The 144,179-nt window shown below is 42.1% G+C and overlaps 4 protein-coding genes across 7 annotated transcripts in view; 2 read left to right on the forward strand and 2 right to left on the reverse strand.

The window, feature by feature from the left end:
• Positions 1 to 28,216: 28,216 nt before the first annotated feature.
• ALKBH1 (alkB homolog 1, histone H2A dioxygenase) lies at positions 28,217 to 52,518 on the reverse strand. 2 transcript variants are annotated; one of them, XM_039232328.1, is made up of 6 exons: positions 52,325 to 52,518; positions 50,027 to 50,135; positions 46,351 to 46,480; positions 33,723 to 33,813; positions 30,480 to 30,673; positions 28,217 to 29,411 (listed from the first exon to the last, which is right to left on the reverse strand). In XM_039232328.1, the coding sequence occupies exons 1-6, from the start codon at positions 52,505 to 52,507 to the stop codon at positions 28,982 to 28,984; spliced, it is 1,137 nt and encodes a 378-aa protein (XP_039088259.1). In that variant the 5' UTR covers positions 52,508 to 52,518; the 3' UTR covers positions 28,217 to 28,981. The 2 variants fall into 2 exon arrangements, with proteins under 2 accessions (XP_039088259.1, XP_039088258.1); XM_039232327.1 differs by having other exon boundaries at positions 46,351 to 46,513.
• A 66-nt stretch (positions 52,519 to 52,584) lies between these two features.
• LOC120231948 (SRA stem-loop interacting RNA binding protein) lies at positions 52,585 to 61,334 on the forward strand. Its single transcript, XM_039232279.1, has 4 exons — positions 52,585 to 52,705; positions 56,144 to 56,202; positions 60,467 to 60,574; positions 61,222 to 61,334. Exons 1-4 carry the CDS (start codon positions 52,609 to 52,611, stop codon positions 61,291 to 61,293), a joined length of 336 nt encoding a protein of 111 aa, XP_039088210.1. The 5' UTR covers positions 52,585 to 52,608; the 3' UTR covers positions 61,294 to 61,334.
• On the reverse strand, positions 61,328 to 95,954 carry SNW1 (SNW domain containing 1). Of its 2 annotated transcripts, XM_039232278.1 has the most exons (14): positions 95,896 to 95,954; positions 90,971 to 91,124; positions 86,839 to 87,000; positions 77,609 to 77,704; positions 77,410 to 77,516; positions 76,344 to 76,448; positions 75,423 to 75,492; positions 74,681 to 74,746; positions 72,406 to 72,522; positions 70,960 to 71,101; positions 66,541 to 66,637; positions 64,015 to 64,132; positions 62,099 to 62,262; positions 61,328 to 62,018 (listed from the first exon to the last, which is right to left on the reverse strand). In XM_039232278.1, the coding sequence occupies exons 1-14, from the start codon at positions 95,907 to 95,909 to the stop codon at positions 61,820 to 61,822; spliced, it is 1,611 nt and encodes a 536-aa protein (XP_039088209.1). In that variant the 5' UTR covers positions 95,910 to 95,954; the 3' UTR covers positions 61,328 to 61,819. The 2 variants fall into 2 exon arrangements, with proteins under 2 accessions (XP_039088209.1, XP_039088208.1); XM_039232277.1 differs by having other exon boundaries at positions 61,328 to 62,262.
• Positions 95,955 to 123,801: 27,847 nt separating this feature from the next.
• ADCK1 (aarF domain containing kinase 1) overlaps positions 123,802 to 144,179 on the forward strand; it is a 117,949-nt gene continuing 97,571 nt past the window's right edge. The window contains exons 1-3 of one of the 2 annotated variants that reach the window (XM_039232360.1): positions 123,802 to 123,888; positions 136,540 to 136,685; positions 139,355 to 139,438. In XM_039232360.1, coding sequence (XP_039088291.1) covers positions 136,551 to 136,685; positions 139,355 to 139,438 — 219 coding nt within the window. In that variant the 5' untranslated portion in view covers positions 123,802 to 123,888; positions 136,540 to 136,550. Of the gene's footprint in view, positions 123,889 to 136,026; positions 136,106 to 136,539; positions 136,686 to 139,354; positions 139,439 to 144,179 lie in introns of those variants that run through there. The other variant, XM_039232361.1, reaches the window with a different exon arrangement.

Consider the following 144,179-nt stretch of genomic DNA (forward strand, 5'->3'; position numbering starts at 1 on the left):
CTGGGGGCCAAGTCACACCCGCAAACCCGTGTGTGTGATTCTCCGAGAAAGGCGAGGCACGGGCTAAAAGATACCCCTAACATCCACATACTGGCTGAGGGTAAGTATGTAGGACAGCAGGTGGAGAGGGGACCGAGAGAGGCGAACAGATTCCAACAGCAAGCGGAGAAGCTAAAAGTGGTTTTAACTCAAGGGCTGGGAAATTCCCCCCAAAAGTCAAAACTCAATCTCCTAAGGACTTTCCTTGAACAAGGAGTGAGGGAAAGCGGAAGAAGGATGGAAAGGCGTGGCCCTGGAGATGGAAAAAGCTGTCACTGAGAAAACAGGGAGCAGCACTGGACGCGCCTCTGACCTCCCCGCCCCACCCCCACCAGGACTTCTGCTTTGTTTTAGGCTCAAGTCCCACGGCGAGCGTGAGCGCGCGTGCGTCCCCTGGCAGTCGCTGGCAGCAACGTTTCGGTCGAGACAAGGTCACTGGGACGGACTGGGGTCAGCCTTAATGCTGTTTCCCCGCAGAGACGCGAACACAGCGTGGAGGCCAGAACGCTGCCCCGAGGGTCACCAGCTGCCCACGTGGCCTGCCCAGATACAGGCGACATCCGGAAGGGGCGGGAAGCAGGGAGCGATTCCGAGAAAGGCGTGGGGGCGGGGCGGGCCGCGGGAGGGGGTCGCGGGGGAGAGCGTCAGAGCCCCAGGCCCTTTCTGCTCCCAGTGCGCAGGCCCGGGAAAGGGGAAGGCGTGCGCAGGCGCAGCGCCGGCCCTGGGTGGGGGCGGGGAAGCTGGCGGACGTGTTCCGGGAAAGCGCAGGAAGGAAGTCCGGGCGGCCAGAGAGCGAGGGCTGTGGAGTCACAGCGGATAATTCTGGGAACACCCAGGCTGGGGTCGATTTAGATCTGACTTCCCCTTCCTCCCTCCCGCTTTCTCTGCATTCCTGCATAATTTATCAGCAGGCACTGGGCCCCTGCGAAGGCACATTCCACTTGCCACCGGGGGTACCGCTTGGTTTACTACAGGTCATCCAGTGCCGGGCTCTGCACTTAGAAGGTGCTCAGCAAATATTTCTTTCATGAGTAGGTGCGTGGAACTTTGTCCGGAGAAAGGACCCAAGACATAAAACAAACGTGTCTGTTGTCCCATGAGGGAGTACTCCGGCAGCGGAGCGACCTTTACACCATTTTTTGGTTGCACCCTTTGAAGTGTTACTGGTGGGTTTGTTTTGTGCCGGTAGACTAAGGAGGCAGGAAGAAAGGTTTGCGATCCCTGGGCCGTTTAGTAATTTCCCAAACTAATTCGTAGGAGGGGAATTTTTTTGTTTGTTTGTTTACAATGAAATTTCACCTAGAAGCCTAAACAAATAACAGAGGTTAAGAACAACAAAACCAGCAATTGATCTCCACCCACCCCCACCCCCACCCCGGCATCCCCAGTGAGGAGATGGTTTTCAAAAACATTCATCGTTTCGTCTGTTCTGTTGGGTGCATTGGGTGTGTAGCCTTCTTAAAAAATAAAAAATAATTTGAAAAAGAACCAGCATTCATCTGCTGCTACTCCAGGTTTACTGGTAAAAACCTGAGGTCCAGATGGATAACTAAAATTACTGTAATCATTTCACAATATATGTATGTTAGGTCATTATGCTATACGTCTTAAACTTAGTGCTGTATGTCAATGATATCTTAAGGAAACTGAAAAAATAAGTAAACAATTTAATTTCGAAAAAAGAACTGAGGCCCAGAGAGGCTAATTGATTTCTCAGTGTCACACAGCAAAGAAGGAAAGAAAGGGCAACTAATGTATCACAGGGACTCCGGTAAAAGCCTACAGAAAATGATGACCTTCAGTTCAGATTCAACTTGTTGCCTGTTTCTGTACAACCACAGATCAAAGAACGTTTTCTACATTTTTAAGTAGTTAAAAAAATAAAAAGAACACACACATATATATTTTTAGTGTTTATTTTGAGAGAGAGAGCGGGGGTGGGGCAGAGAGAGGAAGAGAGATTCCCAAGTAGGCCCCACACCAATGTGGGGCTTGAACTCATGAACCCTGAGATCATGGCCTAAACTGAAATCGGAGGCTTAAATGACTGAGCCACCCAGGTGCCCTAAGAGAGCAACTCTTAAAATGATTACTTCTATGAAGTGGTACTGCAGGTTGGGAGAGGAAGGATTTATTTATCGTATTATACTCTGGTATGCATTTAATACATGTGTCACTAAAATAAATTAAAAATACTTCACTCATAGGGCACCTGGGTGGCTCAGGTCACCATCTCACGGTTTGTGGGTTCGAGCCCCGTGTCGGGCTCTGTGCTGACAGCTCAGAGCCTGGAACTTGCTTTGGATTCTGTGTTTCCCTCTCTCTCTCTGCCCCTCCCCTGCTCGTGCCCTGTCTCAGTCTGTCTCTTAAAAATAAATAAATGTAAAAAAAAATTAAAAATAAAAATACTTCACTCGTAATGGATTTGAGCTAAGGTACACACAACCACCTTAAAGACACAGAGTGCCTTCCAGATTAACAGAACTTGACACAATAGCCTGATTGGAACCATTGATTTCTCGCAAGAAAGAATATGGGGTTACCAGATGATACCAGATTTTACATATATATATAATCTATATATATGTCTATATTTTTATGTATCATATAGACAGCATTTTATTATATATTATAAACTTATAAGTTTATGGCATTTACTTCTCAATGAGAGGATATATATCATTTTGATAAATAGAAGAAGTGAGGATTATTGCAATCTGTCGTGCTCTCAGCTTCAGCATGAGAGTTAGCATGTTTGGTTTGTTTGTGCGTGTCTTGGTCAGGATGCTGCCATTATGAACAGTTCCAGCATTTCAGTGGCACGAGACAAAGGTTTATTTCTCACTCAGGCTCAGTGTCCGGCAAGGGGCAGACTCTACTCCGTGTTGCCTTCTCTCCAGTGCGTAGCTATCCTCCTTGTGGCTGAGAGAAGAAGAAACCATGGTGGACATCTGCTAGTTTTTATTTTTATTTTAGAGAAAGGAGGAAGTGTGAGCAGGGGAGACGGGCAGAAGAAGAGGGAGAGAGAGAGAGAATGAATCCCAAGCAGGCTCCATACCCAGCACAGAGCCCAACTCAGGGCTTGATCCCACGACCCTGGGATCATGACCTGAGCTGAAATGGAGAGTCAGACACTCAAGTCCCTGAACCACCCAGGTGCCCCTATATCTGCTAGTTTTTAAAGCTTTGTCTCTAAAGTGGCCTATATTACCTCCACTCAAATTTTATTGGCCCAATCACATGGTCAAGCCTGAGGTCAACAAGGCAAGGAAATAATCCCATCCAAGGGAGAAACAGTGAATACTTGTAAAGAACAATATAGTCTATCATAGCAAAACAGTGCGGAAAAATGGATCAACAGAAAAATCCTTAGAAATGATAAAAACTCAGGGGCACCTGGGTGGCTTAGTCAGTTAAGCAGCTGTCCGACTTCAGCTCAGGTCATGATCTCACTGTTTGTGAGTTTGAGCCCCATGTTGGGCTCTGTGCTGACAGCTCAGAGCCTGGAGCCTGTTTCAGATTCTGTCTTCCTTTCTCACTGCTCCTCCCCCACTCACACTCTATCTCTCTCTCTCTCAAAAATAAATAAACATTAAAAAAATAAATGATAAAAACTCACCTGGCAATCTCACACTCTCTAATTACACGAGTCCCCAAGCTTGAAATAAAAATGAGAAAATGTGTTTCAAAGTTGAATCACTAAGCACTTAGCTTATCGCTAGTCATAAATATAAAAGTCAGACTAGAAGCATCCATCTGAAACCAAGCATTAAAGTATCCACTTTTTAACATTCTCCCCATGTGATGAGTTAAGCATTCACTTTTTATTGCTCACCTGATTCTTAGCCCTGTGAAAGATCATGTCTGTCGGAGACACGCCTGACCTTCGACATTCAATAGAGTGCAGAGGTCACATGCTCCAGGGTGCACACACTTGGATCATTTCATGTGAGCAGACATGCCCAGGCCTGGAATTTTCTTTCTTTTTTTTTTTTTTCTTTTTTTCTTTTTTTTTTTTTTATTTCTTTATTTATTTTTTTTACAAATAGTTTATTGTCAAATTAGTTTCTACATAACACTCAGTGCTCATCCCCAAAGTGCCCTCCTTCATGCCCATCCCCCCCTTCCCCCACATCCATCAGTCCTCAGTTTTTGTCAGCATTCAAGAGTCTCTCATGGTTTGCCTCTTTCCTTTTCCCCCACCATTTCCGCCCTTCTTCTCCCCCTTGGTCCTCCGTCAAGTTCCTCCTAATCCTCCTATACGTGCAAACATATGGTATTTGTCCTTCTCTGCCTGACTTATTTCGCTCAGCATAACACCCTCAAGGTCCATCCATGTTGCTACACATGGCCAGATTTCATTGTTTCTCATTGCCATGTAGTATTCCATGGTATAGATAAACCACATCTTCTTGATCCATTCATCTGTTGATGGACACTTAGGCTCTTTCCATGTTTTAGCTATTGTGGAGAGTGCTGCTATGAACATTGGGGTACATGTGCTCCTATGCCTCAGCATTTCTGTATCCCTTGGGTAAATTCCTAGCAGTGCTATTGCTGGGTCATAAGGGAGTTCTATTGTTAGTTTCCTGAGGAACCTCCACACTGTTTTCCAGAGGGGCTGTACCAGTTTACATTCCCACCAACAGTGCAGGAGGGTGCCCGTTTCTCCACATCCTCGCCAGCATCTAGAGTTCTCTGATTTGCTCATTTTAGCCACTCTGACTGGCGTGAGGTGGTATCTCAGTGTGGTTTTGATTTGTATTTCCCTGATGAGGAGGGATGCTGAGCATCGTTTCATGTGTCTGTTGGCCATCTGGATGTCCTCTTTGGAGAAGTGTCTGTTCATGTCTTCTGCCCATTTCTTCACTGGGTTGTTTGTTTTTCGGGCGTGGAGTTTGGTGAGTTCCTTATAGATTCTGGATATTAACCCTTTATCTGATATGTCATTTGCAACTATCTTTTCCCATTCCGTTGGTTGCCTATTAATTTTCTGGGTTGTTTCCTTGGCTGTGCAGAAGCTTTTAATCTTGATGAGGTCCCAACAGTTTATTTTTGCTCTCGATTCCCTTGCTTTTGGGGATGTGTCAAGTAAGAAGTTGCTGCGGTGGAGGTCAAGGAGGTTGTTTCCTGCTTTCTCCTCTAGGGTGTTGATAGTTTCCTGTCTCACGTTCAGGTCCTTTATCCATTTTGAGTTGATTTTTGTGCATGGTGTGAGAAAATGATCTAGTTTCATTCTTCTGCATGTTGCTGTCCAGTTCTCCCAACACCATCTGTTAAAAAGGCTGTCTTTTTTCCATTGGATATTCTTTCCTGCTTTGTCAAAGATCAGTTGGCTGTATACTTTTGGGTCCACTTCTGAGTTCTCAATTCTGTTCCATTGGTCTATGTGTCTGTTTTTGTGCCAATACCATACTGTCTTGAGGATGACAGCTTTGTAGTAGAGGCTGAAGTCTGGGATGGTGATACCTCCCGTTTTGGTTTTATTTTTCAGTATTACTTTGGCTATTCGGGGTCTTTTGTGGTTCCATACAAATTTTTGGATAGTTTGTTCTAGTTTTGAGAAGTATGCTGGTGCAATTTTGATTGGAATTGCATTGAATGTGTAGAGTGCTTTAGGTAGTAATGACATCTTAACTATATTTATTCTTCCTATCCATGAGCATGGAATGTTTTTCCATTTCTTTGTGTCTTCTTCAATTTCCTTCATAAGTTTTCTATAGTTTTCATCATACAGATCTCTTGTATCCTTGGTTAGGTTTATTCCGAGGTATTTTATGGTTTTTTGTGCAATTGTGAATGGGATCAGTTTCTTGATTTCTCTTTCTGTTGCTTCATTGTTGGTGTATAAAAATGCAACCGATTTCTGTACGTTGATTTTGTACCCTGCAACTTGGCTGAATTCTTGGATCAGTTCTAGTAGGCTTCTGGTGGAGTCTGTCGGGTTTTCTATGTAGAGTATCATGTCATCTGCGAAGAGTGAAAGTTTGACTTCCTCTTTGCCAATTCTGATGCCTTTGATTTCCTTTTGTTGTCTGATGGCTGATGCTAGGACTTCCAGCACTATGTTAAACAACAGTGGTGAGAGTGGACATCCCTGTCGTGTTCCTGATCTCAGGGGGAAAGCTCTCAGTTTTTCCCCGTTGAGGATGATGTTAGCTGAAGGCTTCTCATAGATGGCTTTGATGATGTTTAAGTAGGTTCCTTCTATCCCAACTTTCTCGAGAGTCTTTATTAAGAAGGGATGCTGTATTTTGTCAAATGCTTTTTCTGCATCTATTGACAGGATCATATGGTTTTTATCTTTTCTTTTATTGATATGATGGATCACATTGATTGATTTGCGAATGTTGAACCAGCCCTGTAACCCAGGAATGAATCCCACTTGATCTTGGTGGATGATTCTTTTGATATGCTGCTGGATTCGATTTGCAAGGATCTTGTTGAGAATTTTTGCATCCGTATTCATCAAGGATATTGGCCTATAGTTCTCTTTTTTTGTTGGATCTCTGTCTGGCTTGGGAATCAGAGTGATGCTGGCTTCATAAAATGAGTCCGGGAGTTTTCCTTCGACTTCTATTTTTTGGAATAGCTTGAGAAGAATTGGGATTAATTCTGTTTTAAATGTCTGGTAGAATTCCCCAGGGAAACCATCAGGTCCAGGGCTCTTATTTGTTGGGAGATTTTTGATCACTGATTCGATTTCTTCACTCGTTATGGGTCTGTTCAGGTTTTCTATTTCTTCCCGTGTGAATTTTGGTAGTGAGTGTGTGTTTAGGAATTTGTCCATTTCTTCTAAGTTGTCCAATTTGTTGGCATATAATTTTTCATAGTATTCCCTGATAATTGCTTGTATTTCTGAGGGGTTGGTTGTAATAAGTCCATTTTCATTCATAATTTTGTCTATTTGGGTGCTCTCTCTTTTCTTTTTGATAAGCCTGGCTAGAGGTTTGTCAATTTTGTTTACTTTTTCAAAAAACCAACTCTTGGTTTCATTGATCTGTTCAATGGTTTCTTTGGTCTCTATGTTGTTTATTTCTGCTCTAATTTTTACTATTTCTCTTCTTCTACTGGGTTTAGGGCGTTCTTGTTGCTCTGCCTCTAGCTCCTTTACGTGAGCTGTTAGATTTTGGACTTGTGCTTTTTCTAATCTCTTGAAATAGCAGGCCTGGAATTTTCAATAAGAACCAGTGCCAAACTAGTGGCTTGGTCAGTTAAGCATCCGACTTTGGCTCAGGTCATGATCTCACGGTTTACAGGTTTGAGCCCCTTAGTGGACTCTGCACTGCCAGTGCGGAACCTGCTTGGGATTCTCTCTTTCTCCCTCTCCCTCTGCCGGACTCGTGCTTTCTCTCTCTCTCAAAATAAATAAGTAAACTTAAAAAAAAAACAAACAGTGCCAAACTACAGTCTTCCTAATCAGTGGGACTAATCAGTGTCCCATTTATAGGGTGTTTATAATTTTTTTCTATGTTTATTTTTGAAGGACAGAGAGACAGAGTGTGAGCAGGGGAGGGGCAAAGAGAGAGGGAGACATAGAATCCGAAACAGGCTCCAGGCTCTGAGCAGTCAGCCCAGAGCCTGATGTGGGGCTTGAACTCACGAACCCTGAGATCATGACTTGAACCGAAGTTGGATGCTTAACCGACTGAGCCACCCAGGAGCCTCTACAGGGTGTTTAAATACATTCACAGGGCTGGCAGGAAAATCCACCCCAAGGACTGCTCCACCGTCTGCTGGGTATCATGTCACAGAATCCAAATAAAGAAACCGAGAAGTTTTGGAAATTCCAGTACTTGGAGGAGCCAGGCTAACGACTTAGGTGGTCAAGAGGGTCAGAAAGAGCGACAGACCTTCCAACAGTGTCAGCAGGCTTCAGAAAGGGTGAAGACTCGGAAACTCGAGAACCTGCGCTTCTGAAAGAGACAGCTACTGTTCAGCCCTAGCCAGTTGTTGTTATGTAGAAAAATAAAAGGGGAGTAGGGGGAGGGCGCCCGGGCAGCTCAGTCGGTTAAACTTTGGCTGAGGTCATGATCTCCCAGTTCGTGGGTTCGAGCCCCGTGTCAGGCTCTGTGCTGACAGCTCAGAGCCTGGAGCCTGCTTCAGATTCTGTGTCTCTCTTTCTCTCTGCCCCTCTGCTGCTCATTCTCTCTCTCTCTCTCTCTGTGTCTCTGTTTCTGTCTCTCTCTCTCAAAAATACAAACATTAAATTTAAAATAAATAAATACACATTAAAAAATTAAAAAATAAAAAGGAAAAACTTTTTTAAAGTTGCAAATCAAACCTCTATGTGAAATCTACCGAGTTTAAATACTGGCACTAATTCAAAATTGTGTAGGCTAAGTAAATGCATTTGTAGGCCCTGTTTGGGGTTGTTAATCTGTGGACGCTGCAGAAAAGACAGATGTGGAGGACAGGAAATTTAGCCAACTTTGTGCTGTGTAATCTTTTCGCCCTCCTTTCCATAAAACCTCTAGGAAAACAGACCATCGACATTGGTGCTTTGGGCGTCAGATCTGTGCTTTCCTTGTGGCGCATCATTGTGTTGAGTCCGGCTCCCAAGAGGCCTGGTTACATCTGAGTGGTGTTTGAGCCTGCACCTAACACCTCTTGCTTTGAGTCCACATTGCAGTCTAGTTTCCCAGGTGGTTGGAAAGACAGGAGGGCCCGTGGCACATTCAGAGCGTGGGTCTTGGAGGCAGGCAGGATGGGGTTTGAATTCTGAGCCCCCCACTTAATTTGCCTGAAACATTTCTGAACACCACTGCGAAGTGGAGATAAAGTACCCCGATTGCATAGCAGTAGAGATTTACATGTGAAGATGAAGACAACACGCTCAGGACTGTACCTCCCACATGGTATGTACTCCACACAGAGTAACTGTACTTGTTATTAGTGTTATTTGTATATGATTATTGTCATTTATAATCATCAGCCCTCAGAGAGAGAATGTGCTGATCCTCAAACACACTTCCACCTCCTCCTCTGCTTTCTCTTTTCTCTGCTGCTTCTGCTTCCTTCCTTCTTCCTTTTCCTCTTTATTATTACAGGGGAAATATCACGCCAAAGGGCCCCCTTCATCTTGGTAATCTGAGCACGTAGGAGCCTTGCTCTGAGGAAGTAGTGTAAGAAGGCCTCCTTTCGCATACTTAGTAAAAGGCACTTTCCACAGTGAAAGTGTGGACCTTTTATGCCCAGGTATTAAGGAGCCCAGGAATCTTCTAGAACAAAAGGTTCCAATATCCTTGATTCTGAGTTCTCTCCAGCTGAAGTTAGAGAATTCTGTTGGGGATGAAACTAGATGGTTCTTGATCAAAACCTTTCACCAACATGGTCATTTAAAAAAAAAAAAGAGATTATTTATTTATATATATGTATATATATATATTTTATTTATTTCTAGGAAAGAGAGAGAGAGACAGCGTGAGCAGGGGAGGGTCAGAGAGAGAGGGAGATACAGACTCTGAAATAGGCTCCAGGCTCTGAGCTGGCAGTCAGTACAGAGCCCGACGCGGGGCTCGAACCCACGAACCGCGAGATCATGACCTAAGCCAAAGTCGGACGCTTAACTGACTAAGCCACCCAGGCGCCCCTCAGAGTTTCTATTAAACCAATGCAAGCTAAAAATATGGTCGTCCTATAAGACAAAAAGAACAAAGGACCAGATGATTCCCATATAGCCAAACTAGAATTTTAGNAACCGCGAGATCATGACCTAAGCGAAAGTCGGACGCTTAACCGACTAAGCCACCCAGGCGCCCCTTATTTATATATATTTTAAAGTTTACTTATTTTGAGAGAGAGAGAGAGAGAGACTGCTGAAGGGGCAGAGAGAGAGGGGGAAAGAGAATCACAAGCAGGCTCTGCACCATCAGAGCAGAGCCCAATGCGGGGCTTGAACTCACGAACTCTAAGATCATGACCTGGGCCGATATCGAGAGTCAGCTTAGCTGACTGAGCTACCCAGGTGCCCCACAACGTGAACATTTTAGCCTAGGACTGCTGGACTAACGTTGCCAGGAGACAGAAGTCTTTATGAATCAGACTAAAAATGAAATGAATACACACACACGGAAATCTGGAATGCTATAAACTAAATTAAAAACGGTGGTTATCTCGTAGTGGGGTGGCTGACAACTTTTACTTTCCACTTTAAATATTTGTGGGTTTTTTTTCTACAACGGGACGATTACTTTCATAATCAGGAAGAAAAAAAAGTCCTGTATTTCCATTTTGAAGAAAACAGAGAAGAATTGGATGCAGCCTGGTGGCTGCAGCACTGCAGGTGGGTGAGACTGTCTGTTTAACGCTCGGGGCTAGATTACAGAACAGAGGGTAGAGAAGGAAGGCAGGAAGGATGTGGAAAAGGACGGAGGGAGGAAGGGGGAAGGCTGGTGGGGCCAGCAGAGGAGCAGCGGGCGTGTCAGTGCAAACCCAGAGGGTGCTGGCCAGTTTGGGGTGAACTAACTGAGAAATGGGGGAATTAAGGATCAGTTGTTTTGGCAACCAGCCCCAAGTTAGACCCTCTTTCTTATCCTCGGTGAATCTGCAAACTCTGCCCACAGCTTCTGGCCTCACTAGTCGGGAGTGTGTGCCTGGCTCTGTGTCCAGAACAAGATTTTGAGCCTCAGATGGGAGATTTACCGAGAAAAAGTAGAGCGGGCAGCACCAGCCCTTCCTGTCTGCCACTCGGTTCCAGTATTCACCTGTCTCTTTGGAGGAGGTCGTAGGCAGGAAACGAGAGCTTCTGTCTAGGAGCTGCGGTTGAGGGGGTGTCCCTTGACCGCAGGGCTCTTTCACTTGCTGTCCATGTGACCGTGGGCACATGACCTGACCCGTCTCCTCTCAGCTTCCTCATCTGTAAAACAGGATGTTTTACATCAGGATGTAATAGCACCTGGTTTTTAGGGTTAGTGTGAGGATTAAAGACACACTGCCTCTGGGGCCCTCTGCACAGGGACTGGCATCAAGTGCTCAGTGTTAGCTATTGTTCTGTACACAGGGGCTCAGGGGAACCCTGCGAGGGGCCAGGACTCTCCTTCAGGGGGCCACGAAAGCCACAGAGGCATAGAGTGGGTCTTTATGGAGGAGTAAGAGCTTGTTTGGTGGAAAAAGTGGGCAGTTTATTGCCAGCTAAAGAAGTGAATCAAGGAAATAGATGGTGTGTTGTTGAAGGTGGTGGTGGCTGTGTGTATGTCTGGGTGTGTGTGTGTATGTGTGTGTGTGAGAGAGAGAGAGAGAGAGAGAGAGAGAGAGAGAGAGAGAGAAGCTGGCTTTCAGTGGCCCTGGAAATGTAGGCTGGGTTAAACTTGAGAAAGACCTTGTAAACCAGGCCAATGGGCTTGGGCTTTATCTTTTCTTTGAAGGCACAGGGTGTGTGGATGGGGAAGCATGAGAGAGTTTGCTGAGTTTTTGAAGTTTCTAAGCAAAGAACGACAGAATCAGATATATGTTTTGAAAAGTAGGTTCTGGGGGTTCCTGGGTGACTTGGTTGATTTCAGCTCAGGTCATGGTCTCATGGTGTACCCCACACCCCCTGCTTGAGCTTCTCTCCCTTTCTCTCTCTGCCCTCCTCTGCTTGGTTGCTCTTTCTCTCTCTCTCCAAATAAGTAAATCAACTTTAAATAAAAAAGAAAGAAAGAAAAGTAGGTTCTGGAAGAGGTGTCCATTCTGCATAGTGGCCAGGTGCCTCTGGCTATTGTGCCCAAACTGGTCACTAGAGGGAGCCCTGGCACCGCACTACCCGGTTTTGAGGGGCTGCTGGTCCCTGGGCGTCTGAGTAGGGGCGTGACGGAGGAGACCACATCTCACGTCAGCCCCTCACCAAGGCTGAGATAGACATGCCAGATGACAGACAAGGGCTCTGACAAGTTTGGAAGGAAGGAAAAGACGTGCTGTGGGAACCTTGTATCTCACAACTAACTGACCTCTTCATCTCCCTCCCAGTTCATCCTCCTTCTCTGCCTATTCCTGACTCTGGGCCACTCCAAGTGTGTGGACCCCCCAGTCCGCATGGCCAAGCTTTGTCCCCCTGCCCACAAATAGCCCGAGGGTGCATATACTGGTGAACGATGAACCCGAGGACGAGGCCTGCACAGGCTCTGGGAGAGGCTTGGGTCATTAGGGAAGAGAATTCTGGGGTCTTGTGTACTCAGAGCACTGTTTACAGGGGGTCAAGGGCTCTAAGGAGGCACTTCGTTTTGGTCTCTAAGGGAGGGACATGGCTAAAGGGGAGACTCAAGGTTGTACCCTCTTTCAGCCAGGTCTTGAGTGAAAGTACCTTGTGCTATTTCTGCCTTGATACACAGCATCTGTCATGCAGTCTAGCACTTAGTGGGTTTTCAATAAAAACCGTTTGAATGAGGGGCACCTGGTGGCTCAGTCGGTTAAGTGTCCGACTTCGGCTCAGGTCATGATCTCACGGTTCGTGAGTTCAAGCCCTGCGTTGGGCTCTGTGCTGACAGCTAGCTCAGAGCCTGGAGCCTGTTTCAGATTCTGTGTCTCCCTGGCCCTCCCCTGCTCACGCTGTCTCTCTCTCTCTCTCTCAGAAATAAATAAAACATTAAAAAAAATCTGTTTGAATGAATGGCTTCTCCTTCTCCAACTCTTGCCTGGCTTCTTATGTGGGAGAGCCAAGTCCCTTCTCCTTTGTGGAGCGTTCTGTGGTTTTAAGAAAGATCCACGTGTTCCTTGACACTCTCCTGAAGAAATGGGGCCTAATTCCCTTTCTGAGCCAGACTGTCAGCGACTTTGGGAACTAGGTCTTAAAGGCACTGTGACTTCCTCCCTTTTATCCCTCAGATCATCTCAGGAGAAGCCAGCTGCCATGTCAAGAGGACACTCAGGCAGCCCTGTGGAGAGGCCGGTGTGGCGTGGAGCCGAGGCCTCCTGCTGACAGCCATGTTGGAAGCTGATGATGCCCCTGGCCTGATCAATCTTTGGATGACGGCACCCTGACCCACAGCCTCATAACCACCCTGCTAAGGCCCCCCACGAGAAACAGTATGAGATAAAACATATGTATCGTTTTAAGTCATTACACTAATGGTAATTTGTTAGGAAGCAATAAATAGCTGCTATAAGCTTCAAAGGAGCACTCTTCCTGCTTAGGTTTAAGTCGAAAAATAAGTCAGAAGTAAATATGGAAGGTGAAATGTCACCTTTGTTAGCGGCAAGAGGCCAAGCCTTTCACCAACTGAGCCTGCTAATACTGAATACAGAATTTAGGCAGACTTACCCACCCAGTCTTAAGAAACAGTTGGTGGAAGGGAGCCTGGGTGGCTCGGTTAAGTGTCTGACTTCGGCTCAGGTCATGATCTCATGGTTCGTGGTTTTGAGCCCCGCGTCAGGCTCTGTACTGACAGCTCAGAGCCTGGAGCCTGCTTTGGATTCTGTCTCCCTCTCTCTCTGCCCCTTCCCCGCTCACACACTGTCTCACTCTTTCTCTCAAAAACAAATAAATATAAAACAAACAAACAAAAAACAAACAAAAAAAACCCCAACAACAAGAAGAAACAAATCGCCCCTCACATTAGGGTCCATAGGGGGAATAAAAGCCTGGGTGTGTGTGTGTGGAATTTCTACTTGACCAGGAGAGACAGTGTGGGTCTAGGATGCCCCTGCATTTGTTCTTCCCAAAATTAACAGAGCAGGAGGAGCAGTGGAGTGAAGAGAGTTCTAGAAGCTCCAATAATGAAGCTTCCTTCACAAGAAAGAAATGTCAGGAGTGAGGAAGAAGTCCCCTCCCTCATACTCTTCCCTTCCATCTGTCCTGAGCCTGTCCCATGCATGCACCCTCTTCTTTCCCCATCGGGCCAGCACCCCGGGGGACTCCTCCATCCCTGGCATCTCCCCCTACTTTCATCCTTCTTCCTCTCCCTGTTGTGTCCCTGGAACCCTTTGTTAACCTGGGGCTTTGCACACGGCTCTGCACAGACCAGGCCCTTACTCTGGATGTACTGGGAATCACGATCCTTCAAACTTGTCATTTTGAGACCAATGATTTATTTTCCTTTAGCTGGGCCTCTTTTTCCTAGCCTCTGGGGGTACCATTTCATTAAATCACCAGTGCTTACGGACCAAACCACCTCTGAAGGAACATTGTATAAATGTGAAATCATCACTTTTTTCACAAAGATTTTATCAGGGAGACATTCCCTATATGGGTGGAAATGTGGGTCTGGAAAGTATTTTTTTTAACGTTTATTTATTTTTGAGAGAGAGAGAGCACATGCAAGCAGGGGAGGGGCAGACAAGGGGGTGGACAGAGGATGCGAAGTGGGCTCTGTGCTGACAACACAGAGCCCAATGTGGGTCTTGAACTCATGAACTGTAAGATTATGACCTGAGCTGAAGTCGGACGCTTAACTGACTGAGCCACCCAGGTGCCCCCAGTATTTCATAAACAGCAAGCAGTGGCAGAGAGCCAGAAGAGAATGAGAAATCCTGTCATCCTTTTTGATAGCTGAGTAATAATATGTACATCTGTTTCATATGTACAGCTACTTCAGAGTCTGATTACATTTCTATCTCATTGTTGGGAATCTAGTGAAATATCAATAATTTTTTTCACTCTTTGTCTGAGATTCAAGCTTCTCATTAGTCAACATTGCCATGTCTCTAGACTTGGATATTCCAGTCTCCATTTCCTCATAGTTGATTAAAAAAAAAAAGAGAGAAAGAAAGAAAGAAAGAAAAAGAAAAAAAGAAAAAAAGCTTGCGGGGCACCTGCCTGGCTCAGAGCACTCGACTCTTGATCTCAGGGTTATGAGTTCGAGCCCCACGTTGGATGTAGAGATTATTAAAAAAAAAAAAAAAAAGCTTGCCACTAACCTTGAGGTCATCTTTGATTTTTCCATCTGAATTATGTGTCAGCCAAGCCCTCATCATTCTTTCATCTGTATCTTAGATTCACCCTTTCGTCTGTGTGTGTTTAAGGAGCACATGAACACTAAGTTTTGAATTACAGAGTAAAAAGTGAAAGGTGCCCGTGGCTGTTTGTTTACCAATTCTTCCCATCCCAGTGCAGCCGCCCCTTTACAATGTCATGTCACTTTGACATTCACCTCATCGAGGTGGTCTATTGACCTTCAAGCGGGCTACCCTGGCACTTGCTTTGATGGGCAGAACGTGGCGGTGGCGGACATGCTGTGGTGGAATTGCCGGGCCTCCACCTTCAGCGGTTTCCTGCGTCTCCTCTCGTGGCCCCGGGAACGCTGGTGCAGCAGGTGCAGCCCATGGCGGCCACAGGCCACCGAGTCACCCATCACTGCAGCTGAGTCAGGGGACCCCAGCGCGGGAGTGGCCCAGCCGTGCCACGGAGTCAGGAAAAACAGTGTGTTGTTGGGGGTTTTCGGTAACTAGCTCGGGGGGGGTTGTCACCAGTGGGAAAGAACTGAAACTCCCCTCAGCCTTCCCCTGATCCCCTCTTCACAGACGGCTCCCGGCGCCTTACAAACACCTCTGTGTACTCCGTGAACTAAAACAGAGAAGTGTGATGACACTTCACATACCCACATTCTTTCGTGTGGATACACGTGGGCTACACGGCTCCTAAGTCTCTACCAAGCATGTTGCTGTGGAGATGTGCTGCCATTTATTTACCTATTATTACTCCGTGAGGGACATCTAGGCTGTTTCAGATGTTTCGCTGCTCAAATAGCATCCAGTGAACATCCCAGGGCCTTCGTGTGTCCCTGCTCCGGTGGGCCCAGTCGGCCACTCCCTGTCAGGGGTGGGCAGAAACAGGGCGCTACGGCCCGCAGGGTTGTGGCCTCACCCCTCTCCTCTCAAGAAGAGGCCCTGTCTGCACCAGGGCCACCACTGTCCCGCTCCCCTTTCCTGTCCTCTCGGCCATGATCAGGTGGGAGATGGATGACACACAAAGGGGGTTTAGAAAGGAAACGGAGACTGGGCTGTGCTAGGCGTGCTGGAGAGCACAGGGACCCCAGTGGCCTCCTCCGGGGCCTGTCACAGACGGTGTGCACCCATCCGGCACTGTGGGCCCTCTGTGCTGTCCGGGGTGCTTCTGGAATCTGCGTGGTTGGCCGAGTGTGTGTGTCTGTGACAGTGAGGGGGGTGCTGGGAATGGGCTCCGCTCCCCCGGAGGGATTTCTGCCAGAGGAATGTGTGTGCGAGCCGCGGGGGCTGCTGACGGGGCGCTGTACGTGCCTGAGTGTGGATGTGACCGAACTCGGGGATATGCTGCTGTGAAATGAAGCGAGGCATCGCCATGGCAACACAGCTCTCTGCTCCCAGCCAGATGCCAAAGCCCTTAAATTATATTTTTCTGGCTGAAAGCACCTCGATTGCCTCTGGTCTCCAAAGCAATGGGGTTGTGGGGGCACCAGATGCCTCGCCCTCATCTCCAACCTTTCAACCAAGCCCACGAGGTGATGATGGGAGGGGAGATGCGGCCGGGGCACTGATGCATTTTGTTTGGGGGAGGGTAGCCTCTGGCGAAGGAGGCTGGGCAGAGCCCTAGCCGGGCCCCACTTCTGTTACCTCCTGGTCCAGTGATCGGGGGTCAACATTCTCCAGCACTTCATCCTAGAAGGCAAATTGTACAGTGAATGTCAATAGAGGTGCCAGTCATTTCTTCCCCTAATCATTTCCTTGCCTTCTGTCCACTGTCCTCCCTCTGGTTCTGAAGAGGAAAGTATCCCTGCCTCCCTGGCTTCAGTTGATTGACTGGACTTGGGGTAACGACTGGCCCGGAGAATATCAGTCTGATTCTTGTCCAGCAATTTGGATTTGGGTTAATTATCCGTATGCAATGAACCTGGAAGGTCAGGCTCTGAAGGTGCCACTTGGGGGCAGCCCCGTGTAAGTAAAGTCAGCAAGGGGGGGTCCATAGTCAGAGGAGACAGACAGACAGTGGGAAGCCAAGACCAGGGAGGGAGGGAGGCGGGGGAGAGGGAAACAAGGCAGTGGTCTTTCCTGGTTCTAGTTCACAGGGAGACCAGGTGCACCACTTCCAGCCCATGGTTGCGTTTTGTCATCTGTTCGGTTTGTGTCTTATAGTGGAATGAGCCCTGATTAAAGCATCGGGACTACTTGGATAGGGTTTGGCTGACGATGCTGGAAGTGCGTTTCTAGTCATATTCCTACTCAGGATAAGGAGTGAATCTCAAAAAAGTTTGCTTGGACACACACACACACACACACACACACACACACACGAGGCTGCTACCTTTCTGCAGCCAGTTATTTGCAAAGAATTTTCGTGATACACAAAGTCTCATCAAGAGTAGGACAAAGAGGGGCACCTGGGTGGCTCAGTTGGTTAAGTGTCCAACTGCGGCTCAGGTCATGATCTTGCCATTTCTGAGTTTGAGCCCCATGTCAGGCTCTGTGCTGACAGCTCAGAGCCTAGAGCCTGCTTCAGATTGTGTGTCTCCCCTTCTCTCTGCTCTTTCCATGCTCACCCTCTGTCTCTCTCTCAAAAACAAACAAACAAACAAACAAAAGAGTATGACAAAGAAAACTTTCTTCAATCAGCAACAATATTTTATTTACTGAGCAGCTACTATGTACCAGGCAGTATTCTAGATGTCAGGGAAAGGTCAGTGAGCATGACAGAAAAAAGCCTTCCCTTAAGGAGCTTATTCTGTGGAGGACACAGATAATAGAGTGAACACAAGATGTAAGAGCAGACATTGCTAAAGGCTATGAACAAAACAAATCTCTCAATGTGAGACTATACAATCAACAATTAAGGTTTGAAAAAAATCCTCAAAAGTTTCCAGATGAAACAAAAGAGATAATAAATAGCCTTCAGCCAAAGAGGAGGGTAGTGAAGCTAATTCCAGCTGATTTCTTTGTTGGCTCTTATTTTACTGCCTCCAGGGAGCCTTTCCCTACCAACGCTAGATTAAGTGCCTGTCCCATTGCACCTTGCACTTGGCCCATCACGGCATAAGGCGTATGTTATGGTGATTGCCTGTTTATGAGGTGTTTCCCCCACTCTCTGTGGGACCTGAGGGCAGAAACAATGCCTGTCACATTCACATAACACAGTGACTCACACTTCACAGACGCTCAGTAAATAGCTGCTGGGTGAATAAACAAGGGCTGATGCCTGAGCCACAGCATCGATGCTGATGTTTCTTTTACTTCTGTAGGCAAGTCTTCCACCCTGTGACCCTTCCAAAAGCACCAGTTGGTTAATGACACAGATATGACATGTTTGTCTTCAGAGCTGAAAGAAAATTCTTGCACAGCCAGAAACTCGGGAGAGGTGGCTTGTCCACTCTTTTACAGCTGTTGAGACAGGACCCTTTGGGCTGAGCACCTTTTTTATTTTTAATGTTTTTTTTTTTTTTAACAGATAGTTTATGGGCTGAGCACCTTTTAAAAATGATGAAGCAGGGGCGCCTGGGTGGCTTAGTCGGTTAAGCATCTGACTTTCACTTAGGTCATGATCTCGCGATTCATGGGTTCGAGCCCCGCGTCGGGCTCTGTGCTGATGGGTCAGGGCCTGGAGCCTGTTTCAGATTCTGTGTCTCCCTCTCTTTCTGACCCTCCCCTGCTCACACTGTCTCTCTCTCTCTGTCAGAAATAAATAAAAAACATTTTAAAAAATGATGAAGCAAAGCCTGTAGGGCCTGTATCTGGTGGCTCTAGGGACGTGCTGGGAGCAAGGAAAGCAGCCAGCCACTTGTTGGGCATCTTGCAGGCCCCATCTTACTTTGGGGACAGGACCGTTAATGCATTAACAAAAGGGAACACACAACACACCCAGGAAATGTACACATGTGCACACCCATGTGTGTGCCCAAAACAGCAGATCCTACCTCTCCTCCTCTTGCTGTCACCGCAGAGCTAACAGAAATAATATAACTTCTGGTTGCAACGCGATCTGCCCAGCCATGTCCCTAGAGAACACAGTCCTCTCTTTCAGGCGGGCACTGTGGTCCTCATAAAGTGGTTCGACATTGACTGTTGCTTCTTTCTTTTCCTTCCTTTCTTTCTTTCTTTCTTTCTTTCTTTCTTTCTTTCTTTCTTTCTTTCTTTCTTTCTTTCTTTCCTTCCTTCCTTCCTTCCTTCCTTCCTTCCTTCCTTCCTTTCTTTTTCTTCCTTCCTTCCTTCCTTCCTTCCTTCCTTCCTTCCTTCCTTCCTTCCTTCCTTCCGAGAGATAGAGAGCAAGCGGGAAGGGGCAGAGAGAGAAAGAAACAGAATCCCAAGCAGGCCCTGTGCTGTCAGTGCAGAGCCGGGTGTGGGGCTCGAACCCACGAACTGTGAGATCATGACCTGAGCTGAAGTCTGAGTCAGAGGCTTAGCCGACTGAGCGACCCAGGCACCCTGGCATTTTCATCACAGAGGCAGAACAAGGTTTCTAGCCACAACGAACTACCTGAGCTTGGGATAGACAAAACCATGACAGCCGCTAGCCCCCTGGCCCGGATAGGTGTGAGCGAACATTCTCCAGGTGGCCCAAGGAGAACCCAGCCCAGAGACTACGGCTGAAGGCTTTGTGGCAGCAGCTGAAGCTTGCTGCTTTTTGTATTGCTTGACACAATACCAGATCTTGTCTATAAAAAGGAAACTTCCAGTATTTGGAGAAAGATGAATTTCTGTCATTCCTTATTACCAAATGATTCTTTATAGGGTTTTCCATGCATAATTTAAAATATTTCTATAGGTAATGCATAACTATGCTCTTATAAAGAAATCACACACACGAAAGCATGTAAAGTGTCCCCTACCACCTCCAGTCTCCTCCACACTGTTCCATCTGGATGTATCTTTCCCGCCATGTATCTATAAACAGGTATGTGCATATACAGATAATGGTCTTTTTAGTTTTTACACAATGTTTTTTATATATACATTTACATATACATAATAGTTTAACACATTGTTTTTTTTTTCTTTTATTATTTATTTTGAGAGAACAAGTGGGGTAAGGGCAGAGAGAGAGGTAGAAAGAATCCCAAGCAGGTTCTATACTGTCAGTGCAGAGCCCGATGCAGGACTCAAACTCACTAACCTGATCATGACCTGAAGTCGGACACTTAACCGGCTGAGCCACCCAGGCGCCTCACGATTTTTTCTATCCACAATGATGCAAAAGAGTTAGAAGGCGGGGCGCCTGGGTGGCTCAGTCGGTTGGGCGTCCGACTTCAGCTCAGGTCATGATCTCATGGTTTGTGGGTTCGAGCCCCGCGTTGGGCTCTGTGCTGACACCTGGCTCAGAGCCTGGAGCCTGTTTCGGATTCTGTGTCTCCCTCTCTCTCTGACCCTCCCCTGCTCATGCTGTCTCTCTCTCTCTCTCTCAAAAATTAAAAAAAAAAAAAAAGAGAAGGTTATTGCTTTGCAAGATGAACTCAGCTGGTAGAGCTCCTGGCCACAGACAAACAGTTACATATAAGCTGGACCAGAAGTGTCCACCATGCAGTGTATGTTCGTCAGAGTTGGCAGAAACAGGTGCCTGGGCCTTTGGCTTTGCTTATGTTCTCTGCTCTTTACTGTCTCCACTTACTCTCTTCCTCTTCCTCCTTCTTTCTTCTCCTCCTTCTTTCTTCTTCTTCTTCTCCTCTTCCTCCTTCTTCTCCTCCTCTTCCTCTTCCTCCTTATTCTCTTCCTCCTCCTCCTCCTTCCTCCTCCTCCCCTTCTCCTCCTCTTCCTCTTCCTCCTTCTTCTCTTCCTCCTCCTCCTCCTTCCTCCTCCTCCCCTTCTTCTCCTCTTCCTCCTTCTTCTTTTATAGCATAAAATACAGGGGCACCTGGGTGACTCAGTAAGTTAAGCGTCCGACTTCACATCAGGTCATGATCTCACAGTTTGTGGGTTCGAGTCCTGCATCAGGCTCTGTGCTGACAGCTCGGAGCCTGGAGCCTGCTTCAGATTCTGTGTCTCCCTCTCTCTCTACCCCTCACGCTGTCTCTCCCTCTCTCTCAAAGATAATTAAACATTTAAAAAAAATACTTTATAGCATAAAATACATTTTTTATTTTTGAATACAAAATCATAAACCAAAACTTTACTTGGGGAGTCTGACAAAAGATACAAAAATATATAAAAGGGAAAGTATATTTAACTAATACTGTGCACATTTTTACAGTAGAGCATGAGACATTTGGATTCAGAGTTTTAACTATAATAACCTCATCTGTTTAGTAATGATTTTTTCTTTTTAATGTTTATTTTTAATATATATTTTTTATTTTTTATTATTAATTTACATCCAAGTTATTTAGCATACAGTGCAACAATGATTTCAGGAATAGATTCAGTGATTTATCCCCTAAGTATAACACCCAATGCTTATCCCTATAAAGGTCTTCCTTAATGCCCCATTTAGCCTATTCTCTGTCCCACAACCCCTCCAGCAACCCTCAGTTTGTTCTGTGTTTAAGAGTCTCTTATGTTTTGTCCCCTTCCGGTTTTTATATTATTTTTGCTTATTTTCCCTTATGTTCATCTGTTTTGTATCTTAAATTCCTCATGAGTGAAGTTTATATTTGTCTTTGACTATTTCACTTAGCATAATACCCTCAGTTCCATCCACATAGTTGCAAATGGCATGATTTCATTCTTTTTGATTGCTGAGTAATACTCCATTGTATATGTATACCACGTCTTCTTTAATCCATTCATCCATTGATGGACATCTGGGCTCTTTCCATACTTTGGCTATTGTCGATAGAACTGCTATAAACATTGGGGTGCATGTGCCCCTTCAAAACAGTACTCCTGTATTCCTTGGATAAATACTTAGTAGTGCAATTGCTGGGTAGTAGGGTAGTTCTATTTTTAATTTTTTGAGGAACCTCCATCCTGTTTTCCAGAGTGGCTGCACCAGTTTGCATGCTCACCAGCAGTTAACACTTTGGTTTTTAACCGTGGGTATAATTTTGTAATTCTTTATTTTTCAAATAACCAGTGTATTTTGGAGCCCTTTCTGGCAGCCATTCTTGTGAATGGTACATAGTATTAATGTCCCATAGTGTGCATGAACCATAATTCAACTAAATCTTTCTCTACTGATTAACATTTGTGTTCTGTCCAGTTTTCCACCCTTTCTGAACAACACTGTGATGAACATCTTTTTACACATACCATTGTGTGCCTGGTTAGGCATTTCTATAGGGAAGATACCTGGAAGTAGAAATTGCCAGATCAAAGTTTCACTAAACACTGACAATGGCTTTATTGATTTACATTCCCACTGTAGTGTGTAAGTGTCCATTTTCACACATCCCATCAAGCATTGTATCCATTCATTCTACAAATATATATTGAACAGTTATTATGGGCCAGGCACTGTCTTAGAAAACTAGGATACATCTCTGCCTTATGTCACTTACAGTATAGTAGAGGGAAACAATAAACAATTTATCATATTTTCTTTAAAAGCATGATTTCTTTAGTAAATTATGTAGAATGTTATGTCATAAAGGCTATAAAAGAATAGAGTATGGTAAAGAAAATTAGGAATGGTTGTGGGGTTGAGATTTTGAATAGGATAGTCAGGAAGGTGTCCCCAGGGTGATATTTGAACCTTTGACGGAAGTGAGAGTGTGACTTTCCAGTAAAGGAAGCAGCTCAATGCCAAGGCTCAGCGCAGGAATATGCCAGGTCTGTTCAGAGATGCAGGAAGGAGGTCATTGTGGCTTGAACAGAGTGGCTGGGAGGATCAGGAGGAAATGGGGGTCAGGGTGGGTAGGGACTTGTAGGCAATGGAGTGATCTTAGAAAGTTTTGAGCACAAGAGTGACATGGCCTGCCTTAGTGTAGTGGCCTTGCCCTGTCTGCTCTGTTAAGATTAAACTATAAGATGAGGGGTACAAGAGCATGGAAGGAGCTAGTTAGGAGGCTCCTGCAATAATCCAGTTGGGATTATTGGGCCAGGACAGTAGCAGTGAGGTGAACAGAAGTGGTTAGATTCTGGATACTTTGAAGGTAGAGCCAATATTTACTGTGGGATTGGAAGTAGGGTGTGAGAGAGAGGAGTCAGATTATAATCTCCTTGATTTTGCGAAGTGGATGGGCACAAGTTTACGTCTCATGTTTTAGTTTCTGTTTCCCTACTAGTGAGGTTAGCTTCTTTGCACGTGTTTACTGACCACTTGACTTGTTTTCTTGAGAAGTTTCAGTTTTCCTTACTTTTCCTCTGGTTAATGCATCATTTCCTTAATTCCTGGGGGTAATTTGCTTTGTTTATCCAAATTCTGAGGTTAATTTCCCATTTTAGAAATACATCGTTGTTGGTGGTCCTGGGTGGCTCAGTTGGTTAAGTGTCTCACTTTTGATTTCAGCTCAGGTCACGATCTCACAGCTTGTGGGATTGAGTCCTGCATTGGGCTCTGCACTGACAGCATGGAGCCTGCTTGGGATTTTCCCTCTCTTTCTCTGCTCTCTCTTTACTCTCTCTCTCTCTCTTAAAAATAAACTAAAAAAAAAAAAAAAGAGAGAGAGAAAGAAATACAGCATTGCTGAGCCAATAGGTAATCTGGGAATACTCAGTCAAATCTCTTTATAGATGAGAAAACGGGGGCTCAATTGAGTGACTTACCCAAGGTTACACAGTTCAGTGGGAGCTGTTACTAAAATTTAGCTTTCCTGATCAGTGCTCTATTTCACTTTCCATCAACGATACCATCTTCAGAAATCTTTTTTACCAATAAAATTAATGAGAGCCAACAAGCTCATCTCCATGAGGGTTCAAATTTAGATAGAATAGGTGATCAAAAGGAATGTCAATAAAAATGTACCACCCAGGCTAAGATGCTAGATTTGCATTGCTTTTTTTTTTTTCTTTCCCCCCCACTGTAACCTTTGAAACAGGAGAAAACAAGCTGGATGTCTTTCCTGCCTGGCCCTCCTGCTCCTGAGCCACGCTGAGATCAATAATCATTTGAGCTCCTTTCTGCCTCATTACCATTCTAATTCTCCTTAGTCGAATCCACTGAAGGTGTGAGTGTAATTTTTTCCCAACTCTAATAAACCAAGCTTTCAGATTAAGGGAAAAGAAAAAAGGGATAAAGCCAGCTTATCTTAGTGAAAAAGGAATTGGGAAAATTAGAACATGCAAGCCAGTTCTTGCTGAGTCTGGCTTGTTCAGCAATTCAGCTGTCTCACCGAGGACCTGGGGTCCTTCTAGGAAAAACCCTACATAGGGTGCTGGAACCAGGCAGAAGCCTCTACTGAAATAATAAGCAAAGAGTCATAAGAGAGTACATCTTTTTTTTTTTTTGTAATTAAAAAAATGTTTATTATTTTGAGAGAGAGTCAGCAGGGGAAGGGCAAAGAGGTAGACACAGAATCCGCAGCACGCTCCAGGCTCTGAGCTGTCAGCACAGAACCCAACATGGGATGAACCCATGAGCTGTGAGATCATGACCTGAGCTGCAGTTGGATGCTTAACCGACTGAGCCCCCCCGGCGCCCTGTCCTACAAGAGGATCCATCCTAACCAGGCTGTTTTCTTTTCGTTTTTTTTTTTTTTTAAAGTAGGCTCCACACCCAACTTGGGGCTTGAACTCAGGACCCTGAGATGGGGCATCCCATGCTCCGACTGACCAGCCAGACGTTATGTTAAAAACAAGAGGAAAAAGAGAGGCTGGAAGTGCTGAGGGCGCACACTTGGAAAGCGAGCAGACACTGGCAGAGCAGCTGCTGCTGAGCTCTGCGCGTCCAGATGTGCCCCCTTTCAGAAAGCGTCACGAAGGCCTTCTTCCAAAGAGCAACTATGCTGGCTACAGAAAAGTTAGGAGATCTAAAAATATGCCAACCCGCTAGCCTCTTCTGTGTACATACACTCTGTGCATACAAAAAACTGGCAAAATGCTATGCATACTGTTTTTAAGCTGTTTTTCTCAGTTAACATATTGAGTATTTCCTCCACGTATTTAATGTCTCTAAGACATGACTGAGAGTGGCTGTGTATTTCATTACATACAAATGTTCCTGAAACAGGCCTCCTTTGTTAGACAATGTTGATGTGCTTAGATTTGGAGACTGACAAATCTCAGGTAGAGGTAGAATTGCCAGGTCAAAGTGTTTCTTAAAGAAAGAAGAACAATCAAAACACACACACTTATTCTTTAAAAAAGAAAGATTGGAATCATTTTCAATGTAAAAAAAATTAGAAATACAGAAAAGAATAAAATAAACAACTATATTCCCATTATCATTCACATTTTGTATGCATATACTTTCAGGTTTTTTTTAAACATGTAAACATTCTATACAAAGTTATGCACGGTTTCCTAGCAGAATTTTCCTCATTAAATATATAGTAGGGGTATTTTCTCAGATCTCTACCTCTTCTTCCAGAACATAACTTGATGGTGATGGATTTCCATCGTGCGGTTATGGCACACACTCACTAGCACAGCACCATGAAGGTAGGTACTTTGTATAAAGAACAGTGCCTCTTGCATAGAAAACAGGGTTCAATAACCACTTACTGAATGAATACATGCATTTTATCAATCAGCTCCTTGGTGCTGGATATTGAGCTTATTTTGGACTTATTCACTATGACTTTTTTTTTTTTAATGTTTTATTTATTTCTGAGAGAGAGAGAGAGACAGTGTGAGCAGGGGAGGGTCAGAGAGAGAGGGAGACACAGGATCTAAAACAGGCTCCAGGCTCTGAGCTGGTGGTCAGCACCAGAGCCCGACGCAGGGCTTGAACCCACGAACTGTGAGATCATGACCTGGGCCGAAGTCGGACGCTTAACCGAGCCACCCAGGGGCCCCTACTATGACAAACATTCTTACACAAACATCTTGTGAATGGCTCTAATTACTTTGACTCAATTCCTAGAAGGGACATTTATTGGGTCAAATGGTACACAGTTTAAAACAGAATTACGGGTGCCTGGGTGGCTCAGTCAGTTAAGCGTCTGACTTCGGCTCAGGTTATGATCTCACAGTTTGTGGGTTCAGGCCCCGTGTCGGGCTCTGTGCTGACTGCCAGCTCAGAGCCTGGAGTCTGTTTCAGATTCTGTCTCCCTCTCTGTCTGACCCTCCCCTGCTCACAATGTCTCTCTCTCAGAAATAAATAAAACATTAAAAAAATTGAAACAGAATTAAAACCATCTGATTTATCATCAAACCACATCACTTTTGAGAAGACAAGGGTACAGAGCTCAGGACTGCAGTAACATTCCCACCGGCAGAGTGCCATATGAGCATGTTTCCCCAGGCCTAACACAGTGACTCTACCCTTGACACCACACACATCCTAGATTGTACTAACACTCTGCATCTTTGTTATAAAACAATGAAGAAAAAAAAGATCTTCCCCTTAGTCCCTTTTGGTCTCAGGTTCCTGTCTAGGAGTCATTCGAGCATGACAAAGCAACCACAGGCTGTCTACAAATAAATGTGACTGTAGGGGTGCCTGGGTGGCATCCAACTTAAGGTCATGATCTCAGTCTGAGTTCAAGCCTCGTGTCAGGCTCTGTGATGATAGCTCAGAGCCTGGAGCCTGATTCGGATTCTGTGTCTTTCTCTCTCTGTCTTTGCCCGCCCCCTCCCCACCCCAACTCCGCTCAGGCTCTCTCAAAAATAAACATTAAAAAAATGTTTTATAAATGAATGTGACTATGTTCTCACAAAACTATTTATGGACATAGAAATCTGGATTTTCTCTAGTTTTCATATGTCACAAAATATTCTTTTGATTTTTCTGTCTCCAGACATTTAGAAATGTAGAAACTATTCTTAGTCCATGAACAGTACAAAAACAGGAGATGGGCCACAATTTGCTGACTCTTGACTTACAAAATGTCTGGTAGACAACTAAAACAAACCTAGGGGGATCACCCTCATGTAAATGTGGGAAAAAATCACCAAATTTCATTTTTCCTGAATTGCATAACTTTCTGCTTACTGTGAAGTAAAGATGCAGTATATATATTTCCAATTATGTTCCTCACAAAAATAAACATAAATAAAAATGCGAGAGAATGTAACGGTATACACAAGTTTGCCCACGTCCCACTCAATCGGCGCACCCCTAGAGGGAGTGTGGGCTGGGAGACCAGAATCTGCTATTCCCTCGGCTTGCGCCAGTTTCCACATGCTTTTCACAGCACACATATCTCGCCTTGTGGAGTGTGAGTTTACAGTTTGAATATGTACTTTTTTGTACCACACTGGTCCTAAACACAAGCCAACACCTTTATCTGATACTCAACTGAATAAAGAGCCGACTTTCCTAATGCCAAAGAAAAGGATGATCTACTGGATTTGATAAATGACGGTATGCTGGTTTTCAGTGGGTCACATATAAGGTACACTATGGACAGTTCAAGCGATTTTTCCAGTGGTAATTTTAATTACATAAAATTTTCCTATCATGCACTAAGTTTAGAGCCTAGCTACTTACACATAATGGATGAATCTATTTTTATTTCTTAGAAAACAAAGATTAAAACATGAACTCAATGGGGCGCCTGGGTGGCTTAGTCAGTTAAGCGTCCGACTTTCGCTTAGGTCATGATCTCGCGGTTCGTGGGTTCGAGCCCCGCGTCGGGCTCTGTGCTGACTGCCAGCTCAGAGCCTGGAGCCTGTTTCAGTCTGTGACTCCCTCTCTCTCTGACCCTCCCCTGCTCACGCTCTCTCTCTCTCTCTCCTAGAAATAAATAAAACATTTAAAAAAAAAAAACAAAACATGAACTCAATGTGCACTGTTCTAAGGAAGAAAAGGAGGCAGGACAGAAATGCAGGTTGATTGCAAGCAGCAGGGAGCCGAGCGGCTTCCAGCCAGTCGTCTGCACACACAAACAAAGAGGGCTGTTTCCAAGAGTCCATATAATAATAAATATTGACACCACATTCCTAGAAAGGAGCACTAAATTCCTATTATCATTTGAAATAGTATCCCCTAGGAAGATAGTAGTAAATATTATCTTCATTTCTGAATGAGGAAACTGAGGTCCAGAGTCCAGAGAAATGTAAAGCAACTCAGCTAAGGGTATTGTGAGCCAAGCTGCTGGGGGTACCAAGATGAACACTTGGTGCTTCATGCATTTTCCAAGCTGTCCACAATCACAAAGGACAGCGGTGACTGGAATGCCAAAGCATATTCTCTCCTGTGAGGCAGTCACAAAGAAGACTTACGGCAGAAACAGCTGGAGGGCTTCTACAGCATGAACAATACAGCAAGTGAAAATAGGGAAAAACTAATCCCGGATACGCTAACTCTCAAAAACTGATAGAGATCTTTAATTTAAAATAGAGAAAGTTTATTCATGGAGAAAACAGTTACAGAACACCCTTGGGGCTTCTTTAGTGCAACAATTAAAATGGCATTTAAAAAGCCAACAGGAAGAGTTTAGACCTAAAAGAAATCTGGAGAAACTCCCGTTCCCCTTTCCTTGGGTTTACATATACTTTATCTTTTAGGCAAGATGGACAGCTATAATTGATTTCTTTTCTAGGAGATGAGATGTCTAGTTCCACTATCTTAATGTGTACAGGACTCTTTTGTGAAGGCCAGAAAAGCTGGAGGAGAAAATCGCAGTCTCTGAGGATGGCTGGGAAGGATGAAGGGGAGGCTAACGGCTGGCTCTTGGAAGCACAATTTAACCACAAATCACTAGTTGGGGTAGTGGCAGGGGCTTAATGATATGTTTCTCATTAATAAAATCTGAGGTATTTAATAAGGCTCCATTAATGTGGAAACTCACTTCTACCTCTCCTAGAGGCAACGGCAGAGGCTGACAGGGCTGTTCTGGAAGGTCAAAGCCCCTTGGACCTCTCACATACATTAGTGCCAACACCTAACCAGACTGGACCGTGGCAAACTGTCTCTGAGCAGAGTGGTGAACTGCTTTCCTCTTCAGGATGGGTTCCAAGGCAACAGTGTGATCGATGATGAGTTTTTCCCTCTTTTTGGCTTGTCTTGGTGCTGAAGTCTATGGCAGTACAAAAAGTGTGGTCATTTACTAGATGACCTGCTTGAGTAAAAGAACGGGCTCCCCAAGTCTCAGCTGTCAGGATTTAACTTTGTTCTTTTTAGTTGGCGATTCTCGTCATCCAGATGGCAGAAACCTTCTGTGGTGATGTCTCTTTTATTCTCCTCTGTGGGTTCCGAAGGGAAGTCCTGGTCTATGGCCAGTACCTGTCGAACAGTCATGTTAACACGAGCTGTTTTCAAGTAGCTGGTGCACACCTGCCAGTCCTCCTCAGAGCAGGGCTCTACCACGGAGTCTTTGAGGAGGACAGCTGGGAGAGGCGTCTCCAGGCAGCAAGGCAGGCCCTCTCCCTGGGGACTTGGGAGGACCCTCGGGACCGCATGGTTCAACAGGCGGCTGAAACCCGACATTACCATGATGTCACCGCTGTGCATAAACATAGCTGTGGGGGCTTCATCTCTTTTGAGGCCACCCAGGAGAAAGATGGCAGACTGTCCGAAGCTGCAAGAAAAATAAGTAAAACAATACACGGCAGTAAGTTTCTGTTACTAACCATGGCTGGGAAAGTTACTGCCAATTGCACTTTTTTCTAATTTCAGCTTGATACTTATTGCTTGCATAACCTTTTCAAACTGTGCTAAGACCCTTCTCTTCTGGCTTGTGTAAGTGACCAACCCACGATCTGCTGCTTATACTTATCATGGCCCACAGGACTATTGCAAAATATAATGTAAAGCAGTTAAACAAGCAGATTAAACATTTAATTTTAATATTACCCATATAAATTTTAGTGGTGCACTTTAAAAAAGTTTTTTTAGATGTTTATTTGTGTGTGTGTGTGTGTGTGAGAGAGAGAGCGAGAGCGAGCGAGCACAAGTGGGGGAGGGGTATCAGAGGGGGAGGCACAGAATCTGAAGCAGGCTGCAGGCTCTGAGCGGTCAGCAGAGAACCTGATGTGGGGCTCTAACCCACCAACTGTGAGATCATGACCTGAACCGAAGTTGGACACTTAACCAGCTGAGCCAACCAGGCACCCTGTGTGGTGTACTTTTAAGATTTAAGTCTTTCAATAAATTACTTGAGTCCTTTACTATATTTATCAAGCCCATTCACTTTAAAGATAGAACAATTAATAAAAGATTCTGTTTAGGCACCTTCTTTGTAAAATACAGGTGCAGGTGCAGCACTTTGCCCCATTTCAACGCACGGTTAGGGAGACAAGGAGAGTAAACTACTTGGGGTTCTGTGCTTTCTCTTCCCCAGTCCAAAAAGGTTGCTCACTTTGCCTTACAGCCTTCCACCTGCCTATTCCACACACCACTGATGATACCTCTCAATAAAAAAGGCAGATCCCACACATCTTAAACAGGAATATTAGCTGTGATTTGTTCATTAATCTTAAGGACTAGGCAAATTTTACTTATAACACTGTTAAGATGCCTGGGAGTAAAAGATTAGAGAGTCTAAACATTTCTTAAAGTTATAGATTTTATTTATTTTAGTTTAAAAATGCTTTAAAAAATGAATGGAGTTTTAGAAAGTAATCCCCAATCCCTAGAATCAGCTTACCTGAAAGACAGCAGGGGTTTGGAGTGATCTAGTTCAGATCTGTCTACGTGGATTCCCAGTGTGGAGTCTAATCGGTAGTAATTCAGGATGCCTGCCTGGGCTCGGAAACCCTGAAACCCACAGGCTGCAGCTACTTGCTCTGAGAGGAAAGCCAGGTCAGAAGGGAAAGGTGTATAATGATCGGCTGAGTATTTCTTTGATAAAAGTAGGGAAAATAAGAAAAATAAACAATGATCTCAGGAAAATAGGAAACTGTGGCAGAAGATTAATTACTGCTTTAAAATGATCTAATTTACATGTAATTCTAACACAGCATGATTTATCCATCTGTTTTTAAGGCATCTGGTAATCTTATAATGAGACATTCAAAATCCTAGCACCTATTACGTGGCAGGCACCATGCCATGCAGCGGTAAATTACACCAGTTCCCCCTGTGTGGAGTCTGTACATGAAGCAATTATTATGTCTGTCTCTGGTATACTTTAATCTCAAATAGGATCATTCTCTTAAGATAAAAGAGTAACTCAAAACTGTCACTGCTAAGAGGTACATGATGACTAAATGTAATGTGGTGTCCTGGAACAGAAAAAAGACAGCAGTTAAAAACTAAGAAAACTGGGGGCACCTGGGTGGCTCAGTCGGTTAAGCATCCGGCCTTAGCTCAGGTCATGATCTCACGGTTTGTGGGTTCGAGCCCCATCGGGCTCTGTGCTGACAGCTAGCTCAGAGCCTGGGGCCTGTCTTCGGATTCTGTGTCTCCCTCTCTTTCTGTCCCTCTCCTGCTCATGCTGTCTCTCTCTTTCTCTCTCAAAATAAATAAATAAATAAATAATTAAAAAAAAAACATTTAAAAAACCTAAGAAAACGGAGGGGCGCCTGAGTGGCTCAGTTGGTTAAACATCCAACTTTAGCTAAGGTCATGATCTCACGGTTCAGGCTCTGTGCTGAAAGCTCAGAGCACGGAGCCTGCTTTGGATTGTGTCTCCTCTCGCTCTCTGCCCCTCCCCCACTCACACTTTGTCTTTCAAAAGTAAATAAACATTAAAAAAAAATCTAAGAAAACTGCATGAAAAGCTAAGGAAATGTGAATGAAATATGGACTTCAACATTATAATAATGTATTATATAACACATTATATATGGTTCACTTATTAAGACAAACGTACCATAATAAGGTAAGATGTTAATAATAGGGAAAACTAGGTGCAGGTATATGGGAACTCTGTACTATCTTTTCAACTTTTCTGCAAATCTAAAACTATTTTAAAATATAAAGCTTATTTAAAAAAAAACAAAACTCAAATATGATGGCCAGTTTCGTTCTAGGTCCCTCAGCCCACAATATGGCTTGCTGCCAACTTCACTGGTCAATTTGATGAGATACCAGGCTCAAAATATTGCAACTGAAACTGACTTACACCATGGTCAAGGCAGGACCTAAAAATGGTAATTTTCAGCATTCATCTCCCGGAACGGTTTTTAGCACATAAAGATCACAAATACCATTCTCTTAAACAAACAAACAAAAAAAAAAAACAGAGGCCAGAAAACTCTTTCTTCTCTCACCAAAATCCAGCAGTTCAGGAGAACAAGGTGGCAGTCTCGTATGCAGATGAGGGTGAGGGCAACCCTGGTGAGGTAAGGTAAGCCTGCACAGCCCGATGCCCCTTTGTCTTGCTGCTGCTCTCACATCATCGTTTGCCCAAATCAACCTCAAACTGATTAGAAAACCCACTTGTGCCTCACATCTCCACTGGTGTCCTGATGTACCCCAGCTGCAGCACAGCTCTGCAGAGAATGTATTTACTTTGGCCAGAAGTGAGCTTTAACTCCAGGTTAAGGATGTGATAAGTCTTTGATGGATGGCCAAGTCTCTTCAGTTGAAATTTGTTTTATTTTTTCCTTCTCCTTTTCCTGAGCTGTAAATAAGAGTTCCTATTTAATTTCTTGAAGAGAACTTTAAGAGATTTTCTCCATCCTTTCAAGTTTCAGTCCTTCACAAGCTCAGCTACTCAGAGATGCTGTTCTAGCACAAGACTGGCTGTGCTGTGATCAAAGAAGCGTCTCTGTGGGCTTCCAACCTCATCCAAACTGTCTATGCACTAGTCTTCTTACTTCTCTTCCACTTTTCTGATTACTCATCCAGTTTCTGATAATTTTTCACTCCACATTTTTCCCAGTAAATGAGAGCAACTTTAAGTCCTCGGAGAATAACACTACCAGCAATAACAACAACATCATAAAAAACGATGAGCTAACATTTACTGTGTTAATGCATTTAACTGCTCAGAACAGCCCGGCACTGCTGCTATGCGGGCAATGAGCATCTGACTCTCACTCCCACCTTATGAGGCAGGGACTATCCTCTGGAAGGCCAAATTCAAACCTCGTCTGGCTAAGCCAGAGAGAATCACAGGCCACTTCCCCAAACACAGATATCTAGTCTTCCACTGAATCTGCATCACTGAAAGAATTATATCATGAACATTTCTGAGCAATATTTATCCTTATTTTGAGCAGTTAAATATATTTGTTAATAAGCTGGGTTAACTGAAACTATGGAGCTGTTAGAAAGTAACTAGTTAGTAGGAAGATGGTCTATAGCATCCTGTTTATTCAGTTTATTCTAAGAATTAGTCCTCCCACTTGATGGCAAACATCTCATGGAGACAGGCTGCCAGTGATAAAGGAGGAACTTCTAGAACCACGGGGATCAGGAAAGAAGAAATTACACCTCAAGAAAAGATAGAACTTTGCTAACTGTAGGACATTTTTCCCCAGCTGTGACTTGCTCAAACCTTATATAGCAGGCAAAGGTGTCTTTTATGAGTTCATGGAAAGGAACACCAGAAGCTCCTTTTACATCAGATAGATACCATGTAGAAAATAAAGGCTCAACAAACACTAAACAATAATGGAAATAAAGGTTTTAATTGAGCATTGTTCTTGAACACAATAAAGAAAAATCTATATCCCTGAAATGTACTTAGAGAAAGCACTAATGCTTCTGATGGAATAATATAACCTAAGGGCATTTGAAGAAAAAATTTCCTCTTGGCAGAAATTAGTCACTCCTCTTGACATCCTGTAATCAAGAGGATTTTAAGAGATAAATGAAAGAGATCCCTGCACAAATGGATAATCTGATACTTTAAAGTCGTGGCCAGGAAGAAATCCAACCACTGAGCCCAAGGAGTATAAAAAGTGGAAAACAATGGAATTAGCAAGAAAAGGTTAAATACCTTACTGTCCCAGTTGTAATGGTAGCCCAGGGTCACCCAACGCAACTTCTCTAGTAAACTTCGGCGCCTCTGTTTATTAGATTCTTTATACCTGTGAAGATTAGGGACAAGAGAGAATTAAATTATTCACCTCAATTGGCAGCAAAGGCCCTTTGGCCTAGACTAAATTTGATATTCCTTGGTGTAAGCTGTTGGCCAACATCTTGATAGGAAAATTGAGAATAGACGAATGAGTTGACCAAGAATATAACACTAAAAAACATGTTAGCATTTCTCATTTTTAGTCTTTGCTCTAAGTCCTCTGCTGAATGGGATCAATTTTAAGTGGCAAGTCTCCAACATCTCAATAATGATAAAATAAGAATAACAACAGAAATGTCTTTACTCATCCACTGGAAACGGGACCAAAGGCACTATAGGTAATTGAGAAATTGGCTAACAGAACATGTTCTATTTGGTTTGCTAAAAGTGGGGTATGATTAATCATAGCTATCACCATGTCTAATGATGGTGGCTTCCCAGAATTATAGGTTGGCGGAAAAAGTTTGGCAAAATGTAGTATACAACCAAAAATAACTGGTTTAACAAGATTTCTTTAACCCTGTGTAAGAGCTTAGATAATTGAGGCTTAGCTAACAATTAAGGACCAATGGAATTGATTTGGTTTCTGACATCCCCTTCAACACATAGGAGGTTTCTGTAAAACAGAGAGGTGCACTGTCTGCAATTATACGCTGTCTGATCAAGCCTATGGGATTACTAGGTTTTTCTTTTCTTTTAATGTTTATTTTTGAGAGAGAGAGAGAGAGACAGACAGACAGACAGACAGACAGAGGTCAACCAGGGGAGGGGCAGAGAGTGAGACACAGAATCCAAAGGAGACTTCAGGCTCTGAGTTGTCAGCACAGAACCTGACGCAGGGCTTGAATTCACAAATGCAAGACCATGACCTGAGCCGAAGGTGGACACTTAACTGATTTGAGCCACCCAAGCGCCCCATCTACTCTTTTTCTAAAGAGGAAGAAGTTTCTTTGATTTACCCTCGAATACCTAAAAATGCAAGAATGCTAGGCCTAATAATTTTAGTTTTTTTTTCCCCCCTATGTGACTTATATCATCAATTGATCCAACTTTTTGGTCCAAGAACCATTGCTGTTTAAAAAAGAAAAGATTAGACTGCTTTAAGGAGTTTATATTTGACAAGAGATGACAGATAAAGTGTAAGAAAAAATGAGGAGAAAATTCAAGGCACTATAAAATCTGTACTCAACTGAACAGCTCAAGACTTTGAGGGCCAACATAATTAAGAAAAAGGAGAGCTCAAAGTTAGCTGTCTAATCACTTAAGGCCTCAGGGCACAGTTGGGAGTTGAACATGGCATTGAAGAATGGCTAGCATTTAAACAGGGAGTGGAGCAGTGGGCAATATAGGCATACAACATGAGCAGAAGCAAAGGATTTATTAGAGGCTCACACTGTAAGTGGCACTCATCTTGATGTTTGACAGAGTTTACAGAATAGATGCTATCTGTCCTCACAGAGTTTACATTCTAAGGACATCATGACACAGATATACATCAAGACCAGCAGCTAAAGGGAATGGAACAAACACTGATTTATTTAGGACACCAGTGCAGAAAAGAGGCATAGCAGATCAGACTGCTTTGAAAGGCCTGTGTACAAGGTTGGCCATTGGCAGGCATCTGGAACTTGGAATTTGGGGAGGTTCACACCATTCCCAGAACTGCTGCTCACTGGGCTTAAACTTTGTGTGCAAAATAATACGATTTATGTTAAACACCAGCTTTCTTCTGGGAGTCTAGAATTTTGTTATGTGTCAGACAGGGACTGTCGATGTGACCAGCCCCTAGGCAATGAGCTTCTGTGGTGTGACAACATTTTATACATGTTGTCTCAACTTGTTATTGGGGGAATTAAGCACACCTTGTGTGACTTCACTGGGAGAAAACTCTGGAAGCTTGAGCCTGGTTTTCCCAGGACTTCGCTCAATTCGTCTTTACTCTTCACTGATTGTGCTTTGTATTCTTTGAACTGGAATAAATCGTGTCCATGAAGACAACTATATATGAGCCCAGGTGGTGAATCACCAAACTTAGGTAAGGGTTCAGGGACACCTGGCATGAGAGAAGACAGATAACTAGTAACAATTTAGGGGAAACAATATGTAAGCTTGGCTAGTGACTGGCACTAGCTGGGATGAACAGTTATCATGTAGAATGACCATTCATTATTTAAATTTTCTACAAGTAAAAACTAAAAACTGAAAGAAAAAAAAAAAGGAATGCATAATTACTAACACAACCTGAGTTCTATCCATGTTTCTTCAACTAAAGGCACAGATAAAAGAATCCCCTGATGATCCCCCTGGAGAATAATCTATTTTACTAGCCTTCAGATAGGAAAATAAGACCGACCTCTTATGTCTGGCCTCCTGTGAATCTGGTGTAATCTGTGTACCCCACTTAGTTTTTGCCAAAATTTAGTGCTCCAAAATTAGTTTCCAAATTTTAGTCCTCATGAGAATCATCTAGAGGGCTTGTTGAAATTTGTATGGCTGGGCCCAGGCCTACAAATTCTGATTCAGCAGGTCTAGGGTGAGCTTAAGAATCTGCATTTCTAAGTTCCCAAGTGACACTGACGCTGTTGAATCAGGGACACTTTGGGAAACACTAGTTCAGCCAAAATTAAAAAACAGAACAAAACACCTCCCATCTTTCTAGATCAATACAAGATCATTTTATTCTTGATGAGGAACCCATGCTACTATACCAAAACTAGACCAGAGGCATGAGATCAAGCCCTGTGTCGGGCTCTGCGCGGTGAGCTTGGGATTCTCTCTCTTCCCCACTCTCTCTCAAAATAAATAAACATTAAAAACAATGACAACAACAAAAACTAGACCAGGGCACCTGGGTGGCTCAGTTGGTTAAGCACTGGACTCTTGATTTCAGCTCAGGTCATGATCACAAGGTTGTGGGATAGAGCCTTGCATTGGGCTCTGCCCTGAGCATGGAGCTTGTTGAAGATTCTCTTTCTCCCTTCCTTTGCCCTTCTCCCTAACTTGCATACTCTGTCTCTAAAAAATAAAACATGTAAAACAGGGAAATTAATTAAAACAAACAAAACCCCTCAAACTTGGGGCACTTGGGTGGCTCAGTCTGACTTCAGCTCAGATCATGATCTCATGGTTCATGAGTTCAAGCCCTGCATCAGATTCTGTGCTGACGGCTCAGAGCCTGGAGCCTGATTTGGATTCTGTGTCTCTCCCCACCTCTCTGCTCCTCCCCTGCTCACACTCTGTTTTTCTCTCTCAAAAATAAATAATCTTAAAAAAAAAAAAAGCCCAACAAAAACCCTCAAACAAGATCAATCTGAACAAATAAAGGTAAGAACAATATAGCTCTAAAAATAACACAGAAGGTGATCGTATTTTACACATTTGATAAGACATGAACGAGCTGCTTTTCCATCAAAAGATTCAGGGCATACACTATTATAATTAACACAGATTTATGGTATTAATAATAAAATTATCAAAATTATAGTAATAACCAAACATGAATAGAATCATCCTGTAATGTAACCTTTTTACAAATTTTTTATTTACTTTTGAGAGAGACACAGAGAGAGGGAGAGGGAGAGGGAGAGGGAGAGGGAGAGGGAGAGGGAGAGGGAGAGGGAGAGAGAGAGAAATGTGTGTGAGTGGGGGAAGGACAGAAATAGCGAGATACAGAATCTGAAGCAGGCTCCAGGCTCTGAGCTGTCAGCACAAAGCCCAACACGGGGCTCGAACCCACAAACCATGAGATCATGACCTGAGCCAAAGTCAGACACTTAGTTAACTGACTGAGCCACCCAGGTGCCCCAAGCATCTTCTTAACTTACCCTCTTAGTCAAGTCTCCTGCCTCTGTCCCATCCCTCTGCCCCACGTCTCTCCTCTTCACAATCGTCTCTCCTCTTCACAATCGAACCTTCCCCAAAGGACTGCAGTTGCCGCCCTCACTGCAACCTGACTTCTGCTTCCCCCACTCCACCAAAAGTACTTTCTTAATTTCAAATAGACCACTTAATTGTTCTATCTTTGGCCTACTGATATGGTTGGCCCTTCTTTTATTCTGCAAACATTTTCCTGTGTTGGCTTCTAATAGCACTCCCCCAACCTAAGCTGATGCTTTCTAGAGTTAATGGCTTTCTTTTCTCTGTATGTTTTCTACTAAATAAACAAACAAATAATCACATCCATCCTCATTGCTTCATTAATTTTTTTTCTTAAAGTAAACCCTATGCCCAACATGGGGCTTGAACTTATGACTCGAAATCAAGAGTTGCACACTCTACTGACTGAGCCAGCCATGCACCATACTATACTATGGTCTTTATGTAGAACCCTCACATCTCCCTTTCTCTGACTTCACTCCTAAGCTCAGTTTCATGTTCTCAAAGGCATACTGGACACCTCTACCTGGATACTCCACCGGCATTTCAAAAACATGAATCCCCAAACTACACTAAGGATTATCTCTGCTCCTTCTTCTCTTCTTCCAATCCTATTTCCATTAAAAATCTTAGTATATAATGTTACAATGAGGGGCACCTGGGTGGCTCAGTCAGTTAAGCGTCCGACTCCGGCTCAGGTCATGATCTCATGGTTTGTGGGTTCGGGTCCCGCGCCGGGCTCTGTGCTGACACCTAGCTCAGAGCCTGGAGCCTGTCTTCAGATTCTGTATCTCCCTCTCTCTGACTCTCCCCTGTTCATGCTGTCTCTCTCAAAAAAATAAATTAAAAAAAAAAAGTTACAATGAATGTGGAAGTGCAGTTATCTTTCTGAGACAGTGATTTCGTCTCCTCTGGAGATATACACAGAAGTGGAACAGCTGCACCCTCTGGTAGTCCTATTTTTAATTTTTTTGAGGAACCTCCATAGTTTTACATAAATAACTGCAGCATTATTTATAACAGCCAAGACAAACAGAGTGTCCACTGATAGATGAGTGGATAAAGAAAATATGATACACAACACATACACGAACATTATTCAGCCATAAAAGAGGAAATCCTGCCATTTGTGACAACATGAACCTCGAGGGCAGTGTGCTAAGTGAAATGTCAGATGGGGAAAGACAAATACTGTATGATCTTACTCATACGTGGAATCTACATGGTGACTATAGCTAACAATATTGGATTGTGTATTTGCCAAGATCTTAAAGCTCTCATCACAAGAAAAAGAACTTGTAACTACGTAAGGGAACTATTAACTTGTTACAATAATCATTTTGTATATATACATATATCAAAGTGTTATTTATTGAACTAATAAAATATACGTCAATTATATCAATAAAAATGGGGGAAAAACCCACAACAAAAACCTGTTTTGCCCTATTATCTGTGGATGATCCTTAACTTCCTGTCTCTCAATTCTCATAATCTCTTGGTCACCAAGCCTTGTTAACAATGTCTTTTCCAGACCTTTATCACCTTTTGCATGGATTACTAAGCTAATTTTTTTATGTTTGTTTTGGAGAGAGAGAGGAGAGAGAGAGAGAGAGAGAGAGAGAGAGAGAGAGAGAGAGGGAGAGAGAGAGAGAGAAAGCATACACACGTGTGGGATAGGAGGCGAGAGGACACAGGATTCAAAGCAGGATCCATGCTGACAGCAGAGAGTCCAATGTGGGGCCTGAGCTCATGAACTGAAATGAACCATGAGATAATGACCTGAGCCCAAGTCAGACACTTGCCAACTTAGCCACCCAGGTGCCTCTAAGCTAAATTCTTAATTGTGTTTTTTCCAACAACTGTATTTCCAGTCCATTTTCCTCACTGTGTAAGAATTCTCTTTCTGAAGTGAAAAATCAGTTATTAATCTTGATGAATTCCCATTGTTTATAGGACAAAGTCCACACTTTGCCATAAGGCATGCAAACCCCCTTATAATGTGGTTCTAACTCACTTTTCTGGTTTTACCTCCAAGCATTCCCTACAGGGTCCTGCCCCTCTATTTTTTATGGCTGAGCCTCTGGCCATACACTTTTCTCTACTATTATGTTCTCTCTCCTCTTCTACTCTATTCTCTGCACAGATTTTTTTCTGACTTGAACACAGTTTAACCTCACTTCTTCAGGGAAACTGTTTTCCAGTTTCAGCCTCTCCCTCTACTGTGTCCCACAGCAACTTCCTCTACTCACCTATATGGCTTATTCACCTGAATTTCTCCTTTAATTAGTCCCTCCCTCAAAGGCAGGGAGTGAATTTTAATCTTCCTATCTGTCCTAAATCAAGTATTTCCTAAAACACCAATGTAGAGTATTTAATAAATTAATGAAAATAAGATGGGAAGATATCATAGAATCTTCAATTGGTCCTTCTCAAATTCAGCATGTTTTTATCAGGCTAACTGAGGGAATATCAATTTAGTTAAAGTATTAAAAGAGCACCTTTTAAAATATACAAAGAACCGTGGCTGGCATTGAGGTTTGTGGAGGAAGAGACTGGCAGGTAGTGGGAAGAAGTGCATGATGACTGGATTAACTATAATAAATGCTTGTAATAGCACCACAAAGTCTTAAAGGAGTAGAAAAGGGGAAGGGATTAATTCTGCTTCCACACTGAGGACATTAATGGGAAAAATTTTCACATATACAAAAACAGATGCAAAGTATTTCAAAAGCTAACCTAAGGAATAAAGCAACGTCAGCTTCATATAATTTAGTACTTCCCCTTGTCTTATTCTTTAAAAAGTTATTTTTGAATAGGTAATATATTCCCCAAATTCAAAAGGTCTAAGAAAGGATCACTAACTAATTCCACAAATACTTACTGGTAATTACCATGCACTGAAGAAAACAAACAGAAGGCAAGAAGATACAGAGTGAGGGAAAATGGGGTACTATTTTTAACTTAATGATAATGGAATCATCTCTCATAAGATGATGAGATCCAAGAACCTAAAGGAAGGAAGCCATTGGTTATCTAAGGGGAGAGTCTTCCAGACAAAAGGAATAGCTTACACAATGAATCTGAGCATTTCTCCTGTGTTTAAAGGAACAGCATGGAGGCCACTAGGACAGTAAATGAAAAGGAATGATAGGAGAGGTTGGAAAGGTGGCTGGGGGCTGGATCACCAAGGCCTTGTAGGCTGTGGCAAAGACTTCTGATTTTATTCAAAATGTAATGGAGCTGCATTAACAAGCAATTTTCACTGGCTTTTGTCCCAGGTTCTTGGGAGAGAGCTTTTACATCACTGGAATTTCCAGGGGTGCTTGGGTGGCTCAGTCAGTTAAATGTCTGACTCTTGACTTTGGCTTAAGTCATGGTTTTTGAATTCAAGCCTTGCACCAGGCTCTGCACTGACAGTGTGGAACCTGCTTGGGATTCTCTCCCCTCTCCCCCTACCCTACTTGTGTGCTCTGTTTCCCAAAACAAGTAAAAGAAAACTTAAAAAAAAAAAAAATCTTTGGAATTTCCAGGAGGAAAAGGATTATCTCTGTTATTCACAATGGGTCCTAGGACCACAGCTAAATTTATGCTAAAGTGATGACTCAGGATATGAGCTTGTGAAGCTAGAAAGACCAACCAGTTGAGACTTTTCATCAAGTGGTATTAGCTAAATAAACCTGAGGGGCTGGGTAGGGGAATAGAGATAGAGTTAAATCATATGGCTAATAATTCAGTCATGCCTAAGCAGTGAAACTCCAATAAAACACTGAGTGCTAGGTTTGGGGGAGCTTCCTGGGAGGGTGACACATCCTGATTCCATGGAAAGAGGACACAGAAGCTCTGTATTCAGGACCCTCCCAGACACTGCTTCATTGGATGGTCCTGATTTGTACCCTTTACAATAAAACTATAACCCTAAGTATAATCCTTTCTTGAATTCTGTGAGTCATTCTAGTGAGTTACGAACTGAGAGGGTTATGGGAACTTCCCTGAATTTGTAACCAGTTGGTCAGAAGTATGGGTAGCCTGGGAATCTCCCAAGCTTGTGGCTGCGGTCTAAAGTGAGGGTGATTTGGTTGGAGACCATGCCCGCAACTTGTAATGTCCCTGTCGACATCTGAATGGTTGTATCAAAGGTGAACTGCAGTACTGTAGATCAGAAACTGTAAGAGAAGTGGTGGGGTTTCTATACTAATTAGAAAATAGACAGACGGAGTGCCTGGGTAGCTCATTTGGTTAAACATCTGACCTTTGGTTTTGGCTCAGGTCATGATTCCACGGTCATGGGACTGAGCCCTATGTCGGGCTCTGCACTGAGTGTGGGGCCTGCTTAAGATTCTCTCTCTCTCTCCTGCTACCCTCCACCCTTGCTCCCACTCTCTCTAAAATAAAAAAGAAAACAGAGAGAAGGAACATGAAAACAGACAAAGGGCAACAGGTTAAGAGGCTACTGCAGTAAATGACGGTGGCTCAGACTAAGGTAGCTGTGATGCAGATGCTGAAAAATGATTTTATTTATTATGATTGTAGCCCTACTACACTTACTAAAGGGTCAGATTCAAAATCTTGGAATGGCTGCATAGTGGCTGCATTGTACTGCCAGGCATGTCATACTTGCTTAACTTGCTATCTCGCTGACAGAAACTTAGGCTGTTTCTCATTTCCCCCCCTTACGAACAATGCTGCAATGAAGATGCTTATATTTAACTATTATCATCTTGTACAAGAATCTCTAGCTACACTATTCACTCACAATAAACTGAACAAAACAGGATTGAGATGCCTTAATTTTGTGAACAGATCTATTTTTCCCTCTAAGTTCAAGTATTTTTTTCTTCATTTCCTACTTAAAAAGGTTCTTCTTCCCTGACCATAGAAACCTAGAAGGTTAAAATGGAAAGGATCCTTAGAGGTCCTCTGGTTCCGTGATTCTCAATGTGGATGTTATGGCCAAAAATCTGGATCTCTAGGGAAATCTTGTATGACAGACTCGCTCGCTTTCTGATATGCTCTAGAAAAGTGGGGGAGAGCTGGCATGTACTGTCTAGGTGACTCTGACTATACTCCAACCTCCTGAAATGGCTTCTCCAGTCTAACTCCTTTGTTTCCCAGAAGAGGAAGCTGAAACACATATCACATAGTAACAGAAGGAGAACAAGGGTCCTAATCGATTTTCAATGCCACCAGCAATGTCTGAGCCTATCAAGTTCTTCCAACCCATGACAACAGAAGATAGGACCACATTTTTTAAAAGTTTTGCTAATTTACTAGAGAAAAAAAAATCTCACCATTGTTTACTGGATAATTTATTAAAGAGGTTCATCTAAACTATCTTAGAAGATGACATGGATTTCTGCAGTCATTTGTCTGAAGAAAAAAAAAATCAATCAATTTGAAAACACAGGCTGGTTTAGCAGCAAACTCTAAACTCTCCAATTTCATTCAACCATGGTCTTCCTTTACTTTCCTCTTAGTTCTTAAGAAGACACCATTAAAAGCTTTAACAGGGTATTTTCCACTGCTCCTGCCTTTACCATAACCTGTAGACCAAGAGGCATTAAAGGAAAACCAATGAATTTTAGTTTTCCTTTCTCCTTTCAACTTAAGGAAATCTTATTTCCCATATTAGAAGTAGCATGACAGGGCACCTGGGTGACTCAGTTGGTTAAGCGCCAGACTTCGGCTCAGATCATGACCTCAGTTTGTGGGTATGAGTCCTGCATCAGGCTCTGTGCTGACAGCTCAGAGCATGGATCCTACTTTGTTTTCTGTGTCTCCCTCTCTCTCTGCCCCTCCCCTGCGTGCTCTCTCTCTCTCAAAAATAAACGAACATTAAAAAAACAAATTAGGGGCGCTTGGGTGGCTCAGTTGGTTAAGCATCCAACTCCAGCTCAGGTCATGATATCATGGTTCGTGAGTTGGAGCCCTGTGTTGGGCTCTGTGCTGACAGCTAGCGCCTAGAGCCTGCTTTGGATTGTGTCTCCCTCTCTCTCTGCCCCTCCCCCACTTGTGCTCTGCCTCTCTCTGTCTCTCAAAAATAAATGTAGAAAGAAAAAAAAAGGAGCAGTTTCTTTTTTTTTTTTAATTTTTTTTTTTAATGTTTTATTTATTTCCAGGAGAGAGAGAGAGAGACAGCGTGAGCAGGGGAGGGTCAGAGAGAGAGGGAGTCACAGACTGAAACAGGCTCCAGGCTCTGAGCTGGCAGTCAGCACAGAGCCCGACGTGGGGCTCGAACCCACGAACCGCGAGATCATGACCTAAGCGAAAGTCGGACGCTCAACCGACTAAGCCACCCAGGCGCCCCAAAAAAGGAGCAGTTTCTGAAAACTGTACCATTATTGACCCTAAATCCAAACAGAACACACAAAGCCAGAATAATGGTTTGAATGGGCTGTTCTAAAGATCTCTCATAATTCTCTTGTTTAACCCTCACACTATTAAATGAGGGAAAGACTACTGTAAGGCATAGAAAGATTAAGAAACTTGCTCAAGTTTACATACCTAGTTAAAGTGGCAGAGCTGGGATGTAAACCCAGGTGATCAGACTCTAGAACTAGTGCTCTACATCACTGCACCCTTTACAATCTGGCCCTAACTTAGATTTTCTACTTCATCTTTTGCCAATTCTACCCATGACTTCCAGGAAGCGTCTTCTATAAACTACCTCCAGTCTAGCCAGTTGAATGACTATTTCCATATCTTATAAACTGTATCTCTGTACCTGTTTATTATACATCTCTGCCGTCAGCTAACCTACAAATTCCTTGAGAGGAGGAATTGTGTCTTATCTGTCTTTGAATCTTTAACAGCCAAGCACAGTATCTGACACACAGTAGAAATCCCGTAAGTATAATCCCTCATGAACTCCCACATCCTGTATTCCTATTTCACAGAACTTAGTCTGCCCTGAATATTACTTTTTTGCTTAGGTGCTTTCTCTACCCCAAACAGCTTTCTTGCTCTTCTGACTGGCAAACTCCTAATGGTTTTTGAAGACCTAGTTCAAATGAACAGTGAAAAAAGAGAATAAAAGACTCAATTAAAAAAACTTTTTTGAGGTGCCCGGGGGGCTCAGTTAAGTGTCCGACTTCGGCTCATGTCATGATTTCATGGTTCGTGGGTAGGAGCCCTGCATCGGGCTCTGTGCTGACAGCTCAGAGCTTGAAGCCTGCTTCAGATTCTGTCTCCCTCTCTCTCTGCTCCTCCCCTGGTCATGCTCTGTCTCTCAAAAATAAATAAACATTAGAAGAAAGTATTAAAAAAAATAGTAACAGGGGCACCTGGGTGGCTCAGTCAGTTAAACATCTGACTTTGGCTCAGGTCATGATCTCGTGGTCTGTGAGTTTGAGTCCCGCATCAGGCTCTGTGCTGGCAGCTCAGGGCTTAGAGCCTGCTCTGGCTTCTGTCTCTCTCTCTCTCTCTGCCGTTTCCCCGCTCATGGTCTCAGTCTCTCAAAAATAAACAAACATTAGGGCGCTTGGGTGGCACAGTCAGTTGAGCGTCCGACATCGGCTGAGGTCATGATCTCACAGTTTGTGGGTTTGAGCCCCGCGTCAGGCTCTGTGCTGACAGCCAGCTCACAGCCTGGAGCCTGTTTCAGATTCTGTGTCTCCCCCTCTCTCTGACCCTCCTCTGCTCATGCTGTCTCTCTCTCAGAAATAAATAAAACACTTAAAAAAATATATTTTTAAAAAATTTAAAAACAGTAATAATTTTTTCTTCTTTGACATCTCTTTCTTGCCTAGAGGAATGATTTTTCCCTTTGGTTCCCATAGTATTTTTCTAAATACCTATCATAACACTTTCTAAGCTCCTTATAATTATTCCTGTTGATACTGAGTTCCTGCCATAGACTATGCACTCTCGAGTACAAGGAGAGTGTCCTATATATCTTTGTATCTCCAATGCTTAGCCTGCCTGGTACACAACTAACCCTCAATAAATATTTGTGGAATGTTGGGTAGCCTGGTTGGTGCAGTTAGTAGAGCATGTGACTCCTGATCTCAGAGTCATGAGTTCAAGGCCCATGCTACGTGCAGAGACTACTTTAAAATCAAAAAATTGTGAAATGAATAAAGTTGATACAAAATTAAGGTACAAACATTAGTTCTTAAGAGGAATAGCTAACCCACCATAAAACTGCTAGTAGCAGTAACTTCATCTAAGAGAGTAGAAATAAAGAGCTTTTAGTGTTAATTTTTTCAGGATATAATGTCTTCAAAGGAACTCACTTTATTTTTTTAAAAAAGATTTTATCTTTTTAAGTAATCTCTACACCCAACGCTGGGATCAAATTTATAATCCTGAGATTAAGAGTGGCATGGTCTACCAAATGAGTCAGCAAGGTGACCCTGGAACTCTTAAGTAGGAAAAGAGCTGAAGCTGGATGAAAATGGACCAGCTGATGAGTAAGGAGGATGAACTTGAGATCTAAGCTATGATAAGCAAATCTTTTTTTTAACGTTTATTTATTTTTGAGAGAGAAAAATAAATGGTGACCCTAAGATGGATCTCAATTTAATATAACTATCAAAGCATCTGTCCAAATGTTCTCAGGGGAAAGAATATAATTGTGCTGCATTCGCACGGGAACGAGGAGAAAAGTGCACTGTTCAGGGGTAGTTCCTATAAAGATGTGCAATGACTTGACCTGAATACGAACACTTACCTCAGAAACTCTTTGCTCTGTTCCCAGAGGTCTTGGGTCTCTTCTTTAGTCATGTGTTTGTCCAGGTTACACACATTAGGTTTCTGGGAATATAACTTAAGGCACTGCTTCACCCAGTGCCACTGGTACCCTGGGAGGAAGGGGTTTGGGATAAAGATAAATCCTACACAAAAGATGGGTGGGGAAAGAAGGAGAGGAGAAAATTCTCCATCAGTTATATTCAGATAATTTATTTTTGTTGATATCCTTATACCCATTACTATATTATTTATTCCCCATCCCCTTTTGCTCATGCTTCATGGCTTCCACATTTATAAGCAAATCTTCTCATTCCTATCCTCCAATTTTAGAGAAAGGGGAGAGGGAAACAAATTCTTAAGAGAAAGAAATATTCCACAACTATCAACTGTGTCACCCCTAAGCAAACTTTAGAACTGAAAATAACAAAAGTCACCCCTCAAATGCATCACGCATTTATCACTCAAGAGAGGAGGTAATTGCTTCCTTCAATTGTGGCCCTTGTGGTATCTTAGTGTTCCACCTCAGCCTTTTTTGTTTTCTAATATCTGCCTAACAACACTTATGTTAAATTCTTTCAGTTAAAATAACTAGTGTGATTTCTGCTTCCCGATTGAAATCTGACTGACAGACAGGGAAGAAAGATGATGTGTATATCCACTCGCATGGCATGATGCAAATACCTGCGTCACGTGTGCTGAAAAGATCTTCTGTGATCTGGAAAGTAATCTAATGTCACTTTTCTCCTGCGTATGGTTTTTAGGGTCTGGAAGGACCTAAGCATGCTTACAGATTATGAGGAAAGAACACAGAAAAGAGAAAATGAGGAGAGCAAGGTCTTGAAAGCTGGAAGAGGTAAAAGAAAGTGGGATCTTTTGGTAAAAAGAAAGAAGAAAGGTCAAGGAACTGGCTTTGAATGGGAGGAGCTTTTCTTCCTGTAAAATTGGAGGACAGGAGTGAGAACATTTGTTTCTGAACATAGAGACCACTTTTGCATTTCATGTACTGGCAAAATTCTCCAAATAATTTCAGAGGTGACAGGGGACTGTCAATATTTTGAGAGAGAGAGAAAAAATAAGATGAAAAACACCCCAACAACCTACCATCTATCAGCATTATTTCACAAAATAAAGATTATAACATTCCCCAAAATATCAGACTAAAGGAAGAATACCTCTTAGTGACAGGAAAATAAAGATCTCTTTGGATAGGCCACTCTAGGCAACTGCTGCCTTCCTTTAATGAATTAAAATTTGGCTTTTAATTTTCAAGCACTGATCTTAGGTTTGGACTCACAGAGTAACCCCAAATTAGTTTCTTATTCTTCTTCAAAAATACCTCTAGCTTTATAGTTAACATTTATTGCTCATTTCATGTGTGCCAGGCATGGACCAAAGTACTTTATATGTACTCGTGTTTGATCTTCATAATAATCTTACAAAGTTGGTAATGTTTTTACATACGTTTTACGCACTAGGAAACTGAGGCCAAGAGACTAAGAAACTTGCGCCAAGTCATAGAATGGAAGGTAGAGCCACAACATGAAGCCAGGCAGCCTCGAGTCAGAACCTAGGCCTTAACCAGCCCTTTGTGTGTACGACAACCTTTCAAGTGTTGCATGCTGTCAGGTTCCCTCTCAGGTTTACTCTTCCACAGACTTAGTCTTCAAACTCATGACCCTCCTGCTCATTCTTATAAGGACAGGCTGTGGTTGCTCAGGTTCCTTCACAACAAGCAGAATCCGGAAGTAAACACAATCCTTTTGATCAAGCCTGAATAAGAGGAGACTGTCATCTCCCATGTTCTGGACATTATACTTCTAGTAAGTGCAGCTTACAATGGCAGGGAAGATGGAATAAAGTTTCTAAGGACATAATGAGGCACCAACTCACAAAATGTGGCTTAAATGTGAAATCCTAGAAAACCTTTGGGCAGCAGAAAATGAGTGGGGTTGATAACACTGTAGTCTGAACTTTCTGTTCCCTTTTGTTAAGGGAAAAAGGCATAGCAACAGAGAAACACAGCTTTGAAAACAGGAGGTAGGCTTGAAAGGTAAAGGGCAGCCTTCAAGAAAAGTACATAAAAGACTGCTGGTGATGCACGTTCCTCATTTATCCAAATGGAGAGTCATGCTTTTGTACATAAAGCCATCATTTGACTCTTATTTATTTATTATTGTTCTTTTATTTTTGAGAGAGAGAGAGAGAGAGAGAGAGAGAGAGAGAGAACCCACACACAGCAAGGGAGGGATAGAGGGAGAAAGAGAATTTTAAGCAGGATCCATGCTCAGCACAGAGCCTGACATGGGGCTCGATCCCATGACCCTGGGATCATGAGCTGAGCTGAAATCAAAAGCTGGAAGCTCAACTGACTGAGCCACATAGGCGCCCCTTGATTCTTCTTTCACATGTAACTGAAGTGCATAAGGCCTTTTAAAGAAGTATTGAAGCTGTTATACTGTCCTATGTTATTAACCAATACATCAGTGATCACAATGTACTAAGAGCTGTAACATAGACCTGGCCCACTGCACAATGAAAATTAGTATTTCTTTTCAGGAATTTTTCTTGCTTTTAATTCGTATTTGAAATCACAGATACAATGTTAACTTAATGTTCTCTCCAAGAAAAAGGATGACAGGTAAAAGATATTTGGCTAAATAAGGCATTTCTGTATTTTCTAAATAGTTCATAATTATTAATCTACAATGGCCCCATGATCCTTAAAAAAAAAAAAAAAAAAGATTAAGGGCGCCCGGCTGACTTAAGCAGTAAAGCATGTGATTCCTGATCTTAGGGTTGTGAGTTCAAGCCCTATGTTGGGAATACTTTACTCAAAAAATAATAATGAAAACATTACCCATTCTTCATTATCATCTTAATTTCAGTATCTGTAAAGTGAGCTACCCAACATTACTGAAGTTCAAAATGCTAGATTATTTAGTTTATTGGGGTTTTTGATCTCATTAAGTGTAACACTTTCTTCAAAAGCTCAGCCTTAAGGACAGCAATAAATTTTTTTCCCTCATATGAGAACATAGTGATTTTGTGACTAGAGTAACCACTATGAATTATTCTATCATTCAAAGCAGTTCTTTTGCCAGAATAGGTGTTTGGAGTTATGGCAGGGAGCCTAGAGTAAACGTCCTTATTTTTTATTTGTACCTGGTGTGTCACTTCCTGCACTGTAAGGTAGGCACTACTGAATCCTGTTCTATCCTGCAGGAGTGTTAAGTAAACAGAAGTTTCAGATGAGACAGAATTTAAAAGGGGTTTGAGGGGCGCCTGGGTGGCTTAGTCGGTTAAGCGTCCGACTTTCGCTTGGGTCATGATCTCGCGGTTCGTGGGTTCGAGCCCCGCGTCGGGCTCTGTGCTGACTGCCAGCTCAGAGCCTGGAGCCTGTTTCAGTCTGTGACTCCCTCTCTCTCTGACCCTCCCCTGCTCACGCTGTCTCTCTCTCTCTCCTAGAAATAAATAAAACATTAAAAAAAATAAAAAAAAATAAAAAAAAATAAAAGGGGTTTGGGAGTGAAATATTTCCATGTTTACTTTCACCCTTTGTCTATTTACTTGCTTACAACTCTTCCCCATTCTCTTCACAACTCTGAAGTTAGACAAATGATTACATGATCTTGTCTTCTGGGGTCAGCGGCACTCACCAGGGTAGCCTTGGAGTCCATAGGCCTGCCACTTGCTTACTGGCTGAAGTCCTGCTCTATGTGCATCATGGTCACTGACTGAGGACACGCTCAGCTGAGATCTGATCACCTGACAGGAAGGAAACAGAAGTCGGAGGGCTAAAGCTACTTTGCAGGTCAGTCCTTAGAATCTCAAATTTCTAAAGACATTTATGGTATGAGGCAAAATTCAGAGTCTGAAATCTGGGCTCCTAAACTTAGTTCTACCACTTACTTGATGTAAGACTTAGTTAAGTCGCTTCTTAGAGCCTCAGTTTTCTCATCTATATACTAACAAACACTAGAAAATAATATACAATTAAGCAGTAACGAGAAGAAGGCTGATTTGGGCCTTCAAGACTACCTTTCTGTATGACACCACACTTTTGTGATTTCTTATGACTCTAAATCACAAAAGGTGTTCGGTGTACTGCAATACCCTTAGTCAACATGCTGCCCACCTCAGTTCAGGCTAATAATTCTTGATGCACTTGTATACAGTTGGTGCTTAAACAGACCAATGAAGAACATCAGGCAGGGCAGGGTAAGAGAATGGAAAGAGAGTGCTCTGACCAGAAGGAATAAATGTTTCAGTAAAAAACTGGAAACCCTTTTTGCTCAAAGTACACTATTTATTCTCTTTTAGATGAAACTTCATAATGAAACTCAGAGCTTCTGCCTTTGTGAATTACTTTGAAATTAAATTTTCCAGGGGCTCATGAAGTTTCCTTGCATATAAGACTATCTTACAGATGGCTCATTAAATTGGTTGAGATCCAATATGCAGTTACTAAAGTAAGGACCTTTAAAATCAAAAATCTTTTTTTATTCTTCCACTAATAATAAACTTAGGATCTCACTTGCCTTAGAATACAACAAATGTTCTCTTCCAAAAAGTTATGATCTCTTATCCTATTAACTTCACCGAGTGTAGAGATTTCCAGAAAAAAACCACCAACAAGTAGCTGGTGTATTACTAGTTTCTGTAATAAAATGGCTACCTGGAACTCTGAGAGTCCTAACCTGCTAATTTTTCCAGATACTTATGTTTTAATTTTAAACATTTTGTAACAATTTCTTAAATAGACCATATTTAGTAATGTACTGTAATTCAGCAACACTCCCATAGTTAAAGTAAGTTTGTGGATCTATTCTCCACCCTAAGCTAAACTAAACCTCTAAGTTAAAAAAAAAAAAGTCCTTCTGCTTCTTCCGTTGCCTGTTAGCCATCACATTCTCCACTGCTCATCAGCTGCTCTCAGAGCAACTTTCTTCTCCAACTTGCACTGAGCTGGGAAATGAAATACTGACATTTTTATGTATTCAATGGATAGTGTACCTATTGAATGCTTACTGTTTCAGATAGTGAACTAGACACAATGTTCTATTCTCATGTGGCTTATATTCTAAAAGTACTGCAGCAAAATATAGACAAAAGGAGCTGAATGAGGGCCTGTCCCATGTACATTATTTTTAGAGTTCAGATTTTCTGTATGTTATTTTGACAACTCTAAGACCATCTTTGGTAACAAATGAAGTTCCTAAGAAGCTAGGTTCTGGATGAATATGATGTTAATATAGCATTCAAATTTTATTGAGAACTATTACTAAGCTTAGACGGAATGTTCCACCCAGCCATCTGTGGTCAACACCAAGGGCAAATTAAGGGATTAGGGATCGTCAGTGTTACAGCGATTATAAAGAAATTATCCATTACACTATAGTCGTGATTCTCCCTGTGCCTCCTGTCCTCTTTATGTTACTTTTCCTACCTTCCGTGGGGAAAGGTAGAAATAGTCGATAGTGCTTGAATTGAGATGATCTCAATCTTTCAATGCCCACTCTAAGAGGCCCGGAGACGACAGGGACCTGGTTTTACGGACAACGACTTAACTGACAAAATCGATCCCCCTCAGTCCTGGCGATATTCGGGTGGTTGTTTTTTTCAAGCTGCAAAGCGCTTCCCTACCGTCTAAGAATACGGCTTATGGGCTTTCACACAAATTGAAGTCGAGATGCAAACGGGCATTTAAAGTTAGGAATGAACACCAATTCCCAGGCATTCTTTGAGGTCGCAGCCAGGAAAGGCTGCACGGAGTAAACCGACAGTACAGCTCTTCACCGCCGAAGTGTGACAATTCAACTCCGCACCCATGAAGGGCAGGGATTACTCAATGATACTCAGCGAAAAGACAGCGAAAAGAGGTGAGAAAGGCCCCGAAGACCCTCAAAAAAGCGAGGTGAGGCGACCGGTGATGCGCGCCGCTCCTCTGTCCGTACCTTGCGGGCACCAGGCCCCGTGCCGCGGGCTGTATGGGCTGCCGAGAAGTCAATGACCGCTCCCAGGTCTGCGGTCCCGGGGCGGCTCTGACGGTAGAAGCGGAAAAGTTTCCGAAAGGCGTCCTCCCCTGGCTCTGTCGCCAACGACACTACAGACCCCACAGCAGCCGCCATTTTCCCCATCTCGTTGCCCGGCCTCTTCTCACCCGGAAGCAGAGTGCCGCGCTCCGGAAGAGGTTCTTCCGGGGTCGTGACCACTGGTCACAGAGGTCTTTAATTTAAAGATGGCGGCCTCGGCAGTGAGGGCCGCTATGGCGCTGCGTGCGAGCGCTAACCGGCCGGTAGCTTTCGTCAGAAAAATTCCCTGGACCGCAGCCTCGAGTGAGTGATGGAGACGTATTAGGGGAAGAAGTTTTAGGCTCAAGCGATCCTCAAAAGCACTGCTCTTGGCGGAACGCTTAAATCAGCGTGGTGGCTGGATTAAGAGCTGTTGCTCCTGAGCAGGCCAGTGAGCAGATTTTTTTTTTTTCCAATTAATTGTTTAGGGATGTCCCTTGAGCTTTTGCGGCATGTATCCAGGGTCTCCTGCCTGTCGGAGTGATTTGGTAGAACGGTTCCTTACTTGAAAAGGTTAAGATGTACGATTTAGAAGGGATTGTTTTGATTGCGGTGTGGAGGATGGAGTCACAAGGAGACGAACTAAAAGGCAAATACAGTAATTTAGTTCAAAGATGAGGACCTGAAATAGGGTAGTGGTAGTAAGACGGGTCAGATCCACTTATGTTAAAACAAAATCAACGGCTCTTCGCGATGGTTTGAATGTGGGAAGAGTACGCAATGAAGGAAACGGAAGAAAAACTTGCAGGTTTTCAGCGTTGGTGAATATCCTGGTTATAGTGTAGGAGAAGCAGGTTTAAAGAAGATGAGGAAAGTTTAAATGGGTTGAGTTTAAGAAAAACCTGTGAAGTCTGCGTCAGCAATTGGATAGAGGAGATTGTGTATCAATTGAGAAGTGCCCTCTTAAACCATACTGCTTAGGTTAAAATTCCACCTCGGTCATTTAGTAGTGCAACACAAAGGGAGGTAATTTGGGAAAAGGACTCACTTCTGTAATTCAGTTTCATCTGTTAATTGGAGTCGCTGTTACCTTCCTCATAGGATTTTTGATTGGGTTAAAATGAGTATATGTAAATCGCTTAGGCCTGTGCTAGATACATAGTAAGTGCTCAATAAATGACAGTTATTTTCATGATTACTGTAATTGAAGCTCGGGGGAGAGACCTAGGCTGGAGATAGAGGGTTGGGAGTAATCAGTATTGAAATCTCTCAACCAACATTGATTTTTGTTAAGTTGCAGTTTTGAGAAAAGGTTTTTATATTTTACTTACCAAAAATTAAAAACCCACGGTCAGTTTTCTCTGTTTTCATGTGTCAGGTCATCTCTCTTAAACAAAAGAATGGAACTGGGATTACTCACCTTTTAGTTTTTGTGGCCCATGTGTGGGTAGTGGAATGGAAAATAGATCGGTTTGTGCCTTAACCTTTCAATGTGTGGCAGGTGAAGACCAAGCTAGTACAATGTCTTGCTTAGGCCCTGTGAAACAGTGTAAAGGCTCAGAGGCAGGTTTACAGACCATAATGGGTTGGTTAAAAACTTTTACAAAGAGTCTATGTCACATACAACTTTGAAACATTCTCTCTTAGTTCAGCCATTCATTCAGCAAATATTTAAGGAGTGTTTGTGGTGGGCGTTGTTCTTGGTGCTTGTAGCTGTTTTCCCTTAACAGTTATAGGTAATTTGGGAAGAGGGTCACCTTGCGGAATTAATTTGTTTTGGAAGTCAATGTTTTCTAGAGCTTTTAATACCTGGTTTAGAACATGTATATTTAACACTATTTTGTTTATTCTCTAGTAACATGGTCTCTGAGGTCCTGATCCTGCCAACTGATTTGACCAACAGAGCTCTTAAGAAATTTAGTTCCTGTGGGTTGTTGAAGGATTACTAGACATTTATTCATTCATCAAATATTGCTCTACTGTGTATGAAGTACTGTTGACATAGTGGACTCAACACTCAGGGAAGTTGTGGTGATGCGGTGTGGTGTGGAGACTTCCAACAGATACAGGCAGTTGTTGAACCAGTGAGGTTTAGATGTACTAGGGGAAGTAACCAGGTAATATGAAATATAAATCAGTGAAAGTACAGACACTGTTGTTCAGAAGAGACCGTGTAGTTTTTGATCTTTAAGATTACTGTGCATCTTCGAGGACTCACAGGAGTAAAGATAAAACATTGTTTTGTATTGCAGTACATACCCAATAAAATAATATTCAGTGGATATATTTGGTTTGAGTCTTGAAGGATAATTACAATTTAGGCAGGAAGAGATAGGATTACTGACATAACAAGGGGGAAAGAACGATTAACAAAGATGGAAATCCACAGGACACACAGAACTTCATTTGCTATACTGGAGAGTATCTGTGGGCCAGCAATGGGAAGTAAGACAGGAAGGGTAAACAGGGTCATCTCAACAAATTTTAAAGTATCAGCTATTTAACTGAATATAAACTTTATGGAAGGCAAGTAAATTGAGCTTTTATTTGAAAATCTCTAATATGGCTAAACAACATACTGTAGTTTGTCTTCTTTGTGAATTTCTCACAAGGATTGTTATCCATGCACCTAGCACTGTAACTGATGAAGATAGTCCTCTGCTGGGGATGAAGACTACAGTCCATGCAGCAGTTTATCTGTGCGTGTCCCTACACACACTCTCCCCAAATCTGGTACATTGCAGCTGTATAGAGATGGTTCTCTTTTTATTTTTTAATTTTTTAGTTTTTTTGTTTATTTTTGAGAGAAAGAGTGCAAGTGGGGGAGGGGCAGAGAGAGGAAGACACAGAATCCCAAGAAGGCTCCAGGCTCTGAGCTGTCAGCACAGAGCCGGATGTGGGGCTTGAACTCACGAACAGTGAGACCATGACCTGAGCCAAAGTTGGATGCTTAACCAACTGAGCTACCCAGGCGCCCCTGTAGAGGTGGTTCTTGACTTACAGTGGTTTCATTTACAATTTTTTGACTTTACAGTGGTGTGATAGTGATACACATTCTGAAGAAACTCTACTTTGAATTTTTATTTTTTTTTTCCTGCTAGTGAAATGCAGTATGATACTCTTGTGATACTAGGCGGCAACAGCAGCAAAATGCAGTCCCAAGTCAGCCATGTGATGACGAGGGTAAATAACTGATAGACTTAATAGCTGTTCTGTGCCCATACGACCGTTCTGGTTTTCATTTTCAGTAGTCAGTAAATTACGTAAGAAATTCAACACTTTATTATAAAAAAGGCTTTGTGTTAGATGATTTTGCCCGACGGTAGGCTAATGTAAGTATTCTAAGCATGTTTAAGGTAGGCTGGTCTAAGCTATGCTGTTCAGTAGGTTAGGTGGATTAAATGCATTTTCAACTTATGATAGGTTTATCAGCTGTAACCCCATCATAACTTGAGGAAGTTATGTAGTTAATACCATAGCTGCTTTCTAAATCTTAAGGCTTCAAGGAAATGCAAAGTAGCTCCTGTTACAAAATGTTTGGGAACTCTGGGTCCTCTTTTGCTTTCTACCTACAATCTAGGATGGAAGATACAAAATATATTAATTCCTTTTTTTTTTTTTTTTTTTTAAGTAATCTCTGTGCCCATCATGGGACTTGAATTCACAACTTCGATTTCAAGAGTCACATGCTTTACTGACTGAACCAGCCAGGTACCCGAAAATACATGAACTACTTTTAACATGTTTTCTCCTCCTATACAGGTGAGCTGAGAGAACACTTTGCACAGTTTGGCCATATACGAAAGTGCGTTTTACCTTTTGTGAGTATTCTCTTTAAAAAAAAAATTATCCTTTCATCCTTGATCCTCAGATTTTATCCTTGAATTCTTGACTTTTTGTCAAAACATATCTAGTTGTATGACTTTCTAATGAAGTAAAGCTGTTCTGAATCTTTATTGATAAAATTATGGGTGATACTGATTAAGAAGTAAAAAAAAAACTTATACTGCGCATAACATATTACCACAGGGACTCAAAACAACGTGCATATAAGTTACCTCACAGTTTCTGCAGATCAGGGATCTGGGCACAGCCTTGCTGGGTCCTCTGTTCAGGGTCTCACATAGCTGCAGGCCAGGTGTCATCTGGGGCTTTGGTCTCATCAGAGCCTCAACTGGGAAAGACTGATGTCCAAGATCCCTCAGGTTGTTGGCAGAATTCATCTTTGAACTGTTGGACTGAGGTATCTACTGTTTTGCTGGCTTTCAGCTTGTAGGGACTACCTGAAGTTCCTTGTTACCTGGGAGGTCTGTAGGCTCTCCCAGCATGACAGCTTATTTCTTCAAAGTCAGCAGAGGAGTTTATCTCTCTAGTCTGTTAAGTCTGTCTTAGAACATAGTCATGGGAGTGGCATCCCATCACCCTTGTTAAGTAACCTGATCAGGGAAGCAAGATACCATCATTTTTGCTATATTCTTTGGTTAAAAGCATGTCACGGGTCCCACACACCCTCAAGGGGAAAGGGTTATACGAGGGTAAGTTGGTGGGACATGTATAGATCACGGGGCCATCTTAGAATTCTGCCCATTGCAGTATTGTAATACGGACTTGATACTTACTAGAGGATGATTTTATCTTAAAATTAATTGGTGGAGGGGCTCCTGGGTGGCACAGTTGGTTAAGGCATCCAACTTTGGCCCAGGTTGTGATCTCACAGTCTCCGAGTTAGAGCCCTGCGTTGGACACTGTGCTGACAGCTCAGAGCCTAGAGCCTGCTTCGGATTCTGTCTCCCTCTCTATCTCTGTCCCTCCCCATCTCATGCTCTGTCTCTCTTGTCTCTTAAAAATGAATAAACGTTAAAAAAAAATTAAATAAATTTTTAAAAACTAACTGGGAGAATATCTGTTTCAATCTTTATCCTTATTAAGTTGAATGCCTTTTTTTCTTTTAGTGTTTTTATATTTGTTATATTTCCTTTTTTAAAACTTTTTTTAATGTTTATTTTTGAGAGAAAGGGAGAGAGAGACACAGTGTGAGCGGAGGAGGGGCAGAGAGGGAGATGCAGAATCCAAAGCAGACTCCAGGCTGTGAGCTGTCAGCACAGAGCCTGATGTGGGGCTTGAACTCATGAACTGTGAGATCATGACCTGAGCAGAAGTCAGATGCTCACTCGACTGAGCCACCCAGGTTCCCCTCCTTTGCTTTCTAAGGAATGTTTAGGAATCAGTTTATAAATTTGTTTTGCTTTATTCTGGGCTGTTTAAATTCTTAACCCTTGGTTTAATGTTAGTTGTTCTTTTTTTTTTTTTTTTTTCTTTTTTTTTTTTAATGTTTTATTTATTTCTAGGAGAGAGAGAGACAGTGTGAACAGGGGAGGGTCAGTGAGAGAGAGAGAGTCACACACTGAAACAGGCTCCAGGCTCTGAGCTGGCAGTCAGCACAGAGCCCGACGCGGGGCTCGAACCCATGAACCGCGAGATCATGACCTAAGTGAAAGTCGGACGCTTAACCGACTAAGCCACCCAGGCGCCCCTAATGTTAGTTGCTTTTCAATGATCTCATGGGTTACTCCTATCTGTTGCTAGTGAGGGTATAGGGAAGCTGGCACTAAAATTGCTCATAAGTTTACTTCATTTCTGAAGGGTAGTTTGGCAAAATAAAAACTCAGAATTTGTATTTGCTTTTATCTAGCAATTCCATTTTTAGGCATTTATTCTGCGGAAATGGTGTGCGGAAATCGGTCACTAATAACTGGAAAGGGATGCCTCTGTGGCTCAGTTGGTTGAGCATCTGACTCTTGATTTCGGCTCATGTCATTATCCCAGAGTTGTGAGATCGGGCTATGCACTGAGCATGGAGGCTGGTTAAGATTCTCTGTCTCTCCCTCTACCCCTCTCCCCTGCTCACACACTGTCTCTCTCAACTAAAGTAAATTAAAAAAAATAGTAATACTACTGGAAAGAACCTAAATGTTTATCAGTGGGATTAAATAGATATTTATTGATACAATGGAGTTTTATGTAGTTGATTAAAAGAATGAGGCACATGTATTACTGATATGTTTCTATAAGCTTAAAAAGTACAATTTTACAAAGAGTATGAAATTTGTGTTTTTTTGAAGAGCATTAAAAAAATTTTATCCAAAAATTTTATCCACATTTTTTTTTTGGTGGCCATTTCCCTCTTAGAAGTATAAATAAAATAATTAGGACTTGGTGTTACCAGATCTTAGATTTAAACAAAAGAAGGTTTTGATTCTTGGTAAAACTAAAATATAACAGGAAAACAGTTAGTTTCTGGTAAACAAATTCATGTAATCAAGTTAGAAATCCAGGTTCCTGTTTTAGCTACGCCTTACCTGAGTTTTATACAAAATATTTTTTCAAATGTTTATTTTGAGAGAGAGAGAGTGCAAGGAGGGGAAGGGCAGAGAGAGAGGATGAGAGAGAATCCCAAGCAGGCTCCACGCTCAGTCGTGCAGCTTGATGTGGAGCTTGATCTCATGACCTGGAGAGCATGACCTGAGCCCAGATTAAGAGTTGGACACTTAACTGACTGAACCACGCAGGCGCCCCCAAACACAAATTTTTTAAGGTGTTTATAGAAATTATCATAAGGGGTAGAGGAGAAAGTGTATTTTTCTGAGGTAAGGAGTGAATCACTGGGATATTACCTGAAACTTCATGCAGTTTAGGTTTATACTTAAAAAGTAACCTTTTAGGAGTGCCTGGGTGGCTTCGTCAGTTGAGCCTTGGACTCTAGATTTCAGCTCAGGTCACCATCCCAGGGTCCTGGGACCAAGCCCTATGTTGGCCTCTACTAACCCTAACTGAGCATGAAACCTGCTTAAGATTCTCTCTCTGGGGCGCCTGGGTGGCTCAGTCGGTTGAGTGTCCGATTTCAGCTCTGGTCATGATCTCATGGTTCGTGGTTCGGGCCCTGTGCTGACAGCTCAGAGCTTGGAGCCTGATTTGGATTGTGTCTCCATCTCTCTCTCTCAAAAATAGATAAACATTAAAAAGAAAAAAAAAAAAAAGATTCTCTCCCTCCCTCCTGTACCTTACTCTCCCACTATTTCTCTCTTTAAAAAGTCACTTTTTAAATATAGGGGCAGTTTTTTAGAATTTGGTTTGAGTTTTTTAGAATTAGAATGTGGTCTGGAACACAACATAACTTTGTAACAAGATTGATGATGATGTACACTGAGTGAATAGACATCTCTGTATCTGTTCTTATTTGGGTGGGGAGGGACAGGAAGAGAGAGAATCTTAAGTCGTCTCAATGACCAGCACAGAGCCCAATGGCAGGCTTGACCTCACAACCTTGAGATCATAACAGGAGCCAAAATCAAGAGTTGGATGCTTAACGGACTGAGCCACCCCAGGGACCTCTGTTCTTTAAATAGTAGTGCTGGTGGGGTGGGGGCAGGGTGCTCCCAAGCATACTAGAATCTTTTCCACATAAATTCCACTAGAAAGATTCCACTAGAATCTTTACCTATACACGTGCTGATGTATAGGTTGGATGATAAGCACTCTTGTCTTTTGCACAAGGGGAAGTAGCATTACCTCGGAATCCGGAGCTAGGTAAATAAGGGTAATACTGTATATATATATTTTTTTTCCTATTTTTCATTAGGAGTATTGAGTATGTGATTGTAATGGTAGTGGTGGTAATGAGAGTAATTGGTCTCCAAAATTACCAGAAATGCACCTAGATTTTGAGGCTTAATTTTTTAGTTTCTAAAAGTGAGGAAGTTAGAAATAGAGTACTGTATTTCTTTATGTGATTAAAATTTCCCTATTACTGTTAGTGTGGTTTGTATCTTGAATGATAAAGAAACTTTACTACCCATATTTTACTTCTCCAGTGGCAGCAGAAAAGCAGAATGTTAAGACTAACACAGGGGTAAGCCTTTTGTAACTAGGAGGCATTAAAGGAAGGTTTTTTTTTTTTTTTTTTTTTTACATCTATTAATGTTAGTTATCCCATTTTGGCAGATGAAAAGTTGGTAGTTTGTTTTGGAGCTCATGTTAACTTTCCCAAATTCATGATTAATCTCTTCCTACATTTTGAGTTTTTAGGACAAAGAAACTGGATTTCACAGAGGTATGGCCTGGATTCAGTTTTCTTCAGAAGAAGAACTTCAGAATGCATTACAGCAAGAAAACCATATTGTTGATGGAGTAAAGGTAAATATTTTTCTGTATAACGTCATGAGCATTCTATGGATCAGTCAGTAGGTCAGAAGTATGGAATCTCCCAAGGTCTTTGGAAGATTTAGAACTAAGGTTCCCTTAGTATTGGTTAAAGAGTGGTGGGGGTGGGAGAGTGCCAGTTCTAAGGTAGTAGAGGAAGACCCTGTAATGGTTAGCAAGGGGCCTCTAATGTAGAGCAGTGGGAACAGGAGTCTACTGACAAGATAGTGAAGGGGTTGCAATTCTGCCCTTTCCACTTACCATGCAACCTTGGGTCAAAGCAGTTGATTTTAAGAATAGGGGCGCCTGGGTGGCTCAGTTGGTTAAGCGTCCGGCTTCGGCTTAGGTCATGATCTCATGGTTCGTGGATTTGAGCCCTGCATCGGGCTCTGTGCTGACAGCTCAGAGCTGGAGCCTGTTTCAGATTCTGTATCTCCCTCTCTCTTTGACCCTCCCCTGCTCATGCTGTCTCTCTCTCAGAAATAAATAAAACAAAAAAAATTAAAAAAAAAGAACAGGGAACAACTAACATCCTCTTGACTTATTGCTGACTCCATAATAAACAGGCAGTCTTAGGGGGCAGTTTTTAGTTGTGATGTTTTGCAGATAGTGTCTTACAATGCTTATTTGATTTTTTTCAGCTCTCCATTCAAGCTCAAAGACCAAAAATTTTGCAAGGGGATCAAACATCTGATGAAGAAAAAGATTTTTGAGACTATTGCTAGCTATCAAATAAAGGAAACAAAATTGAAAATTTTGTCTAAATGTTTTTATTTGAAACAAGTAGTTGCACCAAGCAAGAGCCTGCTTTCCCCATTCCAAATGAAAACTGAGCTCAGTAGGGGCAGGGGTCATTTGGCAGGACAGTTGTAGTATGTGAACATCTTTCTACTCGCTGTGGTTGGGGCAACTATTCATCAGCAGTCATTTTTACACAAAATATTATCCCCAAAGTACTAATGTCACACAAAAGGAAGTGGTCTCATTTCATGTGTGGGGCAGTGTGTTCTATAAATGCCAAAAGGTAGGAGAAGCACAAACACAACCCACTGTTTAAAAAAAACTAAATAGTTCAAAGAATTTTCCACCCCACCCCCCCCTTACTCCCATAATAAAAAGTAGTGCTGGGATCTGACACCCAGATTTGGTTTTTCTCCTGGCCATTTACAGTGTTTCCCCATCTGACTTGCATCATTAGGGTTACAGATAAAAGTTCATTGACTTTCAAGAGCAGTGTATCTACTCCTTCCTCCTCTTCTTGCCTTCATGCTCATGTTCCTTGGGGCGGCTGCTGTCTGAGGGTCTTTTAGAGCCACCGTGCTGTTTGGCTTCTTCCAAAAACTTGTCCAAACCAAAAGGATCTTCCTCAAACTGAACTGGTCCTTCTCGGCCTCTTTGCCTACGGTCTGAACCAGAAAACTCCTTATCGGGAACAAATCTAGGGAAAAAGAAAAAGGAGTATGAACCACTCTGTTTTTACTAGTGCAAACACTGAAACTGAGCTGTCTGCATTGGTACCTGTTGGTCTTTATTCTGGCTTCTAGGTCATCTCCATACATGTCTTTGTCCAGATTTTTACTGGGCCTGTAAATATTCTGGGCCATATCTTTGCCACCTCTCCAGGCTTGATCATAAACGTTATAAATTTCATCTTCTCCACCTGCGAAACCACTGTCCATACCCTGTGGAAAAAGTACATTAAAAGTTAACATTTTCAGCAATCTGAAGTGTGAATTAAAATCTTCATTAAAAAAACAAAGTCCATAAACTTTTATTCTTATCACCTTTGGTCCTCAGATTAAATAAAGTGCTAATTAACAATTCAGGACTACTTTAGTGAAGTAGTCCTTAAACTTGGGGGATAGTAGTATAAGCAGGTACTTGACAATTTGAATTTGTACAGACAGTGGCAAGAAGAGGAAAGAATTGTAAAGCAGCATCTACCTAACGTCACTCATTTAATTAACAAGTTCTGTGTCCAATGTGGGGCTTGAACTCACAACCTGACATCAAGAGTTGGATGTTGTAGGGGGGAGGGGGGGATGGGCATGGAGGAGGACACTTGTGGGGATGAGCACTGAGTGTTATGTGGAAACTAATTTGACAATAAACTATTTGTTAAAAAAAAAAAAAAAAAGAGTTGGATGTTGTATAGACAGACGTCCCTATATGATTTCATTTAGTATAATAAATGTTACACCCCTTAACTCCCTGAGAACATAACTGTTTCAACAATAAGGCTCTTAATGAAAATCCCAAGACAACAAGGAACTTGTTTCATATATTTGAATGGTTCCTTAATATGGGGTTGTGCTTTTTTAGAAAAAAATTTATTACAACTTTGAAATAATTTAAGCTTAAGCTTGTAAGAGGTGATGGTCATAAATATTTACTTATGTGGAACTTTCATGCCTAACCCCTTTCCTCATCAGGGTGGTAAATTACTACTGCAGAGTGTTTAAGAACACAAACTTTGCAATCAACACAGCCCATGTTTGAATCTTCTATTAGTTTCTAGCTAAACCTCTACGTGTCTCAATTTCCTCATCTATAGAGGTTATAATAAATAGTATGAAGTCATAGGGTTTTTGTAAGGATTACATGAGATAATACAAATAAAAGAACAATGCCAGGAATGTAAAATGCCTAAGTTATTATTAAACTAAAAGAGCTTACTCAAATGCTACCTTCAAATCTCCCTGAAGCCTCCAAGTCATAACAAACTTCCCTTCTATATCCCAGTAGAACTTCATTTATATGTTTATGTTTTTATTAAAGCCTGCCTTGTCTTTACACACATCTGTCTTTTCCAGTAGACTTGAAGGTTCCTTGAGGGCACAGCACATCTATCTCTGATCTCACGGTCTTATGCACAATAAATAATGTTGGGTGGATTAAAACATTAAGATACTTCTTCACTCCTAATGTGTCCTAGCTAGTTAATAACAGTAGGTTATTAGAAATCAGATTTCCTGACAGCTAGTCTAGCACTTAAATTTAGTTTTTCAGCTTCATCTTTTAAAGGTCTCAAGTTTATGTGATTCTATAGCATTAAAAAAAATTCTTTCTTCAAAGATCAAAAATCCCAAGAGATAATTTTGTAGAACACTGGCTCTAGTTTAGAAATAAAAGACTGATATATTAATTTTTTTAAAAATCAACTAATTTCTTTCATTTTCTACTAGTGTCTTAAATCTTAGCCAACTGTCAGAGGGCAAAATCAGAGTTGTTTCATCCTACTACATCAAATAAGATGAAATAAGATATAGCAGCTCTCTAGTTTATAGCACACAACTTGTAAGATTTTTCTCTCATTATGCCAGCATACCTTACTCAGGTCGATCCAAATCTATGATATGTTAATTTTGTTTTCCCTGAGGACTGTATTCTTATCAACACTTAAGACATCTGATATATTTCTAAATTCCTTGTACCTTGGACTGGTTGAAGAGCCTTTGGTCATACTGAACTTCGTTGGATGTCCGAGGATTGGGTACACCAAGAGCAATGACTTCACTGATATCTCGATTTTCATTTCTCTGCAGTTTTGACCTGTTTCAAAATACAATGTCATTGACTGAAAATTCTTCACAGATAAGCTGAATTTCAATTTCAACATAACCAATCTCAGAAGCAAAGTTAATGAGCATATCTCGTTTGTATCTTGTGAACATGTATTCCCTGATAATGCATAATTGGGCTGGCAGTCTTTACAGCACTTCAGAGGTGTGATTATTAGAAGAGGTGGGGTTTTACAATCAGGCCTTCCTGTTACATGAAAAGAACTGTCAAGAGACTCACTCTTGACACGAGTGTTTAATACAAGAAATCACCTTATGAAAAGAAAAAAAAAAAAATTACCCCATAGAGCATGCTGAGATAGGAAATTGCTACAGTCTATATTTGCTATTATGGGGGGGGAGGGCTGGATGCAAATTAGATGTATCATATGAATCACTGTCAATAAGCCAGAATCAGTTCTTTACCTGAACCACATTTAGTAATTCATCCTATTAGAATTTTGAGGAAAACATGTCAATGACTGGATTACTCAGTATGATTTTCAATATTCAGATTATTCTAATTTCCCTGCTGTTTCAGTATGTATGCAATCTACATCATAATGAAACCATGGTAACTGTCATCACTTATTTTACCAGAAGCTCTCAGGTCTATTTTTTTTGATAGAGAGACAGAGCGCAAGCCGGGAGGGGCAGGGAGAGAGGGAGACACAGAATGTGAAGCAGGCTCCAGGCTCTGAGCTGTCAGCACAGAGTCCAACACTGGGCTTGAACTCATGAACCATGAGGTCATGGCCTGAGCCAAAGTCAGACGCTTAACCAACTAAGCCACCCAGGTGCCCCGAAACTCAAGTCTTAACATGATTTCTATAGACAACCCAATTTTCACCCAATTCTAAGTTTACAGCCTTTCTACATTATCAATTCTCATAGCCACTTTACTGGTTTTAAGGGCTCAATTTATCTACAGAGCCACTTTGACTTTTTACAGCTTAAGAATTTCAGGGGCGCCTGGGTGGCTTAGTCGGTTAAGCGTCCGACTTTCGCTTGGGTCATGATCTCGCCGTTCGTGGGTTCGAGCCCCGCGTCGGGCTCTGTGCTGACTGCCAGCTCAGAGCCTGGAGCCTGTTTCAGTCTGTGACTCCCTCTCTCTCTGACCCTCCCCTGCTCACGCTGTCTCTCTCTCCTAGAAATAAATAAAAACATTAAAAAAAAAAAGTTTAAAAAAAAAAAAAAAAAGAATTTCAAAGCAAGAGTATCCTTAATTGTGCACTTTCACATTTCATTCCAATCTCTTCTATATCGCATATTTACGCACAATTTGAAATTCAGATTTTCTGCTTCTCCAGGGCTTCACTTACCCAGGGAGATGAGCTATAGCATTAAATAACAAAGACTACCACCTGTAGGAATCTTTTTCATGTTTAAGACATGACTTGAGAACAAAATGGATTTTATCGATAGCTCACAAAATTATGAGAGTGTAGAAAACTGCTCATATGGAAAGGCAGTGTTTCACATAGGGTTAAATGAGGGTTGCATTTAACCCTCAACCAAAATTCAGGTCTTAGCCTTTGGTGAACCATAAACTTTATCAATCCCTCTTTAGCCCAATTCCCCTTACATGTATTTCATTTGTTTCATGCAAACTGTTATTAACAGTGCTCCGTCCATTTTCCCAAGTAATTTTATATGGGAGCTCTGTCTTTAAATTTTAAGTGAACTGCCCATGAGAAGAAGCTTTCACTTCTCACAAAACCAGCTATTATCCCCCACTATATTCAGAACAGTCCGCTGCCTATAGGTGGATCTCAATGAAACTACAGACGCTTCGGGGCACCTGGGTGGCTCAATTCATTAAGCGCCTGACTCTTGATTTTGGCCCCAGTCATGATCTCAGTTAATGAGACAGAGCCCCATGTCAGGCTCTGTGCTGACAGCAGAAGCCTGGTTGGGATTCTCTCTCTCTGCCCCTTCCCCAACTCGCACACGTATGTGCTCTCTCTCAAAATAAACATTAAAATAATAATAATAATTTTTAAAAACGTACAGAAGCTTCTTCCCTGCCTGGAGGAATAGGCACATGGTAAGTTTGCCACATCATTTGAAATAGGAAAAGAACAGACTAGAACAATTCTATCAGCTACCTTCACAAACATGATCTAAACTCCCTTTTCTATATCCCCCATCATTTGCAATTCTAGCTGACTCTACACATCTACAGGGTGATGAGAAAAGATTACTTCCAGGGACAGTCAACTCTTCTGCTAAGAAAAAGTAAATGGTTTAGTGTGAGAAAATAAGTGGTGATTTAGTAAGTTATCAAACTAAAAACGAAAGGAAGAGAAGCAAAACTGGGCCCAGGGGACTAAATCTTCTCTCTAAAAGGTTCAGAAAAGCCACTCCTCATAATTCGTATTTATCTCAAATAGCACCTACCTCTTATCAGGAGCTGCCCTGGAAAGATTCCGGTCGTGCTGTCTCTCTTTTCGTCTATCATGCCGGATTTCATCCCTCTCACGTGCCTCTCCATCCTCTGTGTGAACAAAGTCAAAAATTATTTCATCACTATATTACTGATTAATATCTACAACCAGAGAATATTCATTAACCTACAACCGAAAATTCCACGAATTTCTTTATAGTCACATTCAGCCCTTTTAACTTACCTGCAATTAATTTAAATCCAACAGTATTGATCTAATTTTTAAAGTTTCTTTATTTTGGGGAGGAGGGCAGAGAGAGAGGGAGAGAGAGAATCTCAAGCAGGCTCCATGCTCAGTGCAGAGCTTGACTCAAGGCTCGATTTCATGAACTGTGAGATCATGACCGGAGCCGAAATCAAAAGTCAACTGCCTAACTGAATGAGCCACCCAGGCGCCCCAGTTTAATTTTTGAATGTGAAATCCATAATCATGCATGCAGCTGAAGTGTTTAGAGGTAATGTACACTGATGTCTTTCACTTGAAATGCGTCAAAGTTGTGAGGTGAACTGACAGATGAATAGAGATAGGTAGATAGGTGGTAAAGCAAATTTAGTAATGTTAATTGTTAAAAAAAAGTTAACTGTAGAATCTAGGTGGTAGATATATGCCTGTTCATTGTATAATTCTTTCAACTTTTGTGTGTGTCTGTGTGTTTTTAACCTTATTTATTTATTTTGAGAGAGAGAGAGAGAAAGAGAGCACGTGAGCGCAAGCAGGGAAAGGACAGAGACAGAATCCCAGTCAGGCTCCATGCTGCCAGCACACCGCCTGATGTGGGGCTTGAACCCACAAATTTGAGATCATGACCCGAGCCAAAATCAAGAGCTGGATGCTTCACTGACTGACCCTTAATTTCAGCTCAGGTCATGATCCTAGGGTCATGGGTTTGAGCCTCACGTTGGGCTCCCCTGAGGATGGAGCCTGCTTAAGATCTCTCTCCTCATGCCCCACCCCTCTCCCCTGCTCTCTCTCTCTAAAAAATTAAAAATTAAAAAAAATTAAAATTGTCATATTGAAATTTCAGGAAAAAAATTATGTGTAAATGTACTCTTGTATTTTCAAAGACTGGCTGAATGAAGAAATTTTTGCTTTTGGTGCACAGGAGCTGGCTGTGTCTTGATCTCTATCTATGGTGTTTATGTGTATCTTCACTTTCCCTTCTCTCTCCAGTCTGAAAGGACACTGTTTAAGAACATGAGCTTTGGTGGAGCCAGCCTGTCTGGATTCAAGTCCTTGTCCTATGACAGGGTGGCAACATGACCTTGTGCAGGTTATTCAATCACTCTGAGCCTTGGTCTCCTCTGTAAAATGGTGATAATCCTAGAACCGCTGCATGGGGTTGCTAGAGGGAGTATACAAGGCAGTACATGTAAAGTGCTCAGAGCAGCGTCTGCCATAATAAGCACTCAATAAATGTTAGTTCTTATTAATATCTGGCAACACATTTTTCAAAATTTTAACTAATTCTTCAAGAATCATTCTGTGCTTTTTTCTCCTCACCAATGCAGAGAACACAGATACAGGGAAATCTGATTACCTTTAGTGGCTAAGTCTAAGTACAATAAGCAGGTTTTTATAACTTGCCTTATTAAGTCATTCATATATGATTCAAGGGCATGGATCACTACTTACAATGCTGGGTCTTTCTCTACAGCTGAACTCTGGACTCCTATATCCAACTGCCTGCCTGACACCTCCATCTTAAACTTGACATGTCTACAACTAAGCTCCCAATCCTTCCCTCCCAAACCTCTTTCCCTGCAGTCTTCCCAATATTAGTAAATGGAAATGCAATCCCTCCCAACTGCCCATGTCAAAAGTTCTGGAAATAATCTGACTCTTCTCTCACACTTCTACCTAACGCATAAGCAAATTTTGACAGCTCTCCCTTCAAAACACATGTGTATCCAACCATGTTTCCCTACTGCTCATGATCTCTCATCTGGATTATTCCAACAGTCCTCCAGGTGGTTTCACTGTTCCTCCACACACCGTTCCACAGTCTGCTCATATGCGGCGTATGGTGCTGCTGTGCTCAAACCCTTCAACTGCTTCCCTGTTATCTGAAGGAAAACCACGTCCTTAAAGTGGATAAAAGGCCACACATGACCTGGCCATTAATCTTCCTATGTACCCTAACAACTCTCACACCTCTACTACTCAGCTTCCTCTAATTCAGCTACCTTGGCCTCCCTGCCTTTTCTTTAACACACCACGTATACTCCCAAATCAGGAGTGCCAAATCAGGCCTTGGCACCTGCTGTTCCTTCTGTCCGGGATGCTCTTCTGCAGACAACTATAAGGCTCCCTTCCTTACTTCCTTCAGGTTTTTGTGCTAATGTTACCATCTCAGAAGTGAGGTCCATTCTGACTATCCTTTCCTTCTGGTACTTTTATCCCCCTTCTCTGTTTAAATTTTCTCCATAGCAATTATTATTTTGCTATTATTACTAATCATCTAGTAATGATAATTAACTTTTTTGGTCTGTTTACACTCACTGCTATGTCTCCAACTTAACAGAAGACCTTGTGTCTAGAAGACCACCCTGCATACAGTGGATGCTCACTATGAATCGAAGGAATGAATAATTGTACTAGTCTGGGATTGTTATTTTAAAAAATTTTTTTTTAACACTTATTCACCCTTGAGAGACAGAGCGTGGAAGGGGCAGAAAGAGAGGGAGACACAGAATCCAAAGCAGACTCCAGGCTCTGAGTTGTCAGTGCAGAGACTGATGGGAGGCTCGAACTCATGAACTGCGAGATCATGACCTGAGCTGAAGTTGGACACTTAACTGACTGAGCTACCCTGATTATTTCATTTAAAAAAATTTTTAATGTTTGTTTATGAGAGAGAGAGAGAGAGAGAGAAAGAGAATATGAGTGGGGGAGGGTGAGAGAGAGGGAGACACAGAATCTGAAGCAGGCTCCAGGCTCTGACCCATCAGCAGAGCCAGACGCGGGGCTTGAACGCACAAAAACTATGAGATCATGACCTGAACTGACGTCAGACACCTAACTGAACATCCTAGGTGCCCCGTGATTAATTATTTGAGAGAGAATGAGCAGGGGGACAGAGAGGGAGAATTTTTTTACGTTTATTTATTTTGGAGAGACAGAGAGAGACAAAGCGCAGCAGGTGAGAGGCAGAGAGAGAGGGAGACACAGAATCTGAGGCAGGCTCCAGGCTCTGAGCTGTCATCACAGAGCCCAATGCGGGGCCTGAACTTATGAACTGTGAGATCGTGACCTGAGCTGAAGTCGGACGCTAACCGACTGAGCCACCCAGGTGCCCCGAGAATTTTTTTTTAAAGAATATTTTTAAGTTTACTTATTTTAGGGGGGAAGGGTGCACAAGTGCACGTGCACAAGCATGAGCAGGAGACAGCAGAGAAAGGAGACAGAATATCCCAAGCAGCTTCCATGATATCAGCACAGAGCCCAACGTGGGGCTCAAACTCATGAACCATGAAATCATGACCTAAGCTGCAGAGCTGAAGTCAGACATTTAACTGACTGAGCCACCCAGGTGCTCCTAGAAACTTTTTCTTTCTTTCTTTCTTTTTTAATGTTTATTTACTTATTTTGAAAGCAAAAAAGATAGAGAGAGAGAGAAAGCATGCATGTGTGAACTGGGGGAGAAGCAGAGAGGAAAGAGAGAATCCCAAGCAGGTTCCACGCTGTCATTGTGGGGTTTGATCTCATGAACCATGAAATCATGACCTGATCAGAAATTAAGAGTCAAATGCTCAACCAACCGAGCCACCCAGGCGCCCTGAAAGAGGGAATCTTAAGTAGGCTCCACACTCAGCAGAGAACCTGAAGTGGTGCTCAGTCCCATGACCCTGGGATCATGACCTGAGCTGTAATCAAGAATTGGACTTTCAATCAATTGAGCCACCCAGCAATCCCATAATATGCAATTTTTAGAAGTATATTACTCTGGGGGCACCTGGGTGGCTCAGTAGGTTGTGTCTGACTTCAGCTTAGGTCATGATCTCACAGTTGGTGAGTTCAAGCCCCACATCGGGCTCTGTGCTGACAGCTGAGAGCCTAGAGTTTGCTTCAGATTCTGTGTCTCCCTCTCTCTGCCCTCCCTTGCTTGTGCTCTCTCTCAAAAATAAACATTAAAAAAAATAATAAAAAATAAAATGTCCAATGCAGTCTCCGACTGAAGGCTCATCTTTAAATATATATTCTTTATTTTCTACTGCTACAGCTCAGTAAAGCAGAAGTTACTCTTTCATTTCTATATTATTTCTGAAATATTTACGTTTTTATAGGTGTGTACTAGTTTTCTATGCAGTGAAAACAATGATGAGTCTCTAAATGTTCACCAAGTAAATTCAACTCAGTAAAGAGAATGTCATACCTTTTTCCACATGGGTTTTGATCCCGGCTCTTCTCTCCCTGGCTTTCTGGGCCATTTCTCTAAGTTTCTCTTCATGTTTCTCCTTTTCTTTCTGAGCCATCTTTCTCTCTACTTGAGCACGCATTTCTACAGCTTCACGAGCCTGTTAGTAAAGTCAGATGTTAAATAATACACGATTGGAGGGTAAGTCATAGCTATCATCCAAAACGCTGACTGAAGTCTGGCTTAAAAGAGCAGTTATAAAAAATTCAGATTTGTTATTACCGATTAAAACAAAGATTCTTGTCCACTATAAGAAAGCTTGCCTAGAAGACACTGCAAACTTAGGGATTTTTCACTCTGGAAAATGTTTTAGTGGTTCAAACTATAATGACCCCAATAAATCTTCTAAGTCACTGCTTCACTAATGCTTTCTCAGAAACAGCCCAAAACTACATTAAACAAGATTCCAATAATGCAATTTTCAATATTAATAACATAGCAGGAAGTGGTAATGTGTTCAAAATCAATCAAGACAATTCAAGATAAAGCCTTAGCAGAAGATGATTTTTAGAAAGGTGCTTGCTGTGATGTAGGACATATACTTATCTATGGTTTTTTTTTTTTTTTTTAAATGTTTTATTTATTTCTAGGAGAGAGAGAGAGCCAGCATGAGCAGGGGGAGGGTCAGAGAGAGAGGGAGTCACAGACTCTGAAACAGGCTCCAGGCTCTGAGCTGGCAGTCAGCACAGAGCCCGAGGCGGGGCTCGAACCCACGAACCGCGAGATCATGACCCAGGCGAAAGTCGGACGCTTAACCGACTAAGCCACCCAGGCGCCCCTATACTTATCTATGTTTTAAACACGTGCCATGATGTATGTGAACTTCCAGGTCACATATTAGTAACATTAACGTCATAATATTACCGGGCAATCGCTATTATGACTACCATTTTCAGCATTCAATTCATCAGGATGTTTATTTGCCCTTCCTTGCTGACTTTTTGAGAGACATCTATATTTAAAATAGAAAAAAAATTCTAAAAGAAAGAAAGAAAGAAAGAAAAAGAAACCATTATAAAACCTAAAAATAGCAGTCAGCAATCTCTTTAAAAATGAGATCAGCTTAGTGAACCATTGCTCTGGAGTGTTGTGAGTAGGCTGGGTGGCCAGCGATGGAGTCTACATACAAGTCTACAAAGGCTGAGACCAGGCACAGAGCTGCAAATAGCACCTGCCATGTCTGGCGTCCATGCTACAGGCGGCCGTCTCTCTAGGTACCCAGTACTATAGCTAAAACAGCAGTATCTTGCATTAATCAAACCATCATGCTATAGGACTTAAGATTCACAGTGATGGGTCAGTTATTTCTCAATAAAACTAGAATGAACAAACAGTATCTTATGTAACCAAAGATGGATTTGCAAATTATCAAGATCGTTACACCATTAATTATGACAGACCAACCTTCCGATCAGCAATATAGAGGGCTTCAGCCAGCTTGGCAAAGTTCTCATTGATGTGAACTGTTTGCAGGCCTCTTCCATCAGCAGCCAGACGCTTGTCTAATGGAATTGTATAACCCTGTGTGAAAGCAGGCAGAAAACACTAGTCATAAAAAAGCAGCAACAGATTCTTTAAAATCAGATTTAAATATGTCCATTTTGACAACCACTGAGCTGAAGTTCTTGTTCTTACATCTTTCTTCACAACTGTGAAACAGCAGCAGAGGCTCACACCGAGAGCTTCATGTGAGGTCTTATGTGAAAGCACTTCATGTCTGCGGTCTCATTTAACCTTCACAGTGACTATGTAAGGCTGGTAACACTGCTGTTTCCATTTAACAGCTGATGATGCTGAGGTAGGGAGCTTAGGTAATGGCCCCAGGGTCACACAGTTAATAAAACAGATGAACTAAAATTTAAACTTGGACAGTAGGACATCAGAGCCCAAGCTCTGGGCAAAAAGATTCTCATGTTAATAATTGTAAGTTATAATAAAAGGAAATAGCTAAATAGTTGTTCCCCAAGTAATAGAACAACCATACAAAAGTGGAACAAATCACTAAGATCAGAGTACATAGGTGGATCAATGGGTTGTACTGTTTTAATGACTTGTCAGATTCTTGGAATACTGTTGAGTTTTAGTAAATGGAAAAAAGATAGACAAATTAAGATTCTGTGTTTTGAAATTTTGCATCCTATTTTCAATAACTCAAGGCGTATACTTAATATCCATGGACATTTCAGGCTTAGCTTTATTTTTCCAGATTTATGACTAGATTCCTAAATGTTAACCTCTTGTCCATGGTCTTTACTCCTAATACATGAAGTGTTACAGAATCAGCTCAAGATACCACATAGTTAGGTATATGTTAATCAACTCAAATTGGACCACCCAATAACCCTTTTGTTTTAGGATGAGCACATAACTTCCTTTAAGAAATAATTTAGGAGCACTGGGTGGCTCAGTTGGTTAAGCATCCAACCCTTTATTTTAGCTCAGGTCATGATCTCACAGTTTGTGGGTTCAAGCCTCGCATCAGGCTGTGCACAGAGCCTCCTTGGGAGTCTCTCCCTCTCTCTCCCTCTCTGCTGCTTGTGCTCTCTTTCTCTCTCAAAATAAATAAACTTAAAGTAGCTATGGGGTGCCTCAGTGACTTAGTCATTAAGCATCCGACTTCAGCTCAGGTCACGATCTCATAGTCTGTGAGTTTAACCCCCACATCAGGTTCTGTGCTGACAGCTCAGAGCCTGGAGCCTGCTTTAGATTCTGTGTCTCCCTCTCTCTGCCCCTCCCCTGCTCACACCCTGTGTCTCTCTCTCTCAAAATAAAATAAAGACATAAAAAATTTTTTAAATAAAAAAATAAAAAATAATGAATAAAAGGAGTTATATTTTATCTACAAATCAAAGTGGCCTTCATCACCTATCAAAAATAAAATTATGAAGCATGATTTGGGGGAAAAGGGGAAATAGTGTTCAGAGAATTTATTTTGCATTATTATAGATTCTTCAGGACTCCTGCAAGCTTTGATGCTTACAGGTATATAGGATTTAAATAGCTTATGCATACATTCTTTTTTTTTTAATGTTTTTATTTATTTCTGAGAGAGAGAGAGACAGAGACAGAGACAGAGTGAGCAGGGGAGGGTTAGAGAGAGAGGGAGACACAGAATATTAAACAGGCTTCAGGCTCTGAGCTGGCTGTCAGCACAGAGCCCGATGCAGGGCTCAAATCCATAAACCGTGAGATCAAGACCTGATCCGAAGTCGGATGCTTAACTGACTGAGCCACCCAGGCACCCCGCATACATTCTTATAAACAGAAAAAAAAAGCTTGAAATTTAAAGCACTGAATATATCCAATTACTCTTTTTTGTCATATTATCATTTAAACTGATTTCTTTCAGAAGTAATTTTAGAACATTAATTCCAGTTTTCTAGAGAAGACTAATCATTCACTGATAAGTTACTTTATTTTACCTATTCCTTCTCTATACGCTTCTGATACCTACAATTCACTAAAAGAATCTACATAGTATTCATGTGACTGGCTTACTACATTTCTATTACATTACAAAAAAAAAAAAGTCACATTAAGTTGGGTGTTCCTTTTTGAAAATATTCAACTAAGTGAGATGCTGAGGATTTAATGAAACTTTCTCAGTCTGAAGATTCTTCCTGAGTGTTTTCCAATAAGTTCTAACAGTAGGAGACTGATTTTATGACAACTTCATTACCTTTGCATTTTTCCAGTTTGAAATACAAGGAGGAATCTTCCACTCTTGTTGTTCCTTCACAGTCATCTGAGTTGACGAAAGAAAGAGACATTTTTAGATTTATAGTCTAGGTAAAAACCCAAGTGCAATTTTTCTCTTCAAAGATAGTTCAATATACACTGACATATGAATGGATTTAGTCAAAGGCCAAAGTTCCATTTGTTTGGTAGCACTATATAGTATGTTCCTTCATCATGGATTCTAGTAGTAACTTTAATATAAAAAAAGGAAAATAATCTATACGTTATTTTTGACAATGACTAATGCTGGTTAGTATTTTTCCATATTTAAAGTGAAATGACTTCTTTGAGATAAAAACTTGTTTTTTTAGTTGGATAATAAGTCATATCTAAAAAAATGCCACTCAGATGATCAGAGGCCTATTAATCCCAGGTACTCACTTCCTGTAACTATGATAATATCCTGCGTGTCAAATAGCAGACCCTGTTCATTCCAAGCAGGGGTTAGGCTAACAACAAGAAAACTAATAGCTAACATTTGACATACATTCTCTTATGTCCTCTGGAATTACACATAATAGCCCTGAGTGGCTCCCCATTTGACTTGAAAAACAACTTAAAAAAAACAGTAAGTGTGGCAATATGTACCCATATAGGCATCTAGACTTTGTTCTATGGAAGGTAATTTATAAAAGCAATAATCATGAACACAAGAAAAGATGTTGGACTATAGCAAAGACTACCTTTCGGCTAGGAGAATGCATGACAGGTGCAGGAGGAGAAGGGGGTCCTCGGGGAATCTTCTTATTAATCCTGAAGAATAAAATCAAAACACAACCAAAGAGTGTTACACATTTTTCCATTTTAGCTAATATGTCTCAAGTCTCCCCTCCACATTTTTATAAAGCTTCAAATACATAAAAAAAAAGAGTGCATAATGAATGCCTATCTATTATATATCAATCACTGAGCTTCAATAACTGTTAAAACACAGCCAACTTTGTCATCGTCATTACCCACCTTCTCCTCCACATTATCATTATCATTTCATAAAGTAATATACTTTTAAGTAGGCTCCAAATCCAATAGGGGGCTCAAACTCACAACACCAAGATCAAGTCACGTGTTCTACCAACTGAGCCCTCCAGGAACCCTCACATTTTTCTTCTTTTTAAAAAACCGCTTTACTGAGGTACTGCTGACATGCAATTAACTATAAACGTTTAAGTGAACAGTTTAAGCTTGACCCAAATACACCTATGGAACCATCATCACAATCAAGAGAGTGAACACACTCATCGCCTTCAAGTTTCTGCATGCTCCTCAGTATCCCTCTTCTTCCTCCCCTCCTTCGCCAGACCCTGATCTACCTCCTGTTACTACAGATTAATTTGCATTTTCTAGAATTTTACAAAAATGGAATCATATAGAATGTATTTGTTTTTACCTGGCTTCTATCACTCAGCATATTTTGAGATTCATTCATGTTATTTCATGTATTGTAAGTTTATTCTTTTTTATTTATTTTAATATTAATAGTATTCCATGTATAGATGTCCCACAATTTATTTACCCACTTACTTAATAATGGACATTTGGGACATTGTTCTCCTGTGATACCTTTTTTAAGAATAGAGTTTATTCTTATGAGGCCACCTACTTACTTGAACCGTGGAGGCTCCATTGGATCTTTCTGCATTTCCACCATCCGAATAACTCTCTGTTTAGCTCCAGAGTTGAAAGCCACTCCTTGTTGAGATGGTGTGTACCTGAAGAATGCAGGTGAAACTAAAGGTGTAACTAACGAATTTTAGCTCAGTGGGTATTTTTCTTCTGTTATAATCCTAAGTTAGACTATACTGCCAATTCTTTTCACAAAGTATTAATAGAAAATTAAAAAACATTCAGGTAGAGCAGATAGCAACGGAGATAACAGAACTAATAGCAATTATGAGTTAAAAGCAAAATATGAACTAGAGTCACATTGGTTTGCAAATAATCAATCCTTGTCCATTTTCCACCATGGAAGGCATGGTGTTCAAGTTCACAGATAAGAGGTCTAGAAAATAGTACCTATTTTGTAAGTTTGCATTTCAGGAAGAAACACCTCATAATATTTCAGCAGGCAAGTTAGAATTAGTAGTTCCTGACTAATCATGGGTTGTAAAATAGAGAAAGAATAATAGTAGCATTCCCCATAAACTCTTAATTTTCCTATACATGTGAATCATCTCTTTACACAAAGATTTAGTTGAATGAAATTCCTCAAAATTTAGAAGTAATATAAAGATGTCTATTATTACATAAATGATATTAGTACATTACTGTTATTCTATTACACTATTACTACATGTTCTATAACTACAATTATGTAATGAATTATGACATTACCAATATATTAATATTATATCATTATGCAAATATTAGATAAATATATAATGCCTATTATATATAAATGGCAAACTAAAATATTTGTGGTCTGGGTCACATGTAAGTAACTGTTAGTTTCTAAATACAAAAAATGTATTTTGAAAACAGCATAAGTTAATATTTTCAAAAATTTCTTCAAAAATTCTGCTTTCAATAGTCTGCACAGAGTCAAGAGACTTCAAGTCATGATTCAAAAAACTGCATTTCTAATTGTGACTAAGCAGGATAGCAAAAGAATGCCAGGACCTCCAACCCCAGTCTAGTCCGACAGGAGAGTAAGACTTCTAGGCAAGATCATACCGAATGTACTGAGCAGGAGCCAGTTTATCAGCGGCTCGAACTGGCATGGCTGCAGCAACCTTCTGTGATACAGATTTTTCCAAGGCTACCCTTGTCTTTTCTGTTATCTGAAATAAGAAACACCACAATGAGTGGTCTGGAAGTTAATAATGACGTCAAAAGCCATCTAAAATAATTATATATATCAATGCCCAGTTACCTCTTTAATGGCTTCTTCATCAGGTCTTTGCAGGTCTGGGTCATCTGCATTCATGACTTCCTTGGGAACCAGGTCAGTGTACTTGCTATAAATGACCTAAAATGTTCAAACACAAGCAGGATCAAGAAAAGCAGAGAATGAGAAGAAGCAACCTCATTAAGTCATTTCAGAAGTCAGCACACTTATAAATTTAGGACACAAATTTTGTCTTTTAGATTTTAAAACCAAGGAAGCTTAAAATATATACACAAATTATTGCCCCAGCTATATAAGTTAATAATTTTCCTTTGACCTCATGCATTTAAATTATCTGAGATCTTCTAATCAAGTCACTATCCAAATAATTTGTGCCAACAAAATCGTATGCATCAGTGATCCCTATTTTTGAGGCTCACTAAGACTTGAAATTAATGATGATATAAATTGCCTATTGTACCATTATCTTGCATTACAAACTCATCAGAATTTAAGTCAGGTTACCAAATAATTTCCAAATTCACTGGGCCTGGAAAATTTCACTGACCTCACTCTACTTATGTTTGTCTTTTCTGGCAGCAACTCTATTCACAGACTAAGGAAATGAACACGTGTTATGGTCAAAAAACCTAGAACACTTTCTTCTGTGGGGAAAGGGGGTGGAAGAAAGAAGAAAAAAATTTATTTTACATACAACACTTATCTTATACTCATTATCCAAATTTACAAAGGCTAGAATTTTTACTGGGCTCCCATGTCTCTTTGAGGCTGGCACTGATGTGGGAGGCCCCTTACAAATATCACTTATTTTTGTGTCCATCTATACTTTTCTTTCTTTCTTTTTTTTTCTTTTTATTTCTAGGAGAGAGAGACAGCGTGAGCAGGGGAGGGTCAGAGACAGAGGGAGTCACAGACTGAAACAGGCTCCAGGCTCTGAGCTGGCAGTCAGCACAGAGCCCGATGTGGGGCCCGAACCCATGAACCGTGAGATCATGACCTAAGTGAAAGTCGGACGCTTAACCGACTGAGCCACCCAGGCGCCCCCATCTATACTTTTCAAATATTTTCATAAAAACTTACATGGCAGACTTTATAGAAAAAAAGAGGTACTGGGGGCGCCTGGGTGGCTCAGTCGGTTAAGTGTCCAACTTGGGCTCAGGTCATGATCTCACAGTTCGTGGGTTCGAGCCCACGTTAGGCTCTGTGCTGACAGCTGGCTCAGAGCCTGGAGACTGTTTCAGATTCTGTATCTCCCTCTCTCTCTCTGACCCTCCCCTGCTCACGCTGTCTCTCTCTCTCTCTCTCTCTCTCTCAGAAATAAACATTTAAAAAATTTACCAAAAAAAGGTATTGGTAATTTAGCAAATAAACAGCATTCTAGATTTTGCTGCTTTAGTCAGGAATTTTTGATACACATATAAAGAACAACTAACCATTATAAAAGAAAACCCAATTATCAGGTATTTGAGACCTTCAAAAATTACTACTATAAGCCAAAGTCTTCTATTAAAAACTGAATTCTACCAAGACATTCACTAAAAATAGCTTAGAGGAAATGCTGGCTATTCTTAATTTCTTATTCTAAACAGCAAAGCAAAAAACACTTCATGGCCTGGAAGACCTGACCTGGCTTTGTCTATAGCTTTGCCTACAGCTTCCTCATTTATTATTCTTCAACCACATTAGCACTTCCTGTTTCTCTGTTTTGTTTTGTTTTTAACACAACATGCCCTTCCCGAATCCTGGACCTTAAACAGTACTGTTCTTGGTTCTTCATGTGAGTTCTCAACCTCTGAGTTTCAGTTCAAAGGTCATGGACTGATGAGGTCTCCCCTGACGACCTTGCTAAAGCAGCAGCCCCTTTCCACCCAATCACTTAGTGTCACAGCACTGTTAACTGTTTTCAAAGCATTGCTCACAGTATGAAATTATTTTCCATCTTATCATGTATTCATTAAAGTAATAATAATAATTATAATAGCTAAAATTTATTAAGCCCTTATTTTGTGCCACTATTCTTTTGCTTTATATATTAAATAATTGAACTTTTCTATCAACCTTGAGGTATGCACAATAATTACATGTATATTATTGATGAGGAATTTCTTATTCGGTAAAGTATCGCCACAGCCTATAACAATGCCTGACCTGCAGTAGGCATTTGAGTCAATATTTTTTGTATAAATGAATAAATAAACGAATTTTAGAGGTACTCAATTCCATGCTAAAGATGATTATATTTTACGCCTTGCAGAATGTTTTATATAAGCTGTTTTTTTCCCAAAAAAAACTATCTCATGACCATAGATGAAACCTCTAGCTTGTTTTTCTCAGGAATGAAACAAAGGATCAGGCAAGAAAAGTAGAGACAGTCTACCACAAAACATGACCACTGATATGTGAGCTGTAGTGTCACCATCCCCTCAGTGTTCATCTGGAAAGGACTTAAAGCTCACTCTGGGGACAAGAGTAAAGCTCAGTACATTAACAGCAAATAGCAAGTAATGACCTTAAAAGTGTTATTTCTTTTCAAGATGGAAACATCTATACCATGTGAGTTTAAAATTATATATCAATACTCTAGAAAATAATATCTAGACTATGAAGAGTTAATTATTTTTACACAGCAATTACAGGAAAGGATTCTAAGTAAATGGCTCCCTGGTAGTCATATATGCTCAACATAAAGTCTCAATACTAATTTAGCATACAAGAGCCATTTGCTGCTGCTTATTTGGGTATTCCAAAGTTAATAACCCTTTAAATGAGCATCAATAAGATTCTAGCATCTCACAAAGCTGAGTGAAGGACATCTGAAGAGCAAGATTCCTCCATGGTAATTAACTATAAAACCTCAAATTTTTATTGCCTGAGAACCAAATGTGCTGAAGAAACTTAGAATATCCCAGGAGGCAAAGGGGCTGGGGAGGGTTATCTGAAAAATACAGTAGACTCTAGAAGGTATGAGGAGCACAAATGGGCTTTGTGAACAAGATAAAGCAATAAATCATCTGTGAAACTTTTTTTTTAATTATTGAAAACTGGCAAAGAACTGGATTGACCTGACTGGATAAATCTGTCAACATATTCACCATTTTGGAAGCAGAAAGAAAACACTATTTTTAGGCTTAGCTAGTTTGTGAAATCATATGAACAAGGTAATATGTAATTTGTCTTGGGATCAGTTTAAAATTGCTGGAAGTTATTTGTTTGGGGGGAATGGGTTGAAGGCATTCTTTTAGGTAATATCCTGTATTTAACATTTCCTATGCATATATTTCAGAAGGAAAAATGTAAACACCAAGGCTTTTTATTGATTTATCACTCAAGTCACAATTGGAAAAAAAAGAGCATTTAGTTCCATCACAATTTAATTCGAAAAAAATTTTTCCTTACCGATTTTGTATTACTGTAAGTCTTATGAATACAGTATTTATTTTAGATGTAGAGAGATCTAGGGCCTAGACTTATCCCTTGAAATCTTGCCTTTTTCTTAATCTCTTATACCTAAGGGCTAGCATTTACCGTTCTTGACCTTTCATTATTAATATTTCAGTGATAACTCTCTGGTTTCTGAAGAAAACCAGATCCCTCTGATATAAATCAGAAATCTATGCACTATAATGCAAATTCAATAATCTGATAAACTATTTTCATACTATGTCAAAGACTTGAATATCAGCCTCCTGAATGATAATGAATTTTTAAAGTCCCATTTTGTACATTTAGTAGCGAATTCCTATTTCTAAAACTGAAAAATCAGTGTTTGTTTTTTTTTTTTTTAAATATTTTTTTATTTCTAGGAGAGAGAGAGAGAGACAGTGTGAGCAGGGGAGGGTCAGAGAGAGAGGGAGTCACAGACTCTGAAACAGGCTCCAGGCTCTGAGCTGCCAGTCAGCACAGAGCCCGACGCGGGGCTCGAACCCACGAACCGCGAGATCATGACCTAAGCGAAAGTCGGACGTTTAACCGACTAAGCCACCCAGGCGCCCCTGAAAAATCAGTGGTTTTAAAACAGGGCAGTGCTGCCACCCCCAAGGCATTATAGGTATTTAATAGGTAGTCGCGACAATGCACGTAACAGTCCCGAACTATCAAGAAGTGTCCCCTCCTTCAAATGCATTTGTCAACATGTACTCAGTTAATGAATGTTGAATTATTATTTAAAAAAATTTTTTTTAATGTTTATTTATTTTTCAGAGAGAGAGAAGACAAAGCATGAGCAGGGGAGGGGTAGAGAAAGAGGGAGACACAGAATCCGAAGCAGGTTCTAGGTTCTGAGCTGACAGCACAGAACCGGATGCAGGGCTCGAACCCACAAACTGTTGAGATCATGACCTGAGCCAAAGTTGGACCAGCTTAACTGACTGAGCCACCCAGGCGCCCCAACATTATGTTTTTAGAGTAGTTTTAGGTTCATAGCAAAATTAAGAGTAAGACACAGAAAGAACCTTCCTATATACATCCTGACCCAACACATGCATAGCTTCCTCCATCTAGTTTTGGATTTATTTCTAGTGGCTGCATTATAGACAAACATGTAAGGATTTTAGTGTATAAAGGAATATTACTTTAGAGTCGTGATTTGGCCAGAATACTGAAATCTAAAAATAAACAGTTCTAACATTTCTATTCTACTTTTTTTTTAATATGTTGTTTATTTTTGAGACACACACACACACACACACAGCATTAGTAGGGGAGGGGCAGAGACAGGAAGACACACAGAATCCGAAGCAGGCTCCATGCTCTCAGCTGTCAGCACAGAGCATGATGCGGGGCTCAAAGCCATGAACTGTGAGATCATGACCTGAGCAGAGCGGAAGTCAGACTGACTGAGTCACCCAGACGACCCCCCCACTCTAACTTTCACAACAAAATAATCACCAGCATAATGGTTGTTAGAGAAAGAAAAAAACTTTTCAGACACGTCCTAGACATCAGAGAAAATTCTTGGTTTCCAGTCTTGAAATTTAATGCAAAATGGGCTAAAACTGTGTGTCATTCAAAACTAGTCAACCTGCCAATGCCAAACTATTATCCTAAAGTGTTTCATTTTCCTAACCAATGAGAGAGGAGAGGCAGCATATACAAATAAAGAACAATGACTTTTCCAAAGGAGGAGAGAGGTACCAAAACAAAGGCAGCTGAAGCCTAGTGAAGGCCTCCACAGCACAGGGCATATTTCTAGCACATGTCCTTTTGCAGGAGTGGACTATGCTTCCCCACTGGCTCAGGAGAAGTGGTTTTCTGTATCCAATGAAAACTGCTATCCTCCTCCAACATCACTGATGAATGTCTGTGTGTCAAGCTGTCAGGCATTAAATTAGGTGCCAAAGAGGAAATCTAAAGATATAATCTTTGTCCTCAAAGAGTTTATAGTCAAATGACATAGATAGTAGTGAACGGATGACTGCTCATAGATAGTAATGAACAAAGGTGATGACTGCTATGATAAACACAGGGAAGAGGAAGGAAGGATACCCCACCTGGCCATGCAAGATCAGGAAGAGTTTTCCACAACAGCGAAGAGTAAGCTATGTTTTGAAAGCAACAGAATTTAGGGACACCTGGGTGGCTTAGTTGGTTAAGCATCCAACTTCTGCCCAGGTCATGATCTCACGGTTCAGGAGTTCATTTTTTTTTTTTAAAGTCTTTTTTTTTTTTTAAGTGTTTTATTTATTTCTAGGAGAGAGAGACAGCGTGAGCAGGGGAGGGTCAGAGAGAGAGGGAGTCACAGACTGAAACAGGCTCCAGGCTCTGAGCTGGCAGTCAGCACAGAGCCCGACGCGGGGCTCGAACCCACAAACCGCGAGATCATGACCTAAGCGAAAGTCGGACGCTTAACTGACTAAGCCACCCAGGCGCCCCTCACGGTTCATGAGTTTAAAGCCTGCATCAGGTTCTCTTGCTCTCAGCATAGGGCTGCTTTGAATCCTCTGTCTCCCCGTCTCTCTGCCCGTCCCCCGCTTGTGCTCTCTTTTTCTCTCAAAAATAAACAAACATTAAAAAAAAAAAAGGAAAAGAATTTAGTTAAAGAAAAGGGGCGCATCCATGGGAAGTTCCCAGGGTAAGAGAGCCTGTGTCATATTAGGGGAGCTGCAAGTAATTCCTCATGGGAGATCTTTGCAAAAAATGTCTGAAAGTTTCTTCTTCTTCTTTTTTTAAAGACGTAAAAAATTTTTAGGTCCTCTCCACACCCAATGAGGGGGGGGGGGGCTCGAGCTCACAACCCTGAGATCAAGAGTCGCATGCTCCACCAACTCAGCCAGCTAGGTGCCCTGAAAATTTTTTTCTACTTTAACAACCATGTACAGTGGCGATTATTTTGTAATAAAAGTAAAAAGAAGGGCTAAAACTGGACTTTTTATTTTTGGATTTCAGTTTTCTGGTCATGAAAGTTGAGGTTAGGCAAGAAAGGTAAGGAAGGGGCCAAATGTGCCATAAGGAGCTTGCCAGGTTCTTACCCTAAAGGCCATGGAAACATTTTAAGTGTGCACACTTGTGTGTGTATATGTGGGGAAGAGAGACAAAGCTAAACATATACACAAGGGTGGATCTGTTTTTCTAAGCAGGGAAAACAAATGCCTAGGAGATGTTTCAGACTCTGCTGTGGTGAGTAAAGCAAGAATGCTAAGGGCCTGACCTCAGTAGCACAGAAAGGCATATACTTGAGAAGTGTTACGAAGAAGATAAATCACGATGACTAAACAGTTGGAAGGCCTAAAGGAAACACAAAAGAATGGAATGACTGCTCAGCAAGGGCTTTTTAGAGAACTATAGCATTATAGTCACATCTCACATCTGAATAGCCTTTGACCCAGTTTAAGTTCACTCCTAAGTATTTATTTTACACAAAATATTCATGTGCAAAAAGGTATTTGTATATGGACCTTGAATAAAGTACTGTCTGAAGACTAAAATATTGGATACCACCAATGCTTAAAAAAAAAATTAGGGCATGAGCACACCTAGAATTCTATATAGATTTTTAAAAACTAAAGCAGACCTATATGTACGAATAAAAAACCTTCACAACATACTAAGGAAAAAAGCAAGTCTATGAAAGTTATGAATATTAAGATCTCATTCATGTAAAAAAACCCCCATGTGTGTATATGTAAAGTGGGAACATATATACATCAATCTCTAAATCCATAACAAAGATCTGGAAAGATACATATCATCAAAGTAGTGGTGCTTACCTGTGGGAAGTAAAGTGGGAGAACTAGGCAGTACAAACATGCTTATGTCTGTTGATATCTTCTACCATAAGAATTTATTATTAGTGTATTGTTTTTTTAATCAACAAAATAGTAGGGGGAAAAATAACTCCCAGGCTTTTAGCGTAGTCAATCAGGAAGATATCACTGCCAATCGCTAAGTTAGAGAATAGAGAAGGTGGGCTAAATGGAAAATTATGAATTTAGATTTGGATTTGATGAGCGGTATTTTGAAGAAATCTAATAGAGCTGTCCTTGCGGATAGTAAGATATAAGATTCTACATAGTTTTAAAAATTAAAGGAGAGAAAACTCAGCTGGAGACACAGATCCAACAGTCACCAACATGAATGGCAATTTTAGCCAAGGTAAGTCAAGCTTAGTCAAAGAGACTGCGTTGTGAGAAAAGCCTTAGAGACTTTTGTCAGAGTTGATCTTGGCAGACTGGTTGAGGTAAGGTTGTATTACAGTGAAATGAAGAATGAGAGGAAGTGAAAAAGCAGAGAGAACAGATAACAACAAGCAAAATGCTTGAAGGAAAGTGAAGAAAACTAGGTGGAAATTTGGTGGTAGCCAGAGGGAGCCTTGAGGGTAGTCAGGGGAAAACTTTTCTTTCAAAAGATAAGAAAAGCAAGCATATTTAAAAGCTAACAGGAAGGAGTCAGTAGAAGAAGGGAGGTGAAAGTCATGGTTAAGAAGAAGAATAAAAAAAAAAGCGAGGCTGTAAAGGAGGGGGGGGGGGAAATGAGATCCAGGATACACTAGAGCACACCTGCCAAGATTAAGTTTAGACAGAAGAGACTCCTTACAGAGACAAAAGGAAAAGTCAAGACAGAAAGCCAAGTGCAGGATAAAGAAAGCGGACAATTTTCTTTCACTAGTTATTACGTGCAAACAGATGTCACCTGTTAAGCTGACAGGAGCTGGAGAGGAGTAGGAGTTAAAGCGGGAGGAACACTAAGGGAGCCCAGTCAAAACCTGAGACTCAGATTTGCATGACTGGGTAACTGTTTTCCTAAGAACCCAGCACCAATGATGCAGGAGTAGAGGATGGGGTCATTACTGCAGTTTTAGAGGGTAAAATGAAAACATTTAGGGGAGAAAAAGAGGCAAAGGACAGGTACTGGAGGCTCCCAACTATTTTTCCCAACACCTTCAATTCTAAAGAGATCTTTACCTCTGCGTGGAGAACTTATTTACAAGGGAAAAAACTAGGTCTTCTCTTAAAAAAACAGCTCCTTGTCTCTGAATGTAACTGCTCTCTGAGGAGATTATTTTAAGTAAATTTTATTTTTGGTCTTTGAATTACTTTGCAAGCAAGGCCCTCGTAAATATGGATACCAAGTGCCAGTTTTATACTTAGGGGAGAAAAAAGTTTAATCCATTATATTCAAGTGAATTGTTAAAGTAATCAAATACCTAAGTAAATACTTTGTAAGTATATGAGACAAAGAATTAGAAGACTATAAACAAATCTAAATTTTGATGTTTTAGGTGTTAGGACTGTAGGTTTTTAACAATTTTCTAGCATTTAAAAATGTTAGTACTACAAAAGAACTTAAAACAATTAAAATTTAACAATTTCAAATTGTTTTTATTTATTTAAAAAAATTTTTTTAATGTTTTATTTATTTTTGAGAGAAAGACAGAGTATGAGTGGAGGTGGGGCAGAGAGAGAGGGAGACAATCCACAAAGCAGGCTCCAGGCTCTGAGCTGTCAGCACAGAGCCCAGTTCAGGGCTCGAACCTGTGAACCACAAGATCATGACTTGAGCCAAAGTCAGATCTTAACTGACTGAGCCACCAAGGTGCCCCTCAAATTGCTTTTAAAATGTTAAACAAGTGAAAACCCTAAGTATATATAAACTATCATCAATTTGGGAGATTTCAAAGGAAAAAGTCATTGCTGTTATGAAGTCATAATATATTGTTCATATTGTCATGAAGACATATTTTCAATTACTACTTTTAACAAAACTAATTGGCCAGATATATATTTATCAATAGAGGAAAAAATCAATGAGAGGATTACCTTGTCTTTTGACTGTCCTTGCCGAGCAATGGCATCATATTTAATTTTTCCTTCAGCATCCACCTGAATAGCCAGTGCATTTGACATTTTTTTCTTTCGTCCCATATCCAGTGGATACTGGGCCACGTGGATCTCTGGAAAAGCACCTCCATCTCCAAAATCCTATATATTGAAAAGGAAAGAAATAAAAAATACTTAACAGTAATTTGAGATTCAAGATATATTCATTCATTCACCAAATAATTATTGAGCCCTTGTTATACTAGATGCTAAGAGATATAGCAGTAAAGAAAACAGAGGTCCCTGGTTTCGTACAGTGTACATTCCAGTGGGCAAAGATGTAAAAAGCCTAATCTTTGGCTTGTGATAAGTGCCTTGGATATAATGGGACTAAAAAGAAAATCTCCTTTGCTTTTTTTTTTTTTTGTTTTGTTTTAAGTTTATTGATTTATTTTTGAGAAAGGAGAGAGAATCCCAAGCAGGCTCTGCCCTGTCCACACAGAGCACTAAGATGCAGGGCTCGAATCACGAACCGGGAGATCATGACCTGAGCCAAAATCAAGAGTCAGACAAGATATTTAACTGACAGAGCCACCCAAGTGCCCTAGAAAGTTTACTTTCGATAGTGTGGCTGGGACAGCCTTTGTGAAGAGGTAATGGGAGTTAAAGCTGAATGAGAAATCGGGTATGGGAAGATCTGACAGAAGCATCTTCCAGGTGGAGCAAGTAGCACGAAGGTAGTGGTTCAGGGACAAGCTTGGGATGTCCTAGGAAACACGTGCCCAGTGAGGCTGGAGCTTACTGAGGACAGAGGAGCAGACACTTAGGCGACACGCTTGCACGGGTACACAAACACCAGATCATGAAAAGGCTTCTAGCCCGTGGCAAAGATTTTTATATACATGACAGGAAGAAATTAAGTACAATGTTCAGGACAAAGAAAAGATTTTTAGTTTTAGCATACATACTGTTCTTAGTGAGGAAAAGGTCAAGGTAGAATAGGGCAGAAATGTAAGAATTTTTTCTTAGAACCAGATTTTAATAACGTATTTATTCATGTTCCATGAGAAGTAAATAAATAGAATAGGAAAGGCCTAGAAATGCGCTCACCACATTTCTAATAGTGATGATATACGATTGTTTAGAAGAGAGGACTAAGACTTCTAAAGCAGCACAAGCTAAGTAATGCCTGTTGACGAAGTTTAACATTACAAAAACGGCAGATGATCAAATAAACATGGAATGTTAAATACAATTTTTAAATAGTTTTGTTAAAGTTAGTAATATTTGCTTAGCAATTATTATAATGTACACTCAATAATCCACAGTCATTTAATTCTTATATTTCAACAAAACATATTTTCATATGGGAAAAATTCAAGTTTAGAAAAGTGATTTATTTTCCCAAGATGTCCTGCATAGGCAGGACTTGAACTCCGATCTTTTGACTCCAAAAAACTTTGTATTTTCTACTGAACTAAAATTCCTTTCTTTTTAGCTCTAAAAAGGGCAAATCAGTACTACTAAAAATGATAGGAAAAAAATATTAAAATTAACCATTTAGAGGGCTTTTGATGGAACCATTTTATGTAAATAACTACTTAAAAATTTTTTGAAAGAGGGAGAGAGCTTAAGGAGGGGAGGGGCAGCGAGAGAGGGAGACAGAATCTGAAGCAGGCCTCAGGCTCTGAGCTGTCAGCACAGAGCCCAACGTGGGGCTCGAACCCACGAACTATGAGATCATGACCTGAGCTGACATCGGATGCTCGACCGACTGAGCCACTTAGGCGCCCCATGTAAATAACTACTTCTATAAGACCTCCTCCTTCAAGAAATATTCCATTAGATCCTGGATATGTGATTTCCTAGGTATAATACGCTGACTTGCTAAAAAAACTTTTGACATTTTTAAAAACAAACAATAAAGCTGAGGGAAGCATTTTCTTCTGAATTTGGCAGAAAATAGTTAAAATATTCCCAAGAAAGGTGCTACCTATAGCCAAGCCATCAATGTGACATGTGCTCAGACCTACTGGAGTCCTTCAACTGTAATAAGCACTTTAGAGCTGTGCATGTGGCATTATGTGGTCATGAAGCTTGCCAGAAAATCAAAGCTTTTACTCTGAACACTAGAACAAAATGCTCTCAACAGAACGTTCACTCCCCTCAAGAAGCATTCACAGTACTTCCAGATTAGCTGGCTCTTTTGGTTTGATTTTCAAATAAACTGTTCTATTCCATGAGGATGTACAAAACCTTTAGTCAAGTAAGATTTTAAAAAGTACCTAAATGTCATAACGCTGACATGGAAGTAAGGATGAGGTTTCTGTTGTATGTAATATGATGTCTGCTACCTCCACTCTGTAATCTAGTGAGAGACAAACGAAGAATATCTATAATCCCTCAAGAGACACAATATCCTATTAGATAATGTCAATCACTACCTTCTTACCCCAGATTAAGAGAGAATTACAGCCTCCTTGGTAATCTTTTCTTTTGCCCCGCATCTCACAGATTACATGATCAGTGAAAACAAAAGCCAACAACAACAAAAAACTCTTAGTAATTTCAGTAAGACTGGCTTTCAAATATTAGAATTACTAAGAGCTAAGGGAAAAAAAACAAGGAAAGTTTTTAAAAGACATGATCTAGTTGGGAGTTTGTCTTCTAGGCTCTATAGACTGTTCTGTTAGGCGGGGAGAATGACAAACATGGGAGAGGCTGAGAACAGGGACAGCATCTTGTAGGGTATGAAGCAACAAATTTCAAATCCAGTGAATACTTAATTCACTATGATCTCCACTTGGAGGCATACAAGAAAAAAGGCTGAGGGCATAAGCCCTTCACATGTGTAAGGTAAAAATCACAACCATAAAAGGACAGAATGTAAGAGTGATAAAATGAAAATAACTGGGTACAAAGATGCATGGTATAAGCACAAAGATTTTTTTTTTTCCCTAGGAGAGAGAGAGCGAGAGAGACAGCGTGAGCAGGGGAGGGTCAGAGAGAGAGGGAGTCACAGACTGAAACAGGCTCCAGGCTCTGAGCTGGCAGTCAGCACAGAGCCCGACGCGGGGCTCGAACCCACGAACCGCGAGATCATGACCTAAGCGAAAGTCGGGCGCTTAACCGACTAAGCCACCCAGGCGCCCCTAAGCACAAAGATTTTTAATAGGGCAGGTACATTCCTTGGGAAGTGGAGGAGCAAAATGTGCAGGGGTCAGAATGAATACTGAGAGACAGAAGAATAAGGTTTGATCAAAGAGGAGGTAGTCTTGGGGAAACAACATAGTTAAGTCTCAAATGTTTGCTTTTTCTCCCTAGATGAAAAAGGTGGTCAAGTATGGGAAGTCTGCCCTGGAATTAGGGCAAGAATATGTATTGAACTGCTGTAAAGGATACAGAGTAATTAGGATGATAGGTACTACCAAAGAAGTTTGTTTTTTTGGAAATAAGCTAGAGATATAAAAAGATCATTTCAGAGTCTTCTTTGTCCCTCATCACCTCCAAATCAACCATCAAATTATCTTATACCTCCTAAAACATTGATCTAATTTGTATATTAGACTTATATTAACATTCTCAAGTTGAAGACCAGAAAACTGATAAAGAGAGGTCAGGATCTGCCCAGTGTCACACGAACAGCAAGCAGCACAGCTATGATGCAAAAACATTTATTTTTACTTATTGTTTTAAACTTCTTGCCAGTGCTCTTTCCACTATACTTAACAGGAAGGAAATCAGAAACAGAAATGCTGCCGGAGTTTTCCCTGGACGAAGGCTGTCTCTTCAGGGTTATGTGGTGTTGTGCATGTGGGGGAATGGAGGGAAAGGCACCCGAACATGAACTTGTTCTTTCATTTTCTCCTCTTACTTCTCTATATACTGTAATACCTGGATTTAGAGTATGGTAGTTTCTTTTGTACATGTTTAATAGCTGGACATAAACAGGTACAATTCTCTTGTGATCATAAAGAAGTGATAATAAGGCAGAAGAAAAAGATCAATCTTCTAAGAGGAGTACGTGTCTAAGGAATTCATGACCAGGATTTCTAGCATATTCGCATTCATGTGCCGAGGTTCCAGAGTATTTTACAAAAGTATTATGATAAATGTTAACACAATTATTTACCTCTAATAACCGAGGTATCCAGCCTTTCCGGTACCCGTATGGGGGAGGTTCTCTTCGGGACGAGACCAGTGAGGTCTGTCGTGATCTCTGGGATCTTGCCTTTTCTTCAGCCTCAAGCTGGTCCTGAGATAGCTGAGTAGGTGCAGGTAAAAAGCTATAAGCAAAGAGAACAAAAGTCAGATGAAAAAAACCCTCTTACATTTGATCATTGCAATTTGGCCATCAGAGACTATTTTACCATACTTTTTATCTTGAGCAAAAGAGCAAACATTTCAATGATTCATGGCAATATTCAGTATCAGTCATTTTATTTTGTCTGAAAAGAAATAAATGATTTGCTCAGAGACATAAAGTAAAAACATTTGACTAAGATGCAGGGAAACAATACCCATAATAAAAAACTAACAGATATTCCATATAATAAACTATTGAGTGTTTATGCTTCCACATCTCTTTTCTTGTAACAAGCAAGAAAACACTCAATTACTCAGGGGCCAACTGTCCACTATGTGGTTTTCTTGTTGTCTTCACTACTTTTATACTGCTTATTTTTAACTACTTTACTCTTATGCTTCTTTCTTTTAACTATTTTAGTGTCAACAACAACAGCAAAATAGTAAGGATTAGCACTGAATGTAACAAAGAGGTGGATAAAAGAAAACACAAGTTGCATATTTAAGTGTGTTTTCCTGAAGTTATGTAATTTAGAATGCAATTTAAAACTTAAGAGGTCAAAGATTCAAAGGAGAAATTCTTTTTTTTTTTTTTTTGGGCTAAGAACTTTTCGGTGTTTATTACATTGAAATGTCTGTTTTAGAGAGTAGAGGAAACCTATCACTTTCCCAAATGGAGAATGTAATTTTTTAAATTGTTTTGTTTTTAAATTTAAAGAAAATTTTTTTGGGGCACCTGGGTGGCTTAGTCGGTTAAGCGTCCGACTTTCGCTTAGGTCATGATCTCGCGGTTTGTGGGTTCGAGCCCCGCGTCCGGCTCTGTGCTGACTACCAGCTCAGAGCCTGGAGCCTGTTTCAGTCTGTGACTCCCTCTCTCTCTGACCCTCCCCTGCTCACGTGGTCTCGCTCTCTCTCCTAGAAATAAATAAAACATTTAAAAAAAATTTTTTTTTATAGTTTATTGTCAAGTTGGTTTCCATATAACACCCAGTGCTCATCCCCAAGTGCCCTCCTTCAAAGGAGAAATTCTAAAGATGTAGTCTGTCATTCTTTAATTACAGTAGCCTTTTTACTAAGCTATTCTTAACAACTTTGAAGTATGATAAATGTTATTATAGAGATACCCCAAGTATCACAGAAAGATTCCATTAAATGAATAATATGTTTAATGGAAAAGTTAAGGTTCTTTTGTGATTCTTGGCAAGTAAGCATATTTGGATAAGCAGAACTTATATATTCAAAATATTTTTTGATCACTTGGGTGCAGGTACAATGCTATGTAGGCAATGAGACTATAAACTAAGAGAGAGGTTACAGTCTTGCAGAGGAGAGAGATAATCAAATGCTCATACAAATCTCTAATTACAAATTACATTAAATGATGAAGGAAAAGTATAGAATGCTATGACGGTATACATTAGAGGGATCTAATCCAGTCCAGAATGTCAGGCAATGTGACAGCTAAGAGCTCAGAGTTCAAATCCAACCTATGCCAGGTAGTAACCCAGATACATTACTTCTCTTTCGAACCTCTGTTTTTTCATCTGTAATGACAGATAAGACCACCTACCTCGCAGAGTTGCTCTAAGTAGTAAATGAGAAAATCTATGAGGCCGTTGGCACAGTGTCTAAATACTGACCAATGCATACTGTTCCATACATATTTGATTATGTGGAGCTGTTCTGTGATTCCACCAATTTGGATCAGTTGCTCCCCACCCATGCTCCCACAAGACACTCTATGTACCACTACGATAACAATTATCTTACTGTGTCACAATCATCTACTCATTTACCTTTCTTTCTCTCACTAGACTGTCAGCAGCTTGCAGAAATCATGGATTCTGCTTCTGTCATCCCCAACTCTCCTGGCACTGTCCAACTTACAGCGAGGGCTACTTAAATGTTTACAGAAATTCACTCTGCCCTTTGCACTCACCATCTTTATGTCACTACAGTCCTATTGCTTTCCCTTCTGCCATCTCAAGATCTTTATGTTTGTTCTTCTATCTGCCATAAAATACTATTTAAGAACATTCTTTCCTATAGTGCTTTTATGGAAAACTCTTTCCCAGATCATTCTTTCATTCATTTTTAAAGATTCTATTTTTAAGTAATCTCCACACCCAACATGGGGCTTGAACTTACAACCCCAAGACCAAGAGTCGCAAGCTGTACCAAGTGGGCCAGCCAGGCACCCCTCCTAGATCTTTTAGTCCTTGCTTCTTAGCATTCATGTCTCTGCTAATTATACCTCTCCACGGCTGTTTTCTGACCACCTTGTCCAAAACAGCACCCCATCCCACATTTTGAGTCACTCTCTGCCCTTTCATTTTTATTCCTAGTAATTACTACCTGAAATTGCATTATTGATTTGTTTACTTATATATATACAGTCTGTCTGTCCTAGAATGTAAGCTCTTTGAAAATAAGGAGTTTGCTAGACTGATTTAATACTGTAATACCAACACTAGAATAGTGCCTGGCACACGGTAAACCTTCAACAAATATTTACTAACTGAAGGATGGATGAATGGATGGAGTCAAAAGCTTTGGGTTTCTACCACAGTTATTTCAGTATACCATACATATCGAGTACATAGGAGGAATACAAAGACAGAAAGAAGCCAAAATATTTACTTATTTTATTCTTTTCTTTACCTTCTGTTGGAAGAACTGGTCACTAAAATGATCAAAAGGCAGGCAACCTGCCAAAGTGGAGAGTTTAGACAATCCAATAAACAGGTAACTTGGCCTGGATTAGGGTCTGAACATACTCTAGTCTTCCAGAGGGTCTTAATCTTGCAGTTCCTTGTAAAGGAGGACATTCCCACAAAGAGGCACACTCCTGCAGTAGCAGGGTAGGGAAGGGGAAGGGGTACAGAGCAGGCTGCATACGCAAGCAGAAAGTCCACCTCAGTGGCTCTCATCAGGGAGGTGGTCAAAATATTTACAATGTAGGTGTAAGATAATACCTGGAGACATTAAGATTGTCAAGACCTGGGGGTAGAGAATGGGGGCAGTGCCACTGGCATCTTGTGGTTAGAAGCCAAAGATGCTGCTAACCATCTTACTATACACAGGACAGCGCCATACCAGAATGAATTCTTCAGCCCAAAATGTCAACAGGGCTACTGCTGAGACAACTTAGTCTACCCTTTCCCCTTTACTGAATATAGCATTTTAAATGCAAGTGATGTTATGAGACACAGAACCTTAAATATACTTGATTTAGAAAACTAAACCAGTATGACTTTCAGTCTTTAGTTACTAACAATGACTGGTGACACCAAGACTAACATATCAGTATGTCAAGTCCCTGCTATTAAGAATCTTTGGTAGATCTTGGAGATAAAGAACACTTCATGGGGAACTTGACCATCTCTAAAAATCAAATTAGCCAGAACTCAACAAACTCAGAACACCATGTAGTCCCCAAGACTAGTCATTTGAGGACTGCACTCTGCCATTGCCATTTTAAGCACACAATACCCACCACATCTCTGGTTACTTTTTCTGGGTGTCCTTTCCAAATCCCACCCTTTCCCCAAAACCTTTCCTTATAACTCTAGTAGTCTTTGCCACTGTGCCTCCTATCTGGAGGTGCACTCAAAAGTCTGCTGCTTATAATATTTACTAAAGAAAACTCCAGTCCATTCAACTCATTTCATCTCGTTCCTTTTGCGCTTAAGGTTAGTACTACACAAACAAGCATTTGTGTGCTGTTCTTTCTTTCCTATCTGTATACCTTGTACCCCAACTTCCCTGTAAAGACTGTTAGATTTCCTTCTGCACACACACAACCTCTAGGATCAAGCAAGGAACCCAAACTTAATTCCCCCAGGAATCTTCTGCTTAAAACATTGTTAGGATTCATCAGCCAGGAAAATCAATTACGAGGAGAATCAAATGTGTTCAGGGAACTCAAGCTTATGTCCTAAAATGACTACTGTCTTTACAACGATCTTAGACAACTCAACTTTTCCTGCTCGCATTCGCATGGAAAGTTTTTCTACTTAGATGGGGCAGCAAGGTCGCACACCAATAGGAGTTACGTAACTCCTCGGAATCTCCCACTTAAGCATCTTTTTCTCAAAGGCGGGGACCACTTTACATGCGGTTACCAAGGTAACCGGGAACAGCAAAAAATCTGAAGCGGTTCTATCTACGGAAGAAATTCTAAGGTCCAAAGTTAAAAGTGCAGAGCAGCGGCGCCTTATTAGTAGGCAGCGGCCGCGCCACAGTGGCTAATTTAAAATCTCTGTCCAGCGCCAGGCCCGCTTTTTTCAGGAATCCTTGCTTCGGGACAGAGACTTCGGCAGACCCACCACCGTTAAGCCGGGCAGTCGCCTCCCGCCGCTTCATTCCGCCCCAAGAAGCCACTGCCCTCCACATCCCCACCGTGCCGGCGCAAGCCGCGGACCGAACGGAGAGCTCTCCACAGCCTCAAGATGCTCAAGCGAAAACCACGTGCGACTCCCCGGCATCTGAAACTGAAGAGCTCTTCATCACGCTGAGGCTTTCGGCCCTAATGAGCGGGGGGGCACTCACCCCGGGAAACCGCTCAGGAAAGACCCCAGCTTCGGTGAGGCCTAGTCGTCCCGGAGGCCGGCAAGAGGGCCTAGCCGTGACCGCGGCCCACGTCGCTCTGTGCCCTGAGCCAGGTCACCGCCCGGAGACACTGGGCAGAGAAAGGTAAAAGGTGGGTACTCCCAGACCCTTCCGTATCCAGGACCCCAATCAACAACCCACCTGGTGAGCGCCATCTTCTTCCGCTTCTTCCAACGCGAGCGACAGCACCACGGGGCGGGCCTTTCCCCTGACGAGGAGGGGAAAGGAAGAACACGCGATACGCAGGCGCCTCAGCCGAAGGGCCTTCTGGGATTTGTAGTTCTTTGAACAAGAGTACGATTTGGTTCTGTCCTAACCAGACCGATTCGTTCATTAACGAGATAAGGGCTTCATTTAAGAAAGGCAGATGCGTCGCTCCTACACTGTGACATAACAGATCGTTCCCTAGGCAAAATAACGAAGGTGAGATGCCTTTTAAGCTGCTTTATTTTATTCTCCACTCAGTACTCAGAATTCCCCAGGTACCGAGGGATCCGAAACACAAGAGTATCCCGGAAACAGCAACGTTAAATAAAAGGGTGAGAGGGTTTTAAAATAATAGGAAATTGTGAGACTGTCGAATGGAGAGTTTTAGGCCGCTCTAAAAACATTCACACTCGAAACTTTTCTTTCCACACCCCACCCCCAAAACACTCTCCTGGGAAGATAATGTGATCCTTGGTTAAGTTACCTTTACAACATTTCTTTTGTTATGTTATGTATGTTTGCATTTTAGGTAGTTGATGTATTTTACTTAGATTATGGATTAAACATAATCTTTGATGAACTGATAGGATAAATGAAACCTGCTTGCAAATATTGGAGATAGGGAAGTGGGCGGGATGTAGATGAAATGAGAATAGCCATTTTTGATCACTGTTGAAGCTGGATAATGGGGAAATGGATGCTCATTACGCTCATACATTGGACATTTTCCATGATAAAGAGTAGGTAGATACAATCTTTTAGTTGCAGTATAACACACATACAGAAAACTGCATACACTATAAATATCCAGCTCTTTGAATTTTCCTGAACCAAAACATACTTTGAGCAGAAGCAGCAGGAGCCCCTGCCCAGGATGAATCAATTTCTAGTGTGACAAGATGTTGTAGGCTCATCTAGTACTTTTTCTATCCTAGGCTTGGAATCAGTCATTTCTCCAAGGAGCCCTCCTTTAAATAGGAAAGTGGTATTTAGAGAAGACAATCTAGATGCTACAAATATTCATTGTTCCTGGGTTGATTATTGTTTGTAAGCCTTTTTAGTTGACAGAACTAAAAAATTTAGATCACATCATGCATTTACATTAATATTTCCAGTGCAAATTTAGGATTACACAGATTTTGCTTAACTTTCATTTTTTTTTTAAATGTTTTATTTATTTCTAGGAAAGAGAGAGAGAGACAGCGTGAGCAGGGGAGGGTCAGAGAGAGAGGGAGTCACAGACTGAAACAGGCTCCAGTCTCTGAGCTGGCAGTCAGCACAGAGCCCGACGCGGGGCTCGAACCCACGAACCACGAGATCATGACCTAAGCGAAAGTCGGACGCTTAACCGACTAAGCCACCCAGGCGCCCCTTAACTTTGATTTTATATGCATATCTCTTCTGAAAATCTTGGTACCTACTAGCATTAACATAATTACATTTGGCAATAATGTCAATGACAATCAATTAACATAATTGTTTTATCCTACTGTATATATGAAATAGTTTCAGAATAACGTTACTAATATGATTACTAAACATATGCTTAATGATAATAGTTTCTGATTTTTTTTTTTTCAATTCTTTTTGCCCTTAAGAGTATCTCTCTCCAGGCATGTATAGTCAAATTGCACTGCTTTAAAGTGACAGAGTGTGCTTGGTTGTTTCGGTAGAGCACATGGCTCTTGATCTCAGGATTGTAACTCTGAGCCCCACGTTGGGTGTAGAGGTTTCTTTCTTTTTTTTTTTTTTTTTTAATTTTTAATGTTTATTTTATTTTTGAGAGAGAGAAGGAGAGAGAGAGAGCAGGGGAGGGGCAGGCAGAATCTGAAACAGGCTCCAGGCTCTGAGTTGTCAGCACAGAGCCTGACATGGGGCTCAAACCCACGAACCGTGAGATCATGACCTAAGCCGAAGTCAAATGCTTAACCGACTGAGCCACCCAGGCGCCCCGGAGATTTTGAGCAGAGAAAACACATGATCCGATTTGTGTTTTAAGAAGATTATTATGACTGCTGTGTTGAAAATGGACTCCAAGAAGCAAGGATGGAAACAGGAGACCAGTGGGCGGCTTTTGTGATGATTCAGGGGAGAGATGCTGATGGTTTAGGGAGGGAGTAGGAGTAGAGATGGTAAGAAGAGATTGGAATCTGGATCTATTTTGAAGGTAGAACTAACAAATTTTGATGATAGAATTGATGTGAAATATGAAAGAGAATAATCAAGGATGGCTCTGAGGGTTTATGTTTGAGAATTCTAGAGATGGGATTGCTATTAACTAAGAGGGCCAGCTGCAAGAGAGTCACATGTGTGGAAGATCAGGAGTTTGGTTTTGAACATCTTATATCAGAAGTGGTGTTAGACATAGAGATAGCCAAGTAAAAATGTCAGTTTAGCAGGTGTGCTGACAGCTCAGAGCCTGAAGCCTGGTTCAGATGCTGTGTCTCCCCTTCTCTCTACCCCTCCCTGCTGGAGCTCTGTCTCTATCTCTTAAAAATTAAAAACATTTTTTTTTAATCTGCCACTCTATGAACTATTAATACACACAACTTTGATGAATCTGAAAGGCATTGTGCTGAGTGAAAGAAGCCAGTCTCTAAAACTTGTATATTACAGTTTGCCCTTGAGAAATGCAAGGATTAATTAGGGACATTGACCCTCCATGCAGTCAAAAATCCTTATATAATTTTGACTCCCCCAAAACCTAACTACTATAATTTAAGATAAGATAAAATAACTTAAGGGGTGCCTGGGTTACTTAGTCAGTTAAGGGTTCAATTCTTGATTTCAGCTCAGGTCATGATCACATGGTTTGCGGGTTTAAGCCCCATAACAGGACTTGGAATTCTGCTTGAGATTCTGTCTCACTCTGTCTCTACACCTCCCCTGCTTGCTCTCTATCTCTCTCTCAAAATAAATAAAAATAAACTTAAAAATAAACTTAAAAAAAGATAACGTAACTTGAATCTTACAATGCAGCAAGCTAGAAAAAGAAAATGTTATTAAGAAAATCACAAGAGAAAATACATTTACAGTACTGTATTATATTAGGACCTTGTGATTTAAACCCTTGCAGTTATTCCTGAAAAGATAAAACTCAAGTGACAGAGAGTGGTTGCCAGGGATTAAGGGCGGGGGACAGATGTGACCCCCACAGGGAAGTTTTTGGGGGTGATGGAATTGTCTTGTATTCGGATTGTGATGGTGGTTACATGCATCTATACGTGTGTTAAAATTCATTGAACTGTATACCAAAAAAGTCAGTTTTACTATATGAGAATTAAAAACTACCCTACTGTTAGAAAGGAAATGGAAAATATATTCATTTTTTTCTTTTTTTTTTTTTAATGTTTATTCACTTTTGAGAGAGAGAGTAAGCAAGGGAGGAACAGAGAGAGAGGGCAACAGAGGGTCTGAAGAGGTCTGTACATGCATAGCAGTGAGCCCGATGTGGGGCTTGAACTCATGAACCGTGAGATCATGACCTTAGCTGAAGTCAGACGCTCAATCTACTGAGCTACCCAGGCTCCTTTGTGTTCATTTTTTATTATCATGTAACAAATTCTTACAAACTTAGTGGCTTCAAACAACACCCCTGTATTAGTTCACATTTCTGCAGGTCAGAAGGCTAGTACCACATGATTGAATTCTTTGTCCAGGGTATCATAGGCCCAGATCACAGTATTAGACTGGCTGGCCTATCAGGCTGAGGTTCTGTAGAAAAGTCCATCCCCAAGCGCATTCTTGTCGTTGGCAAAATCTGGTTTCTTGCAGTTGTAGGATTGAGGTTCCTATCTTGTTGTGTGCTGTCAGTGGGGCCGACTCTCACCTCCTGCTGGCCACTCTCAGGTCCTTCCCACCGTGGACTTTTGCTTCGTTCCGGGCCAGCTGGGGCACATCTCTCCAACCTTCTCTTCTGCCACCAGCTGGAAGAAACTCTCTGCTTTTAAAGGGTCCATTGATGAGGTCAGGCCCATCCAGATAATCTCTTTATTGTATAGTCAACCTAGGGGCATCTGGATGGCTCAGTCGGTTAAGTGTCCAACTCTTGATTTCTGCTCAGGTCATGATCTCACTGTCTCATGTTTCCCCTTCAGACTCTGCTTGGGATTCTCTCTCTCTGCTCTTTTACCACTGGTTCTCCCTCCCTCCCTCTCTCTCTCTCTCTAGCAAAATAAATAAAGCTTTTTTTAAAAAGTCAGCATTAAAAAAAAAGTCAACTTTGCCATATAATGACATAATCAGGGGACAGTTGTCTTATTATATTAACAGCTCCAGGGATTATGCTGGGCATGTACCTAAGGGGCCGGCAGGGAGGAGATCTTGGGATAGATATTAGAATCTTGTCTGTCACAGGATATAAGCCAAAAGAAAAAAAAAACAACTATTTTGGTAAATGCAGGATTATTGATCACATTGTGTAATGTAACAAACACAGTCTAGGAGTCTGAAGCTATTAATTCAGGCTATAGCTTCACCAATAAACTGTGTCATGGGTGATGTGATATGGACTAGGAGTGAACTGTTAAGAAAGAATTTTTTTTTTAAAAAATGTTTTTATTGTTTATTGTTGAGAGAGACAGAGTGTGAGTGAGGGAGAGGAAGAAAGAGAGGGAGACACAGAAGTGAAGCAGGCTCCAGGCTCTGAGCTGTCAGCACAGAGCCCGATGTGGGGCTCAAACCCACAAACTGTGAGATCATGACCTGAGTCGAAGTTGGACGCTTAACCGACTGAGCCACCCAGGCGTCCCAAGAAACAATTCTTGAGGCTTTTTGGTACAAAAGGCTAGTTTTTATTAAAGCATGGGGACAGGACCGAAGGGCAGGAAGAACTGCGCTGGGATTGTGAGGAATGATTGATTGGGGGGGATTGGCGAGGGCGGGTAGAGATAAAGGAAGTTTCTAAAGAGGTTTTCGTTTGTTAAAGAAGACTTACAGGATCCTGGAGGTCTGTCTATAGTCGGGCTAAGGTTGCTTCTTGCCTCTAGCAAAGCATTAACATTAAGGCAGTTGTGAGTTCCTTGAGGAATGTCATACTCTGCCTGTCTCAAGAATTTATCAATGGGCTGCAAGTTGTAAGGAAATTTAATTTTATCTACATTTCTTTTGCCTTTTGTTCTCCTCATCAGTCAAGACACTTAACTTCTCTGGGCCTCAATTTTATCAAACTTAATATGCTGATCCTGTGACATGCTGTACATATATCATGAAGTGTTTCATTGAGGTAGTGCACGTGGATATGTTTTACTCAACTCTAAAGCACTGTGTAAATATATTAGTTATTACTGTTAATATTTCGGTTGACATTGATCTGCTTTAACCTCTGCTCCAGGAATGTATTACTTCTAGAAAGAGTATAAAAGAGGAGCAAATTAGAGAAGCTCCTGGAAGCCAAGATCAAGGAGCTTAGATTTAATTCCGCAGGTGATTTGGAGCTGAAGGAGGACTTAAATAGAGGGCTGGGTCACAGAAATTGGCTATAAAGACAGTTCTCAAGTCCGAGTGGGTTTCTATGGTGATGGGAGACAAAGGAGGCCACTGAGGACAAGGTTAAAGTAATTAACATGGGAAGTCCGTAAGATACAGACAGAGATCAGGGATGCAGGATTGAAAGAAAGAGGTGGAGACGTGCTTCTCCCATCCACTCTCATTTCTCACAGAAGCACATGCGTGTGAAGCATTTCTACCAGTCACGGTCACTCACTGTCCTTGGGGTGTGTGGAGAAGAGCATCTGACTTTAATAACAATCTTGGCAAAACATAATTAAGAAGGCAAATATACTGCAAAAGTAATATGATATTATACCCCAAGGCCAAGCCCTTTACTCAGTTGGGTGGGGGTGGGGGTCTGTGTTCCTCTGTGCTGTGTCTTCCTGCCACGCTCAGCCCTCGTTATCTCAGGTAATTAGCAGCTGCCTCTTCAAAATGGAGAGCCCCTCATGCGTCAGAATTGGTGCTCTTCCAGGTTGCCAAGACCCATCAGCTCACTCCACCCTTGATATTCCAGATAGAGGGGGGAATCCATTCTCAGAGAAGCGAGGACCTAACTTGATTCCTAACTAGCTATAACTCTGTAGCCACGAGCGAGGTGACGGGGTAGAGTGGTTAAACACACAGATTCCGAAATCTGTTTCCGAAATGGTTAAACACACAGATTCCGAAGCTCCTCTCCTGGCTCCCTTATTTACTAGCCATGCACCCTGGGCATGCCACCTTGATGAGGGAACATGAGGCAGGCTAAGGGGCAAAGAACAAGCTAGCACACCCCTCGACTCCCAGGTGGAGTATGTACAGCATTCCGCAGACACCCCTGGCTACCCAAGAACAAAGGAAAGGAGTTTAAATCCTTGCCATGGTGATGTAAGAAACTAAGGCAAATGGAAAAATAAATTCCCTTACTGCCTAGAGCCCATGGACAAGTCCTTGAGCAGGCAGAGTGACCTCCCTCTAGGGGCTCAGCTGCCTCAAGGATGACATTTTGCTGGAGGCAAAAGAAAACTTTAGCTGAACATTATCTCAAACTCAAGGATCCTGAAAGTCAATTTCTTTTATCTCATCTGCCCCAAGATATAGGCTGGCAATCATGCTCCAAGCTTATGCCCCCCTCAAATACATCTGAGGGTCTCATGACTGAGGTTTTATTAAATGGTAATTAATGGTGTATTCCTAGCAACAGCTAGCCCCTCAACGTCCTAGAAACCTTGCTTCCAAATACCTTAGAGGCAAACTCTATCCCTGACCCCCTCCCAACTTGAGGGTATATGAGTTACCTATTAGGACCCCAGTGCAGCTCTTCCTGCCCGTGGGCCCTGTCCTCGTGTTTTAATAAAACCACTTTTTTACACCAAAGGCATCTTTAAGAATTCTTTCTTGGTTGTCAGCTCAGGACCCCACAAATCCCCCTCACCCCAAAACTTAATCAACCTAACTTTGCACTCAGTTTTCTTACTTATAACTGTCTGTATTTCTATGGTATTGGTTGTTATTTCTCCACTCTCATTTGTGATTTTATCTATTTGGGTCCTTTCTCTTTTGATGAGTCTGGCTAGAAGTTTCTCAATTTTAGTACTTTTTTTTTTTTTTTCAAAGAACCAGCTCCTGGCCTCATTCATCTGTTCTATTGGGTTTTTTTTTTAGTTTTTATATCATTGATTTCTGCTCTAATCTTTATGATCTCCTTCTTTCTGCTGGCTTTAGGTTTACTACCAGCGTTTTTCACAGAGCAAGAACAAGCAGCAATCCTAAAATTTGTATGGAACCACAATAGACCCCAGATAGCCAAAGCAACCTTGAAGAAAAGCTAAGCTGGAGGCATCACAATTCCAGACTTCATGTTATATTACAAAGCTGAAGTAATCAAAACAGTATGGTACTGGCACAGAAATAGACACAGAGACCATTGGAATAGAATAGAAAACCCAGAAGTGAACCCACAATTATATGGTCAATTAATCTTTCACAAAACAGGAAAGAATATCCAATGGGTAAAAGACAGTCTCTTCAACAATGTGGCATGGGGAACACTAGACAGCGACGTGTAAAAGAATGAAACGACCACTTTCTTACACCATACACAAAAATAAATTCAAAATGTATTAAAGATCTAAATGTGAGATGTGAAACCATAGATATCCTGAAGAGAACACAGACAGTAACCTCTCTGACATTGGATATAGCAACTTCTTTCCAGATATGTCTTCAGAGGCAAGGGAAACGGAAGCAAGAATAGGGGCAGAGTGCCTGGGTGGCTCAGCCCATTAAAGTCTCTGACCCTCTGTTTTGGCTGAGGTCATGATCTCATGATTCTGTCAATGCAGAGCCTGTCACGGGGCTCAGTCCCATGAACTGTGAGCTCATGTCCTGAGCTGAAAGCAAGAGTCAGATGCTTAACCAACTAAGCTACCCCAGTAACCCCCTCTTTCTTAGTTTTGATAATTCATTAGATGGACACACAGAACTCACTGAAAGGTGTTATCCTCATGGTTTATTACAGGAAAAGGATCTGGATTCAAATCAGCTAAAGGAAGAAAGACGTGCATAGGGCAGAATCCAGGAGGATTCCAAATATGAAGCATCCAGCTGTCCTCTCCCTGTGTAGGCAGGACAGCATTGCTCTCCTCGCATTGACATATGACAATATGCAGGAAGTACTGTCAGCCAGGCAAGCTCCCCTGAGCCCTGACATCCAAAGTTTTTCCTGGGCCTCCATCATATAGGTGTGACTGATTGCTTATGTGGCTGATCTCAAGTCTCTAGCCCCTCCAAACATCTACTGATACTGGGTAACCTAGACCCCTACACTAAAGCACATTGCTGAGCTTTCTGGCCAGCCCCTACCCTAAGACTATTTGGTGTGCCCAGTCCCCACCCTAAATTATATTCTTAGACAATCTAGTGACCTAAGACTCCCAGGCAAACAACAATGCTCCTGTTAAGCATGACATTTCAAGGACTTAGAAATTAGTCCTCAGATGCTGAGGACACAGGCCAGATCTCTGTGCAAGGTTAAATTTTTGACTATAGAAACCTTGGAAACATTATGTTAAGTGAAAGAAGCCAATCACAAAAGGCCAGATATAATTCCATTCATATAAAATTTCCAGAATAGAAGCATAGAGATAAAATGATTAATAGTTAGTCGGGGCGAGGTGCTCTGGCTGACTTAGTTGGGAAAGCATGTGGCTCTTGATCTTGGGGTTCTGAATTCAAGCTCCATTTTGGATGTAGAACTTAAAAAATTTTTACCTAGCTGGGTTGGGTAGGGGTGGAAGATGGGAAAGGTGAGTGACTACTAATGGGTACAAAGGTTTCTTTTGGAGTATTGAAAAATTATATAGTGCTGATGGTGGAACAAGTCTGTGAATATACGAAAACCCATTAATCTGTGCACTTTAAAAGATGAATTTTATGGGATGTGAAATATATTGCAATAAAGCTGTAGAAGCAAAGTTAAGTAAAATGCAAAATTAATAAAATGAATAAGTAAGTGAATAAGAAATATGACATAGTATCCCTTCATTAATTTTTTTCCAAATTAAATTTAGAATTATTTTGATGAGTCTTTAAAAATTTTTTTAAATGTTTATTTATTTTTGAGAGAGAAAGAACAAGTGGAGGAGAAACAGAGAGGGGGGGGATACAGAATCTGAAGCAGGCTCCAGGCTCTGAGCTGTCAGCACAGAGCATGATTCAAGGCTCAAACCCATGAACCAAGAGATCATGACCTGAGCCAAAGTCAGACACTCAACCAACTGAGCCATCCAGGTGCAATGTTTATTTATTTATTTTTAGAGAGAGAGAGAGCGCGCATGCAATCATGAGCACGAATAGGGGAGGGGCAGAGGGGGGGGGACAGAGAGAGGATCCTAAGTAGGGTCTACACTGACAGCAGAGAGCCCAATGCAGGGCTCGAACTCACAAACCATGAGATCATGACCCCAGCCAAAGTCAGACACTCAACCGACTGAACCACCCAGGTGCCCCTGTTGAGTATTTTTTGAAAAGGTTTTAGGAATACTGTTATTTGAGGTGACCATGAATTAACTTAGATAGCTGATATCTTTACAGTTTTATGTCTTAGGAACACTGTTTAGGTTTTGACTTATTAAAATCTTCTTTCATATCTTTCAATAACATTTTGGAGTTTTCTTTATATAGATTGTACCCATCTCTCAGGATATTGATTCCCGGGCATTTATTTCATTTCTTTGTTATCATGAATGCAATCTCTGTTTTTATATTGTCACTAAAGATAACAGTAATTTTTATTAGACAAACTGAAATTGTTCTGAAATGCAGCAGTTTTTGAGTAGAATCGATTATTCGACTCTGGATGACTTAAAGTTAGGGTGAACTTGTAGCAGTAGGATGGGCTACTACATCAGTCCTGGGACTGAGCCATCCTTTGGTTTGAGGTACAGGCAAGCAGCTTTGCTGTCAGCGACTCCCTTCCCTGAGCTCTGAGACTTCCTGTGTAAAAGCACACAAGACCTGCTGACCCCATTTCTTTTCAGATTTAATTATTCTTTTTGAAAGCTGGCTCTAACCTGAAAGGGATTTGAAACGCAAGGCTCCAGTGGGGATGAAGCTTTAGACCCAAGATAACTATTCCTTTTTCTATTGAATAGCCTGGCAGGGGAACAATTTGCCCCCTGCCCTGAGCGCTTTCATTTGTTTTGATCATTTTCATTCCTATCAAGTGTGCTGCCAGCTCAGAAGGCAGCCATCTGATATCTGAAGTGACTCCTTACATTACTTCCTTGTCTCTTCTCTAGTAGCAAGATATTCCACCAGAACATAGCCGTTTGTGAATGAAGAAGCTTCAGTGTGCATGCATGGCTAAGGATTTAATAACCCTAAGGGGAAAATACTGGCACAATGAGAATAGTTATTATTTGCTGATAAGCTCCTTTGTGTCTGTTTAACTCATTGACCCCTTAAAACAGCCTTATAAATAGTTAAAACTCTCTCTCTTTTTATTTTAGAGAGTGAGAGAGAGAAACAGAGAGTTTGCAAGCTGGGGAGAGAGGCAGATGGAGAGAGAGAATCTTAAGCAGACTCCACGCTCAGCATGGTGACCAACATGGGGCTTGATCCTACAACCCTGGGATCATGAGCTGAGCTGAAATCACGATTCAGACACTCAACCAGGCACCCCAGTAGTTAATTCTTATTATCTCTTATTTTACAGACCAATTATTATTATCTTATTTTACAGATTGGAGGCTTAGAGATATTATATAAATTGTCCAAGGAGACAAATAGAAAGTGACCAATCTGGACTTTAATTCCTAAGAATATGACCTTAACTACTATTTCATACTGGCCCTGGAATGGAAGATTCTACTTTTCTTTCTTTCTTTCTTTTTTTTTTTTTTAGTGTTTATTTTTGAGAGAGTGAGAGAGAATGAGTGGGGAGGGACAGAGAAAGAGGAGAGAGAAAATCCCAAGCAGGCTCCATGCTGTCAGCACAGAGCCTGAGGTGGGGCTTGATTCCATGAACCATGAGATCATGACCTCAGCTGAAATCAAGAGTTGGGTGCTTGATTTCAAGAGTTGCCACTCAGGCACCCCTGATTCTACTTTTCTAAGAAATCTGGAGTCAGACATGAGATTGAGTCCTGCTCCCTTTGCTTCCTAGCTCTGTAACCTTCAGCAAGTCTACTTACCCCATAAGGCTGTGAAGATGATGTGAGATAATGAATGGAAAGTGCTTAAGTGCTTGGGTCACAGTGGGTACTAAATAGGTATCTTCTGTTATTCTTCAAAAATCTAGGGGCACCTGGGTGGCTCAGTCGGTTAAGCGTCTGACTTCAGCTCAGGTCATGATCTCACGTTCGTGGGTTCGAGCCCCACATTGGGCTTTGTGCTGACAGCTCAGAGCCTGGAGCCTGCTTTGGATTCTGTATCTTTCTGTTTCTCTGCCCTTCCCTCTCTCATACTCTGTCTCTCTTTGTCTCAAAAATAAATAAAACATTAAAAATTTAAAAAATCTATCAAAAATTTGTCAGAAGAAAATTCTTTTCTGTACCAGAAAAAAAAATTTTTTTTTTTTCTTTTTCTGGACCAAATCCTGTGCTAATTTGGGGGACTCAGTGAAATACTGATGGCACTAGTCCTCACAACCAGCGGATTGTCCATCTGGGGTTTATGGACTGAATCTGGTCTTGACAAGTATTGTTTGTCCCACACACACATACTTCAAAATTTTTGAATTGGTTGTAGACAATTCAAAATGAAGAGATATTAATAAAAATCTCGACTTCCCACTGCTTTTGGAAACCTGCGGAGCTGGGCCTGCATTGTCCCATGGTGGCAGTCCTCTAGAATGCATTTTGTCACGTGGAAATGTGGGCCACAGACCCTGCCACCCCCTGATGTACCCAAAGCTGAGGGAGTCACTGGTGGTTCGTTGTTGCAGCTGTACTGTTTTTCTTATGATAGAAGTGAAACCTTTCATTTGCCTAGGATGCTCTCAAAAGAAATCAAAAGATGGGTTGAAGGAGCTGCATGATTTCAGAAAAATGAGAGATCTTTTTGTTTAAAAGCCAGGATTATTCTCACGTCTGATCTGCCTCACTTATTTTGATAATTTGCTTGGCCCCTGTAAGCATATGTGTTGCAGCCCCAGGTGTAAAAAGGTAACCTCACAATGTGATGAGTGCCATGCTGGAGGTAAGCCCAGATGCTTTGGAAGTACCAACAAGAGTCCCTTCACCAGGCCTGGGAGTTCGGAGGATACTTCCTGTAATGTCACCTGACCAGGATCATGTGCTATTAGTGGGTGAAGCCCAGAAGGACAGTGGCAGAGGTTTGGGCCATGGGTGGGGTTGGGGGGGCTATTTAAGTAGATGAAACAGCTTGAGAAAGGGCTGAGACATAGCAGCAGCAGCAGCCTTTGGATCTTCTCTCCCTATTGACCTTCTACCCTGACCCCTTCTCAGAAGGGGTCATTTCTCTAGCTGTCACATCACTAACAGACAAAAGATGACTGAACCCAGTCATGGCCAAGTCCTCCTGGTTCCATATGCCAGCTGCACTCACACCCCCACATTTCCCTGACTTACCTGACAGACACACATGTACCCCGGGGACCACTCCTCAAAATCCCATCAACACGAGTTCCTAATAGGAGTTTTCACATCCATCACTTAGTTACACATCAACAATAATGTGTAAAATATAAAGGAATATAAAACTATTCCTTTAGGTGATGGGCTGAGAATATTTTAGTGTTTAAATAATGGAAGTCAGAATCTGTGTGGCTCGAGGAATTTAAACTCCTCCATAAAATAAACCACCTACATGCCTGTTTCTAACAAAGGCAAATCAAAATTTTCCTAGGGCAATAAAGAGAAGCTTCCAGAAGTGAGAGTGTTTCTCTTTGAGCAGTCCAGAAAAGTGGAGAGAGAATGAATCTAGGATCTCTCAACTTGACAATGGAAGACTGTCTGAATGGGCAAGGCCAAGTGTGCCTTTTTTTTTTTTTTTTTAAAAGGTGTACATCCAGCAAGGCAACTGGCAGACCTAGCTGTGACTGGCGGGAAGGTCAACTGAAAGTGAAGACTTGAGCCTATCCTTGCTCACAGACAGGAGTCCATTCCTACCAGGGATCCAAGAGACATGGCAGAGCTTGCGTGAAGGCTTGAGGATGGAAGAGACCTTGTGAAATTCAAGGTCAAGTTCAACCTACAGTCAAGAACTCTGCTCTAAACCATGAGATACCACTCCACACTCACTGGGATGGCTATAATAAAAAAGACAGGCAATAACAAATGTTAGTGAGGATATAGAGAAATTGGAACCCTCATACATTGCCGGTGGGAATAAAACGTGTTGCTACTTTGGAAAATGGTTTGGCAGTTCCTCAAAATGTTCAACATAGAGTTATTATATGACCTAGAAACTCCACTCTTAGGTATATATCCCCCCAAAATGAAAACACATTCACACAGATACCTGTACAAAATATTCATAGCCCAGCATTGTTCATAATAGCCAAAATGTGGGAACAATCCAAATGTCCATCAACCGATGAGTGGATAAGCAAAATGTATCTCCACAGGATAGAATATCATTCAGCAATAAGAAATGAAGTAGCAGTACATGGGACCACATGTCTGAACCCTGAAAATATTACACCAAGTGAAAGAAGCCAGTCACAAAAGACCAAATATTATGATTCCATTTATGTGAAACATTCAGAATAGGCATGATCATGACAGAGCAGGGGTTAGTGGTTGTTCAGGGTTAGGGCCAGGGTTGGGGGATGAAAACGGGGGACCAGGCAAGACAAATGACTGCTAATGGGTACAGGTATCTTTTTACAATGTTGGAAAGGTTCCTAAAACTAGATGGTGGTGATGGTTATACAACTCTGTGAATATAATAAAAACCACTGAAATTATTTTATATAATAAAAACCAAAGTGAATTGTACACTTTGAAAGGATGCATTTTATGGTATGCGAATTATATCTCAATAAAGCCGTTATTAAGAAAAAGATCTCTGCTCCAAGTTTCATGAGAGACCCCCTCTGAGATAACAAAGCCACAATGGACTTGCTCCTTTTTTTTTTAATTCCTGAGCTTCTATTTATTAACTCCATGTCTACTGGTGTTTCTTAAGGTGTTTCCTTATACCTTTATCTTGTGGGTATGCTCCATGAAGGCAGACTCCTGGCTTTTACCACTAGTTGTGTGCTATCCAGCAAGTTGGTTAACCTCTTGACTTCAGTTTCCTCATTTGAAAATGGAGATAGGAGGCACCCGGATGGCTCAATCGATTAAGCGTCCAACTCTTGATTTCGGCTCAGGTCATGATCTCACAGCTTATGAGACTGAGCTCCAAGTTGGGATCTGCACTGACAGCATGGAGTCTGCTTGGGATTCTCTTTCTCCCTCTTTCTCCACCCCTCCCCTGTGTGTACTCTCTCTTCTGTCTCTCTCAACATAAATAAACCCCCCAAAAATAAAATGGAGATAATAATTGCACCTTCTTCGGGTTAAGTGTGAAATATAAATATATGAGTAAACACACAGCCTATTTAGAAGAGTACATGGCACATAGTTAAGTTTTATATGTATTTGTAATGATTAGTATCAGCATTTAGCACATAACAAGTGCCCTGTAAATATTAGTTATTATTTTTATTAGCGAGGGTATTGGCTAACTTGTCTAAGACTTTCTGTTCTGCTACTGATGAGCACTAGAGTGCTTACAATTTGGAGTTACTAAAGAAGAATGCTGCTGTGAATATTGGTGCATCAGTTTCTCTGGGGTACATGCACTTAGGAATTGATTGCTGAGTTGGGGGTATGTACATCTTCCTGTTTCTGGATGGTGTCAAACCAGTGTCAAAGTGGTTGATTTAGTTTATGTTCTCACCTCCAGCACTTGATATGCTCACCTTGTAAAATTTTATGTCTGGTATGTATGACGGCATCAATTTAAATTTGCATTTCCCTATTAGTAGTGAGGAGATTGCCTTTGATTTCCTCTTTTGTGAAGTTCCTGTTTGAGTCTCTTGTCCCTTTCTTAACAGGCTACGTGTCTTTTTATCATTGGTTTCTGGGAATTCTTGAAGCGGTTTGGAAACTAGTCCTTTGTCTACTGCCTGTATTTCTATTGCTCTGCTTGTCTTTTTGCTCCAACATGGTATCTTTTGGTGAACAGAAGATTGTGATTATTAAGAAAATTTGTGAATCTTTTCTATTCTGGTTAGTGCTCCTTGTGTCTTATTTAAGAAATTCTCTGGCCTGAGGTCTTGAACATGCTTCCTGTATTATCTTACAAAAGCTTTCTAGTTTCTCCTTTTTCATGTAGGTCAGTTCCACCTGGAACTGATTACTGTGCATGAGGTGAGATAGGAGTGTAATTTCAATTTTTTCTACATGGATGCTCAATTTTATCAGCACTGTCTGTGCTCTTTCCTTACCGATCTGCCATGTAGATCTATTCCTTACTTGCTCTGTCATGTAGCAAGTGTCCACAAGTGTAGAACTGCTTGGGGGCTCTTTATTCTGTTCCTGTTACAACTGGACCTCTCACATTGTTCTGCTTATTCAGTAGCCTCAGATTTCAATATTTCCTCTTGGCTCTTTACCTTGAGAAACAGCCTGTCAAGTTCTACCCCCAAAGAATTAAAAATCAAAAAATAAAAAAAACCATGTTCCCAACCAGTGTACATCTCAAGATCTAACTGGAGGGTAGTGGGCAGGAAGTCGTTCTGGAAGTGAATGAAAAAACATGTAGATTTAGTTGCATCTCTTTTATTGGGTAGCTGCCTTATCCCAGGGAATTCAGCATGGAGTTGAAAACAACAGAGAAGGTCAGAACAACAGAGTCAATAAAAACAGAGTCAGACCGTGTCTTCTCAATCCTTCTTACCTTTGGGTGCTGCAGCTTTATCATTTTGACTTGAGGTTTCTTTGGGATCCAACCAAAAGCATCCTAACTTATCTTAAATACAGCTGGAATGCAAAAGCAAGTAAAAAGGCCTTTTCATGAAAAGAGAACAGCTGTCATAAAAGCTATGAATTTTTTTTCTATAGGAAGGTAATATGTAATAATAATGATAATGATGATAGTTACAACTAACATTTACCAAGCCAGGCACTGTGCTAAGAAATGTACAGGTTGGGGTGCCTGGGTGGCTCAGTCAGTTAAGCGTCTGACTTTGGCTCAGGTCATGATCTCATGGTTTGTGAGTTTGAGCTCCCCCCCATCAGGATCTGTGCTGACAGCTCAGAGCCTGGAGCCTGCTTCAGATTCTGTGTCTCATTCTCTCTCTGTTTCTCCTCCACTTGTGCTCTGCCTCTCTCTGTCTCTCAAAAAAAAATAAATGTAAAAAACCCAAATTTTTAATAAAAAAAGAGAAATGTACAGGTAATATATCATTACATTACTGATCTTACTCAATGGCCATGATCTCCCAATGTTATTCTTTTCCCAGATGCAGAGATGTCAAGTAACTCTCACGATGTCACCGAGCCGATAGGATTCAAAAATAGGCCTTTCTGGTGCCAACACACTTATCAATTTCTCCTTATGAAATAGGGAAAACTAAAAGCTCCCAGAAGGGTAAGGTTTGGGAAAAGGGGAATTCTACCTTACTTCTGGCAGGAACATAGATGGATATAACCTTAGGGAACAGTTTGGTAGTATGTATTAAATACCTGAAAATATTTATATTCTTTTAACTACTAGCTCTACTTTTAAAAAATGAGTGGGGTCTCCAAATAAAGATTTTCAAGGATGTTCAGAGCAACAAAGTTTTTTAGTAGCAAAAACAGAGTTTTAACTAAATGTTAGGAACTAAAATACTATTGCAACTATTAAGAATAATGTTTTAGAATTTTAAAAAATATTTATTTAGTTTTGGGAGAATGCAAGCAGGGGAGGGACATAGAGAGGAGGACAGATGACCCGAAGCAGGGTCTGCACTGACAGGCTGAAAGCAATGAGCCTGATGTGGGACTCGAACTCACAAACCATGAGATTATGACCTTAGCTGAAGTTGGATGCTCAACTGACTGAGCCACCCAGGCGCCCCTAGAGTTTTTAATGACAAGGAAAAATCTATTGCCTTGAGTGAAAGAAGCAAATTATAAAACAATATTCACAGCAGGATATCTGTTATATTTAAAAGGCAAGAAGGGTATACAGCAAAATGATAGTGATTATCTCTGTGGGGTGGGATTATGGATAACTTAAATTTTCTTCTTTTACTTTTCTGAAATTTTCAAGTTTCAACCATAAATATGCTGAACGCTTTATTAAAAATCTTGAACATATTCAAAAGTAGAACAGAAAAATGAACCTGATGAATTTACCAGCTTTCATATTTTTCACCACAGGGGCAATCTTGCTCATGATACCCCTTGCCACTCCCTCCCCTAGATTATTTTGAAGCAAATCTCAAATATTATATTTTATTTTCAAAAATGTCAGCATTCTTTTCTAAAAGATATGGACTCCTTTTCAAAAACCACAATCAAAATACCAGTACCACACCTAAATTTAAAAAATAATGAATTCTTCAATACCATCAAATATCTACCCAGTCATTTCAGCATTTCTGGTTGTCTTAAACATTTTTGTTTTCTATGTTTCTTGTGTGTTCTTGGTTTTGCTGTTTTAACATATACATATATATATTAAAATATTTGTATATTTTGTCTTATTTGAATGAAGGTCCAAATAGGGTTTATCCATTGTGACTGGTTGATGTGTCTCACATCTCTTTTATGTATAGTTTCCCTCTCCATCTCTTATTTTTTTCATAGAATATTTTGTTGAAGAAATCAGATCATTTGCCTCTTAGAGTTTCCTATAGCCTTGATTTTGCATCTTTGTGATATTCTTCCTCTTTTGTTCCCTGTAAATTCTTTGTTAGCTCTAGAGCCTTGATCAGATTCAAGGTTTTGTTTGGCTTTGTTTTTGTTATGGGGCTAGGGGAGGGACAAAGCAACTTGACACATGATGGTGTTTACTTCTATCAGGAAAATTCAAAGTTTGGGTTTTTCTTGTGACATTAGCAGACATTCCTGATCATTGCTACACCCATAAATCATTAGAAATTGCAGAATTGGTGATGTTCTAATTCTGTCATTCCTTTTTCACCTATTAGCTGGCATACTTTTGGAAAAGAGAATTTCACAAAGGAAAGAGAATGAATGCCTGATTCTTTCTCCTTAATGACCAATTTAAAAAATAATTAGGTGGTTTTGTAGCATTCTTCAGCGATGACTTAATTTTTTTTTAGAGTACCATCATAAATTCACAGAGGTAAAGATACTTGACGTGCTTCAATCCTTTGATCTTTTTAGCAGATAATCAAATTGTCCCATCTTTTTGCAAGTGTTGACTTCTGAATTTTTCTGACCTAACCGTAACAGTTTTTGATAGCTTTCATGCTTTCTGGTATGACAAGATATTTTAGGATCATCTTATCTCATACATTTCCATCCCCAGGTGTGGAATGAGGCTCTAAAGAACCTTGTTTCTTTTACTGGGACAATCGGTATACTAGGAAGTGGGAAATAAATGCTTTTTAATACAAAGAATACCAGACACTGGATGGTGAATAGAGGTACAAAATGAATAGACCTGTAAGAGTATCACTGCCCAGGACCCCTTTAGAGAGGGAGACATGGTCCCATACAACTCAACAGAAATGTCTCCACCATATCATGGACATGACTCCTAGTCACCAAGAAAACTTAAACTCTGTTCAACAAACTTATTTTACAAGGAAGTGTAAACCTTTTAAAAGGTTACATGTGTGGGTAAGTCCTAGTTATCTGGAAAATTAACATAAATAGACTGTTTTATTCACTTAAACAGTGGCTCTCAGGCTTATGCTGAGAATACAATCATTTATGGAACTTGTCAAAATACAGATTTCTGGGATCCATTCCAGATGGTCTGAATTCAGGGAGTAGTGCTTGGAATTTGTATATTACTAAGACTTCCAAGTGATCTTGAAGCAGGTGGTCCTAAAAATCACCCTTTAGTGAACTCTGCCAGATAGATAGATAGATAGATAGATAGATAGATAGACAGACAGATAGATAAAGTAAGGGGAGGGAGAGAGATGCCTTTGAAGAATGTACCTAGGAGCGTACTTATGAGAATTATATGACATTGAAAAATTTTAGTGAGTCTCTTTTTCTGATCTCAAAAGGATTTTATTCTCTGTGAAAATTTGAAAAATAGTAAAGCAAACAGATTAAAATAACCCCCTGCAATCCTGTTTCCCAGACACAATGTGCATTAAGTAGATATATAGCCTTCCAGCCTTCCTAAGGGCATTTCATTGCTCTTTTTCACCAACAGACACCATCACTGACTTGCCTGGGGGCACTCAGCTAGTAAGTGGGAGAGCCCACACTAGAACCCAGCTGCTGAACCTGAACTTCATTATGTTCCATTCTAACCGAAACAGAGGAGCTCCCTGTCCTCTGGCCAGTATTACTTTACACATGTCTGTATAACATTTTTAAAATTGATTGTAAAATTAAAAAAAACAATAATCTGTGTCTACCATCAGACTGTGGGCTTCTCAGCAGGGCAGGAAAATCATATTATTTACATAAGTCTCCTCAAAAAAAGGTGCTTAATAGTGGCTCAGAACCTGGGACGTAGTAGATACCCAACAACTGTTTCTTCCAGGCAGGGAGTGGAAGACAGGTCTCCATTGCCTCTTATGGAACTGAACTTCAGGTGTCCTAGATTTTCCCAGACTGACCTGGTTTTCTCCCAAAGAAGCAATTTGTAGCATGCCAGTATTCATGAAACCATGATGTGGGAATGTGTGAGGTGTAACCTTTCAGACATGTCCTGTTGAGGCAGCTCCCTTCCGCCCTGTTAATTTTCTGGAGGGTAGGGCAGCTGTGAACTGGTAGCAGCCAACACTTGCAGGAGCTGAGTAATGGGGGTACTGGCCTGGTAAAGGGGACCTGGGCAGAACGCCAACTAAACGTGTACTACACCACCTAGAAGCACCACCTGGAAGCATCTAGTGTACACCAGGGGCACCTGTACCATGGATGAGAAGGTTCCAGTGTAGAGAATGGGCAGTGTTTTAGGTGGTGGTTTGTGGAATGTCTGTGAGGGGGAGGAATCCCGAGAAAGGGGGACCAGATGGAAGTCTGTGGAAAAATCTAGACATGGGATGTGTGGGGAGCTTGACAGTGCTTGTGGCAACAGGGATGATGGGGAAGGAAAAAGAAGGAAGGACAGATGGAAGGAAGGGTCAATAGCCTCAGTTAGGTGGGACTGAAGAGAAGGAAGGGAAAAGGAACCGGGAGCCTGGGAGCATAGCAGCGTCTGGGCAGCCACAGAGGCTCAGGGCGGAGAAGCTACTAGCTTGGTCCTCTGAAAGACCGAAAGAGCAAGTCTCTAACACTAATGTTTATGAGAGTATCTTCTCCTTTGCGTTTGTCCAGAATATCCTTTGTTAAAGATAAGGATTTGCTCCTCCTCAGATTTCAGTCAAAGGGGCCTCCTGATAGATAGATGTCAAAGTCCATGTGCCCTCCTTTTCCCACAGAAATGCCAACCCACCCACCTGCCCCATCAGCAGGGTAGGACCAGGGCGTCAGCAGCTCTTGTGGGAAGCTATAAGACCCTTTTCTCTTTCAGGGTCGAATTAGCTCTTGACATGAGTCACATTTCCAATTGCCTTTCTGTTTTTTGTTAAGAGGGTCCTCACCGTCTCCTCTGCCTCACTCCCATTTCTTGGCAACAGAAGGGTGGTGTGAGATTTAATTTCTCAAGAAAACTTAAAAAAAGAAAAAGACACAAAGAACCCCAGTCTCCATTTCACATGAGCTAAGATCTTTGTTGGGTGTAGAGGGTCAGTGTAGACAAAGGCACCCTGATCACTTGCCATCGTTTCTCTCTCTAATTATAGAAAGTATTTAGTTATTGTTCCATAATTGCTCACTGCAGTTGGGTTTGAGCATTGTGGTTGAGGTTTTTTTTGTTTTTTTTTTTTTTTTCCTGCTTTTGCTTTTGTTTTGACAAAAGCCTACTTTCTGATGAGTTGTTCTTTTTTTCTGCTTTGGTCCACTGCCATCCCATTCCCTGGCTATTCCACTACATAACTGAAGGAGGTGGTATGGTATTTCTAGAGAAGCCATTTTACCTCATCAAATTGTTTTCATGGCTTCCGCACTCCTCCCACTTGCCTAATAGAGAAAGGGAATTAACGTTTATTGACCCTCTACTCAGTCTTTGGCAAGCATTGTACTGAGCCCTTGCATAGGCTGTTTTATCCAGTCCTTACAACAAGCCGGAGGATAGATATTATTATTCCCAATTTGCAGAATAGAAATCTAAGGCATTTTTAATAGACTTTGGCTAGTACATAGTGGTGGTGATGCTTCCACTGGTATGGGAGAATTGGGGAATCCTGCTCTCTACTCTGAAAGTGCCTGTTTCTAGGTCCCCTGCTAGTGGTGGGGCTTGGAGGGGGGCCCTGCAGGACTTTGATAGGAGGTGGGATTCCTGTGTTGAGGAGTTCCTGCGTTGAGGTCTGGGATTCCTGTGACATGGAGAGATTTCTGATGTCATGGTAGCAGCGACAAGGAGGGAGGCCACCTCACCACCAAGGGGGCTGTGGCAGGAAGGGTCCTTTGGGAAACAGGTGGCGTGTTCAAGGGTTTCAATGCAGGGTGTTGAATGAATGAACTGTTCAGTGGAGGCACAAGCAGTGAAGGGAACCAGGAAGCCGTGGGGAAGCAGCTGGGCACTAGCACCGCAGGAAGCCGTCACCGCTCTCAGATCTAAGGGGGTGCCGTGTGGGAATGGTGTTTCTGCAACCCACTGAGGGCTGGGGCTGGGAAGAAGGGCCCGGCAGCAACTGTGGCAGGAGAGGAACCCAGCCTCTGCTGGAATGCAGACACATAGGGCAAGAGCACACATAGGATGCAGGGTGTGTGTGTGTGTGAACAGATATACAGATATCTGGGCCCCTCTCTCCTTGGGCCTACCTGTCTCCTGCTCATGCTTACTGCTGGTTAAATCACTGTAAGAGGACAGGGTAGCCCCTGGGGATGCAGCCTGTGCTGGTCAGTCTCCTGGGCAAGCACAGAGCAGAGATGGCCGCAGGATACAGAGGATATTCAGTGCAGGGGCTTACTCAGCTATGGCCTCTGTGTCAGGCTATAGAAGGTTGGACATTGCTTCCAGACTCAAAGAATTGTGGAATGTGGAATGCTGGAAGAGACTCTAGAGTTCTGCCCCTAAAATTCCTTTACTTTACTTTTTAAAAAAAAAAATTTTTTTTAATGTTTTATTTATTTCTAGGAGAGGGAGAGAGAGAGACAGCATGAGCCGGGGGGGGGGGGGGGGGGGGGGGGGGGGGGGGGGGGGGGGGGGGGGTCAGAGATAGAGGGAGTCACAGACTCTGAAACAGGCTCCAGGCTCTGAGCTGGCAGTCAGCACAGAGTCTGACGCGGGTCTTGGACCCACGAACCACGAGATCATGACCTAAGCGAAAGTCGGACGCTTAACCGACTAAGCCACCCAGGCGCCCCTAAAATTCCTTTACTTTACTGAAGAGGATCCTGAGTCCCAGGCAGGAGAAATGACTGGTACAAGGTCCAAGGTCAGCAGCAAACTAGTAGCATAGGCAGGACTGGAACCAGCTAACCAAACTCCCAGTCCATCCTGCCTCTTAACTGAAAGTCGTGGTCACTTAATGGTTGATAATAAAAGATTACTGAGCCAGCTTGTCTATTTCCTGTTAAAACTGCTCAAAGACCTCAGGGCCAAACATTACTTTGGCCCTAGACACATTTGCCTCAAATGATTCCCTGTAAATACACCTATGATCAGAGTGGGCTGCTTATTCCAGAGTATGGGATCTGGAGTCAGATTCGTGGGGTGGAATCCCAGCTCTGCCCTTACGGAGTGATCATGGATGGACAGGCTGCATAACTCTCAGAGCCGTAGTGTGCTCAGCTATAAAGTGGGGATAATAATGATGTCTATTTCATACATCATGAAGGTTGTATGAGAAAATATACTTAAGGCACTGAGACTAGCAGCTGGCAATAATAAGTGCTTGATAAATAATAGCATTTATATGCATATATAACATTTATAAGTATATATAAATACATATGGGATATATGTAGTATATGATATGTATATGTACATTTATGGGATATATATGGGAGATACACACATATCTCCAGTAAACTGATTTAGAATTCTGGTTAAGAATTCATTTTTTTTCATTAAAAAAAAAAAAGGGGCACCTGGGTGGCTTAGTCAGTTAAGCGTCTGATTTTTGCTTAGGTCATGATCTCATAGTTTGTGGGTTCGAGCCCTGCGTCGGGCTCTGTGCTGACTGGCAGCTCAGAGCCTGGAGTCTGTTTCAGAGTCTATGACTCCCTCTCTCTCTGACCCTCCCCTGCTCACGCTGTCTCTCTCTCTCTCTCCTAGAAATACATACAAATATTTAAAAAAAAAAAAGAATTCGTTTTTTTTAATCAGCTGTTTCTTGCAAGGAATTTTTCCTCTTCCTTATGACAGATGAGCAAACTAAGGGTATAACAATTATATCTCAATAAAGCTGGAAAAAATTAAGAAAACTGAAGGGCTGTGTGATGTGCTTTTTGAGGGATCACTCAGCCAGTCAGGGGCAGATAAGAAATCCCTGCTCTCCATGTCACTCCAGCCCCTGGCTTGGGAATGAATTCCAGATCATTCATCTTGATTTACTTCCTTCCAGGTGTTTAAAAGAAAATCCCATTAAACTTCCATCAAGTCCAGGCCAGTCTGGCCATCCCATGGCGCAGGCAGGCTGAGCAGGTTTCCATTTCGTGGTCATTGATACCTACAAGTATCCAGAGCCAGCAGGCCTGGCTCTGTTTCCAGAGCCTAACCTTGCTCTCTGATCCTAGCACACAAATGGTTTATGGACTGGCCTGCAGATTTTCTGGCAAATGTTCAACTGCCCTCTGGGTAGCCGGATCCTGACCTTCTGGTCCTGGATCTAGGTTGGCTGCTTTTTTCCTGCTGGAACACTCTATCCTGGGCAGGTGCTAATATAAGCACCAGCCCCAGCTCAAGTCTCCTTCTATGGTTGTGGCCCCTGCAGGGCATTTCTCACCTCTGGGATACTGGTGGGGACCAAATGCCGCCTTCCTGCTTCCTCTATTCTAGGCCCTAAGGCCTTCTCCCTCCTGCACAGAACATGGTTCCCTTATTACTCTCTCTGCAGTAATGTTTTCTCATTGCCTTAAGCAAGAATCTTGCACCTTGGATTCTCTTGCTTTTCCTCTGGTTGGCGGCTGTGTGACGCTTCCTTCCGGATGGTCCACCTCAGGGACAAGACACACAGCATCCCACAGGAACGCCACACTTGGACAGCATTCTAAATGTTGTTTACTAACCCCAGGCCTTACTGCCTCAGAAACTCAACTGGGACTTAGGCTGTTTGTGAAATAAGTTAACCACTTCCCCTGATGGCTTTGGTTGCTCAGTGCATTTTCTATTTAGCTTCTTTGGTCATATCCCATCTCAACAAAATAATTCAATGGCTTTCTAGTGCCCTTGGACTAAAATCCAAACCAGTGAATTCTCTGAGGTCCCCTACCTGCCTCTCCTACCTCCTCTCATACCATTCTCTCTGCTTTAGTTATGCTAGGCTCCTCTCTGTGCCTCAAGCCTGCCAGGCTCTTTCCTACCCCTGGACCTTTGCACTTGCTGTCCCCTCTGCTTGGAATACACTTTGTCATCTTCCTCACGGCTGGCTTGCTCAACCGGGTTACAGCTTCCTCAAAGATGCCTTCCAAAGACACTATCTCTGGCCCCTGTTTAGTTATTCTTTATCACACACCCCTACTTCTTTCTTTCACAGGGCTTATTATATCATGCAACTATCCTGTTATTTCTTTGTTTATCTGTTGGCTCTCTCCTTTCTAGGCACTGAAGACCTAAATCCCTCCTGTTATGGAGCTTAACGTCCAGTGGAGGAGACAGATAAAAGCCCTCTAAACAAATGAATAATATAATTTCAAGTACTGATGAGTGCTACAATAATAAAGCAAGGTAAGGGGACAGAGTGAGTCTCAGGGAATGTATAGGGTTGGTGGTGGTTAGTTAGATAAGGACAGTCAGGGATGGCCTCCCTCCATCCCTGGAGGGGGTGACATGGGAACAGAGAACAGATTGCTGGGATGGAGCAGACCTGTGAAATTATGGGGGAACAGCAACTGTAAGGGTCTCGTGGCAGCAGCCAGTTTGGCAGGTGGAGGAACAGACAGGAAGCTGGTTGGGTTGGAGTGGCCTGAGCTGGGAGGGAGAAGGGTGGTGAGGCTGGAGACAGAGGGAGTAAGTAGGAGCAGGTCCTGTGTGAGTTGAGTAAAGAGTCTGGATTTTCTTCTAAGCTTAATGGGACATGTCTTCACAGCAATATCCAGTTTTCAAAGTGCACTCCCCGTCTCACCTGATCCTCACAAGGACTTCTGAGGTAGGTAGGACAGATGGTGATTAACACTTTTTATCAAGAAGGAAACCACTATTTTATCATTTTACCACTGGAAAATCAAAAGGAAGGTCCAGCTCTGCCAAATTAGAAAATGTACTTTAAGTCACACAGTTCAAACTCAGTGGTGTCTAACTTTGTGCATTGAAGCCCTCTGGGGAGCTCCACAAAATAGTTACACCCAGGTCCTTCACCCAGAAAATGACTTAAGAGGGCCAGGGTGTGGCCCAGAAGGATTGTTCAAGCTCTCCAGGGGATTCTAACCTGGCTGAGAACCACTGCTCTCAATCCACCCACTTTTCACTACACGAACTGCCTCCTTGACAGAGCTTTTCCACTAAGCTGCCCATTAAAATCACTGAGGGAGCTTTCTAAGGATTACGGAGGGAGCTCCACATCCCAAGCTAGACTCTAAAATTAGAAACTTCTGGGGCTGGGGCTCAGACACTGGCTTGTTTATAAGAGTCTTATTTGCCTACCTGTATTGGAGCTTCCCACATTTATTTTTTTATTTTTCCTATCTGCTGTTGTCTCTTCACTTGTTCCCTTTGGCTTTTATGACTTTTTGATTCCTTTCCTGTCATTTTCATGGGATTTCAGGAAGCAGTGGGTTTAAACGAGTATACTCAACATACCACGTTGAACTGGAAGGCTTAAAAATTAAAATTTTAAAAATGTTTAAAAATTAAATTTTAGTTGTAAAAGTTATATGCACATTCGTTGAAAAAAAATTCAAATATGATACAAGGGCACAGGATGTAAACTGAAAGTTCTCTAGCCTTCACTTCCCTATTTCCATTCCTCAGGGCAGCTACTAGCCTGCTGGTAACATTTTCACAGGTAAACTTAGGGGGGCGATTAGAGGAACCATATTAAGTTTTTAATGTATTTATTCTGTCTTCTCTCTGGTTTTAAATTTCCCATTCTAATTTAAATACCTCTATGTCCTTTACTGTATTTTACTGCATTTTTATATGATTTTTTTTGATGCCAACAACTTTCTCCAGGGAATCCCCTATTCAGACTTTAATTCCCAGCCTCCAAGTCAGTTCTTAGTTTATGGAGCATTTCAGAATCTCCTGGGCAAAATTACTGCTCCCTTCTTTGTGTCCCTATATCACTTTGTTCATACCTTCAGCTCACACTTCTCACAATGCTTGAAAATTATTCATGTTTTTATCTTAGCATGCATACCTCACCCATGGGAGACAGTGGGGGCTGGATTATGCAATTCTATACTACTGCTGTCTCTGTACTGCAATTATCTTAGTCTGTGGCTTGTTTTTTAATGCTGTCGATGAAGAGAAGTTATTGAATTTAATGTAGTTCATATTTACCAAGGTATTGTATGTTTGTGTCATTTAATAAACCCTACCCTGAGATCATTGAATGTTTTCGTTTATTTTCTTTTAAAACACCTTATTTTGCTTTTCCCCTTGAAAGTCTTTAATCTACCTGGAGTGAGGAATCCAACAGATAACTAGTTGTGCCAGCTCATATACTGAATCATGTGTCTATCCCCACTGACCTATAATGCCAGCTCCATCATATATCAAGATCACACATATTCCTAGATCTGTTTCTGGGCTGATTTCTTCTCTGTCTCCCCACCCCTGCCTATCCTTACAATAATACTAAACGGCTTTAATTTTTTATAGCATTATAATAAATATTGATACATGAGGGGCCAAGTCCTTGAAACATGTCATTCACCAGGAGTGTTTTGGCTATGCTTTACCCTTTGTTTTTGCATATAAATTTTTTATTAGCTTGTGAAAGTCCAAGCAAAATCCTGCTGGAAATTTGACTGGAATTGTATTGAATTGATAGACGACTGCCGCATCCACCCCTCCCATCTCTGCTCCCCCAGGAAGTAGCTCAAGAGATAATTGTGGAATGAATGAACGTCTGATGAATACCTCCAAAGCACATCTTACAAACATGCGATACAGGTCAATGAATGAACGAATGGGGGCCAAAGATAACGAAGATCAATCAGCAAATTCTCACCATTCGGCAACTGTCAGTGAATATCTTCCTCGCTTACTTGTTCTAATACCTTATTTGAAATACACAACTCCATCCTCCACCGAACACGAATCTACGCCTCCTTCGGAAAGACTATTGAAAACAAGTTTTTAGAAAGATGGTGTGTCCGTAGCCCGGGGAAAAAAACAAGGCCCTCTGACAGATCAGGTGTCTTGACTCCTCTGCCTCCTCGGAAGGAGCGGTCCACGCGGAGCGCGGGTCCGGTGGCTCGCGTGCCCGCGGCTTAGGGAACCACGGACTACAAGTCCCGGCAGGCCGCGCGGCGCCTCCGCTTCATTAGGCGCAATCAGCGGGTGGCTGAGAGCCAAGTCCCTGCGAATCCCGTCACCCGGCTGCGGCGCGGAATCCGGCGCCGCGTCCCCGCGTCGCTTGGGGTGAGTAGGACAGTATCGCCAGAGTTGCGCGGTGCCTAGAGCGCTGGGGTGGCTGTGTAAATGAGCCGGGCGCCCGCCTCCGCTGGAACCGCGGGGAGGGACCCCTCGGCCCTTGACCTTGTCACCCAGGCCGGCGCGCGGCCACGTGACCGGCAGGGCCCCGCCTCCTCTGCGGTGACTCGCCTGCCAGGCTCCCCAGTGGGCAGAAGCGTGGACTGGCTACTTCGGTGGCGCAGTCTCGCATGCAGGCAGGGCTGGAGCTGAAGGAGGAGGCATCAGGTGGCTCACCCAGGCGACCTCTCCCCAGGCTGTGTGTGGGCTGCGAGGCGCGGGCGGCGGGGGGCCCGGCGTGGTCCGGACTAGAGCGTGGGGCGCCGCCGAGATCCCTGCGGTCTGGTAGCGCCGCGTGCCCGGGAGCGCTCTGATCTCCCGCACTTTGCGCGGCCCTGCGCTCCCAGTTCTCCCACTAAACGTGCTGGTAACAGCTGCGTATGGAGAGCCGCCTCTGGAAGCCCCTTAGCGCAGCTCTCTCCCCAGGTTAAGTGACATTTACTTTTTACTAGGTAGGAAGTCAACCAATTCAACAAGTATTTATTGATCACGCCCATGATCATTTGGCACTTCGTGGGTGCTCAAGAAATACTTGCCGAGGTGAAAGGGAACTAGACTCTCTCTGTGTCTTCGTATGTTTTCTTTAAGCATTTTCTTATTGCACAAGCTATCAGACTGCGTCAGAATCACCTGGAGGGCTTGTTATACTATACGCAGTGCTGGACCCCATCCCCAGAGTTTCTGAATCACTAGGTCTGGGGTGGGGAGCAAGAATTTGCATTTCTAACATGCTCCCTGGAGACAGATGCTGCCCAGGACATGATTTTGAGCACTACTGCTTTACAGGGGGGAAAAAATCCTGTTAACTTAAAACACCAATTCCTCACACTGGGTTATGGGTTTGCCAGTTTAACTTTTTGTAATTATGATAAACATGTGCATATGACTGTGTATATTGTTAATTTGCCCCTACATTATTTTATATACGGATTTTCTGAAGTCTACACTTTTGTCATTTTTCCTGGATTACATCATATTCTAATGTGTCGTTGTTGGCTTGGCTGTTTCTCAACAGCCTTCACAGACGTAAGATTTGACCTCTGCTGGGAGAGCCTGCATTTGATTCCTTCCTGCTGTATACATTTTCTTGCAGACAGGGGACCTATAAGATAAAGAATAGTGCTTGGTTCTGGCATCCATTCTGCCATTCCCTGTCCAGCTCCCTGGCCCCCAACTCACTAACTAAATCTCGTGGACTTAGATTTCTGTGCAGGAGGGACCTCAGAGACCTACCCTTTACCTGCCACTTGCTCTTTGTGCTTGGTTTTTCACTGTTTTCCCTGAGTCTCCAGTTTCCCAGGATGGACTGAATGGGGAATTTCTTTTTCTTTCTTTCTTTTTTTTTTTTTAAATTTCTGAGAGAGAGAAGAGAGAGCACGAGCAGGGGAGGGTTAGAGAGAGAGGGAGACACAGAATCTGAAGCAGACTTCAGGCTCTGAGCTGTCAGCACAGAGCCCGACGTGGGACTCGAACCCACGAACCTTGAGATCACGACCTGAGCCAAAGTTGGACGCCTAACCGACTGAGCCACCCAGGCGCCCCTGAATGGGGAATTTTATTCCTTGCCTGGGTGAGATTTATTTTCCTTGTCTGCTCTGGGACCGTGGCATCAGCCAGGGATTCCTTTATTCAATCAGTATTGATTCAGCCACCTTCTGGGTATCAAGCCCTAGAAAGGGAGTATGATTTTATTTGGACTGCATCATTAGTGGCAGGGCAGGTTGTAAACCTGATCAGGCCAACTAGATGGTCCCTGGGTATCGACTCCGCATCTTTCTAGACTTGAGCCATGATGATATCCACCTTGTTTGCTAATTTTTTTTAAAGTTCATTTATTTTGAGAGAGAGAGCACACATGTGTACATCAGTGGGGGAGGAGCAGAGAGAGAGGGAGAGAAAGAGAGAATCCCAAGCAGACTCGGCATTGTCAGCACATGGGGCTGGAGCTCCGGAACCTCAAGATCATGACCTGAGCTGAAACCAAGAGTCAGATGCTTAATCGACTGAGCCACCCAGGCGCCCCTCACCTTGTTTGCTTTTTATCCGCATCAATTACCAGATTTCCCTGAAAACCTGATCACTGTCTCCAAGGGTCTTTTCCAGTCTTGGGAGTAGACCAGAAGAAATAATGCTCATCTTTCTAATAGCCTCTCTAGGAAATGGGAGGAGACTGCGCTCACTATATGGGAATGATGGAGTTAGAGCCCAAAGTGCCTTTCTTCTGACCATTCTCACCTGTGCACCAAGCAGGACAGGTGATTCCATGCTTATTGACCTGGAATGTGGCATGGGGACTGCACGTGGGTGGTAACTCGTAGGCCTAGCCACTCATTGGCCCACTGCAAACTGTAAGTGATTGGTTCCCCATTTAGTTCTGTCAAGAGGATGGACCTTCCATTTGACCATCAACTTCCCATTTGTAGAACTTTCCACACTTGCCTTTTGCCTCATTTCATCACCTGCTGGGGTGTTCCCTATGGTCCAAGAAGATGAATTCCATTCATAGAGATTTGACAATAACACCGCCCTCCTAACTGTTTCATAGACAGAGTTGGTTATTTCTGGTGAGGTGCTTTGGTCGATACTCTGACATGTTGATTTTCCGGGCTCCAACCAGTGTCTTCCACATGCCTGCCCTTTGGGCAGTGTAGAGGGTCAGAAAGCAGAGTCGCTGCCCCACAGTGACTGAATGGTTACTTGTGAGGGGTGGTAAGGACATTAGTGTCCGGAGTCCCTGTTACAGAGGTCATGTGCCATAGACAGGCTCAAGCTCCAATTCTGCCATTTATTAATTGAGCACCTGGGAAAAATCTCTCAATCCTCTGCTTGTCCCTTCCCTTATTTATGCCTGTGGATGATAATAATATTTGTCTCATCTTACTGGGTTGTGTGGAATATCTAATGAGATAATGAGTGCAGAGGGCTTTGTAAAGGTTAGTTGTTGCTAAAACTGTCATCTAATTTTTAGGTTTTTAGGGTCTTGGTGTCCTACAGGCCCCTCCCAAAAGTGTGTGCTCCTGTGAGAGGTAACTCAGGTGAAAGTCAGAAAGGCAAGTAAACAGAACAGGGCAGGTGATTCATTAGCAAAAGGTTTAATAATGAAAGGTGTTTTTCATCGACAGACATATTTCACGGCTGACAGGGTCTTTTAAAATACCCTGAGGGAAGCAGCTCATTTGCATGTTAAAGACTCACTGACACCTTATGGAAAACTCTGGCTCCAGTCTATTTAGGCACAGTTTGGCTCCTCTATCATCTATTTTATGTTTTTCAATTTCCACCTCTTTTATTACTGGGGACATTTGCATGAAAACCGGGTCTTGGGAATTGTGTCTATTTCTCGCTGTGGCTTCCCCTCCCCTCCCAGGGTGGCACCGTGGCCTAAGGGACAGGCCTGGAGGATGGTGCCCAGGAAGATGGGGTTTAAGTGGCCAGAGCTGGGCAGGAGTGCTGGGGTGCTGGTGGAGGATGGCTATTGAATTGACAGCCCGGGGATGATTCTCACCCGGGGACCCGTGTTGTTAGTGACTCTGCACTGGCCTAGGGAGGAATAGTTTCTCCCTGGATTCATTCATTCAGTATATTGGAGCACCTACTATGCTAAGGCAGAATTTGGTAAACTGTATCCTCTGGGCCACATCTGGCCACACATTACCTTATATGTTGTCTTTTTTTTTTTAATGTTTTATTTATTTTTGAGAGAGAGATAGAGACAGCATGAGTAGGAGAGGGTCAGAGAGAGAGGGAGACACAGAATCTGAAGACAGGCTCCAGGCTCTGAGCTAGCTGTCAGCACAGAGCCCGATGCGGGGCTTGAACCCACAAACCATGAGATCATGACCTGAGCCAAAGTTGGATGCTTAATCGACTGATCCACCCAGGCGCCCCTCCTTATATGTTGTCTATGCTTGACTTTTGCCTTGTGCTACAATGCGGAGTTGAGTATTTGTGACAGAGGCATTATATATAGTCTGCAAAGCTGAAAATATTCAATATATGGCCCTTTACTGAAATAGTTTGTGACCCGTGTGCTAGGCAGGGAGAAAAGCAAGAGCAAAAGCTCTGAGGCCAGAATGGTGGGTTTGATGAATGGCTTGAACATTAGTGCTTTTGGAGTGCGGTGAGCAAGGGAGAAAATGGAAGGGCCTGAGACCTTGGAGGAAACTGGGGAGTCAAATCAGGTAGGGCCTTGTAGGCCAGTGCCTTGGGTCTTCATCTGAGTAAGGTGGGAGCCATTAGAGAGTTGAGAGCAGGGGAATGCATGATTGGACTGAAGTTACCATGTTTAGGTGGAAAAATTCACTCTTTTACTCATTGCTAACTTGTTAGCAAACTTATAAATTAATTATGTAATATATTAACAAATTCTGCCCTTTGGATCTAGTAGAAGAGACAAGATACAGGACCAGATCCTTAGAGATAAAAGCAGTGCATAACAAGACTGGATGGGAAAGAGCAACTAATTCTAAGTGGCTGCTTCACAGAAGGCTTCATAGAGGGATGGGGGGGAGTGCTGAGTGTGCAGAGGTATTTGGGAGACGAAGCTGACAAGGTGGGGTGGGGTGAGAATAGGTGGGCCTTGAATCCCTTGCTAGAGAACTTGGACTTTCTGGTAAGGGGAGGGAAGGTAGGATAATGAGTGCATGTGGAGGTTAGGGTGATAATGACTCCGGTGGGGAGTAAGGGCCCGATAAGATGTGGGGAAATGGCTTTGGAATGGGGAACGGTTGAGCGGTTCAGGCAAGATAAGTGGGCGTCCTCCCTTGCTTCGTTAATCGTACAAGGTAGTGCCACATCCTGGCCTCCCAGGTGCTGGGAGTTCTTCTACGTAAGCTTGTCAGTGTTTCTGGGAAGAAGAAATGAAGTTTAAAGTGACAGCAGGGAAAAGACATCTTATTTGCTGAGTATGTTAGGTATTATGTTAAAACAGCATCTCATCAAATGCTCACAGTGGCCCTAGGAGGGAGGTACTATCAAGAACTCTTTTGTAGATGTTTAGGTGGAGGCTCCAAGAGGTGTGGCTTGTTCAAGGTCACACAGCTAGTGAGCAGCAGAGCAGAAGCCTTCCTGACTCCAGAGGCTGAGGTCCTGACTACCCGTCCCTCTATATGACTGACTGACTATCTATCTATCTATCTATCTATCTATCTATCTATCTATCTATCTTTTGAGAGAGAGAGAGGGTGCGTGATCAAGCGGGAGCAGGCACACGAAGGGGAGGAGCAGAAGGAGAGGGAGAGAAAGAACCAAAGCAGGCTCTGCGCGCTCAGTTCATAGCCTGACATGGGGCTTGGTCCCATGAACTGTGAGATCATGACCTAAGCTGAAATCAAGAGTCAGGTGTTTAACCGACTGAGCCACCCAAGTGCCCCCGGATGACCTTTTTAATGAGGACTTCTATGCAGGCCCCACAGGGAACAGTCCCTCATGGACTGCGCTGATGATCTTGAATGAGGAAGATGCGTAAGGAGCTGAGGACACTCAGCCTAATGGAAGGCCTGCTCCTGGGTCCAGTTGGGAACCTGTGTCTGGCAAGACAAGGGCAAATTGAGGATGTTGCTGCCCTTTGTAAACACTTTTTATTTTGGGGCACCTGGGTGACTCCGTTGGTTAAACATCTAACTTCAGCTTAGGTCATGATCTCATGGTTTGTGGGTTTGAGCCTTGTATCGGGCTCTGTGCTGACAGCTCGGAGGCTGCTTCGGATTCTGTGTCTCCCTCTCTGCCTCTCCCCTGCTCACGTTCTGTCTCTCTCACTTTCAAAAATAAACATTAAAAAAATTAAAACAAATTTTCTATTTTCTGTGTGTGTGAGAGAAGGTACAAGTGAGGGGAGGGGCAGAGAGAGCGAGGAGACAGAATTCCAAGCAGGCTCCACACTGTCAGCATGGAGCATGATGTAGGGCTCAATCTCATGAACCATGAGATCATGACCTGTATGCTGCCCTTTTTGACGGCAAATTCTGCAGGCTGAGGGTGTAGAGAATAAGGTGAAAAAGTAGAGTGAGGTGGGGGCCTGCCAGGATGTTAGAAGTGGGGCACGCAGAAGTCCCGCAGAAGGCGACAGGCAGGGGAGTTAATAAGGTCCTTTACCGAAACATGGCATTGGGAGAGGAAATAATTACTAGTAGTAATAATAATCAGAGATAACAAAGTGGTGCTGGTGACAGTAGTTGCTACTGTGTTCTCACTGTGGACGGTGGCACCTCGCTATACAGTTTGCCTGATTTCCTCGTCCCTCACCACCCCATCCAGTAGACACTGCCGTCATCATCCCATTTTATAGACAAGGTCGCAAGATTCAGAGAGCGTTAGCAGTTTGGTTGCTAACCCGGGTGGCAGGTAGCTGTAGGGGCTCTGGCGCAGGCCTGCTGGAGCCCGTGTTCTCAACCACCGCGTCTGGTCCGAAGGAACCCTTGACTTGCTAAAATGTTGGCAGAGGAACATTTCCTGGCTGGCTCTGTCGGTAGAGCATGTGACTCTTGATCTTGGGGTTGTGAGTTCAAGTCCCATGTTGGGAGTAGAGATTATTTAAAAAAAAATAAGATCTTTAAAAAAAATAAAATTTTGGCAAAAAAATAAAGTGCAGAATGATGCGGGGATAGGGAGGCTTTCCTAAATAAAGAGGTATAAAGAAAATAAAGCATGTTCTACAAAACAAGGTTTTTATTTATTTATTTTTATTTATAAATCCCTTTTTCTGCACAACTGAACCGGGGCTGGGCCAGAGCATTTGTGTTTAGGGAAAGAAATGAGTTTCTGAAATTATTTCTTTAAAAATAATTGTTTGCAGTTACTCTGCAACAGACATACCGGGGGTTGAGAGTAGGTACAGTAAACTGGGAAGGGCCAGGTTTCACGGTTGGAACTGAAGGCAATGGAAGCGCTTTATTAAAAATAAAATTCTGGGGCGCCTTGCTGGCTCAGTCAGTTAAGCGTCTGACTTCGGCTCAGCTCATGATCTCACGGTTCGTGGGTTCGAGCCCCATATGGGGCTCTGTGCTGACAGCTCAAGAGCTTGGAGCCTGCTTTGGGTTCTGTGTCTCCTTCTCTCTCTGCCCCTCCCCCACTTGTGCTATGTCTCTCAAACATAAATAAATGTAAGAAAAAAGAATTCAGGGGCGCCTGGGTGGCTCAGTCGGTTAAGCCTCCAACTTCGGCTTAGGTCATGATCTCATGGTTCGTGGGTTGGAGCCCCACATCGGGCTCTGTGCTAACAGCTAGCTCAGAGCCTGGAGCCTGTTTCAGATTCTGTGTCTCCCTTTCTCTCTGATCCTCCCTTGCTCATGCTGTCTCTCTCTCTCAGAAAAAAACCCATAAAATTAAAAAAATAAAATAAAACGAAAGTATTTAGAAGAGTGGTTCTCAAACTTTAGCTTGCATAAATTACCCTTATGTTATTAAAATGCAGATTCCTGAGTCCCATCTCCAGAGTTGGTGATTCAGCGGGTCAGTGAGTAGACCTCAGAAATCTGTGTTTTTGTGTGTTTAAAATTTTTTTTTCTAAAACATGTTTTATATATTTATTTTGAGAGATAGAGCATGTGGTGGGGACGGCAGAGGGCCAGAGAGAGAGAGAAGGAGGGAGAGAGGGAGGGAAGGAGAGAGAATCCCAAGCAGGCTCTATGCTGTTAACACAGAACTGGTTGTGCGGCTCAGTCTCATGAACTGTGAGATCATGACATGAGCAAAAATCAAGAGTTGGACACTTAATAGACTGAGTTACCCAAGTGCCCCTCATTTTTTTTTTCTTGTGATGAGACCTTTTAGGATTTACTATTAGCAACTTTAAAATATGTAATAGTAGTCCATAATATAGTCCATGCCATATATTACATCCTCATGACTTATTTATTGTAGAACTGGAAGTTTGTAATCCTTCACTTATTTTGCTCACATCCCACCCCCTGCCTTTGGTAACCACTAAGCTGTTCTTTGTATCTGTGAGTTGGGTTTTTGTTTTTTAGGTTCCACATACAAGTGAGACCATATGGTATTTGTCTTTCTCTCTCTGACTTATTTCACAAGCATAATACCCTCCTGGTCCATCCATGTGTCACAAATGGCAAGATTTCATTCTTTTTTATGGCTGAATTATATTGCATTATATTCACATATATATATCACATTTTCTTTATCCATTCATCCATCAGTGGACATTTAGGTTGTTATCTTGTATGCTGCAGTGAATATATGAATGCATACATCTTTTTGAATTAATGTTTTTGTTTTCTTTGGATAAATACCCAGAAGTGGAATTGCTGAATCCTATGGGAGTTGTATTTTTAAGTCTTTGAGGAGCCTCCATACTGTTTTCCATAGTGGTTTCACTAATTCACATTCCCACCAACAGTATATGAGGGTTCCGTTTTCTCCATATCCTTGCCACCACTTGTTATTTATTGTCTTTTTGATAATAGCCATCCTAGCAGGGCTGAGATGATATCTCATTATGGCTTCAGTTTCCATTTCCCTGATGATTACTGATGTTGAGCATCCTTTGGTATACCTGTTGGCCATTTGTGTGCCTTCCCTGAAAAATATCTATTCAGATCTTCTGCCCATATTTCAATCAGATTTTTTAAACTATTGAATTGTATGAGTTCTTTATAGATCTTGTATATTAACCTCTTATCAGATACATGATTTGGAAATCTTTTTTCCCATTCAGTAGGTGGCCTTTTCATTTTGTTGACAGTTTCATTTGCTGTGTGGAAACTTTTTAGTTTGAGATAGTCCCATTTGTTTATTTTTGCTTTTGTTGCTTTTGCTGTTAGTGTCAGATTCAAAAAGTCATTGTCAAGCATTATGTTAAGGAGCTTTAGGTCTATGTTTTCTTCTAGGAGTTTTATGTTTTCAGGTCTTATGTTCAAGTCTTTAACCCATTTTGAGTCAGTTTTTTTGTTTTGTTTTTAAAAATTTTTTAGATGTTTTATTTATTTCTGAGAGAGAGAGAGAGAGAGAGAGAGAGACAGCATGAGCAGGGAAGGGTCAGAGAGAGAGGGAGACACAGGATCTGAAGCAGGCTCCAGGCTCTGAGCTGGCAGTCAGCACAGAACCTGACGTGGGGCTTGAACCCACAAACTGTGAGATCATGACCTGAGCCGAAGTCGGACGTTTAACCGACTGAACCACCCAGGAGCCCCTTGAGTCAGATTTTGTGTATGATATGAAATAGGGTCCAGTTTCATTCTTTTGCATGTGGCTGTCCAGTTTTCCAAACACTATTTGTTGAGAGGACAAATAGTCCTTTCCCCGCTTTGTATTCTTGGCTCATTCGTTGTAAATTAATTGCCCAAATGTGCGTGGGTTTATTTCTGGACTCTCTGTTGGCTACCATTGATCTATGTGTCTGTTTTTATGGCAATGCCATACTGTTTTGATTACTAAAGTTTTGTAATATAGTAGTATAATCAGAGACTGTGATACCTTCAGCTTTGTTCTTCTTCCTCAAGATTGCTTTGGGTATTCTGGGTCTTTTGTGGTTCCAGATAAATTTTAGTGTAGTTTGTTCTATTTCTATGAAAAAATGCCGTTGGAATTTTGATAGGGAGTGCATTGAATCTGTAGAGTGCTTTGGGTAATATGGAAATTTTAACACTATTCTTCCAATTCATATCATAGAATATCTTTCCATTTATTTGTGTCTTCAGTTTATTCTTTAGTGTCTTATAATTTTCAGTGTATAGGTCTTTTACCTCCTTGGTTAAATTTATTCTTAGCTATTTTATTTTTGATGCACTTATAAGTGGGATTTTCTTAATTTCTCTTTCTGATTATTCATTATTAGCGCATTAAAACATAACAGATTTTTGCATGCTGATTTTGTATCCTGCAGCTTTACTGAATTTGTTTATTCTAACAGTTTTTTGCTGGATTGTTTAGGGTTTTCTATATATAATACGTTTTCTGCAAATGGTGGCAATTTTACTTCTTCTTTTCCAATTTGGATGCCTTTTATCTCTTGCCTCATTGGTCTTGCCTGGGGTTCCAGTACTGTGTTGAATAAGGAGGTGAGAGTGGGCATCCTCGTTCTGTTCCTAATCTTAGAGGAAATGTTTTCAGCCTTTCACCATGGAGTATGATGTTAGCTGGGGGCTTGTTGTCACTGGCCTTTGTTAAGCTGAGGTATGTTCCCTTGTACCTACTTTTTTTGAGAGTTTTTAATCAGTAATGGGTGTTGAATTTTGTCAAATGCTTTTTCTGCACGGTTGAGATGGTCTGATTTTTATCCCTCGTTTTGTTATTATAATGTAAGAAACCAACATTAAAAAAAGATTTTAGGGGTGCCTGTGTGGCTCGGTTGGTGAAGCCTGCAGTTCTTGATTTTGGCTCTGGTCATGATTTTGCAGTTCATGAAGTTGAGCCCTGTGAGATCTGACAGCGTAGAGCCTGCTCAGGATTCTCTCTGTCTCTCTCTGCCCCTCCCCTACTTGAGCATGAGCACATGCTCTCTCAAAAATAAATAAACTTAAAAAAAAAATAAGATTTTATTTTTAAGTAATATTTACCCCCAACATGGGGCTCAAACTTACAACCCCAAGATCAAGAGTCTCAGCTCTACCCACTGAGCCAGCCAGGTGCCCCCGAAATCTGCCTTTTTGAAACGGTATTTTTACAGGTATGCCTCTGACCATACTTTAGAAATGTTGAATTAGGAAAAGAAGACTGAAAAGGAGAAAAACAACAGAATTATAAAAAGTACTGACTCCATAAAGAGTCAAGAAAGGAGAGAAAAAGAAATAGAACAGGTAGGAAAAATAGGCATAGAAGATGATAAAATTAAATCTAAATACATAGGTTATATTAAATGCAAAAAGAAAAAATCAACTATATGTTGTTTAGAGAAATAGTATAGAATGTAAATTGAAAGTAGAAGAATGGAATAAGATGTACCTGTGAATACTTAAAAAAAAAAATCTGTGGGGTGCCTGGGTGGCTCAACCGGTTGAGCCTCTGACTCTTGATTTAGGCTCAGGTCTGTGGGATCGAGCCCCATGTCAGGCTCTGTGCTGAGAATGGAGCCTGCTTAAGATTCTGTCTCTCTTCCTCTGCCCCTCTCTCCAGCTCGTGTTCTCTCAAATAAAATTAAAAATTAAAAAAAACAAAACTGTGGCTATACTATGAGGCATGAGTCCAAATACATTTTAAAGAAAATGAAGACAAGGCTGTGTAGCAACAGTTTCCATGCAAAGAGGAAACAAGCACAGAGCAGGGAGGGGATGGTCACAGACTGAGTCCAAAACAGATGCAAACAGTGATGACCCGAATCTTCCTGCTGCTTCTATACAGGTTTTGCACATGCAGATGGCTTCTCCTTGGTGATTCACTTCTGGGTGGGACTTCTCCCCTGGTACCTGCAGCTATGGTCTAGGATTTTAGTCTGATATAGAGTTCCCAGAAATTGAAGAGAAAGCAGCCCACTGAGTGCAGTGACCCCCACATGCTCTAACAGTCTGCCTGGTGGGCTGAGCTGGTACAAGTAGGGTGGGGAAGGGTATCAGGAAGCCTTGAACCCCCTTGATCCCACTGACTGGGAGCGTGTTTGGTTAGCCAGATCAAATCAGCAGCTGGACATTGAATCCCTAACCGCAAAGTACCCTGTAGGACTGTGAGCGGACAGTGTAATAATTGTCATGGTATTTGCCTTCAGGGCGCTCAACATCTAGACAAGGGGCAGTTTACTGTAACTGAAATAAAACTTTGGAAATCAGGCAGACATAGAGAGCTTATCTGGTTGATTCTGACCAGCTGCCATTTTAGCTGTGGCCTGGGCACTGAGGGCTAATGATGCCTGTGTGTGTGGGTGGTGTAAATAGTAGTTACAAGTAAGGGTGGTTAGTTTGCTCTGCCACCTTTGCTATCTAAGATAGCACCTTTGTCACATAGTCATCATCCTAACTCTTACCCTCTTTGGATTTTTTTCTCCGTACTTAATACCAGTTGTTATTTTAATATATGTCTGTTTGCTTCTGATCTGTCATCCTATCTAGAGTGTAAGTGCCACGTGGGCAAGAACTTTGTTTTGTTCCCTTCGTCCCCAGTGCCTGGAATGGTGCTAGGCTCTGTGGAAGGAAAAAGGACTTTGAGAGTTGACTTGTGGCAGGTACTCTGCTAAGCATTTTATTTTATTTAAAAAATTTTTAAAAATACTTATTTTTGAGAGAAAGAGGTGTACAGTACAAGTTAGGGAGAGACAGAGAGACACAGAATCTGAAGCAGCCTCCAGGCTTCGAGCTGTCAGCACAGAGCCTATTGTGGGGCTTGAACTCACTAACCATGAGGTCATGACCTGAGCTGAAGTCAGACGTTTAACTGAGCCACCCAGGCACCCCTCTGCTAAGCATTTTATATACGTGATCTCATTTTATCCAAACAACTTTTGAAGTAGCTACCCCCAAAATGAGGAAATGGATATCAGTGAGATTAAGGAAATGACCCGAGGTTGTATAATCTGTTAAGCGGCGGAGCCTGAATTTGGATCCTGGCCTGACTAACTGTGGAATTCAACTGTTCCCTTTTGCTGCTTTCCTTCCACAGGGTCTGGAGACATGGCCCGAAGGGCTCTCAAGCTTGCTTCGTGGACCAGCATGGCTCTCGCTGCCTCTGGCTTCTATCTCTACAGCAACAAGTACTTGGATCCTAATGATTTTGGTGCCGTCAGGGTGGGCAGAGCAGTTGCAACGGTAGGTTTTTCTCATTGTCAGGGTGGCAGAGGGACTGGTGTATCACCTGCAGGTGTTCGTACATGTAACAGATGTACATGCCAGCCACACGTGTGGAGCTGCAGGTGTGCCCTTCTGTGTGCAAAGCTCCCTCGACACGCTAACACAGGTGTGCACCCTCATGCACCTATATTCCCGTATACACAATCTCTGTCCTACTGAGCTGGAACAGAATGGGATTGTACAGGGTCTCTGTTCTGAAGCCTTTACAGGGTAGGTTCTGTGTATAATTTTAGTGACAGGCCTGGACCGGTGCTCCTCAGCAAATGTATGTGGAAAGACTATGCAGCTTTGATTAAACTCTACCAGAAAACTTGAGTTTCTCTCCAGTGAGCTGGTGGGAGTGGCTCCTGATGCAGGGCTCATACTCAGAGCATCTGGGCCTTGGAGAACTGTAGGGATCCTCTCGAACCCTCTAACAGAATCCGAGGGGCTCCTGGGTGGCTCAGTCGGTTGAGTGTCTGACTTTGGCTCAGGCCCTGATCTCATGGTTCATGAGTTTGAGCCCCGCATCGGACTTGCTTCTATCAGTGCAGAGCCCACTTTGGATCCTCTGTCCCCCTGCCTCTCTCTGCCCCTCCCCCCACTCACACTGTGTCAAAAATAAATAAACATTAAAAAAGAGAGAGAGTCTGAGTTGAATATTTCACTATTAGAGATTTTCTCCAGTGGTGCAGGAACATCCTCCCTGTGTGATCGTGTCCTCTTAACTCTGCTGGAAGGAGCTCTCCCAGACGTGCATATATAACTGCCCCATGGGTGGGTCGGTTGCTACATGCTTCATGTTTTCTTGCCTCCTTTGTCTGCTGCAGGATGAACTCTTCCTTTCTTCCCCCTGGCATAGATACACGCAAATGCACCGTCTGTTTGGGTTGTTGTCTAATCATTTCCTTAATACTTGGTGCTGTGAAGCCTTCTCCCTACCTAGTCATAGAATCTGACAGACAAATAGATAAGAGAGGTCTTTGAGAGGTCCCACCCACATCCAGCTTTGAGGGAACTGATGGTTGAGGAGTGCTCACGTGAATGGGTCAAAAACCAATGGGTTTGTTTTAAAGCCATGGGTTGGGTCAAGATGTGTGACTCAGTGACCACCGCTATGGGACCTTCGACCCGGAGTGAGACCCATAGGCTGGGAGTCAGGATGAGTGCCCTTGGGGAAGCAGGCTTTGATGGAACCTTAGGGGTTTGGATACAGTTGATCTTTAACAATGGGTTAGGGTGCCGACACCCATGCAGTCAGAAATCCACGTATAATGTTTACTCCCCCAGAGCGTAATAACTTAGCCTACTGTTGACTGGCCTTACAGATAATGTGAAGAGTCGATTCACACATTATTTGTATGCCATATGTATTATATACTGTATTCTTATAATAAACTAATCTAGAAAAAATGTTATTAAGAAAATCATAAGGACAGGATGCCTAGGTGGCTCAGTTGGTTAAGCGTCTGACTTGGCTCAGGCCATGATCTTAGGGTTTGTGGGTTCGAGCCCCTTGTCAGACTCTCTGATGTCAGTGCAGAGCCCACCTCGAATCCTCTGTCTCCCTCTCTCCCTGCCCCTCCCTCCACCTCTCTCTCGCACATGCATGTGGTCTCAAAAATAAATAAACATTAAAAAAAATCATAAGAGAAAATACATTTATAGTACCATACTGTAATTTACCAATAAAACCCCATGTGTAAGTGGACCTGCATAGTTCAAACCCATATTGTTCAAGGGCCAACTGTAGCTGGGAATGAGGGAGGAACGTATTTATCAGTAATTTATAAACTAGTCACTAGGCTGTGCATTCTTTAAAGGCCAGGGCTCTGATCTTGATCAGCCTTGTGCATTGTTCAGTGACCAACTCCTGCTCACAGTTGGCACTCACCATGTTTATGTCAAGTGGAATAAAGCTTTGAGAGTGTAGACAGGGGAGCAGACTCCTCTAGGTATCAGCCTTGTAAGCCCCTTACCTTCCAGGGCCCTCAGTTGCTCAGTCCTAAAAAGGAAGGTTTGGCCTAGGTAATCCTCAGGCCTCTTCCATGTCTGAGATATTCAGAAGCCTGTAATTTCCTGATTTCACCAAGAATATGGGGACTTATCCTGGACTTTTGGCCAAGGGGCCCAGAATCAAAACTTAGGCTGCTAGAGGAAACAAGTGTAAACTGATGTTTACTTGTGGTAATAAGTTTATCCAACAGCATTCATTCAACTAGTCTTTACTGAGCCTTTAGCTATGTGCCGGGCACTGTAAAAAGGTGCTGAGGCACGGTGATGAGCAGGAAGGACAAGCCTCTGTGTGTCTAGAGCTGGAATTCTAGCAAAGAGGAGATAGTCCAATACAAGGAAACAAATGAGCAAGGTAATTTCAGATATGATAATTTTCTTAGGATAAATAATTGAGAGTTCCTGGTGGGTGGGGCAGCCTTAGATTAGGGTTGCCACAGAGGCGGTATTTGTGCAGACCTCTGATGGACAGGAAGAAGCCAGCCAGGCTAAGATCTGGGGCCAGAGCATCGTAGGGGAGGGGTTGTTGATTGCTCTAGACACACCGCCTCTTTCAGGGGCCTGTGGCACAGGGCCGAGGTGGGGAGCAATATTCAATGTCCAGGTGCTAAACCTCTCTTTCCCTTGGTTCCCAGACAGCTGTCATCAGTTACGACTATCTCACCTCCCTGAGGAGTGTCCCTTATGGCTCAGAGGAGTACTTGCAGCTTCGATCCAAGGTAAGGAACCCATGGACCCATCTGAGTCAGGCCAGGACTGGGTAAGTCCTGAAGTACCTGCAAACCCAGTGAGCTTCTTGTGGGTCGCTGAAGTGGGGGCAGGAGCTGTGCAGAGATTGAGGCTGGGGGCTTGGAGGTAAGGGCCAGAGGATCTTTCCTCATTGGAGGTGTTTCTGTGCTGATGAGCCGGGCTGCCAGGCCAACATCAAGCTGGATCCTGTGATACTGAGGTTATTAATATACAAGGCACTGTTGGGGAGGCTGGTGTGTGTTTCTGGGGAGCACAAGGTGTCCGGGATGACTCAGGAGGGATGAAGGCTCTGTTCCTGAGATAACTCAGTTGGATTCCGAAGTGCTTTGTCAGGCAAAACCCAGTTGAAAGAGGTTAATTGCTTTCCTGTCCTTTCAAGGCTATACAGGGGTTCCTCTGGGTGGAGCTATTGACCCCACTCCCTGGCTCCTCACCTGGAACAGGTGAGATGAGTTGGGGCATCACACAAGAGGGCATTTTTTTGGATGTGAGTTGAGTTTGGGGTCAAGTGTAGATACTTTTGGTTCCTCCAGAGAGAGGTTTGTGATAGACCTGTATGTCTTTGCTCAGCCTGGAATGCCCTTGGCCCCTTAGAAAATCTCTAGTCATCCTTCTGGCCTCAGCTCAAATACCTCTCCTCCGTGACACTTTTCCTTCTCAATCATTCCTGGTGGATGGGGTAATCCATTTTAAAATTTTTATTTAAACTTTTCATCATACAAATTCCAACCATTAGCAAGAGTAGAGAGAATAGTATAATGAGCCCTATGGCACTGTCGTCCAACTTCAGACATTATCAACGTTTTGTCAGTCTTGTGTCATCTACTCTCCCATTCATTCATCCATTTATTTTTGCTGAAATATTTAATTTTTTTAATGTTTATTTTTGAGAGAGAGACAGAGAATGAATGGAGGAAGGGCAGAGATAGAGTAAGACACAAAATGTGAAGCAGGCTTCAGGCTCTGAGCTGTCAGCACAGAGTCTGACACGGGGTTCGAACTTATGAAGCATGAGATCATGACCTGAGCCAAAGTTGGCGCTTAACGCTTAACCATTGAGCCATCCAGGAGCCCCTTTACTGAAATATTTAAAAGTAAATCTCAGGCATCATATTATTTCATCTGAAACTACTTCACTTTGTCTCTCTAATAGTTAAGTACCTTAATAAAGCTACAATACCATACTCATAACTAACAAAATTTATAATATGTCTTTTAAAAAATGTTTTATTTATTTATTTATTAAAATTTTTTTTTTTGGTTTTTATTTATTTCTGAGAGAGAGACAGCATGAGTAGGGGAGGGTCAGCGAGAGAGGGAGACACAGAATCTGAAGCAGGCTCCAGGCTCTGAGCTGGCTGTCAGAACAGAGCCCAACGCAGGGCTCGAACCCACGAACTATGAGATCATGACCCGAACCGAAGTTGGACGCTTAACTGACTGAGTCACCCAGGCGCCCCAATAATATGTCTTTAATAATTTTTTAATTGAAAAAATTTTTTTAGTGTTTATTTTTTGAGAGAGAGAAACAGAGTGTGAGTGGGGGAGGTGTAGAGAGAGAGGGAGACATGGAATCTGAAGCAGGCTCCAGGCTCTGAGCTGTCAGCACAGAGCCTGATGTTGGGCTTGAACTTACGATCTGCGAGATCATGACCTGAGCCAAAGTTGGCGCTTAACTGACTGAGCCACCCAGGAGCCTCTGTCCTTAATAACTTCTAATAGCTAGTGTATACTCAAGTATCCCTGGTCCCAAAAACGTCTTTTTAAAGTTGGTTCATTACAATCTGGATACACATGAAGTGGCATATGTTGTATTAGGAAACATCAACCAAAATTTTCTAGAATCTATAATATCTCTCTTCCCTCCTCCCCTCTCCTTTTTTTTGAGCTATTTGCTTTATTGAAAGCAGATCATTTGTCCTGTAGAATTTTCCATATTTAGGATTTGGCTGATTGCATCCTCAAAGTGTCATTTAATGGGAACTACATTCACATGGCAGGCAAGTATATAACATTTGAACATACAAAATGATCCTCCTGTCTCTGTTCCTCACATACCTAGTGTTCCTCCCTGGGAGTGATGACATCTTATCTCGTGTGTCCTTCCAGAGATATCCTCCTATTTGAATTTAATCACTCTGTCTTCTTTATTCCTATGAAAGATGATAATTGGTTACATGTCTCTCACTTTAGAATAGAGATTCTTGGGGCGCCTGGGTGGCTCAGTTGGTTAAGTGTCCGGCTTCGGCTCAGGTCATGATCTCGCAGTTCGTAAGTTCAAGCCCAACATCAGGCTCTGTGCTGACAGCTCAGAGCCTGGAGCCTGCTTCAGATTCTGTGTCTCCCTCTCTCTCTAACCCTACCCTGCTCGCGCTGTCTCTCTCTCTCTCAGAAATAAATAAAACATTAAAAAAAATTAAAAAAATAGAATAGAGATTCTTTTAGATCAGGGATTGAGTCATTTTATTCTGCATTTTCTACCTCTAGTGATGATGCCTAGGACTGAACTGACTTAATACCTGTTTCGGGCTGTACCCTGCTAGCTCCTTCCTTGGGAGAGGACCTAGAAAGGGCGCTGGGTTTGTATTTGGAAAACTTGAATTTGTGCTCTGTCTTTGGGATAGAAGTCCGATGTCTACTGGGAGGTGTTCTCCCGTGAGGACAGAGACTTGGTCTGTATATCTCCGTGTCTGTAGCACCTACAGCAGGACCTTGGACATAGTAGGTCCTGAATAAATATTTGTTGAGCAAATGAATGAAAAGAATGTTAGTTCATATTGGGATATCTCAAAGCCCTCCATCTCTGGGACTTAATGCCAAACTCCTGCTTTTCCCCCGGCCCTCTTTCTCCATCTAACCAGTGCTCTGGGCCTTGGAGCCCACCAAAGTGACATTCTGCACCTAGGCCAGGCCAGGGCACAGGGGCAAGTGCCCTGCAGAGGAAGCGGGGGATGGGTGATGTGCAGACAGTTGTCCTCATGTGTAAGTCATCTGAAAGGCAGTGGTGCTGCAGCTCCTGGTGAAGTTGATGGCTTCGCAGGTTGTAGGAAGGAAAGTGCAGTGTGATATTTGACAGGAGGTAGCATGTGGTAGCTGGTACTGAGAGCGGGTGCAGGCTGGTCCCCGGGAGTTGTGCCTGGGTAGGGAGCTGGCTGGCACTAAAGAGCATGAGTAAATACTGCAGGGTGTGTTCTTCCTTTGGACGCTTATCTGTTCTCTTCTTCGTGACTGATAAAGGAATGAGTAAAGGGTAAAACATAATTATCTCACCTGTCAAGCCAGTGTCCCCAGGTCCCGGAGTATGCTAGAGCCAAGAGACAGTGACTTAGAGAAGCACTTTCAAGGTTGGTGCTCGGCTGGCTGGTATCTCAGTGACTCAGCCTCACATCAGGAGGGGGTGGGAGTCACAGTGAAGTAGTGTTTTTAGGGGCTTGGTGGCACTTTGCTGGGCAGCTGAGGAGGTGTGATGAAGCCCCGATGCTTTAGAGAGCCAGACTCCCCGTGCCCAAGATGCTTATAAACAGAGACGACAGGTGTGAACTGAGGCAGAAAGGAGTCCACAAGGCAGAAAGAAGTCACGGCTGGTGTGGATGCCCAGACTGGGCTGGAGGAGGCAGGGTTGCCTTGATTCTGACTGAGGTGTTGGGGTATGGTAGACATATGTTCATTTTTTGGTAAGAGCCATTCTTGTTTTGAGGAGTAGCATCCAAAACTTCCTTTGGAGAACCACTCATATTTCAAGTATTTACCATGAGGTTGGAGTGAGGCTCACCCCACCCTCAGCTCCAAGAGGGAGCATGTGACTTAGGCCATCTATAGAGTCCATTCCTCTGGCCCTAGAGATTGATTCGAGGATGGGCACCTGAGCCAGTATTGGTCAGTGAACATCAGGTCCAGGGCTTTTGGGGGTATCTCTCATATGACACTGCCTTTTCTGCTGTATTAGCTATGAGTATAGGATGTTGACTCAGAGCTGCTGGCAGCCATTTTGCCACCATGAGGGGAAAGCCCGTCTGTGAATGGAATCAGTATTGTGGAGAGAAGTAATCATTTGAATCTCTAGATCTTGCTGAGCCTGGAGTAGAATTTCCAGTTATATGTGCCAGGAAATTCTCTTTTGGCTTCAGATGGTTTGAGATCAGTTTTCTGTTATTTGCAATCAAATGAATCTTGATACACTAGGGATTCTTGGAGAAGCATGCTGGATTTTTTTTTAAGCTTATTCATTTATTTTGAGAGAGAGAGAAGTAGGGGAGGGGCAGAGTGAGAGGGGGACAGAGGATCCAGAGTGGGCAGAGAGCTCGATGTGGGGCTGGAACTCATGAACCATGAGATCATGACCTGAGCCAAAAGCAAATGCTTAACCTACTGAGCCACCCAGGCACCCCATAAGAAGCATGCTGGATCTTGAAACACATTTAAGGCTTTGATAGATCACAGGAGAAAGAAATGAAATTCAAAGAAAGAAATGAAATTTAGAAATTCCAAGGCGTGAACAGGGTGAGGAGAGGTTTGCATGGTGCAGAGTAGTATTTGAGCCATTTTGGGTCTGGCTCCTGGTCTGCCACCAAGCACCTCTACTTCCCTATCTGGCCGTGGCCTTTGCCCCAGATGAATTTGTAAGAACAGAGATGAGAAGCTTTATTTAATTAAATACCGTGGATTATTTAATCTAGCCAGAGAGGAGATCAAAGTGCACAAGGTTTGCCT

This window comes from Hyaena hyaena, unplaced genomic scaffold (assembly GCF_003009895.1).
Source record: "Hyaena hyaena isolate Hyena2069 unplaced genomic scaffold, ASM300989v1 scaffold_65, whole genome shotgun sequence".
NCBI lineage: Eukaryota > Metazoa > Chordata > Mammalia > Carnivora > Hyaenidae > Hyaena > Hyaena hyaena.

Coding starts and splice junctions, on each gene's coding strand:
- ALKBH1 (XM_039232327.1), bottom strand. CDS start 52,507: ATGGGGAAAATGGCGGCTGCTGTGGGGTCTGTAGTGTCGTTGGCGACA. Junction 50,136..52,324: donor CGGGGCCTGGTGCCCGCAAG/GTACGGACAGAG, acceptor CCTTCCTGTCAG/GTGATCAGATCTCAGCTGAG. Junction 46,514..50,026: donor TGGACTCCAAGGCTACCCTG/GTGAGTGCCGCT, acceptor TCTTTTGTGTAG/GATTTATCTTTATCCCAAAC.
- LOC120231948 (XM_039232279.1), top strand. CDS start 52,609: ATGGCGGCCTCGGCAGTGAGGGCCGCTATGGCGCTGCGTGCGAGCGCT. Junction 52,706..56,143: donor TCCCTGGACCGCAGCCTCGA/GTGAGTGATGGA, acceptor CCTCCTATACAG/GTGAGCTGAGAGAACACTTT. Junction 56,203..60,466: donor GAAAGTGCGTTTTACCTTTT/GTGAGTATTCTC, acceptor TTGAGTTTTTAG/GACAAAGAAACTGGATTTCA.
- SNW1 (XM_039232277.1), bottom strand. Junction 72,523..74,680: donor CAAACTGGAAAAATGCAAAG/GTAATGAAGTTG, acceptor GCTTTCACACAG/GGTTATACAATTCCATTAGA. Junction 71,102..72,405: donor TCTATATTGCTGATCGGAAG/GTTGGTCTGTCA, acceptor CTTTACTAACAG/GCTCGTGAAGCTGTAGAAAT.